The sequence below is a fragment of the Equus asinus genome, chromosome 24, assembly GCF_041296235.1.
Source record: "Equus asinus isolate D_3611 breed Donkey chromosome 24, EquAss-T2T_v2, whole genome shotgun sequence".
NCBI lineage: Eukaryota > Metazoa > Chordata > Mammalia > Perissodactyla > Equidae > Equus > Equus asinus.
In genome coordinates, this window is record NC_091813.1 from 66,657,682 (window position 1) to 66,801,860 (window position 144,179).

General features: G+C 38.4%; 1 protein-coding gene and 1 long non-coding RNA gene across 6 annotated transcripts; one reads left to right on the plus strand and one right to left on the minus strand.

Annotated features, from left to right (window-relative positions):
• Window positions 1-453: 453 nt before the first annotated feature.
• On the minus strand, window positions 454-78,560 carry HBS1L (HBS1 like translational GTPase). 5 transcript variants are annotated; one of them, XM_070496401.1, is made up of 19 exons: window positions 78,337-78,500; window positions 74,936-75,001; window positions 67,238-67,366; window positions 64,270-64,464; window positions 59,220-59,274; window positions 33,122-33,230; window positions 28,647-28,912; window positions 28,015-28,180; window positions 25,233-25,350; window positions 20,964-21,110; window positions 19,137-19,211; window positions 18,472-18,589; window positions 17,989-18,057; window positions 15,343-15,447; window positions 12,022-12,112; window positions 11,517-11,625; window positions 5,568-5,668; window positions 2,710-2,854; window positions 454-1,078 (listed from the first exon to the last, which is right to left on the minus strand). In XM_070496401.1, exons 6-19 carry the CDS (start codon window positions 33,166-33,168, stop codon window positions 1,067-1,069), a joined length of 1,569 nt encoding a protein of 522 aa, XP_070352502.1. In that variant the 5' UTR covers window positions 33,169-33,230; window positions 59,220-59,274; window positions 64,270-64,464; window positions 67,238-67,366; window positions 74,936-75,001; window positions 78,337-78,500; the 3' UTR covers window positions 454-1,066. The 5 variants fall into 5 exon arrangements, with proteins under 5 accessions (XP_070352502.1, XP_014706062.2, XP_044611390.2 ...); XM_014850576.3 differs by lacking the exon at window positions 59,220-59,274 and having other exon boundaries at window positions 78,337-78,560; XM_044755455.2 differs by lacking the exon at window positions 59,220-59,274 and having other exon boundaries at window positions 33,122-33,218; window positions 78,337-78,530.
• A 46-nt stretch (window positions 78,561-78,606) lies between these two features.
• On the plus strand, window positions 78,607-90,590 carry LOC123279722 (uncharacterized). The gene is made up of 3 exons (XR_006517984.2): window positions 78,607-78,859; window positions 80,792-81,095; window positions 86,079-90,590. It is a non-coding gene; the product is annotated as an uncharacterized lncRNA (long non-coding RNA).
• The last annotated feature ends 53,589 nt before the right edge of the window (window positions 90,591-144,179 follow it).

A 144,179-nucleotide genomic window follows, 5' to 3' on the forward strand; every position in this document is an offset into this window, starting at 1 on the left:
CGGCCCTGTGGCCCAGTGGTTAAGTTCGCACGCTCCGCTGCGGCAGCCCAGGGTTTTGCCGGTTCAGTTTGAATCCTGGGCGCGGACATGGCACTGCTCGTTGGGCCAGGCTAAGGCAGCATCCCACATGCCACTACTAGAAGGATCCACAATAAAATATGCAACTATGTACCGGGGGGCTATGGGGATAAAAAGGAAAAATAAAATCTTTAAAAAGAAAGATAAAGTCATCACATATGTAATTCTACAAGTGAAAAGGAGAACAACAAAGTGAAGTTATGGTTAGAAATGGATGAGACTAAATTTGATCTGCTATTAGGATAAAAAGCAAGAATTCACGTGAAAGAGTTGGGAAACTCTTACGTGAAAAAGATGCACCAAATCCCTCAGCCATATTCAGTGACAGTGGTGGAGAATCGCATAAACATCGAAGAAATAAAACACATTTTGCTGTTATGCTCAAACTAAGGCATTTTATTAGCTGGCTTTATGCCTTAAATAATATCCTGGTTACCAAACAAACAGTTTCCACTAATTCTAGACTAAGCTTTCAAAGGTTTACTTGCTGAAGAAAGAACATTCTTATGCTTAACACATAATATCTTTATTATAACCTTCAGCAAACCTTAGCGTTAACTAAAAAAACTGCTCAGGTCAAACATCAACTATGGCAGCAACCTAATGTAGTTATTTTTCCTTAAAATTGTGCAGTATAGTTGAAAATCAAGGAGAAAACTGTAAACATTTTGTGGTTTGGCTGGAAGTAGAGTTCATTTCATGATGATTTAATGTCTTCCAATACATATTTTTGACAGTTTCCATAAATCTCAGCAAAGTAAATCCATTTATTAACATTTTTTAAAATGAAAGTGCAATATTAGCCTTTCTTTGCCAGTTGGCAACTTGAAATTGTTGCAGGAGTGGTTACTAATACTTCTTTGCAGCTGATTGTAGCTTCAATTTTCTCTCTCACTTAAAAAAATATCAATTGCACATTGTTCCTTTTACTGAATATCTGGATTCTTCAAAAAGAGAAGTTGGCTACTTCATTGCATTTGGAAACCCATCATTCTTTTATCTGTAAAGGAAAAAAGAGATATTTGCTATAATTTAATAAATCACATTATGAGAACAACAAGAGGAAAATGACAGTGAAATGATTATTGCATCACAATCAAATTTTCTCCCTTTTTCTGCATCTTTGCCCCTTCTCTAGTCATGCTATTTCTGATATTACTACCATCTCCCCGTTATTTCCCACAGGAAACTGTATCTCATTTTCAGAATACTCTTCCATAAAAAATGCTCAGACAGATCAGACATGATGCTGCCGACAGCAATGATGTTGGATGACGTTTACTGCATGCTCTGCGTGTGCCAAGGACCAGGCCAAGGGCTCTGCACAGATGGTCTCACTTCACAACCACTCCAGGAGACACAGTCCACTAGCCCATCTTTACAGGGAATGACGCAGGGGAGAAACGCTGAGCTGGTGCAGCTGGAGTCCGTGGGGCGGCAGCACCAGCCTGGGCAGTTTAGCTTCAGAACTAACAGGGAACACACGAGACTGAATTTCAGCGCAGCCTACAGCCCTATGTTCAAAGCATACACCCAATTAAACAAAGTGAGTAAGCTGTATGCAGAAAACAATCAAATGAAGTAATGAAGCCCCTTTAAGAATATAATTTAGGGGCCAGCCCCGGGGCCCGAGTGGTTAAGTTCACGTGGTCCGCTTCGGCGGCCCAGGGTTTCGCTGGTTCAGATCCTGGGTGCGGACACGGCACCATTCATCAAGCCATGCTGAGGTGGCCTCCCACATGCCACAACCAGAGGCACTCACAACTAGAATATACAATCATGTACTGGGGGCTTTGGGGAGAAGAAGAGAAAAAAAAAAATGAGATGGGCAACAGCTGTTAGCTCAGGTGCCAATCTTTAAAAATAAATAAATAAAAATATAATTTATATTAATCTTGACAATGTGGAAGAAAATTTAAATTAGTGAAATTTTCTGGTTCATTTCTGGCTATTTTCTCAAAATTCAACTACACCTTCCATTATATATTAGGTATGTTTCAGAAACATTACCAATGTTACTGAACTTTTTAAAGAAATCATTTCAAATGCACCTAAGAGCCAGCTATTTAAAGAGATAAATTTAATGAGAGTTCTTTTATTAAACAAATCACTACAAAAACTCATCTCACTCTTTAATGTCTGCATTCCCATAATTCAGACTGCGTACTTACAGACCTGTCCCTCAACGCATCTCCTTTCATTTTGAGCAATGTTACTGGTGGAGAAGACAGTCTGGAGGTCTCTTGATGAGAAGTTCTAAGACCACATATTTTCTTGCCATCATTCTTTTAATTTTTTAATATAAATTTTAAAATCTTGTTCTAAAACCGTAACTGGGTTCCCCTTAAGCCATCAAATCCCAGTGACCCTTCTTAGAAAGACAGAGAAGACCTCATGAGCATGGACACACGCTCAGCCCTCTAAGCACCTCGGGCACCCTTCTCAGAGAGAGAGGACCTCATGAGCACGAACACATGCTCAGCCCCTCTAAAGCACCTCGGGGCCCCTTCTCAGAGAGAGGACCTCATGAGCACGGACACACGCTCAGCCCCTCTAAAGCACCTCGGGGCCCCTTCTCAGAGAGAGAGAGGACCTCATGAGCACGGACACACGCTCAGCCCTCTAAAGCACCTCGGTGACCACGCCGGCAGCGATGGTGGCGCCGCCGTAGCGCAGCATGAACCTCCCCAGCTCCTTGAAGTCTTTGTAGAGCTCAAGAGCCACGGGCCTTTGTGTCTGCAGCTCCACCAGCGCGTTCTGGCCTTTAGTCAACAATCTATCAAGAAAAAGAAAAAGAACAGAGGGATATCCAATAGTGGTGAATAAATGTAATAACAACTGACAACTGAAAAACAACTATTTCACACTCAATCAATAAATCAACTTAGTCTTTCAAAAACTTAAAAAGAAAAAAAGGTATTTCTTAAAACGAAAATACGTGCCTTTGAATATTTTCTGGATTAGCCAAAAGAAATGAGAGGAGTAATTCTAGGTATAAGAAGCATTAGCTAGCTCATATATATTTTTTCACCAATTTTCCACATACAATGCTATCCCTTGAAGGATCCTATAACCTAAAATGCTCAAAGCCCTTCCACCAGAGCCCTCCCTTTCACTCCTCATAAAATTGAGAGGTTCAATGATGGAATGAAGAAAGCAAGGCATGTGCATTTTAAAAGAGGAAGATAGGGGCCAGCCCAGTGGCGCAGCGGTTAAGTGCGCATGTTCTGCTTCAGCGGCCCGGGGTTTGCCGGTTCGGATCCAGGGTGCGGACGGACATGGCGCCGCTTGGCCAGCCATGCTGTGGTAGGCATCCCACATATAAAGTAGAGGAAGATGGGCAGGGATGTTCGCTCAGGGCCAGTCTTCCTCAGCAAAAAAGAGGAGGACTGGCAGTAATTAGCTCAGGGCTAATCTTCCTAAAAAAATAAATAAGATTTTTTTAAAAATTAAAAAAAAGGAAGACAGTGTCTCCCAGGTAAAACTCCAATTGGTGAGCCACATGCTAGGAAATTATCTTTACAGAGGATAATCCCCTGAGTGCCAACAGACTACTCTAAACCTCTCCCTCCCTCCTCTCTTTTCTCACCTAGGAAGAGTGCTTCTTTAACAGAGATTCAGGACAAAATCATACAAGGATTTTTCCACAACATATTGTTTGTATGAAATGAAGGGAGATAGGGCATGGGCCTAATCGCAAACAGTTTCATACAAATAAACAAACAAACAAAAATCTTTGTGCATGGGCCCCACCCACACATAGAGAAAGAAGCAGAACCCAAAAGGGGCTATTTTGGAAATGTTCTCCAATTTAATTTTCATGTGCTCCAGAAGGCAAGAGGACAGCAATCATAAACTCCCCTTCTGAAAGGTTCTTTAAGGGACAGACCTTCAGAACAAGCCACTCAAGTTTCTAAAGAAGGATTTCAAAATTTCCAAATAGTGGTTTTGGACAATTTCAGCCCAAAGTCCCACTCCTTAGGAAAGACAGCATCTAATATAGTCTGCACTTAATTTAGTTTCTAGAAAGTTCGATTCCATTCCATATAAAGCAATCAAGTGTACGATGTGCCTGAAGTGGAAACGAAGGGAAAGGCAAATGGCGCTGGCACAGAATAAGAGAAAGGACTACGCTACAAACAAGGCGACGGGGCAAATGAACATGAGGAAGACTGGAGCAGGAGCAGGGGAGGAACTCAGGATCGAATGTGACGGGCCCATTTCAGACTGAGAGCTCTCCAAGTCAACCTGGCTCTTGCCAAAAAGCATATAGTTTCTGTGGACCAACTACCTGGGTTGGAATCCTGGCTCTGCCACTTGCTGGCTCTGTGACTTTGAACATGTTATACAATCTCTCTAAGCCTCAGTTTCCTTATCTGAAAAATGGGAAACAGAATAGTACCTGCTTCATACAGCTGCTGAGACTATAAACCACGCAAAAGCATTCACGACACAGCAGAGAAAATCGTGGTCTTCCAGAAATGTTAGCCATTAGTTACTATCACATTTCTCAGAATATTATAGCAGACACTCATGCTAGAAGCCAAAGGCTCAGGTTAAAAATAAAGAACCATGCTATGAAAGAAGTAACTCTTCCCTCCTAACAGGGAAACAGGCATGAGTTTAGAGCAGTGTGAAGATTCTCTCTTCTACTTGCAGCCAACTCATTAACCCACTAACCACCTTTGGCCTCTTACACAGGTGCAAAAGAGGAGGAAGACCCAAGGACCAAAAAAAGGGGATTTTGGGTGGGATTCCCCATAGGGTGGAAGTGAGGAAAACCCCAAACCTGAAGCAGCCAAGCCAAACTGTGGTTAGCCTTTAGTTGAAATGAGGTAAGAAACAAGATTCTCAGGAAGCACTTACTTTGAAGAATCCCAACCTTGTCCCAGCCAAAAGGAACTGTCCACACCTAGGCTGGACACTAATGGTCATCAGAGGGGACCAATGTGGTGGCAATCACCTTCGCTTAAAGCTCTAGGTGGACCTCAAGCAGAAAGGAAAATAATTCCAGGGTGGGAAAAATCTGGCAGCTACAGAGCATACAGATCACCTTCTTCCTGGGTGCTCTTAGTGCAAGGACTGATTCTCATTAAGGAAGTGACAAGAAAGTGAAGAAGGACACAGCCAGAATTTGGAACCAGAGGCTTGGCAGAATTCAAATTTATCTTTAAAAATGTAGGACTAATTATTTAAATATCTTTATTTTTACATGATCAGTATCTAGGGCTTGAGGGATCCATATAAATTTATATTCACATTTTTATTAACAATCATACCCCCTCACCACACATGACAGAAATTATATCTAGCATTCACACCTAAGCGGGAGCTTAAACATTTGTTTCTGTATTTTCTTAATCTAGTCCTTGAAACAATGATTTCTGAAACAAGGAAGAATAGATTTCACTTAGTACAAAGAGAAATACAATAGAAATGAATTAATCTGTAAGGAATTTGCTTAAATGGCTTGCGTGTGTTACACTCACTTAGGCTTCTTCTTTGTGACTTCGCCCGTGCTTTTGTTTAAGATGCTAATCAGTCGCTTAATAACGGCAGGCTCGCTGACGGTCTGGTAGTGGAGCAGCACCTAGAACAGAAAGGGGAACACTGAGACGCTGCTTCCGACGGCACCTCTGCCTTTTCTCTTGGCACCCACGTCTCACACAGTCAACTCAGCACGACCGCTCAGAGCCCTCCAGGACCTCTGCTCACTCCCTCCCAGCCCCACCACTGTAATCAGGTTGTTCCCAACTTACCAGGGAGCCAAGGTCATGGGAGGGAGTGTGAATTTCTACTCCATCACCTACTGTGCAAACTTTAATACATTATGTAACCTTATTACAGGGTTGTGATGAGAATTAAACAGGATCAGACACAGTGCCTGGTATACAGATGTTCAACAAATGTGAACTGTTTCATCATGAAAACGAGGGAAGGGGAATCGTCATACCAGCAGTAATTACTGTATGCACTGTTGGATAACGAGAATAAAACATTATATGGGAGTTGAGACAAGCTCTGACTCAGACAGACCTCAGTTCGAATCCTGACTGTACACTTTCCAGCTGTATGATCTGGGTCAGGTTCCTTATCACTAAAATGAGGAAATTCACATAAGCTTACTTTAAAGTGGTGCCTAGCAGGTGGTAAACATTCAGTTAATTTATGACCTTAAATATGAGATATTACTATTTATGTTTTAAATTAAAGAAATTTAATATCAAAAAAGTTAAGTAACTTAATGTGGCCATGGTGCTAAGTGTCAGCGGTAAATTTTATGCTTCGGTCGGCTGCACTCAGAGTGAGACTGACAATCCTCATTAAAATAAAAAGCAATGAGTGTGCAACACGTCTCCAGTTTGGGTATAGTGGAAAGAGCAAATACCCAGGAAGTGGCAAAGCTATAGAAGTTTGATTTGTAAATACCACTTTAGGCTGTTTTCTTGAAGAAATACTAATTCTCTACTCTGGAATTTCCTGGCTAGAACAGTTTACACATTCAGAAAACAGAAATGCAAGGGGAACTGTGGACGCACAACCCTGGACTTTGGGAAAAAACTGAGTCGTTCAATCAGCACCTTATTAATTCTATTTCTGTCCATTTTTTTCTCTCCTTCCTCACTGTTACAAAAGCTGTCCAGGACAGTCATCTCTCCTCTGAATTAAAATACAGGATGCAGGTTCCTACCTGCTCTCTGCCATCACTCTCGTCCCTCCATAACCCATTCTTCATATGCCTACCAGACTGATTTTCTAAAACACAAACTTAATGATACGTCTTTGCTTTTTAAAACCGTGGGAACTTTAATTCCACTACAAGGCACCAGGCCCTTCTCAGTCTAACTCCCGCTTACCTCTCTAGCCTCACCTTTCTCCATCCTCTCTTGCATCCTACACCCCAGACACACTGAGCGTTGGTTCCCTATACACAGGAAGCCCTTTCTCCCCTTCAGGCTTTCACGTGCACCATGCGCTCTGGCTAGAACACACCCTCTCAAGGGGGCTGCTTCCCTGGGCAACGCCTGCTCACCCCATGCTACTGGGGGCCCAAACAGCATCACTTCAAGAAGCCTGAACCCCCAGTCTGAGCTGACATCCTTCCTCCATGTCCCAGAATCCCGCCACATCACATCTCACTTTTCCTGTAACTGCTGGTTTAAATGTCTGTCATTCCTGCAAACACGAACTCTGTGAGAAAAAGAACTCTGTAGACCAGGGCCAGACATTTCACTGGCACTGAGCAAATATCTCTGAAATGAGTGTAAGAATGAAGGAACAGAGAACATCTAAAACACATGGAGAACGTCAGTCACAAGAGTTTGGTTTTTTTTAAAGGCACAAGTGAACCTCCATTACTGTACAAAGGCAAACCAGCTTTCTTTTTCAATGGCATTTGACCACTGAGAACTGGAAAGATCCTCCCAAAATTAACAAACAACTCAGGGAAAAAAACCTTCCGGGTGAAAGGGAATGGGGTGAGAGCCACACGTGTGCATTCCGTGGGCCCAGGCCTCCAGCAGCACCAGTGTACACACAGGCAGGGCTACAGACCTAAGAAATACCCCTTTTGCAAAAAGCAGCTGAGGTTAACAAGCGGGATTCCCCTCACTGGGCTTGGGTGTGGCTAAGAAACTGTATTTGTCACCACCTCTTGCCAATTCGAAAGAACAGTCGCATGAACCTCATTAGGCTCCTCCTAAGCTTCGAGTCCCACGTGTGGGCCCCGGGGAAAATCAGAGTGAATGAAGAATGGGCTGTGGCAGTACAGGCTCAGGTTTTAGGTTTACTTGTCTTTCTATCTCCGCAGCGTCTTACAGACAGTAGCTCAAAAAAATATTTAATGAATACGTGTGAAAAAATCTACACGCATGTAAGTGTCAAGTAACTGTCTACTGCTTTAGCATTTTAATTTATATTATATATAACCAAAGGCATCTGTAATTCAAAGCCATCTGTAGCATAATGCAATAGGGAAAAAAAGCACTGGGTTTCAGGGTGAAAAGTTCTGCGCATGAGTCCTGGAGTACCCACTTATTACTCAGGCGTCACAGCCTCTCAAGTCTCCAAGTCCTCATCCGTAAATGGGGACAAGCTAAGACAGGTCCACAATCTCCTACTGCAACTCCTAAATCCCAAAAGACTGAAAACCTAAGTTTTTTCCTAATTCTGTTATAAATCCACTTGAGTAGTCAAACAAGACTTGAAGTGAGGCAATTTAGAGTCCTTATGGCTTTCACTGAGCATTAATGTTAATAAGCTGTGGAGAGGAATCTTCAGGATGTTCAATTGCAGGGTGTCGCACATTCTCTGTGAGGGGTCTTACATAACATGCACACACCATATCATCTCTCTAAAATTGGAACACTTCTCACTCTGGAACACACGAGCCTGAAGAGTTCCAGATAAGGGCTAGGATGCCGTACCTCACACAGGGTTGCGAGAATCAAATTATCTAGTGTTTTATAAACTATAACAGGCTACATAATCTGTTAGGCGGCAAAATAAGTCAAATTAGTATTTTGCTTACACCTCCAGGTGATTTATATTTAAAAATTTTCAATGCATAGATGGTCAATTTGCAACAAGGGAGCCAAGACCCTTCAATATGGAAAAAGCAGTTTTTTTCAACAAATGGTGCTGGGAAAACACGGAAAAGAATGAAGATGAAGCCTTACTTTACACTGTACATAAAAATTAACTCAAAAAAAGACCTAAACAAAAGAACTAACACTACGAAACTCCAGAAGAAAATAGAGGAAAATCTTTTTGACGCTGAATCTGGCAATGAATCTTTGGATATGACAGCAAAAGTATAGGCAACCAAAAAAACAGTAGATCAACTGGACTTCATGAAAATTTAAAACTTTTATGAATCAAAGGATACTACCAAGACAGTGAAAAGACAACCCACAGAATGGAATATGTGCAAATCATGTATCTGATAAGGGGTTAATACTTAAAATCTATAAAGAAATAAAAAGATGCTCAACTTCACCAGCCATTAGAGAAATGCAAATCAAAACCACAATGACATCCACCTCACGGCCATCAGTTTGGCTATTATAAACAAACAAAAAAATCACCCACCCACTCAACACAAGAAAGGAAAATAACAAGTGTTGATGAGGAAGTGGAGAAATCAGAATCCTTGTTGTACTGCTGGTGGAAATGTAAAATGGGGCAGCTGCTATGGAAAACAGTTTAGCAGCTACTCAAAAAGTTAAACATACAATTACCATATGATCCAGCAATTCCACTCCTGGGTATATACCCAAAAGAACTGAAAGTGGGGGCTCAAAAAGATCTTTGTGTGCCAGTGTTCACAGAACTATCATTTACAGTAGCCGAAAGACAGAAGCAACCCAAATGTCCATCAACAGATGAATGGATAAAAAAATGTGTTCTATATATACAATGGAATACTACTCAGCCTTCAAAAGAAATGAAATTTTGACACATGCTACAGCATGGATGAACCCTGAAAACACTATGCTAAATGAAATCAGTCAGACACAAAAGGACAAATATCGTATGACTCCACTTATGTGAAGGACCTAGAGTAGGCAGATTCATAGAAAAAGAAAGAATAGTGGTCACGGTGGTGGGGGAGGAGAAACGGGAGGTACTGTTGAAGGCGCGCAGAGCGTTAGTCTGGGATGAATAAATCGCTCTGGGGATGGATGGTGTTGATGGTTGCACAGCAGTGAGAATGTACTTAGTACCACTGAACTGTACACTTAAAGATGGTTAAAACAGTAAATTTTATGTTATGTATACTTTATCACAATAAAAAAATCAAACATGAATTTAAAGGCTAATTCTTCTGTTTTTTCTTCTTAAAAATATCGTGAGTTTACCAGATAAACCAAGGGAAACTTAAATCTATTTATGTAGCATTAAGGAATTAGTCCCTAAATAGTCAAATCTTAACTGCTTAGAAAGCCTTTCCTTGGTATGTACTGTACGTATGTATGAATACAGGTTTGTTCCCACAGGAAGTGGACTGAACAACAAAACATGACCATTTTTTCCTGAAACAATTTCATCCTGGTATTCGTGAATCAATATACGCAGGTGGAATCTCAGAAAGCAGCACTAAAAACTTTCAATTCATACTTATTTTTAAGAAACGACAGTAGACAGGAAGACGATATTACTATTCAAAGTAACCGTTAACCTCTTGACCTCTCTATCTCTCCAATGGCAAAAATTATTGCTGCATGAGTAAAAACACAGTCCCAACCTCTCCAGCTTCTCCCTGTAGGACACGCTGCTTTCTAAGAATGAGTGCCGTTTGTTCACAGCAATTAGGTCGTAGTTTCCTGCCTATCAATACATGAATTTTTAATATTTAAAAATTAAATATTTTCAACTATAACAATTTTTTTGGAGAGAAGTCTTTACTCCTTTTTTTATCATATGGGAGAAATGGAATATAATTATAAAACTAAAGCACTTAAGCAAAGCACATGGTTATCTCAAATAAAGGCGTATGAGCATAAAACGAATTTAAATGAGTTAAATAAATTTATTTCCAACTTCTAATATACTATCACTAACTAAAAGTTTAAAGGCCAATTACTATTACTGTCTTACTTTTATTTCAAAGATGCATCAAATGGTAAAAATGATCTGCTTATATTTTCAAAGACAAGCAATTAATTAAACTCTAAAATTAGAGTTATGTCCCTAAATATCTGAAAAAACTTACACAGAAAACAAGGAATTCACCCCATTCACAAGTAGTGTCCTTTGTGGATAAAGTAACATTACAGTATGAAATCCTCCTCTTCCCATAAATATGCATGTTCAAATGATGCTGCTCAATGAGAACCTGCATGCCAACCTCACAGCATACAGGGTCTGAGCGTGTGCTTCAGCACAAAGTTTACCCCATGCCAAGGATCCCAGAACAGACCCGTAAATGCCAATGGGGGGACAACATGTACACACAAAAATACACTGGAATGAACGAGTAGATATGTATGGATTATGCAATTACAGAACATTCTTTGTATTTTTTTGTGTTTTCCAAAATTTTCTATAACAATGTATTACTTTGTGATCAGAAAAACTACAAATAAGCATATTAAAACAAAAGAAAACCAGAAAGACCCAATCTGAGAAGATTGTCAGGTAACCTTTAGAACACAGCAAAAAAGTAGCTACCATTTTCCCTGTATAAATTTTATTATTATTAGTTTGTATCCGATTGATTATAAAAGTTTTCCTCAATGCCTTTTTGAAAAAGTCCCCAGGCTCAAGGATCAAAACAAAAAGGATTTCAAATTCTAATTTCATGTTTTTCTGGACTAGAGTAATAAGATGTGAGTTGAAAATAACGACAGCATCATCACTTATAAAGAAAGCTATTACTCTTTAGGATAAAGTTACTCTGAATTTATAAAAACAATAACAAACATTTTGAAACTTACAGGAAATCCTTTTGTGACAGGAATTTCAATATTAAAGATGAGGATTCGGGCCCTGAAACGAGTGCAGGCTTTAATGGGCTCCCTGGGGCCACAGAAGATGCAGCCGACACTGGAACAAAAACAGAGAGAAGGCAGCTGGGGGACAGTAAACATACATGCAGCAGGACACCTCTGAGACCATTTACAAGTGGAGCAATCAAGGACACGAGGGGCCTGCTCTCCACACTCCCCAGGTCCACGCATGGCTTTATGTCATTAATACCCTGGCATCATTTCATACCTACAGTTTTTGCTCAGAGAAGAAGTACATGTGTTGATATTATTAACTGCAATGTGAAGGAGGTTTTACTTATCATTCTTACACTTCTGCAAGTGCCTGTTTTTGGCCAAATGAAATTCAGAATTAATACTCATTCTTTCATTTGAGCTGGTGAATGGCAAAATTTACGTGTTTCGAGGTCCTATATCCAAAACACTGGCTGCGTAAACTCATTTTCTCACTCACTTGATTTTGATGATATCCATCCCAACCAACGTAAGACTGACATGATCGCCCGCGGCCGCCCAGTCGACAGGTTCATCGTGCAGAGTGATTCCTGGAAACGAGTAAGAACCAAAGCGCACAGTGAAACGCCTCAATATCAAACCATAACAACCAGGAGAGCTTGCTGCTGTGCCTCAGCAGTCACTACTCATCATTTTCAGTATGAATGGATTGAGAGTGAGAAGCGTAACTGTGAGCGTTGAGGAAAACACACTTCCTCCAGACTTGACTCTTCTGGAACACCGCCCTAAACATAAGGTGTCCATAAAAAGCTGACTTCTGCTTATTTAATCAAGATTGTTAAACTCATTTACTCAGCTGGTATATTCATTCAACAGGCCCCATACAAATATTTCTCTTATATCAATGAATGCAGGCATAGTAATACAGTTCAAATTACTTTTAATAACATAAAAGCTGGGACAGGGGAAGGTGCCTAGTAGTATTCTGTTCTCTCGAGCTTTGCTTTTAGATAACCATCTATACAGCCGCCTGTGTTCCCCGAGGAACCCACAAGGCGTCGTGTTTAGTCACATGGTGCTCATGCAGGCCCCTCCACTATTTCTGGCCCAAGAGAACTGGCCTCCCAGAGAGAGACATGCACGGTGATAACTGGTTAGATGAAAAGAAAGAGATGAATGATGTAAGAAAATTTAACTTGAAAATGAACCCAGGCGCTGCTATCTGGAATAATCCGGGAGGGCGACTCAGGGCAATACTCGGTGTCCTTCGTCAGAGGCTTTCAAAGCAGTCTCATGTGTGCTGTCTCCATGGCATAAATTTACGGGAGAGTTCCCTTCCACTGGAACTTGAGCCTTTTGAGGAAGACAGCCTGTGGGCCAACCATCGTGGAATAGTTCTTAATTGACATGTTTTCAGTAAATCATAATTCACCCGTATCTTTCTGAAAATCCTCATTTTTCCCATGGAGCACACTGTTAAGTGCGTTCCTTTCAGACTTCTGGGGAGTTCCAGGAGAAACTTAAGAGCTCTGAGACAACCTACGGTTTCATTCACAATTTCATGTCTGTCCACATCTGCATTAATCTGAGAGGAAGGGCCATACCTTTCATCAAGGTGTCAAAGAGATTCCTGACTCTGAAAATGTTACCAAGTATGATATTAAGGAATGTTTGTTAAATATTCAACTAAATAAATTTAGTTTTTAAATGTAAAATTAAAATGACCATATCTGATTTTTGCTATGAAACGTGGGACTAAAGACAGGAGCTAGCTACTTATGTACAACAGAGACTGCCTTTGGCTTAAGATTTGAAGAGCTTTCCTACTAGAAGATCAATTAACCATACAGAACTTTATAAAGGTAATATATAATCTGTTTTCCCCCCCCCCAGGCATGTTACACTGTCCAAGCTACGCTATTTCTCTTCTGAAGGACCCTCTTCACTGGGTCTGTGCGTCAGCCACGGCAGCACCTCGGGCGCTCTAACAGAAAGGGGCATTAAACAACCAAGTCAATGAGGAGGAAGCAGAAGGGTCAGACCCTGAGGCCTGAGAACGCATGTGGGCTAGGAGGGCAGCTCTCAGGAGTGGGTGGGTCCCGGGGGCTTCTGATATGGCTCTACCTTTAAGAAACATGGGATTAAAGATAAACGTTGGAGTTTCTCTGGTGGGGAAGGGACTGAAAGAGAGAGGAAAAGAAGGTGGGTGACCTTCAGAGGTGACCAAATTATGACTTTGGAGGTCACAAGGCAGCCAATCTGTAAAGTTCACGATAATTTTAGGACCATGGCTTTAACTCATGCCTACTGACTGTAAAAAAACATTTCTATTCTCAAAAAAGCTCATCAACATACAAAGAAATTTCAAAAATATTGTAACTCGATCACTTTAAAAAAACAAAAGTAGAGGGGCCAGCCTGGTGGCATAGTGGTTAAGTTCACATGCTCTGCTTTGGCAGGCCAGGGGGTTCAGGTTGGGATTCTGGGCACAGACCTAGCACTGCTCATCAAGCCACACTGTGGTGGCATCCCCACATAAAACAGAGGAAGATTGGCACAGATGTTGGCTCAGCGACAATCTTCCTCAAGCAAAAAAGACTGGCAACAGATGTTTGCTCAGGGCCAATCTTCTCCACCAAAAGAAAAAAAGAACAAAAAAGGAGAGAGCTGAACTTGAAAACAATAGATCTATGGAAAATAAAACTTTTTTTTTAAAAGTGCATATTACTTTTTTCTAAACAGAATATTCATGATCCCTAAGCAAGCAGAAAGAAAAAGGTAAAATGGAAATAACTGCAGCTTTCATTCCCTTATTCATTTTTAAATTTAAAACATGTTACCTCTTAATAGATATTCATTAATCTCTTACAATCTCTAAGAAATCAGCTTTTAAAGTAGGCAAATTAATTCAAACAAAATGTACATTTAAATTTATAAACTGGTTAGGTACAACTCTGGATATAAACTCTAAATAAGAGTAACAGAAAGAAACGTATGGAAATCAAAACAAATTTTAACATTCCCAGTAGGTTATATTTAGCTTAAAATTGTTACAAATCATATTACTTTACAGTATAACAGGTCTTCAGTTTTATGTTGAAGTCAGAAGCTTAGTTGGAAGCTAGACTAAGGCTAATAAAGAATTATAAACTCAATCAGAATTCAGAAAAGAATAACACATATATATGTATGGTCAAATCATCAGAAGACACAGATAGTTATCAGCTATGATGAAAGAAAGGTCATATATTAGATCTACGTGCAAAAGCAGTAACTGTGGCACTTCAGCTCAATTTCTCTATTCAACACTAAGATTTTCTGCATTTGCATCTTATTTTCTTACTTACGCGTTCCTATATATAAAAATTTTTTTGGTATAAATACAGTCAAGGCTGTTAACATATAGTAATTCTGAAATGCACATTTCAGCACAACAGACCATAGTAGTTTGTGCTGCTACTGGCTACTTAGTGCCAGGTTGAGGTGAGATTGAAGTTCTGCTACTGAATACTATTTTAAATGTATCTGTCAGGTGTCTCTACATCTGGTTAAATCCTAACCAGTCTTCTTGAATCAGCGTCAAAAAAAATATGCTACCACATTTAGATTGTAATATGTACATATATACACACATAGCCACAACAGAAAAAAATCGTTTAATGTTTTCACATTTTTATCTTTAACAGTCAGTATCATTTTGACAGTCAGTTACAATTTCAGTAAGAGGTTATTTACTCTAGAGTTAATAACTAAACTACTTTTAAAAATCTGCTGTCTCAACTTAAGGGTTGTTCAGCAAGAGACCCTTGCAGAGGAATACCTTTTGCAGTACAAGTTTCATTAGGAGGCATTGCTAGCAGTCGGTCCCCAGTCTGGATGTAACCAGCTTCAATTTTACCAGTTACACAAAATCCAGATCCTTGATCTGCAAAACGAGGCAACATTCTGTAATGTTTCATAGAGTAATGTCATCCAATAATACTGTTAGCGATATTTAGTTCCCCAAAACTAAGAGTTCAAAAAACATTAGCAATTACCATTTCAGAATGTTTAGCATATCTACTAAATATTCTACTCTTGAGTTTCTTACAAATAAAAATATCCATGCTACCAAAAGTCAGAGTTCATTGCTTTTTCAAATATTTACTGAACTACTTAGGTGCCAGGCACTGTGATAAAGCCTGGAGATAAAGAGATGAAAATATAAGCCCCTACCTATACAGAGTTACACTAATGGAGAGAAAGACAAAAACAATGACACTGTCCTGAGACAAATGCTATTTACAATGTACAATGGAAACAGAAAAATGTGCACAGAAGAACCCATGATGGGGGAACCATTACACTTTGGCTGAGCACTCTGAAGAAGAAAGAACGGCCACCAGGAGCTTGTGTGCACAGGTAGAGAGAAGGAGGAAGACACTGCTGATCCAGGAAACTGCATGTGCACAGGCACAGAGTCCTAACCGGATGTGGGATGTGCTAAGACCCTTGTGACATTTACATGGGGGATCACACGGCATAATGAGGGAAAGGCAAGACATGAGGCAACAGAGACAGGAAAGGGACAAGTAACAAAGGGGCCTCTTAAGTCACACTCAAGGCTTGAATTTCATGCTTGGTTAAGTTAATGGGAAGTCAGTAAAGAACGGTGGACAGAGAAGGTACATGATGGTATTTCAGTGTCAGAGAGGAGAGGAAATGCATACATTGACTGTAGAAAAGGAATAAACTCAAGGATTTCAGAATAAGGGATGACAGATTTTGGGTGATAAGGTAAGTGAGGGATAATGACAAAGGGGAGAAAGCTGAAAGGATGATGCATTAACTGTGATCCAGGAAATCAAGGAACAAGACCCATTTTAGCCTCAGTGGATCCGAAGTGTCTACAAGACATACAGGTGGAGAAGATGCATTCCAGGGGACACCAATCCCACCACATTCCAAGAGAAGGGCACCCCAAGAGCACACTCCCTGTGGAGATGTCCGGAGCAATTAGCATCTGTATCAGGAGAGTGAGAACAGGTTTGGGTTGGAGATACAGATTTGGGAAGCATCAAGATGCCCGAGGTAGATGAACTCATTGATACCCACCCAAAAGGAGCATGTAGACGAAGAAGAGAACTGAAGCAAGAGAACACCAGTTAAGAGACAGCAAGAAGAGCCCCCCAAGAAGATAGGAGAGGTCAGAGAAATAGACCACCAGAGAGAAGTTTCAAGGTGGATGTGGCTACCAGCCTCAAAAGTAATGCCAAATTCGAGTAAGATGGAACTAAGACAGAATTGAAAACTGTTCGCTGACTTTGGCAACCAAGAGGTCAATTCATAACCTCAGCGGGAACATAATGAGGACAGCAGCGTAGGCAGAGGCAGGAAGCTGCCTGAAGAGAGAAGGGGAGGTGAGAACGTGGAGTAAGCAAACATGGCTAATCAAGAGAAAATCCAGCACCTCTGTATTTTAAGCAGATAAGCGGCATTCTGGAAACCATTACCATATTTCCTCTACTACTAGAACCTCAAAGCTAATGATGATAATGATGCATTTCAATTGTATTGAAGGATTCTTTCAAAGCACCTTCACTCGCTCATTATCTATTTATTGTGTGTATTATGTGCCAGGCACGAGGGAGGTCCCGCAGATGTAGACAGAGAAGAGACAGTCCTTGCCCCAAGGAGTTCACAAGCTAAGTGAAATACATGGGCAGCACAGAAGCAACTAGAAAAGTGCAGGAAAAATGTAATGATAGAGGGTACAGAGAACACAGAGGACCTTGGGGTATGTGTGTGGGTGAGCTCACCAATTGTGAACTTACTGCTGCTCGGTTCCAAATCCACTCTTCACCCCTGCTCCATGACAATGGAGATTTGGGGGACAACTGACATCTTCATCATACTGATGATGCCAATGAATAAATACATCGTATCGTATTTTTATTGAGATGTTTTATTCCATTTCCATTTCATAGTTTTCTATACAGGATCTTTTATCTAGTTAATAAGCTCTGCTATTAACCCTCCAGTTTTACCCGTGTGTGGTATCTGTCTCCTGACTGGACCTAGACTGCTACAGACGGGGTGGAAACGGGCAAGCAAAGAGAGAGGAGTGATGCATGGTAGACATGGGCAATGAGGCCTCCAGGAGGTTAAGAAATAGCGAACGATCTCGTCTGGTTGAAGGATACGGAAAGTAAAGGGAGAAAAATACCACGAGGCTAGAAAGAGCGCAAGGTTTTTACGCTTGGAAGACGAGTATGAGACAGGGAAACGGGGAGTAAACGGAAGATTCTGGGCAGGGGAGTTAACTGACTAGAACTGTGCACTCTAAAATTAATCTGGCAATGAGCCTTACATCGACATGAAGAAGGGAGAATCTGCAGACAAGAGAACAGTTCCGTGCAAGGAAGGAGGGCAGGAGAGAGGGAGAGGTGGGGCCGTGCTGAAGCAGCATGGCAGTGGCAGCACTCACCTTTGAAAACGTCAGACACACATAACCTAAAAGGCTTGTCAACAGACCTCTGAGGAGGCTTGAAGGAATCTGGGAAAACGGCAAAAAGCAAGGTTTAATTTCAACTGTCACTTTGGAATCATCTCCAAAGAGCCCATTATAGTCTCATGTCTCTTAGAAAATAATCTTTTTTATAAATTATAGCAAGTGCACTGTCATTCATCTAATACTTTGTTGCCTATGAAGTGTTTTCACATATGCTACCTCATTTAGTGTCAAGGAGTCTATGAGGCAGGGGGCGTGGGCATGAGCCTCATTAATTAAATCAGGAGAACTGAGCAGCAGACAGTCTAAATATTGCACATGGTTTCAAAACTGGGAACTGACCTCCTCTGACTACAAATCCCAGACTTCTTCATACATATTCGTCTCCCATAAAGAACTCTAAATACCAGTTAACATCAAGCTCATAATGCCTTAAAATTAACATGGAAATATACTTACCAATTTGTTCTAATAAACAGAGCCCTTTATACCATTTTGTGAGTTCGCTTGATTGAGATCTTGTGGTGAGATTCTCACCACTGAGACCACTCGTAGGAATAAAAGCTACATCACTTTCCTATTAAAAAAGATTGAATATATGAAACTTAATACAACACTGTTTAAAAGTAGTTAAAAGGTTCCCCATAGCTATAACTGCACCAATTTTGCAAAAGCAACACAATGTACTTTTTAAAAAGTAATAGAAATCAGAGACCCTGAAGTTATCCCATCTAATAGTTTTTAACTTTTTCAATTTTGTGGGAAACTTGCAAATTTACTCCAACACACTCAAGCATTTTTACCTGGTAACACAGGCACGTTTCACATTTTTGCTGGAGAAATTCCTCTCTACTAGTTTCCACAGTCCTACTCTAATAGGTGGGGGGAAAGCCTTTTACTTATACTAAAACCAAGCTTTCTAAAATATACGCTATCTTCCAAGGAGAAGTAATCCAAAGAACATGAGATAAGATATACATGACACCAGGGGGAGAGGGGGAAGTAAAAGCAAAAAGAATTAAACACACTTAACGAGCCAAGAGTATCAAAGTTTTAGTTTTTGTCGCTCACATCAGTAAGATGAGATTAATGAAAGTAACTAAATAAATTTAAAATTACCTTACCTTAAAACCTGCTTGCTTAAGAAAGTGCCCAAGTTTTCCAGTAATCTCTTGAAATCTTTCTTGTTGCCAATTAACCTGATAAAGATCCAATTTATCTTTAAAACTATGCTTCAGACCATGCTATATAAAAAAGTTAAATTTCTGCAATAAAATGTAAATAATCAAGACTATAAAATATAAAATCTATTAAATATAAAATCTGTTAAAATTAAAACTCAGAACATCAGATCTTACTAAATATGATCTAAAAGTATCTTTTCCTACAACAGAAAATCTGGAAACAAACTCCAATACATACAGAATTTTTTGCATAAGCTAAAAGTGACTTCAAACTTGGATAGTAAAAGTGAATAATCTATTAAACTGTGCTTGGACCAACTGCTGAAATACAATAAGATTACTGACACACTCCCGCAAGCTAAATAATGTAAAAATGTACATGTAATATGAACTCGAGATAACGATATGCAGGTTAGAGTATTTACGAGTAAGTGTAACTTGGAAATTCATGTCAAAATAAGATGGATTAATGGATGGATACAGGGGTAGATTCACAAAAATGTTATCAAGCAAGTAGCATAACGTTAAATAGTGGGTATAATATGAGTGTTTACTATAAAATTCTTTCAACTTTTCTTTATATTTGAAAACTTTCATACTAAAATACTAGGAGGAAAAAAGGTATATGTAATAATGATACTATAAAAGAACTAACTGTGTAGAAAAATGAAGGTGACTCTGTATCTGATCCCAAGGTAAGAAAATATCTACGCATAAAGAAGTCAAAAGAAAATATTTATAAATTTAAATGTTACTGAAAAACATACCATAAACAAAATGAAAAGTAAAATAACAAGTTGAGAAAAATATCTAAAAGATAAGATAAAGGGTTGACATCATTAATAAATAAATTATGCTTACAAATGGTTATGCAAAAAAGCTTCAAAAATGAGCAAATTATTTAATTCCAAAAGAAAAAGTACAAATGGTTAATAAATATACAAAGTATATTTAAGTATTATTAATATTCACAGAAGAATAAGTTAAAAAAAAGAAATATCTTGTTTCATACATCAAATTGGAAAACAATTTTTTAATAGCAGCAATGTTGATAAGAGTCTGGGAAAGTGAAGCCACCCATACGTGCCAAGAGTGAATAACTACAACTTTTCTCAAAGGCATGTTGGTCAGGTACAGCTAGTCTTAAAAAGGAAAATGCCCTTAGGCCCAGAAATTTCCATAGAATAAACCATTTCTGAATACATACATACACACATGTGAAACAACCGGAAATATTCAAAAGTAGGGGATTGAATCAATTACAGTATATGTTTAAAAAAGACTACAATAAATCCATAAAAACAACCTCTTTATACAAAAATTATTAATTACTTGGAAACACGCACAAGAGTATAGTCAACTTTTTGAAAAAGCAGATAATAAAAAGATTATAATCCAATGTTGTAAAGAAAAAGATTTTTATGTATAAAAATAAATTGGATGGATGTACAAAATGAAATGTTAAAGGTTTTTTGGAGGAAAGCAGAGTTGAAAATATAGGCTGTTTCACATTTTCTTTATACTAAATGTATATTATTTTATAACTAAAAACAATTTTAAGATTTTTAAATTAATTTTGAAAATGACAAGACAATTTCTAGCTTAAAAATTACTATCTCACTTATTTAAATATCAGGATCATGAATTTATTTTTTAAAATAAGGCAAATGGACTAATCAAATGTACACCAGTCACATGAGATCATCACTGAGGCGGAACAGCACCTTAATCGGCATCTAAAATGAACGCTCATAGGCCTTTAAATACCTGATCCATTTTGTTGACGGCCACTGCAAGCTGTGTGACCCCGAGAGACCGAACCAAGAGGCCGTGTTCTCGTGTTTGTCCTCCTGTCTCAAATCCAGCTTCAAACCCTCCCCTGCTGGCATCTACAACAAGAACGGCTACGTCTGCCTACGGAAGAAAAAACAATCTAAACAAAACATAATGCCACGGCATTTTAACTCAAAAGACACGTCATACAGTTAATTGTGTTGGTCAGATTTTAAAGGCAGACGCCAAACACCAAAGCAAATCAAACAAAAGAATTACATGATAGATTAAAATTTTAAAATAAGAAAAAGTACTAACATATGGCCAAAAATAATGACATAAAGAAGAATGAAAAATGTCCATATTTGACTACCATAACAATTAAAATATCTAGGCAAAGGAGGAAAATCATAGAAAAATTAAAATCCAAGTAAACAGGACAAATATTTATAACATATAAGGTTTAAAAGTTATCATCTTACTAGAAAGTCTTTACCAAAAAAGGAAAAAAAGATATAGCTCCATAAAAAATGAGTTAAAGGATATAGCAAACAATTTGCTAAAGAAGAAACATGGCCAACAAACATGAAAAAACTCAAATTCATTAGAAACCAAAAAAAGGACAATAAAGACACATCAACAAAGTCCTCCCCTCTGCCATTTTTACCAACCACACCGGGAAAGAGTAAGACATCATCGACTGTGAGTGGGTAGCGAGGCGGCGCCCTCACATGCCTTCACACTAAGCACCAGGGCCTTAAAATTAGGTACACTTGGCTTCTCATCAACTTCACCTCTAGGAGTTTATCCCAGAGAAACAGTAAGGGGTCTACAAAAACATTTGTCAGAGTACTGTTTATAAAGATGAAAAACTGAATAAACGAATGATGAAAAACAGCATATTCACCCTCTACAGCCACTGCAAAAGAAACTTGAACAGTTTCCTAACCCTTGTGGACTGTTTGGAGAATCAGACGAAAGACACTTCTCCTCTCAACCTCAAGTTACACACGAAAAGGAGGAAGCCCGCAAAGCTGAGCTGGAGCTCCCCGTCCTCACAGGCCCTCCTGACACTAGTTTCACAGGTGCCCTTGACAATGCTTTTGTGCTGGTGCTTTTTTATGTGACTCCACTTGCATCATGGAGATGCAACCTTTGAAAATTTGCAATGAACAGTTTGTGAAACCAAAAGATGTTCCTCTGTTTTCATTCTCATCAATTATTTCTGTCAATGCCTTGTCAGGATATTTTTTAAAGGAACACTCATTTTTCCCTTTTCAGCTTTTGCCTTGTATGCATACCTGTTTTCACAGAAATGTGCTTTTCTGTAATCCAGGAGACAATGACTGAGTTCAGCTTTCCCCTCTTCAGCTATCCTCGGACTGTTACAGATAGTCACTTCCTCTCAAGGGTCCTCATCCACACCAAGTGCTCTGGCCTTTGGTCAGAATGAAGGCCACAACAGCTTTTCTCGTCACTGTATGTTTATGCTATCTAGTCTGTAAAGAATCTCACACACATTACCATATAATCCTCACGGTAATGGGAAAGGAAACGGTCACAAAGTAAGCAAAGAATTTATCAGTTACTTTGCTCTGGACGTCAGAATTTAAAGTGGAAGTATAATCCACGTACTTTGGTGGGGCAATTTACAGGATTATTTCTATTTCTTTTTCCTTTCATTCCTACCCAAATACTCCTGCTTTACTTCTACTCTCGAGTGCAGCATTCACTTCCAATCCTTCATGACGTACAATGCCAGACTCTAATTTCTCAATGAGATACAGTTCTCTTGGTCAAAGATTCTTAGTTAAGAGCATAAACTGGAGAATCGTGGAAACATGGCTTTCATTCGTGTGTAGTCACTAACAGGTCTCACACCTCAAGCAAAGGGTCCAATCTTCCTGGGTATTAATTTACTTGCTGCACGAAACACTGGGGGATAAACGTAGTTTATATAAAGCACCGAGCCCTGACCTTCCAACTCCCTAGGACCAATAATGATAAATCTCTTTCTTTATCAGGCTTTGCTAATAACTGTCAAATTGTATTTACTTTCTTAGGCTAAAATTCAAAATTCGCTGAATTGGTATGAAGATATCTAAGGCCAGGGGCTGGCCCAGTGGCATAGTGGTTAGGTTCATGGGTTCAGATCCTGGGGGAAGACTAGCACACCGCTCATCAAGCCATGCTGTGGTGGCACCCTACATACAAACTAGAGGAAGACGGGCACAGATGTTAGCTTAGTGACAATCTTTCTCAAAGCAAAAAGAGGAAGACTGGCAACAGATGTTAACTCAGGGCCAATCTCCCTCAGCAAAAAAAAAGATACATAAGGCCAAAAGTATTCGTCCTAATCCTCTTTCGTATTACCACCTCCAAAAAACTACCTGGCAGTTTCTCTGTTCTTTATATGAACAGTTTGTCTTTGGGAGCTCCAATGCCTACACATGATCAAGGAAGCCCTTTCAGCAGTTGAAGGCGCTCTCTCCTCATCACGTGTCCTGTGAGCATTCTCTCGTAGCACATTTGTGTTGGCCTTCTCTTACCTTCCTGACTGAGGAGAGGCTGCACGTCCTCTGTGCTTCTGTGTATCCCCAACAGCCTACACAGCACTCTGCACACTGGGTAAGTGACTCTGATTCTATTTCTTCACTTGTCATATAATGGAATTCAATTAGATAAACTCTAAAACCCCTTCCTACCCTAACTGCTTGAGGAGTTTGGAATAAATGATCTTTATGACTACTAGACTCTAAGGATCCAAGATTCAGAAACATTTTACTGTCTAACTGCTTGTTCTGGTGTTTGCCTCTCCAGGGAAACCACCAAGTCCATCGCATACCCTCACTGCCTACCACAGTGCCTGGCACACAGCTGGCATTCAGTAAGGATTCACTGAATGAGAAAGAACAAACATATATGCATACACATACACAGATACATACACACACAGACACACACGAGACTCATACATATAAGGAAAGAAAGAAAAGTATAGCCTTCGGCAAATGCAATTAGAATATACTAATTTAAAAGGGGATAATTTGTACTTCACGGAGTTGTTATACAGATTAAAATAAATGCCCACAAAATACCTCATACAGTGTCTGGCCCATAATAGGTACTCAATCAACAATGATAATTATTATTTTTCACTCTTCATTACCACATTCAGTCCATGAACCTTAAATTAATATTCTGAAATTATGTATCAACTTTCTAAAATAGAATCAAACACTTTCTCACTAATCTTCAAATATATTCTAATTTATTCATATAACATCCTTCTGAGATTGACAAATGGTCATATTAACATTCCCTTTTAATGAGTGGAAGAACTCAGAGATGGTGAATTGTTGAAGCCACTCTTGCCAAGTGACAGGCATATTTCTGAACTCTCCATGCTATCCAATAATCACTTATTATAAAAGAAATGAATGTCCTATATGTACACTGCTATTTTTACTATTTTAATTATTTAAAGTTACAATCTTTTATTTTTTTTCAGTATCCTTATTAAGAATCATGTAAGTTTACAAATTGCAATTGTTTTTTAATCCTATAAAAAAAGTAAATAAGCCACAGGGGGAAAACTCCCAAGCTTCATTATTTCTGCATAAATTAGCTCTTAAAAAGGGTACAGGACTCAAATAAAAATATAATAAAAATGCAGATGTTGAAATATTCATTCCAACCTATTAATAAATGAAATATAAGGCTATACCTCATCAAGCACTTTACCATTATTTTTACGATAAAGAAACTCATAGCTTTTATTCATTTGCTTCATTGTAACAAATTAGAAAAGGTTTTATAAAGTACTGATAAAGATATCAGGAAAAAATAATATTTCTCTATTTTTTGAAATTTTTTAAACAGTTAAAATTTTAAATTTTAAAATATTTTAAGAGTTGGCCCAGTGGTGTAGTGGTTAAGTTCATGCGCTCCACTTCAGCAACCTGGGGTTCATGGGTTCAGATCCTGGGCATACACCTGCACATCCCTCATCAAGCCATGCTGTGGCGGCGTCCCACATATAAAAAAGAGAGGAAGATGGGCACAGATGTTATTAGCTCACCAACAATCTTACTCAAGCAAAAAGAGGAAGATTGGCAACAGATGTGAGCTCAGGACAAACCTTCCTCACCAAAAAAAATTAATAAAAAAAATATTTTAAAAGTTATAATCCTAGAACAATAATCTCAGCATCAGAAAATTTTATCTACTATCAGTGCACTATAGGTAAGGAAATATCTGTACCTGGGCTGCTCCTGTAATCATATTTGGAATGAAATCCTTATGGCCTGGAGCATCCATTAATGTAATAACTTTGGTTGTAGTCTCAAACTTTGTCATACCAACATCCATTGTCACTCCCCTTAAAGAAAACACAGAATGGTTAGAACACACTATCTAAATAATCAGTGTTACGGATTCAATTATTTCATACTACAGGATAAATGACAGTCTAAATTCTTAAGTAACAATGGAAATTTTATTATATAGTCTATTATTTTGAATAATTAGGCTATCAGTTGGGGCTGGAATTTCTGCTGTCATAGAATCACAGCTGGATGGTTTTAAAATAAGGTTGTGGATGCAACAAAAGTTTAATCAAAATGATAGATATTTCCCATTTCCTTCTTTCTTTTTTTGTAAGAAGCAATGTAGATTGTGAATAAAGACAGACATATGGGGACACCTCCAGAGGGGGAACAATAAACACTGCACACGAGAAAATGAAGAAGGACCACTACCAGGAGGTAGTTTTCTCACCTTATGTTTATGCTTTACTAACTACAGAAATAAACTTATCAAACTTCCATTAGCAAGGTTGGTCCAGTATCTTGTTACACATTTAGAAAACAAGCAATGCCAAAGGAGATGCCCAATTTTTAAAATGGAGAAAGATGAACAGGAGTTTGTTTTGCATCCCATTTCATCCTACTTGGAGACCAAGGTAGTACCTCTCCCTAGCCACAAAAACGTCGATTCAGATTCTAAGGAAGCCCCGGAGGCTCCACAGAGGCACCGAGTCATTCTAGACCCCAGCAACTTTGAAGGGGAGATCAGGTGGGTGACACACTAGTAACTGTTCACCCTGGTTTGCCCAGGAGAGCCCGGAGTAATGAATGAGCACTCCCTTTTACTACCAAGCGTCTCGAGAACTACAACGATGAATCATGTGGTCACCCCAGCAGTGAGGCAGCTGTGGGCCACCGTAGTCAGTCCTTCTAGTTTACCCTGAAACCATGAGCCACTGAGTTTGCAAAACTGATGCTTAATTCTCTTCAATAATACCCAAACGATTGTCTTTAGAAGAGTAACAAAACGAGACTTATCCTGAGCTCCTCCCTCAACTGCTCTGACCAGAATATGCTCCTTTGGCTCAGCTCTGGTCTGGATTTGTAACCCAAAGGATACGAAAACATCACTTATTTTACTAATTTCTGTTCAACAAACAAGCAGAACAGAGGATTTACAAATATTTAACGCTGTGGGATGAGCAACAGGGTATATTTTTAAAACGTTATTAAGAAACACAAAGTGTGGTGAGTTAAAACTCCCATTATGTATCTGGAAGTTTCTGCTATCTACAGAATGAAGGAATATTCTAAAAATTGCATCACGCTAAGCAATAGGGAACTAGCAGCAGCAAAAATATGACCAGTAACCAGCAGATGTAGTATTTAAAAAAAGACAAATTATTGATCACTCTAGAAATAAGACAGATTATTAGCTCACTTGCCAGCTCAACTCACATATTAAGTAAATTCAAACAAGTCATTTGAATTTAAATTATACTGTTCTCAAGCTCTCTACCTACTTAACAGATGACAAAGAAAACTAAAAAAGCCATATCTTTAATAATCTGCTTGGTAAGTTGACAGATGGAAATTATTTAGTTTTTTAATATTGGTATCATACCAAATTCCACTGTTTTCCAATATTAATTTTCCAAAAATCTGCAACTATCCAACTAATTTTTCTTACTAGGTTGGAAAACAAGCTTGTTTTACCACATAGAATAAAAATGACACCTACAAGGAAAAAAAACCCACTATGATATAAATTCCTATTTATCAAAAGAGCTAAAGAACACTGTGACCCCCTTTATTGAGATCACCTTATATATTATAACGTAGCATATCCAAGACTCCAAGAAAATAAACATATGCATTAAACGAAAGTATGAAAATCCGAAGAGATTCTCTAATCGTCTTCAGAATGAAGACATCGGGACACAGACTCATCTCTTTGTCGACTTGGGGCTTTTGGAGGACTTCAGTCTTTAGAGTCATTACTGTGACACCGTTGATTTATCTGCCGCTTCACTGAATTATTAACGTGTGCTCTTTCCTTCCTGACAAAGGCACCACTGGCTCCCCATCCCTAACAGTTCTAACGCGACATGCAACCCCACTCCAAAAAGACTTGCAGAGACACACTCTTCTCAGCCAGAGGTACAGGGGTAGCTGTACTCTCCTGCTAGAATCTTCCTAGGTTAGCACTGAACACTGACAGACGCAGAGGGACTAAGTGCCTGGACTAGATCTCTACGGCAGGAAACGGCTTTAATTACTTGCTTGTTGACTCTGTCTCATAAAAGCACAGCACAGACAGCATAAAAGCGGTAATTTGGATTTACTGGTCATTTTGATTGCAGACAGAAGATGGCCTACTGCAAACGTTACCTTCCCTTTATAATCCGAAACGAAATTAAGAGTCTTAATCAAGTCAATCCGACACAGGAAGCAAACAGCTAAAACTTCTCCCATACAACAATCAGCTGAAGGTTTTTACTGCTTTTTTGTGTATGTTTTTCCATTTTTTTGATAAACATTCTTTTAAAACTATTCTTACAGAATTTGGAAGAGTAAAACACGCATGTAGATTACAATGAAAAATACGATAAAAATGTTTCCCTAATAATTGAAAGCTTTTTCTAAAAATAGTCTCTACAGTATTGCATGGTACATCTCACACATATTCAACACATATATATCATTTCAAACCAAAAACTGTGAAATAGAGTGACTACCTTTCCCTCTCTTCGCCAGTCTCATCCAAGACCCATGCGTACGCAAACGAAGCTTTGCCAGCCTTTTTAGACTCCTGTTCATACTTATGCATAATTCTTTTGTTTACATTACCCAGAAGATAAAGCATATGGCCCATCAGAGTACTTTTCCCAGCATCAACATGACCTAAGGAAAATTGATTCAGGATTAATACTAGGCACAATTTCCAGCTGTTGTTCACATTGAGGCATTGCCTGAACATGTAATGCAACAGTTCATGTGAGCATTTAGAGTAATAAACACCAATTTTTATCAAATGAGAGGTAAAACATCTAAATGGAGAAAAAAACAGCACGTCTCTTTAGAGATGGGGGGGATTTCCCTGGTTTTTGGAAATTAAAATTGTCAACAAGACATGCCATTTTCAAAACATTCACAAAGTGAAAGTGCCACAGCCACGTCTGACGACCTCCTTGGTCACCGGCATCACGGCACCCAGGGTGACAGGGAAGCATTACGGTGCAGTCTCCTGGTTCACGTGCACGAGGCCCACACAGAGACTCAGAGTGGGACTCGAGCTCCCATGCCACCGCCAGAACGCTGTCAGGCTAACGCGGAGCTGACGGACAACCAGAGCAACAAAGGGCGTTACCAATGACCACCAGGTTGAGGAGCTGCTTCCCTCCTTGCCGCTTCTCCAGTTCAGCCTTGACATCGATTTGCTGCCTCAGCCTGCTGGACTTTTTCATTGGTGCTGGTGCTGAACTCTGCTCTTCTGCTGCTTGAATGGCGTGGGATGGAAGAGCTGATCTAGAAACGGTCTCAGGAACATCAGAAGAAGCAGCACTGCTGGCATCTTCACTAAGAAGCCCTTTCTGAGGTGTGTGGAAACTATGACCATTTTCTTCAGCAGTTACTCTATGAAAAGCAGAGACAGGAAAGAGTGTTTAACCAACTTGACTCAAGTCCTACAACGCCAGAGGCCAGAAGCCATCTCTTTATATTTCTCACACTTGCAAGCCAAAAAGGATCCCCGTGGTGTGAGGAGACATTTTTGTAAAAACTGGCACCAAATGTATTCCTGGAGATAAATTAGTATTAAAAAAGAAAACAGTTTTATCCCTAACTCATTCTTCCAACAGGACAGAGACTTACGATCTTTTTTGCTCAAACACTGTCTTTAAGGGAGCTAACTCTAAATGTCTACATGTTCTTAATACTTTGGGCAAAGGAACTTCAATTCATTAATTCAACAAATACTTGATTTACTAAAAACCACAACATATACCAGGCACTTATGCCGAAAAGAAAAGAAGATACAGAAATGAGAAAGTCACCTACTACTCCCAAAAGCTTACCATCTGCTGAGCGACTCAGACACGTAAAGCGGAAACAAGGCCACCTAGCCTAACTTATTCTCTCTTTGACAATGAAGACGCCTCCAAAAGCAAACACTGATCCTAGTTCTTCACTAGCTCTTTGACTCTTTTCCATGGAAACTACAGCAGCGCTGGCCCATGGACAGCAATAAACAATGCGATCTCATCAACCAGATTACGATAGGCCTTACGTTTCCTTCCATGACTTTAGATAAAGAGAACTACGACAAAGAACCAGTGACACTGCAAGTTATTAAGAATGGAGCTCCAACGCAATGTGGAGCTGGCAGAGAACTACATACGTAAAGCAGTTTATAAAAGTCACTTAAGATCGCAGCATAACGGAAATGTTTAAGAATAGTAAATCTACTTTCTTCTTGCCACTTTAACAGGTTCATTGTTCCTTCTCAGGGCATTTTTATATGCTTGACACTGACCCTTCAACCTATACCTCAGGAAAAAGTCACATTGGTTATATTTGAAACTTCATGAAAAACTTCAAATCCATTGCCATCTTATTTTGCTTTTGCAAATCTCCACTAACCAATTTTGGTGTTCATTTTTTAACACTGCTTAGACAGATTAGCTTCATCTCAAATTACAGGGAAAACATTTTAATAAGTGTAAAATGTTCTCGTTCTTTAAAAAAAAATCCCAATAGGCTAAATTAAGTGAAATCAAACTTAGACTATAATTTGTAAACATTTATTGGAATGACCACAGCTTGTTCTAAATCCAAAACATGACAAATTCACATTTAGAGGAGTTAAAAAACAGTACAAATTACAATAAAAGTATTCAACCAGAATGACTAGATGTAGGTTTGGTTCTGATCAGACCTGGGAGAAGTCACAGTCTCTGGCTTCAGATCTTTCTGTTTTCTGTTACAGAAGCTCTCAGAAAGCTGGCACTAATTCCAACACAGAAAACAGGTAAAAGCAAAGCCCGGAGAGGGGATGCTCAGGATGGGAAGGGATTCACAAGACGTGCATCTTCCTGGATCACTGCATTCACAATTCAGCAACAGGAAAAGTCTGCTGTTTTCTCTTTCATGCTAACATTCCCCGCCAAGTAAATCTTGCGCAAAGTGCAAATTAGGTCACTAAATTCTACAGTGTTAGAGGGAAGTGACTAAAGTAATCGGAAAAGTATCCCAGATAAGTCTGTACTTAATAAAAACTTCTACATATTATGAAATAAAAGTCAACATTGAGATTTTGAAAATCTCTAAGATGAGGTCTAAAAATGACCATTCCAGGTCCAGGGCTATAATTACTGACTGGTATCAGGTGCTTTCTGATATAATTTTGTAAACTTATCTATTATTATAAAATGACTAGTCTGGTTTTTTTCTAAACCATCTTTCCAAAAGTTGGAATATTTCTACATGAATCTCAAGGCTTAATCTTTCTGTTTGAGTTATTTAAATGGTACTGGAAAGCTAATAATTAGATTTAAGAGGTCAATCACACTACTTCTTCTCTGTGCAGGGTTCTAACCATTTTTATTTATGTGCATTTTCTAGAGAGGTATCTACTATCTCTTATATTCATGAAGAAAGAGATTGCTGTCTCAGTTTCTTCCAAGCAATGCACTCTATTCTTTTTTTACAAGCTGCCATTGGGAATCACACTATGTAGAAATCTATGCTACTGAAATCTTGACTCAAAAGTATTTCATCATATTTCTCTGTGCTTTCTTGAGACAAAATCAGAATGACAGCCTAAGTATTATCCCTACTATAAATTTCCTATAAAGATATTTAATGCAAATACAGCACGGTCCTCGAGCAATACTGTGCATTTCCGAGTATCCTGATCTGCACCTACAGACCTTTCACATTCTGATGACTTCTCTCATAGGTCCACAGGAAAATATTAATTCATAGGCTGTTATTTAATCTTTATACTATTTCCAAGTTTATTTTTAAAATAAAATGTATTTCCCCAAGGACTCTACTCCATAAATATTAAACAACTATTCTATGAAAGGAATACAATGATGAACATTAATGGTCTCTGTCCTCAGGAAGCATACAGTCTTATTAAGATTCTAAAAGCCAGGGCTGGCCCCGCAGTCGAGTGGTTAAGTTCGCACACTCCGCTGCAGGCGGCCCAGTGTGTCGTTGGTTCGAATCCTGGGCATGGACATGGCACTGCTCATCAAACCATGCTGAGGCAGTGTCCCACATGCCACAACTAGAAGGACCCACAACAAAAAATATACAACTATGTACTGGGGGGCTTTGGGGAGAAAAAGGAAAAAAATAATAAAATCTTTTAAAAAAAAAAAAGGTTCTAAAAGCCTTGCATTACATCTGTAAAGTATAGAGATAGGTTTTCACGAATTATTTACTTGTATTTACTATTTATTTTTATTTCTTGATCATTTATTATTAATCATTTTTATAACTATTCACATAGATAACTATGCATTTAGTTCTAATAGGATACATTAATTTGGGATCATTTGTATGTTGCTTTCTAAGACTTCTGAAACCTTTGGCATTGAGACTATAAAATCCTTAAAACAAGGAATTGTGCATTCTATTTTTTTTCCTCACAATGGAAATGATCCCATAACAGGATTAAGTGGCACTAAAGACGTGAGGATAAAAAAGGCATTTATGATTCTGACAACCCAATCCCAATTCAAAGAGAAAAGACATACATTCAGCTTTTTGCAACTGAATCAAGACTCAAAATTATTTTAATGGGCTAAAGTTACCCAATTTAAAAGTTAGCTTTTTCATTCATCCAATCATTTGAATGGTGTGTCCTGAACACCTACTAGGCCCTAGACACGGAGTTCTTTCCTCACTGAGCTGGAAACCTAATGAGTGAAGTCTTGCTTTTATAAATAAAAAAACAGAAGTAGGTGATCATTAAGACTCTTCCCAACTAAGACTCACTCTATTTCCATTACTTTAGATAGAAAAATGTTGTAAAGGAGAAAAAAAAAGCTGCTGAATTTATATTCTTTGAAGTTTTAAAAAAAAACCTCTCTATTGTTTACATTGGATAATAGTGTTTCTTATCTATCTAAATGGCAGACAAAACATATATAATTTATAAGTAATAGATTTAGGGAATGACTGAAAAATCTGAAAATTTTGAAGAGGTTAAAAATTAATGTTTTCAAACTGTGCTGTTAAACCTCGAGCAATCCACCTCCCTTATCTATAAAAACTCTCGGGAGAATTCTTGAGACTGTGACAAGAAAGAACAAATGTATGACTTATTATCATTTTTCACTAGGTACTTAAAATTAGAGATGTGTTTCATTTTATATTTTATGTTTTTGTTACACTGATATGTTTTATTCAATATGAAAATCTGAGAGTTTAGAGACAATAATTAGTAAAAAAACAATTTAATTAATGATTCCATAATTCACCAACTACATGTAATTCTCAAAAGCTGCTTACCTACGCCATCTAGCGACATAAAGAGTCATCTCACAGGGCTAGATTTCACAAAATCATAGGTTTTTTATGTTAAAGTAGCTGTAAGTAATTAATTTACAAGAGGAAATTAATAGTGAGATGGATTAACATACACAGATAAGTCTAGAATCAAGACTGATTTTTCATCCCCTTCTCTTTGCACCATGCCACACTGAGCACTGTTGATACTTCAGTGCTAACAATACAGGATGCAAAACTGAAATAGTCTCTTTCTTACAGTCTAATAGGAGACAATACTAACTTTTTTTTTAAAAAGCGGGGGGAGAGGGGTTAAAACCTTACCCAGGCACTTCAAATCCCATAGTCTGCTTCTTTCCAGACACAGTCATTTTAGCAACTTTTGGCACAATTTCAGATTCACTTCGAGATGACTGGGAATCTATTGATTTTCCTAATTAAAGAGTAAGATATAAAAGGCTAATTAATTAAAGCTGATTTCTAGAAACATATATTACATATTACAAATTACATAAACATATACTATGATAATAACCTTTCCCAGAATTCACGTCTTAATAAACACATTCTTTTCTCTAAAAAAATACAGTAAAACATTAAAATGCTGAAAGAAACTTCTGCCACCCTATTCTGGGAAGTCCCCTATTGTCAGGACTTTGCTATGCTTAACCTTCAACAAATCTCTTCCTAATTTTGAACTGACTCTTAAGTTTCAGTATTAAGAGGTTGCAAGGTGGTTTCTGCACGGAGCCTTGTTCTGACAACACACTCAGGCCTCTGTATTTCCCTCTCCTACCACGCCCTTTCACAACACTAAAATTGTTTGGTCAGTTAGCAGATGGCTAAACTATTTTTAATCCTGTGACACCTATAAACTGATGAGCAAGTTGAGAGTCTGCTGAATTGTGCTGGACACTGCATATATTCTACTTGCACACAATACTAGACTTAGGGAGGCATCTGATAACCATAAACACAAAGAACATTGGAAAAGAGGCCAATGGAGAAAAAGTAAATGAAGAACATGGAGGAGGATAAATTATGAGCTAGATCAAAGTAAGGCTTTTATGCATTTGATCCTTTAAAATTATATATGTCATTCATGGAATTCTTTAGAATGCATCTTTATAATTTTCAGGAAGAGTACCATCAGGATTGTGTCCACATAAAACTACAGAAACTGCACGTGCTACAGTGGTAAAGATATATACAGAAATTACTTTCAAAAATTAGAAGAGACAAATTAATGTACAGAATTCATTCAAAATGTTTGCTATTTGCCTACTCTATACCAGACAGTATAGTGGAAATGCAATGAACAAAAGCAAACAAAATCCTTGTGCTGAGAGAGCTTACAGTCTGGTGGAGAAAACGTATGAAGTGATCACACAAAAAAAGGAAAATTAAAACTGTTATTAGTGTTATAATTTGTATTTGGTGCCATCAGATTGGTAATAGGGCATATGGATTAGGGCATTTGCATAGGAAAGTGAGAGCTGAGCAACGATGCAACAAAGGAGTAGGAATCACCTAAACAGAAAGAGAACAGCACTGGGAGCAAAGTGGCTTGTGCAAGGGCCCTGTTGCAGGAGGCAGTACGGCACTGCAAAGGGGGGAAAAGCAGAGGGGAGAGGGCACAGCAGTGAAGCTGAAGAGGGGGTGGTGGCCAGGTAAGATTTGAGCCGAAAGCCACCAATGTGACGTAAGCAAGCGGGGGAGGGAGGACAGAGTCAAGCTCAGGGAGAGGTCTAGGCTGGAGGGCACATTTATGAGCCATCAGCACACAGTTAGTAGTTGAAGGCACAGACATAAATGGGATCACCAAGGGAGAGGAGACAGAGTGAGAAGAGAAATGGTCCTAGAACAAAACCTTGGGATAATCCTACATTTAATTCCAAGGTAGAGGACAAGGAGGAGAGCAGGGAGGGTACTGACAAGGAAGCCAAGGGAAGAGAGCGCTTGATGAAGCTAGCATCACCAGGGTCTGAGGCCACTGATTGGTCAGGTGAGAGGAGGACTGAAAATGCCCACCCAGTGACATGATCCCTTTAGACAAAGCTCACTGGTAGAGTTAGCAAGAGCTGTTTGAGACCAGCAAGGGAGGCAGAAGTCAGAATGGGTTAAAAAATAGAAGGTGAGAAAACAGAGCAGCAAGTCCATGTCCATGATCTTCTATCCATTATTTCAAAAGCTAAAAGCTCTGAAAAATTAAGGATGTTTTGTCTTGTTTTGTTTAATAACTCATTTGGAAGCAAAGGCTGACCTGGACTGACACAAGGCTATTTGCAGTCCTTATTTGTTCCATTCGACGTGAAAAGCTATACATTTCAGCACAGAAGGAACAGCATGAAGATTACAGGGTGCTGCCCCATACCCCACTGGGGTCATCACACCACAGATGGCATGTACATGTATCACTTTTCCAAATCCAAAAAATTCTGAATTCTGAATCAAATCTTGTCCCAAGGGTTTTAGATAGGAGATTGTAGATGTGTACAATTGACTTTAAAAAGTCTGGCTGGAAAGGGAGGAAGGTAGTAGAATGGTAATAAAGGAGTGTGGGATCCACTGATGGAAAAGATAAAATTCAGAGGGGCTGTTTGAAAATACTACGGAAAGATCATTTTAGAATTTCTGAGAAGGCAGAATGGGATGAGACAAAAAGCACAAGTAGAAACTGAACCAAGACAGGAGAAAGGCTCTTTGATGGTAACAGAAAGCAGATTTGTATGTTGAGGAGCTAGAAGATGAAAACTCCTAATGGTGAGCTTCTATTTTCTCTGTGACATAGCAGCTGGTTACCTGCTGAGCTGAGGGTGAACAACAAAAGTAAACAGACTAGTGAAGCAAATAAAATTTTCAGTAAATGTTGCACAAAGGAGAAGGAGGTGAACGTAAAACAATTAGGAGGATTTTCAATGATACTGAGGGCCCACTTAGGATGTGTGATAATGAATTCATCGTGGACCCCATCGACCTTCCTATGGGACTTTCCCCAGCAATGTGCAGCTCTTCAGAAGCATGTAGAGAAGACGGACTGCTCCATTCAGGGGTAAGAGACGCAAGGAAAAAGTAGAGAAATGAGGTAGTGAAGGTAGTGGCAAAAAGGTGTGGGGGGGAGCTACTGAAATCATAAATCCGGACATGAAACTGGGTTAAAACAATGACAAAAGAAGAGTACTACTGCACTGGGAGAAGTAGGGGTCTGCAGGTCATGGAAAGGCCACGACCCGAGAAGCCCAAGTTGGCGGCTGTGCTCAGAATGGGATGTGTGAGCTTGTGATTCTGAAGGAGGGGAACTGGACGGAACTGCTGATGAGAGGTGAAGGTCACTGGAAACTGATGGTCAAGGAACTGAAAGTCCAGGAGCTGGACTTGTTAGTGTTTTTCCACATCAATGCACAAGTTATGGTCATCAAGAGCTTAGGGTGCAGAAGAAAACTGTAAGCCAGCGCCCAAGTCTTTAATGCATGAGGACAAGTGGCCATGAGGTTGTTCAGAAGACAACAGCAGTGAGGACTAACAAAAGGTTGGTTCAGGCAAAAGACAGGAACATCAAAGGAACAGAGATTCAAGGGAAAAAGAAATGGAGGAATAATAGTTTTAGAATAGGCAGCAAAGAGAACAAAGCCAAACTTCCAGACGCTGAGGTCTGAGAGGAGATAAATGAAGCAAGGCAAGAAGTGGAAGACACCAGGACGACAGATTGAAGAAGATACAGGGATTTGCTTTTCATGAAAAAGCTGTTCCTAAAGTTACAGGAAATGCAGAGAGGAGTGAGTGAGGGGCAGGAAGGAGGAAACTGAGAGCATGATGATGACGGGGGTGTGTGTGTTTGTGTGTGGGGGGGGGGGTGTGTGTGGGAGGGTGGGGAGGACATTCTGACCGATGACAACAAGGAAGAGAGGTATGGTAGATTTGGGCCTGTCAGAAGAATAGGGAGAGAGAACCATCAAGCATAAATAATATGTCTCAATCCAGACCACACAGGACTAATTCCTACTTCCCATTAAGATTCATTTTAATGCCTTCCAACCATTTTGCATGTAAAAAATTTCTTGACCCATTTATACATTTACTACGTTGAAATACTATAATTTTGACTTTTAAAAAAAAGTAGGTGGGTCACAAAATAACATAAAAGGACACTAAGCATAGAGAAAAACCACAACATGACCCTGTAATATTTTTGAGGATGCAGCAAATATATTACTTTTCATTTCTGGTGATTCTTGTCTGTAGGATATCAAACCTAAGATGCAATATTTCAAAAATTTGGTTAAGTGAAAGGTTTTTTTTTGAGGGAAAAACTCTAGTATTATGGTTCTTAAATCTTTTTATTTTGGTCAGATACTCTTTGAAAAAGGTAACAAAAACCATGGGAAACTCTTGACAGGCAAACGCACCATACACACAAAATTCTGCATGCCATTTCAAGGAGTTCAATAATTCCAACTCGAGAACCCTTCCCTTGAGAAATAACCTTAACTAAGGCTATTTTGGAAATATGTTAATTCAATTTGATGTTGTCCAGCCAAACAAAAAGAGATACATTCAGTAAACTTTCCACTGAGCTGTTGTTAACAGCAATGTGATGGATACTTCCGCTTATCCAACCACATTACAAACTCCCGCTCGTAACTAGCATCATGCCGATGGCAAGCAAAATACACTGACACAGGTCAGAAATGAACTAATAGCTAAAACAACAGTCATGGATCAATAAGAGATACATATGTCAGTATTCAAATCCATCGCATAAAAGTATAAAATCTTTACAGAATTCCCCCATCTTCCCCAACCAACTAGAAATTTATTCACTGTATAACAACTGCAAGAAATTGAGCATTAAATTTTCAGAAAGTCCCCCAAAAATAGTGGCATGGAATAAGTACTGAACAGAAAAAAGGGAGCTGGATTCTGGTTCCTGCTCTGGCACTAATTAGCTATTACTCACTTTACAGCTTAAGTAGTTCATTTAATTTCACCAGCTGTAGTTTTCTCATCTATATAATGAAATAAATCAAATGATTTTAGTTCTGTGAACATGTGTGTCTATGACTCTAACACTAAGACATCCTTTAAACCCAACAGCCTACTAAGAGGTGAAAGTAAAACGTACCATTCAAAGGAAAACTATCAACGTCCTCCCCTAAGTGATGTAAACCCACCCACCAAATCATGGTCACCCAAAGACATGCACTTAGGAGATTCACTTTACAGATTACAGCTCAGTCTCCAGGAGAATGGAGAAGAACTGATCACCATTTAGATTTTTCAATTGATGGAAATAACCGCAAGTGGCAAGGTCTGCACTTAATCACCTCACCTACCTGTCCAGTTCACCTTTCTCCTCCTCCAGCCTCTCTAAAGCAAAGCCTTCTTTCGTCCCAGGGCTACCCCTTGATGGGCTACTTCTCCAGGGCTCCACTGTTGCCATTCTGAGGCTAAAATCTAAAGCAGAGACTAGGTTTTCTCTTGAACATGAAATTATCCAGGTCTCTTGTCCTGAAGACGTTTTCCAATGTATATTCCTTCGTAAAGATTAAAGGTTAATCTCCCCAGCCACGCAATTGTCACAGACTCTTGCTGATTTTAAATGAAACCCTCGGCTTCCACATCCACATGATTCACCCTCTTCTGACTCAATCCTTCAGTCTGTAAGCACACTCCATATTAGACCACTAGCTCTTTGAGGGTAGAAACTGACCCTGGTATGTTATGTATGCAAGTTCACCTAGTCCATAGCACATGGCACAGTCCTCTGCCCATAAGCAATCAATAAAGTGTTTAACAATTAACTCCTAAGGGTTTAAACTTGGAAACCATGAGTTGCTCTCTATTGTTTTTCCAAGTTACTTTAGACCTCCTCTTCAGACAACAGCCTCCTCAGTCTACTTTCCCTACCTACTTCTTGCACTTAATACCAGCCCAGCGACCTCCTAAAGTTCAGAGGTCTGTGTTCTGGAAAGCCAACCAGGCACATGCCCTGGGCACTCTGGTATGCTCTCCTGCCAGGCACTTTACATGCTCTTTTACCTTCATAACCACCATGCGGAGTGGATATAATTAATCCTACTTTTCTTTAGACACTGAGGTTCAAAGAGATTGACTTGCCAAAAGCTACACAACCTTGACCTGTGACACAGTTAGATTAAAGAAAAAAGATATGAATCATATGGTGGCTACTGTCAAAGAGCTTATACACTATTCTGAGACAGTTATAGGAGTTGTGGAGATGAGCTATAGAGACAGTGAGTGGGAGAAGGCAAAGTGTGTACCTCAGTAATTATGGAGACTTACGTGAAATGAGATTTGACCTGACCCCGAAACATAAACAAAGAGGAGGCAAAAACAACAGGAGAAAAGGCATATTTAACGGTCAATGAGGCAAAAATTCTGAAGACTGGGCAGTGATCAATAGACTTTTATAGTAAGACTATATAATTGAGGCTTTGAACAAAAAGTCTTTTCAAAACAAAAATCTTTTACAGACTTATTTTCAAGAACTCTATTTTCTTCACTTAATAAGTAGAAAGTGTAAAAGTAGTACTGAATATTCTAAATTAGGAAGGATAATTACTGACACTGCTCAGAAACGTGGAAGGCCAAATTAAGATTAGGTAAGAGAAAAATCACAGAAACTTCTATGTGATAATGATTTCTCCATAAAATATGCCACCATGTCTCATCATTCCATAATTCCTTTACTTTTCCCAAGCCAGTAATGAGGCATCGCCCAAGCTTCAGTAGTAGGATGCTATCGAAACTCTGCAGATATCTTCCACTCCGGAGAAATTAATTCTGATTAGTCTAGTATGGCTAGAAATATAAGACTTTGCCACCAGAAAATTCACAGGACTTGAGTCTTGACCTAGTCATTAAATCTTCCAAAGACTGAGTTTATCCCATCTGCAAAATAAGGACAGCACCTAGCTATACCGTCTACCTCACAAAGATGTTGGAATAAATATTATTCATGTGAAAGCATTCAACTATAAAGTTAAAAAATATTCTGAAACAAAACTCATCAGACCTTTATTGTATGGAATTATCTCATCATTGTTCATATAATAATATCCTTGCCGGAAAACTCTTAAATCAAAAACAACTGCTGAAGTTTGTGGTCAGTATATGTTTACTGTAATTATATTTAGTTTGACTGAACATTGCTGCGCTCATTAACCTCTCTTTTAAAAGGTGATTTCAGGTGACCATAGGATCAAGAAGTGCTAGAATAAACATGCACCTAGTCATAGATAGACTGCAACATAAAAAGTGTACCTTACCCTGGCTTGAACCACTTTTTTTAAATTTGCTTAAGTGTCATGCAAGTAAATTTTAAGAGTACATAATAAAACAAAACGAATAACCTGGTAGTGCAAAATCCAATGAGGCTATTTTAGGGGGGAATGTGACTAGTCGATGTTGAAGTAAATCCGGAAGAGAAAATGTGACAGAATGACCAATAAAATTTTTAACTAAGAATAATGATGGGGACCTGAACTACCAGATATCAAGACCTCCTATAAAGCTGGAGTTTATAATGTGGTAAGAAGAATATAATGTGGTAAGAACAGCTTGATGAATTTGAAGAGAGGATCTGCAAATGGTCCAATTAATAGGAATATATTTGTATTTGTTATACATAGGATAAGAAATGAGAATACAGAAAAACATATAGGAATATGTGCTATGAAGTTATAAATAGAAATTCAGTACATGCAAAGAGGTGTCTCAAATCAGTAGCAAAAAGATAAGTTATTCAATATTGTATTGGGAATACCGGTTCTCCATTTGAGGAAAATGCTCTACCACATGTCTATGGTGTATCATGTATAAATTCTTTGTTGATTAAAGATACGAACATAAAGTAAGACGAAAAATATAGAAATATATGCCCAATCTTCAGGTAATGAAGACTGACAAATTTTATATAAAAATTTTAAAACTTCTCCTTGATTAAGGAGGATACCACATGTGAACATGAAGTATGTGGGGAAATACATACAAACGGTCTCTATGCAATAAAAGAGCTCCTACAAACCAATACACTGTGGGCAAGAACACAGGCTGGCACAACCTTGGCAGGGAGAAATTTGATAAAATCAAAAATTTCACTATATACAATATATTTCTGGGAACATGTTCTACAGAAATAACACTACTGTGCAACAATATATGAACAAGATTGTATACTGTGGTGCTGCTTGCAATGGCAAAAAATTGTAGCTGTACATCAATAATGGAATGGTTATAAACAAACTGATGCTTCAGATATAAAAGTAGTCAACGTACATGCATGAAAATCATGACGTTATGGAAAAAGCAATTGCAATATTATATAGCACAGATGCTACATCACTGTTATTGGCATTAAAGAGTCCACACGAAAGTAAGGAAAGTTTTAAAAGTGGATACTCGGGGCCAGCCCGGTGGGTGGCGCAGCGGTTAAGTTTGCACATTCCGCTTCAGTCGCCTGGGGTTTGCCAGTTCGGATCCTGGGTGCAGACCTATGCACCGCTTGTCAAGCCATGCTGTGGCAGGCGTCCCACATATAAAGTGGAGGAAGATGGGCACGGATGTTAGCTCAGGGCCAATCCTCCTCGGCAAAAAGAGAAGGATCGGGAGCAGATGTTAACTCAGGGCTAATCTTGCTCAAAAAAAGTGAATTAATTAAAAAAATAAAAGTGGTTACTTTTAGAGTGATATCAGGAAAGACAACAAGTGATTTTCATTTCAAAATTTATATATTTCTATGCTACAATGATTACATAGTACTTTTATAATTAAAAATGTTTAAGTGAAAAGCATACATGTTAAAACAAGCATTTCAAAACACTAAAAACTTCTTTCTATAATATTCCTCAGAGACTCTCTTGATTTTTCTTAGAATTTAGTAAAGTAAAAACCTACTCGGCAATAACACTTAGAACTAGCATGCCACAACCCAACTCTCTCCAACAATGATCCAGAATACAACATACTACTGAAAATATTTACCGAAAAGTTCACGCTTTGAAACAAAGGTACAAAGGTCATCCACTCAATCATTCAATGGCAATCTTATACTCAGGATGCTCTAGTAAGGTACAAAGGTCATCCACTCAATCATTCAACGGCAATCCTATACTCAGGATGCTCTAGTAAGGTACAAAGGTCATCCACTCAATCATTCAATGGCAATCCTATACTCAGGATGCTCTAGTAAGGTACAAAGGTCATCCACTCAATCATTCAATGACAATCTTATACTCAGGATGCTCTAGTAAGGTACAAAGGTCATCCACTCAATCATTCAATGGCAATCCTATACTCAGGATGCTCTAGTAAGGTACAAAGGTCATCCACTCAATCATTCAATGGCAATCCTATACTCAGGATGCTCTATTAAGGTACAAAGGTCATCCACTCAATCATTCAATGACAATCCTATACTCAGGATGCTCTAGTAAGGTACAAAGGTCATCCACTCAATCATTCAACGGCAATCCTATACTCAGGATGCTCTAGTAAGGTACAAAGGTCATCCACTCAATCATTCAACGGCAATCCTATACTCAGGATGCTCTAGTAAGGTACAAAGGTCATCCACTCAATCATTCAATGGCAATCCTATACTCAGGATGCTCTAGTAAGGTACAAAGGTCATCCACTCAATCATTCAATGGCAATCCTATACTCAGGATGCTCTAGTAAGGCTGTAAGTAACGCTCTAAACAGTTTGCCTTTTCGTGTTAAGTTAACGTTAAAATCAGTAATTCTGACTTGGTTTAATATTTGCATTTCAAAATCTCATAAGAATACATATAGTTAGAGGGTAGCAGTTAAATTATTCTCTGCTTAATAAAAGAAGCTTCTAACACAATTTTAATTTCCAGTGGAAAACTAGAAGACGAGGCTAGTCTCCTCTAATAACAAACACCTTAATACTATCTTCTTCACCTTTTGCTTACGCTGATTTCAGGTGGGAAAAGGGTTATTTAGGTTCTAAAGCACACATCATAGTACAACACTATCAATTTTAGGTCACACATGACAGTCCCAAATTCTTGAAAATGATATCTCCAGACCAAAATGATATGTCTTGAAATGATATGCTGTCCTAAGATAGCCTATATTGTTTTCTGTCTGTATTATAAACATCAATAGGAAAAATGTGCCTTACCTCTCCATCTAACCTATGAGCACCAGAAGGGTACTTCTTGATATTTTCCACAACATCCAGTCCAGTGCCTGGTACATCCTAGGCACTCAAATATTTAGTAAGATTATGTAATTTTATATATGGAAAGAAGTAATATATTCTCTAAGTCAGTGATTCTCAGCTTGGGAGGAGAAACCGGATCAAAAAACACAAGGACATTCTTGCCCCTCTCCCTTTGAAAATCACTGTCACTGGCAGATACTGAGGCTAAGAAGAAAGTGTCATATCTCTTGGGTGGCCTGGGACAGAAGAATAAGAATGACTTATCTAGCATAACGCTAATTTTATAGATGAAGAAGTGAAGTTCATGTAAGTTAAACAATTTGTCCAATCCAGTTTAACATTCTTTGCAAATTATACCTTCCTACCTCTCATTGACTCGTTTCAGGTTCATAACATCTTTTTAGATGTTTGAAGATCTGCCTCAAATCAGGAAACTAGTTCAGATGACCTTTTAAGGTTCCTGCCCTCATAATCCTATTTTTAAAAATAACTACTTAGCCTATTCAGTGAGATTCTCTCCCCCACACATATACATCATAAATCTCTAAATGATATCAACTGTAAAATTTCTGAACATTTCAATACTATCATCCACACCAAAGAGGGTACTAGTTAATGAAAACCATCATCTAGGAAAATAATATTCTTAAATCCAACCACAATCAACCAAGGTTTTCATATGAAATCCATAACTAAACATGAGAAATATTACATGGAACGTTTTTTAAAAGTAAGCTTGTTTACCTGATGGCATTAAGTAATTTCAAATTTGAATAGTACCTATAAAGCTGTGAGAACACCAATACAGCACACTAGTTTTTGTTTTAAATTAAAAATGCATTCTATAATTTTTTAACCAAAGTTTTAGAAGTATTCTCTGAATCAAACTGGGATCCAAAAATTGATTCCATATTTTAAAATGTGTGTAGAGACAGATAGATAAATATAGATATAAAATGAAAAGAGGAAAAAAAATAGGATACCAAATTGTATGTACAAACCTCAATGACATAAAGAATAAAAAGGAATAGGAAAAAAACAAAGTGAAGTAGGGCAACACACATGACTGCTGCCTCTGGCTAAGAAAATCATGAGTGACTTTTCCCCTTTTTCTACATTAAGAATATATGACTTTGACATTGAGGAAAACAGCAAGCTAACCCTGATTTGAAAGCTTTCAAAAGCAACAAATAATTTTTTATTTATATGGTTAAGAAAGAAACATTCAAAATAAATTCACAGCAGATTCAATGTAAGACAAATACACAATTTAAAGTCATTCAGATCAAAACACCTTGAGTTTAAAAAACAATTAAGGTTACTTAGAAAAAAAAAGTTTTCCAGGTAACTACACTTTTTGCCATCAATCATACTTTTCCTATGAATGTTTCAATATGCTAGTACTTACAGGCACATGCACAGAAAAATAAGATTTTCAAAATTTCAAAGAAAACACTATTAAATTTTCAATGAAAAACAACTACTTCAAATTTGAAATCACTTCACTGAATCTGACTACACATTTAAGTTCTAGTTACCAGATGTGCATTCAGACACTACACCAGCGAGGCTACAGAGAATAAATAAACCACTTCCTCCAATGTTACAGCTGCACTGACTGCGATTTATTCAGCAGGAATTCTTTTTCACTTTAAAACGTCCTTTGTAGCTTAACTAGCCTCATTAGATCCACCATGCAGGATACAGAACCATCTCCTAGGATACAGAAGAAAAAAACTTTTTACCCCAAAAGATTTCTTGGGACCAGATTTCAATTTCCTATTAATATCATTCAGCCAGCAATTTTTTAAAAATTAAATGACTTTAGATGCACCGATTTCAACCTGTATATTAGACTGGATTATATATCTTGAGGTAGTAGCCACAAAATTTACAATCTTAAGACAATGAGTTTAAACTATGATGATACGACCATTCCAAAGTGAAAAAGAATTCTTCCTACTTCAAGAGTTAAAACATAAAGGCAGTACTATTAGTAATAATTTTCCTTACAAAAAAAAAGAGAGAAGCCATTTACATTTTATTTGCAAATATTTATTGCTGTGAAAAAAATTTTGTTTGTCCTGTCCTTAGGCATGAGGTTATCATGGGCAAAGCTAAGAATGTCTATCTGAGAACCACTTCAACAATACAGAAGAATCTAAATTTAATGAGCTCCTACTATATGCTAAAAAATGCTATAATGGCTTAATATTTAATGACTTTAACATTTAACATCACAACTACCCCAAATAAGGACTATTCTTATCCTAATTTGGCAAATGAGGAAACTGTGACACAGGATGTTAATTTGCTAAAGGCACACAGCTAATAAGTGGGGTTCAGCTGGACTATAAATCCAAGCATTTAAAAGGCATTAGATATCATTAATATTCTCATTATTTAGGTGTCATTTACAGTTAGTTCAGTGACTGTAAAATGCGCACACATGCACACATACATAGGCCTACACAGATTCAACCTAATCCTTCTTTCAACCTAGTCTTCAATTTCTTTCCTCAATTCTACCTTTGGGATTTTCAAGAATATGATCTTAAAGGCCAGAAAAGTCTACTATACCTGAAGGACCCTACACAAATTTAAGTTTTAGAAGGATAGACAATAGGCCATATACTATCTCCAGACATGATCTTGAATTCATATGTGGGACCAAAAATCATTCCTAAATGGTTTAAGACGACTTGGTCGTATCCAGTATTATCCAATGTTCATAAATAAATCCATAACAATGAATGGAATGAATTTTGAGCAATTAGTAAAGGGAAGGAAAAGGACCCTAACACTGTTTTATAGGACATGGTAGGTGCTGGGTTAAGGGATAAACCACCCTAATACTTTGTGGTTCATAATATAACTGTCATTTTAAAGAAAAAAACAAATCTCCAAGGAATCCAGTAACTGTACCAAGGTCATGCACACAGCAGATGACAGAGCTAGGGTACAAAACAATACTGACCTAACTTGGGAGCTACCATCCCCTTCTACTGTACCACACACTGCCAGTCCCAGCACACGAGCTGAGGCATTTTTAAAACTCTACTCAAAAGCTGCGAGAAAATCAAGTTCAGCCTTTCTTTATATACTATACAAAAATAAATTTTAGAGGAAGTAAAAGTCTTAAACGTGAAAAATTTATATAATAATTATCTTAAAAGAAAATTTAGAATATGTATAAACCCCAGAGGTTGGGGTTTGTTGTTTTTTTTTTAATCCAAGACTGGAAACTGATAACTTATAAAAGACAGAAATAGCAACATAAGGCTTTTGAATTTGTCTACAGAAAAAAAGATCACAAATAAAGAGAATAAAAAGACTGGAGAAATTATTTATAATGCATATGACTAATAAAAGGTTAACATCTGTAATATACACAGACTTCAAATTAACAAGGAAAAGACAACTCAATTAAAAAATAGGCAAGGACATAATTAGCAATTCACAGAACAAGTTCAAATTGCAAAAGAATACATGAAAACATACTCAACTTCATGAACAGTCACAGAAATGCAATTAAAGCAGTAGCAGTGAGACATTAACTTCTTGTCGTCAGATTGTCCAAAACCAAGAAAAGTAATGACAGCTACTGCTGGAGGAAGGATGAACCATAATACTTTTCAGAAAGCAATGGTCTTTATGTTGAGAGCAAACAAAACGCCTTTCAACCCAGCAATCCCACCGCAGAGATCTATCTCACAGAATCAAAAGCACTAGTTTGTATGGATATGTACAAAGATGTTCTATAGAGAGCACTGCTCATAGAAGCAAAAACTGGAAATAAATGTCCTTCAACACGGGAAATCCTGAATAAATTGTAGCACAGCCCTTCATGCAATTTTATACAATCACCAAAAAGAGTAAGGTGGAACTACTCTAGTTGACAGTGTATTATGAAATAAGGAAAACAAAAATTATACTACCTCTTCTTTTTACAAGAGTAACAAAAAAATGCCTACATGCATGTTTATTTTTATATACGATTATGTGAAAATAAAGAAATATACTGAAGAATTAGGGGCTGGCCCCGTGGCCGAGTGGTTAAGTTCACGCACTCCGCTGCTGGCGGCCCAGTGTTTTGTTGGTTCGAATCCTGGGCGCAGACATGGCACTGCTCATCAAACCACGCTGAGGCAGCGTCCCACATACCACAACTAGAAGGACCCACAACGAAGAATATACAACTATGTACCGGGGGGCTTTGGGAGAAAAAGGAAAAAAAAAAAAGAAATATACTGAAGAATCTATATCAGGCTGTTAAAAATGGGTAAGTGGAGAGAAAGAGAGGTAATCTCCCAAAAGGGCTTACAGAAAAACATCATGAATGATTTAAAAAAAAAACCCCGAAAGTTAGTGGAAGTCATTTAAGCTCCTCAATTCATTAGATTTTAATACAATCACTTTTTAACAGCACTTGTTCCTTGGGTGGTAATGAAAGAACACTGCATTCCTTTAAATTAAGTGCAGTTATCACCTGTCCAGCATCTTCTATGAGCCAGACACTGTGCTAACTGCATCACATGGGTGATTTTACTTCTCACACAAACTGCCGAGTTAGGTACTATTTGCTCATGAATAACTGCTATTTTAGACGTTGCCGACCTGTAACAGTGTGCACAATGCACCATGGATACAATTTTCAGGCACACACAGGTGACTGCCATCATAAGTCCCAAAAAACTGCATAATCCACCTTTGCCTTTTATCCACTCCGTTAATGAATGAAAACTTCACTATGAGTATAAAATCCTCCAGCAGAATATAATTATTCTTTATAAAATAAGGCTATCAATGTCATTACAACTAACAATTAAATCTAAGAATTAGTATCATCTTTCCAAATCTTTCTATAATCTTTCCCAAATCTTTCACAATATGTACTTAAAAGCCTTAAAAACACCCATACCTTTTTACCCAGCAATCCTACTCTAGAAATGTTTTATAAAATAATCGGAAAAAAATGAACAAATGTACAAAAATATTTACTGAAGCATTTTTTTGTAATACAGTGAAGAACTTAAGTTCCTATATCAGGTCTTTGGTTAATAAAATAACAGAGCACCATAAAACCAAAATTTATTGGCATACAAAAGAAGGCCTATGGGTGGTTGCTGGGCTGGGGGAGGGAAAGATGGAGAGTTGTTGAATGAGTATAGAGTTTCAGTTTTGCAAGATGAAAAAGTTCTGGAAATTGGTTGCACAACAATGCGAATACACTTAACACTACTGAACTGCATGGCTTCAATATGGTTACAAGGTAAATTTTCTGTTATGTGCATATTACCATAATTAAAAAGAAAACAACGAAGTAAAAAGAAAATTTTAGGTTGGTCTGTAGCACATGATAAAGTTAAAATGTTTTAAAAAATGAAGTGTGGCCCTATTTTTTTAAAAAGGACTAATATCCCCTATATGTAGAAACACACACACAAAGTATAAGGAGGAGGACTTTGGCATGAGAAGCACCCTGCGCTGACTGTTGGTTCTACCCTTGACTAGCTGTGTGGCCTTGGGCAAGATGTTCAGCCACTTTTGAGCTTCAGAGCCTCCAGCTATAAAACTAAGATAAAAACAGTCCCTACTCTATCTGTGATTGCTGTGGCTATCACATGAGAGAACACATACAAAGAGGTTAGCACAATATTTGGTGTGCAGTAAAAGTTCAGTAATACTGCCTACTATGTTGCTTAAGTGGATCAAAATGCTAATGGTTCTAAATTCTGAATAATGGCATGAGGTACGTGTTTTTTCGTTTCATGGCTCATTTGACTTTTCTAGTTTTACTGAACAAACACACTCATTTATTTAAGCTTGTGCTTAAAAATGGCACCAAGCCAGAAACTACAAAAAAATTAAATTCTTCAGAATTTTAAATCAAACAGAACTGCTGCTTAAGTAAGGAATCGAAGACCATAAAGTGACTTAAAATTGAATACACTAGAAAACGACTTCATTTCTTAGGATTGCTAATTTGCAAGGATTTAGAAATTGATACCAATTCTCTATGTATGAATGCGAAAGTCTCTTAGTTAGGTAATACTAGCAGAAAAAATACTTAAAAGTAATTTTTAAATACCTCCATAACGATAAAACTCGTTTCTCTAAAGAGGAATTTAATTTTATCCTTAAGACACTTATCAACCAAACAAGGTTAAATTATAACGTAAAATTTGTTGCAAGTAATATATACAAATAAAAAGGGCGCTGGAGCTCAAAAGAACTCAGTTTGAGTTACAATTTGCCTCTTGACACCCATGCAAAATAAGGCAAATTTTCTATTTTATATAAGCCTCAGTTTCTTCTACGTACCTCATAGATTCTTGTAATAATCAAATAAAATATATGAAAGCCTGACACATAATTTACCTTCATTTATTAATTCGCTTCCCTATCTTCCCTGGGAGGTTGCAGCTCCCAGGAAAGAATACACAGATCCAAACCCACAAAAAAAAACAGGTAACCTGTCCAGAGGGAAAACATCTGGCCATATTCGTGCTTCTACTAAATCAGACTTGGTCCCCGAGGGGCTACTATCCAGTTCTGGGGAAAAGTCTGTGATTTAATCTATGTCCCCAACGGCTACCGCAATTTTCTGATAAAAAGTGAATATGCAATAAAATGCTGGCAAAACTGAATTTTATTTGTAGTTTCCCTCCATTCTATCTCTTGCTAAAATACTTAGCAATGTTTAGCACATATCAAGCACTCAAAAAATATTAGAAGGATTTATAATTGCCTTAGATTGAAAAAGAAAGTATAAACAAACATATGTAACCCGATTATAATTTCTATGGTTAACAAAAAGCAAGGTAATTAGGATTAAAAGAAACTCTGCATTTAACATTCATGCAATTCTTATATGGAACTCACTATTCATGAAGAGGATAAGCTGTTTTGAGAGTCTAAAGCAAATTATTTTTAAATTAAGCAATTAGTGTTTCAATTTTTCCAGTGTAGGTGTATATACAAAGAGAATCGTAAGACATATCTGAGAACATTCTGAACTACTTAAGTTTTTTTCACTGAAATAAACCACTTCCTTTCAAAAGCCCACATAATTTTAAAGCAGAAAGCCAATTATTTCTGAAGTTTTCTGTACAAGTATAAAATTCTTCTAATTGCTTGAATAAAATTACTCAGTGGTGGATAATTAGTAACAAAAAATTTTCGAAGAAATATATACTTAAAAGGGACATCAAAAAAACTGTAAACATGCATATTTTAAACTCCCTACAATAAAGAATTAAAGTAAAGTGTAATATACATTTTAAATTACTGAAAAGTTCATATAGGTTTAGAAGTGTTCATACCATCTCATATTAATTTTTCTTTGCAATGCAGACTTTTCAAATTAATCACTGGATTTACTTCCAGGATAAGGATAAAATCTCCTAATACGTTTGACTTGAGAAAGGAGAAAGAAAATGTTATATCTCCTCCTAAAAAATCTACCGTCACTCTCTCTCCCATTTGGTCACTCAGGTAATGTCGAAGAAAGACACAAATACAGCACAATAACAAGTAGCAAGTGTTTCCAGCTCTGCTTTACCTTTTTTTAATTTCTTGCACCTTCTCTATGGAACAATTTGCCATTAAGACTCAAGAATATGATCATCATCTGAGTATAGTTATAAATAATATTTTATAGATATTCAAACAGTAGTATACAGATATACTATATGAAGTTTGTTTAATAGACTATTAACACTACAAAACTAGCAAAACAATGCTGGGGGTAAATAGGCTTTCTTTTCTAAATGAAAACTTCACCTGAAAGGAAAACCAGGTGAAATTCAAAGGGGAAAAAAAAAGTGATGCACAATATGTTTCTAAACAGCATGGGCAAACCAATATTACTTAAGGCAAATCTTATCAAAAATAGTAGCTCAACTAAGTACAGGTTCAAAGTATATTTCTCCAAAGCCTTCAAAACTTTTAAACAACCAACACTCTTCATCTGATTAATACAAACAATTATGGGCTAATTTATTTGTGAGGCAATGGAAATATCAATTTTAAGAACTGTATAAGATGTTAAATTTAAATTACACATCATTCTTTTTCCAGATTTTTAGATCAACTATTTTTTTCTTAATGCTTACTGTTTTTTTAGATCAACTATTTTTCTAAAAGAATCAAAATAAACCCAATGTTAGAAAAAGCCTCAATAAGAGTTAAACTTCACTCACACAATAATATTGTCAAAAACTATTTCTCTTCCAAGTTAGGTTGACTAATTATAAAATTTTAAACCATAAATACTAAGATTTTTCTGCCAAGAATTTTCCTTTCAAATACTACTACTATATATATTTCAATTTCTGGATTTTTTTAATGGAAAAACAATAAGAGTCTGTGTTACTCAGTTTTATAATTTTGGGAGTTTTTCCCCCTTGGTAGGTTTGAGGTGGCACAGAAAATACCGTTAGAAAACTAAAAGATTATCCCAAGATTTCACTCCCCAAACATATACTCTTTTAGCAGTCCATTCATAGGAATATACAATAAAATAAAACAACCACCTATTCTAAGGTTATTTGTGTTTGTTACTGATGACTTTCAATATTATGTGTATTAACAAAATGAACTAAAATGTTATCTAAATTAAGGAGACATCAACATTTAATACATTATTTTAGAAATTAGAGCTCCAACTTATTACCATGATAAAAGGCTAATTTTCATATAGGTATTAAGTTCTCATTCCAAAATTCAAAAAATACAGAAATACTAAAAAATTCTCTAAATCAGTAATAAAAGCCATTTCCTTTTAGACTGTTCAGTGGTCTGTCATGATCAAGTCCACTTGACATGGACAGTGGAATCACACCCAAGTGTCCAAACCTTTGGAATAAAGCCTGCCATGGCACATAGCCAGAAAAATTATTCACAAGCCTCTCAAATCAATCCAGTTTCACAACTGAAAAAACGGGGGGAGCATTTAATCTAATCATGTGCCTTAGAGAAAAAATTTCCAGCTAAAGAGACAAAGTAAAGATGTTTCTATCTAATCTTTCTCCACAAACACACACACAAACTCACAGAGAGAGAGAGACAAAGAGAGGAAAAGAAAGGATGATAAAAACAACAGGAGAAAAAGTTGAAAAGTAAGCCAGCAGAGCTCATGAGAAATACGAAGAGGAAAAAACTACCACAGAAATAAAAGCCACACTAGAAGCAGCAACAGACAGGGCTAGACAGAAACACACACTAACAGAAAGCAGGACAGCAAGGCCTGCACAGCCCTCCAGGAAAGAAAGACAGCCAAAGACTGCTACTCGTCAATCTGTCATGCAAACACAGGTCACGGAGTCATGGCCACATACTCAACAACTCGGGAAATACTTCACACATGTGTATTTTGGGTGGAGGGGAAGGTGTGAGGTTGAACCAGATGTCAAACAAGAGACAAATACAGGCCTAATCATGAGAAATCAACCAACTTAAAAATAACTATGGTTGGTTTAAAACTAAGGAAATTCTGAGTACAGAATAAAATGAAAATGCTACAAATCTTGGCAATAAATAAATAATATACTAAAAATATCAGGAGAGAAAGGGAGTGGTCAAGTATGAGAAAGAATAACTCTGAAAGCCAGGACTCATTAAAGAACTGTTTAAAGCTAGAATTCAGTCAACAGTTTAAATATAAAAGGTGTAATGCTACATGCTTTACCTAAGAACTTACAATATTAACAAGAATTGTTGAGAAACAAAGAGGAAGTGAAGTATGTGTAATTTTTTCATCTTTCATAATGAGAGATCAACACATACTGTTTAAATTGGCAAATTTTAAAAGAAGTTAAAGTATGTTATTACATTATAAACTACAAAATTTCCAAATTACCAACTATACCCAAAGTCAAAACAAACACAGACCATATATAAAAATATAAAATATGAAAGACCATAATATATTTTCTAAGTGACAGCAAGTATTATATCTATCCTAGCGATCCCATAAATGGGAAAAAACCATCTATTAAAACAGAGTCTCTGACAAACTCAATTACACCCAAATACAGGAAACACAACTAAAGCAAAGTGACTCAAGACACTGAAAGCAAAAGGATGGGCAAATAAAACTTAGAGAAAGCAGCAATCCTGATATTAATGTGAAACTGAATTTAAGGCAAAATGCATAAGACAAGCCCAAAAGGAACCCTGCATTAATGTGAAATTCAAACCCACAGCAAGATCAGGTAGCTTTACATATCAAAATGTCCAGGGCAAAATCTGTAAGTAATAACATGACACAAAAAAGCAAAGATATCTTCTATTTTAACTTACTTCTCTGTCTCTAACCAATCAAGAAAACAGAATTTAAGTAAGAATACTGAACTCTACAACAATTTAAAAAATAACAAATATATCATATTTTGCATTTTTCAGGCCAGCATATACTTATGCTATTTAATTGTGAAACTTAACAAAAGTACAATAAAATGAAAAAACTGAAAAAAAAACCAAAAACCTACATTGGACCACAAAGAAAATCTCAGTGAACTTCAAAAAGTAAAGGGGACAGACCACATTCTCTGATAACAGTACAATGAAATCAGTAATCATAACAAAATAAAAAAGCCAACAATCCCACAACAACCTGGAAATTTTAAAAACTCTTTTGAGATTTTTGGCATTCAAAGGAAATCAAAATTAAATTGCAGATTATCCAGAAAATAACACTAACTCTAATAGAAGCCAGAAAACAACATAACTCTAAAAGAACCCATATGCCCAAGCAAATACAGCATTCATAGTAAAAATAATAACTACAGAGACTTAAGTAAGTAAGAGAGAATGGCAATAATGCCGATTGACTATGAGGTAGTGGGAGAAACGAGGACAGGGTGAAGCTAGGATTCCAATGGATCAATTTACTTCTTAAAAGCGAGAGAGAGAGATCTGCAGTGTTTGTGGCAAAATGTTACCTTCTGTTAAAACTAAATGGTGAATCCATGAGTGTTTGTTATATTATTTTCTGTCTGAAATTTCATAAATTAAAATTAACGTTTAAGATAAAGAACCAAAAATGCATTTAAGTTAAAAGTTCCACTCAGAAAAGTAGAAAATAAAAAATGGAAAACAGATTAGGTCATAAAGAGATAAATGCACAAACTAATGAATTAAAACCAGTACAACTAATTATTAATCTAGGAGCCAATCTTTGGGGGAAAAATAAATTTCAACATAATGAATCAAGAGGAAAAAGAAGCAGGCAGAGGGAGAAAGTAGAGGAAAGGAAACAATATTTAAAATCAGAATGGAGATTTAACCATGGTATGGAGGAATCTAAAAGAACAATATGACAATGTTTGCTACAATGCTAAACAAATACATTCTGTTAACCTGGATGAAATGGATAGTCTTCTAAGAAAAAAAAACTTTCAAAACTGACCCTAGAATATTAAGATAAATCCTATCATGAAACAAATAACTTCAATGCTCTTTAAATTACTTAAGGATAAAGAAAAACTTCCTAAATTCTCTATAAAACCATCACAAGAGAACCCAGAACCTGACAAGGAACACACATAACTATAAATTAATTTTATAAATAGATGGAATAATGTTAAATAAAATATTAGCAAACAAAAGCCATCATATTAAAAGAATAACCCACCATGACCAGCTAGGATTGTTCCAATATTTCAAGATTACAACACTATCAGAAAATCTATTAAAATAGTAACGTAACGTTTAATGGTGTAATGGCTAAAGCCTTTTGCATCTATGAAAACAGTGTACTTTTTCTCCAAAAATCTTTTGATAACTTTAAACATCCCAATAAAAATTACAACAGGATTTTTTTCAGTAACTTGACATGCTGTTTCTAAAGCTCAGGTGGGAAAAAGAGCCACATGAGATAACGCAGGAAAACTATGAAAATGGAGAGAAAAACAAGATCACCTACAAAATATTAAAAACCTAACAGTAATAAAAAGCCGTAGTACTTAAAAATTTGACACTGGCGTAAAACAAGACAAAGAAATGGAATACTACAGAGTCCCAAAATAGACAGACAGATGGACAGAGAGAAATTTAGTATATGTCAAAGACGGCATTTCAAATTAGGTTAAAAAAGAGAAAGGCTGTGTAATTCAACAAAAGGTATTGGGACAAATCCAGCTACTAGAAAGAGGAGAGATGTTGGTAGTCAATCTGGATTCCTACCTTACCCCGTAATAGGAGCTAGATCAAAGACTCAGATGTGAAAAAAAAGATAAAAGAACCTGTCAAACATATTAGAGGAATAACTTATTAAAAATTATCTTGTAGTGGAGCAGAACTTTCAAACAAAAGCTCACAAAAGACTGACAAATTTGAATATATTAACATTAACAATTTGTCTTCTAAAAATGACCAGAAAAAGGATAAACTGAGAATCAGAAAAAGTATTTTTCATGCATATAACAAAGGACTAATTTCCTTAGCGTTTAAATATATAAGTATAAATTAACTATACTAAATATACACACATATATACCTACACACAGATATATTCCTAAAAGTCACTATGAAAGATAACCAGCAGAAAAGCGGGCAAAGATTAGGGATAGTTCAAAGAAAACAAACTGCAAAATAGATTTAAATGTATAATAACAAAGCAGTCAGCCTCTCTCATTAAAGACATATAAATAAATGAAAACAAAATTCCAGTTATAAGGTTTGCTTACTACCAAAAAGAGTAATAATCATAGCTGTGAGAATGCAAACAGAAACACTCATAAACTTGTGGTATGGAAATTAGTAACCTTTATTAAGGAGAATTAGGTAGTATCTACAAAAACTTTAAAGTATATACTTCTTGGCCTAGAAATTCAATTCCTAGAAATGTAAGAAGTTTATTTTGGGGTCATTATTGATAGTAACTGAAAACACTGAAAACATTTATCAACAGGGACAAACATACTATGGAATTCCACAGAGCTTTTAAAAAGAACGAGATGATCTCCGGGTGCTGGGAAGGAAAGATGGGCAACACGCTTAGGTAAGTGATGTGCATATAGAAGCGTTATGGTATCCTCCGACTTGTGTAGGGATAGAAAAGTAAGTTCACATTATGTGTAATATGCAAGATTCTAGGAGAATAATACAAAAGAAATGATTTGCTTACAGCTTCCTCTAGGGAACAAGACTGTGAGACTGTAGTAGGACAGAGACGCACTTTTTACCTTAAATCTTTTCCTACATTTACGTGCCAGACATATTCTAAGCTGGGGATACAGCAGTAAATACATAACATCCCTGCATTCGTCGAAATTACATGGAGGGGGGATGCACAGTGGGGAGACACAATAAAGAAAATCAACTGTGTACACACACACAATGTCAGATGATCTAAGCACTGTGAGGCACAGTAAAGAGGGCTACAAGGGAAAGGGACCGTATGGGGTGGTGTTAATAAAAGGAATACAGTGAGCATGGGAGCATACGAAGGTTCCCCTACCCCAGGATCAGGAGTAAAGTGCTGTATGAACTACTACACCCTGAAGAGCAATCAGCCAGGGGGAGAAAGGGCAGGTAGGGGCACTCAGAAGCAAAGGAAACTCGGGTAGGTGTTCCTCAGTGGCTCTGGGTAGGGGGGGAACGAAACCAGAAACCAGTTCACAAAAGGTCTTATAAAATAATCTGAAGGGTTTAGACATGGGAACAGAAAATTAAGAGCTAGATTTTAGAAAAAGTTACTCTGGCTGCAGTGTAGAAAGTGTTTGGGGGGAAACAAACTGAAAAGTAAAGAAACCAGTTAAATGTTTCAGTAATTCTGTCCAAAGCTAACGGCATTTAAGAGAAAAAGTAGCAACAGGGACGGAGAGTAGTAAGTCAGTCGAAAACGTACAGCCGATCCCCACTATTTGCAAATTCCATATCTGCAAATTCAGTTACTCACTAAAATTTATTCGTAACCCCTTGCGGCACTTTCGCAGTCACTTTCGGAGCACATGCAGAGCAGCAAAAAGTCTGAGTTGCCCAACACGCGCATTCCCAGCCGAGGTCAAACAAGCTGACACTCCGCCTCCTCGTTTCAGCTCTCATGCTGTAAACAAGTGTCCTTTTCACGATCTATTCAGTGCCATGTTCTTCACATTGTGATTTTAGTTGGTAATTTTGCTGTTTTTAATGGTCCCCAAGAGTAGTGGAGAAGCACTGCCTAATGTTCCTAAGCACAAGGTAGCTGTGATGCACCTTACAAATAAAACACATCCCTCAGACAAGCTTCATTCAGGCATGAGCTATAGTGCTGCTGGTGAACATGAATGAATCAATAATGCATAAATAATATATATTAAACAGAGAGTCTTTAACAGATACACAAAATAAGGTCTTGTATTGACTGGTTGACAAATATGCTGTGCCCAGAGGCGCAGAGGAACCTAACCCTGTATTTCCTGTAGGAGCGACTGTTCAGTATTTGTTAAGTCGATGTTCACATATTTCATTGTGCTAATTTATGACTTTATGAAACATAACTACCATAATAAAGGACAATCGACTATATATGTACACACATATATTTACTCATTTGTAAAGCAGAAATACTAGGACTGGTCGTCAATTGTAATAAGTAAATGAGGGAGAGAAATCAAGGATGCTGCTAGCAACGTTTCTGGCTTAAGCAACTGGAACATGGTGATACTATTAACACACACAGGAAATAGGAAGTGGCGGCAGCTTGGATCAGGAAGGCAAAGATGCCAGCTTTGGAGAGTGTAATGTTATGTATTTCAATTGTAATAAACGTGACTATGTGTCTAAGTACCCACACACCCTCCCCTCTGAGGCTAAGAACCACACCTTTGTTCATCTTGGTGTATCTCTTGCAACTAAAATGATGCTTTCCTTTAAGTCAAATAATATAATCAGGCACGTCAACATTAGAAACAAGCACTTTATTAATTTTTTTACCTCCCACTGCCACCTTTGCAATTACGTTACCAATATTCACCATAACCTATACTTCAATAGTATTTCTATTTGCATCCCCAAAAGTAAAAATATATAAAATTTTACCTCGTGGAAAGCAAGAATTCTAAATGACAAACATCTTAGAAGTTCTTCACAATCAGGTAGTTTTTTAAATTTGTTTAGAGAAACATAAAGCAGTACTTTTAGCATAAATTATTAAAATACTATTCTGAAATATCAAGCTTATATCAAAAAATCCTAATGGATAAATCGTGACATGTTTTCACATTTGATTTAAGAAAACCTCAGAATACAATTTGTTTCAATGTAGCTTGTACAAAAATGTATAAATACACTCAAAATGTGACTTTTTTACAGCCTAAAAATTAAAATTACAAAATACAACTGCATACACCGAGCTTTATACAGTTATAAAAAAACTCGTAAAGAAATTCATCCTAATCCCTCCCTGTCTAGTCAACATTATCTTTGTTGATATGAGATAGAAAACTTCTCAGCTACTACAAAACTGATTTCATAACCAAATATACACCTGAGCAAACATAAAATAGAAAACTCATTGATACAAAGTTCTTCCTCAATATACAACTACGTATATGTTTATTTGCAATGGTCCACATAAAGATTCAGGGGCAATTTAAAAGGCAACCAATCATCTACGAACCCATTATTTTTCTCTTAACCGTGTTTATCTGACAGCACTTCCTTTTACATACAAAGAAAAGCAGTGGACTAGGTTTTATCCTTAGTGTGAAAATTAGGTGCATGACCTCCCACTGAATATTAAAAATTAAATATAATACACTGGGAATAGTTATTACTACCTATGAGAAGAAAAAGGCTACAAGAAAAGTTCAAGAAAGGATTCACAGCTAAGGGAGGACAAGTGGTTAGAATGCCAGTTTAGTAACTAGGACACAGGAAAAAGGTAAAACAAAAAAAAGTTAAAGTGCTCTGTACAGGAGGGAAACCCTGGTTCTTGGCAATTAATGGTAAGAAGAACCGTAACGTAAACAGCCAACCAAAGACTTCAGAATGCAAAAGGACAAAACATCCACGAACATCAGATCTCTTCAAAAACCAAGAGTGAAGAATAAAAATGGTTACTTCAAATGTCCTTTGTTATTTTACATCATTTAGAATGTAATTATATTATTTGTATTTCTTAAGTAAAATATTAACGCACTTAATCATAATAGTCATAAAAATGGCTTTGTACTTCAAAATTGATATTTGAAGTGGAAAATAAGCCAAAAACACTTAGCATACCTGAGCTATCCAGACAGCAGTCAGTCAACAAACAGCAGCTGTGCAGAAGAAGCACCTAGGGCAAGCAACCGTCATCACTAGGAGCGTATCCATGAACATGCAGGCACTGGGCTCTTTACCAAGGGCCAATGGCCAAGGGCGGAAGGGGCAGGGTTTTCTTGGTTCCACCCTCAGAATCTCAGACACTGTGACACCCCCTTGTTCAACAGGGCAAGTGCATGTCAAATACATGCCTGAGAGACCAGTCATCATGACAAGGGAAATAGGGAGACTTATTTTAGAATTGTTACTTTCCCTATCACCCTGTAATACAGAAATTTTCCCCCCTAAACAAATATGCTCATAAGTGGTAGTTACAATCCTAATCGGCCAACAAAGGGAGATCCAGTTCACTCTACAAGATATACTATACAGGGCTTAAAGAGTATTCTATTTCCACTTGAAAATTAGTTTGTTAGAGAAGAAGGTAAAATAACAGTAGCACTGTTCTACTTCAATATGGGTTAAATAAGTATTTGGAATTCATGTTGTTGGCGTAGCACTTAATCTATCAGGAATTACCGTCATGTCCAAGCAAACTCTTAGAATACAATTCATTTCTAGGTTAGAGACTGCCTACTTATAAATCTAGTTGATGATATACTACTAGTTCAAAATTACTAAAATGTATGACTAAAATTCAAGACTAGAAAAATAAAATCAGCAGTTGGGATAATTCAAACTTTAAAAGTGATCATAAAATAAAACTTATGACTTAAATGTCTCCTAGGCATCAATATGATGTGTGCTGAAATATACAATTAAAAACAAGACCAGAAGACACCACAAGAAAGTGGTCAAGAAAAATGACAACAGAATGCTGGCTTAAGTTTTCCCACCAAAACACTGGATTAAAAACATGGCACACAGCTAAAAATTCTGGACTGTCATTCTGAAAATAAAGAGAAACAAGAAATACAAAAAAAAAAATATGAATTGCATAGTGAAGCAGCTGCCACAGAAAAACATCTTTACTGAGAAAAGGCTAGATATTTTATTTTCATTAAGAAGTAACATTTTAGATACTATTTTTTCCCACAAGAAATACTAATAATGTCAGCATCTCCTATGCAAGAGACCATAATTCCTTATTAGTAATTTTCCCTGGTAACTCCTGATTACTAAAAAATATGAAATATAAATTCTAGTTGGTCAGATGTCATTCTTAGCAGTAGCAATTCGTTTCATTCTACTGATTTCTTTCTCTAAGGCAGTGGTTCTCAAGGAGAAGTAACACATTAGAACCACCAGGGGACCATTCTGAAAACACATTCCTAAGCGTCATCCCTCAGAGACTGGGTCACCATGTCTGGAGTGAAGCCACAGCATCTGTGTTTTGAAAACTCCCCCAGTGATTCTGACGGCTAGTTGAGAACCACTGCTCTAGAGGATGAATTCATACTTGTTCTACTGACTAGAAGAGCTCTTATTTGGTCTGCCATTGCTAAAACTTTGTCATTCTATGCACACAGGTGGCAGTAGCAAAGAGAAAAACTCCACATTTCATTGCTTATAGTAAAAAAAGTTACAAAGATCTGATAAAATTATCTATTCAAAGAACTTACAACCATACTTGAAAACACTTTGCATAGATTTATTTTAAAGTGTGCATTTAGGACAAATGGTTTTGAAAATGTATAAAAATAATTTATGTATTAATGCAACTTCAATATTTACATGGTCCCTTAAAGGATTTTCCTTTTATTATCACCAAAAATGTATTTCAACAACCTCCACAGTATTCTTAAAACTCAGGAGTTTTAAGACTTTCTAATAGAAATATTTTAGTATTCACCTACAGAAAAATAATGAAACTGGGAATGATATCACTAATATTTTAAAATATAATATTGTCTCAGCTATGCTATGCTACATGAGAGAAAGCTTTATCACTAAATTATAATCCCAAGTGGTGGCATTTTTAAGAACAAAACACAAAAATATTTTATAAAAGAAAATGTCTCATTGTAAAAACTTATAAATTTGAATGCTTCAAACAAAAATATCTGAGATTTGATTTCATAATATCAAGTTTCCATATGCACTTTGTAAAGATACACCCATTCCAGGCTATCAACTTAAATAAAGCCAGTTATCACTAAAAGAAGATACAGTAAAAAAAGATTTCAGTGCAAAAACACATATCAACTAAAGTTATCAACTAACTTAAGACAACTTTAACGTAAAAATCACGACTTAAATCTCATAAAGTAACACTATAAAGACTTAAAATTAATTTAAAATAAAAAGCTCTACAGCAGTTATCAAGTTTTCCTTTTGTTACTATTCTCTAGTAAAAGCTTTCTTTTGATTAGATTTTACAATGTCATCAGGAGATGCTGATTTGAAGTCAAATGGAGTTATTGCTATAAGAGGACTTATTTCTTTGTCCTTTATGTCTTGAACTTGTCTACTATAGAGAAAAGTCTTATAGAGGTCTAGGGTGCGTCGCTTGCAGCTTTTCAATGGGTAACGAAGACAGAGTGTTGAAGCAAAAGCTGAAGGTCTAGCAGCAAGGGCCTTGGTCCAAGAGGCAGAAATAGCTGGTTTCCTAGTCAGGAAACCTTTATTGTTTTTCTTATTATCCTTAGCAGAACTGGAGTTTTTCCCTAACTTTGAACTTGGAACTTTAGTTCCTGGTGTTGGAGCAACTGACTGGGCTGCTACAGGTTTTGGAACAAAATCTGGGGTTTTTATAAGGACACTAAGATCAATGTTTGAATCTAATCCAGGTGACCTCATTTCAGATAAACTGAGCGTAAAGGAATCTTTCTTAATCTGAGAGTTGTCTATATCAATCGTTTCTGCAATCAAATCAGAAAGTGACAAATCCTCAAGGTCTCTCGTAGGAGAAGCTTTATGAAATGCCAAAGACGACAGAGATCCTGTTAATTCTGATATCCCAGTCGAAGACTGATAATGATTTGCTGGTTGTGACAGGGGAAAACATCCCAACCTTAGATCTGTGAAATTGGCAGAGGCTTGGCTGCAAAGATCTGGTAAAGGAAAGTACTGGCTTGGATTGTCTTCTTTGTGTTCCTGAAACAGTTCAGCTAGGGATGGAAGTTCACATTGGGAAAACTGCAAATCGTCATTTTTTAAAATGTAATTCTTGGCACTTTGTTCAACTAAAGAAACACTTCCAACTTCAGTCATTTTACTAGCATTTAAATTATCAAGAGCCATATTCTCCAGTGAGCTAGTTAAGAGCAAAGGATCATGTAAACTTCCTAAGCTGTTTTGTACCGGAATGTTTTGCAAATCAGATAATGAATCATTTTGAATAAAAAGAGAGTTATGGGGTGCAATGTTCTTTATCATTAAGGATTTTAAATCTTGTATTCCTTTGAATGCAGAATCATCTCTGGAAACACATTCTGATGTATGAGGTCTCAACAAATCAGCATCTAGACTCTGTGAAAGCAGACTTTGCAGACTATCTGTGGATGTTAATCTGACTGACGGCTGACTTTCACAAGAATCTCTTGGCATATCATCAATTAGATCAGCTACTGACAGCTCTTTTGTTAACTTACATGATTCTAGTTTCTTTTCACTTCTAGGTCTGTCAAGTTTCTTTTTTTTATGGAGTAAACAGTGACTTGGTACAACTGAGGAATTATGATATAATCCATATTTTACTACTGGGCCAGAAAAATCAAAGGGTTTACTACTACAATCCAAATGGTTTGCGGATTGAGGACAAGAGAGTTGAACATCATCAGATGACACTTTAGAGGAAGATAATAAGACTCCTTACCTTCCAAGAGCCATTAATTTTCAGATGAATGGTTGACATATGCAGAAGACAGTCACAGCAACCAAAAAGAAACATGAAATGAGGCATTTAATTACTAAATGATTCTTTTGATTATGACATGAATAAAGTGATACATGATCATTATTTAATAAAAAATGAACACTCTACGGAACAACAATAAAGGAATTTTACCCTCCTTTAACCATCTAAAGTGACCTTCATACTTTGTTCACTGATACATACAAATGTAATACCAAGTTAGTCAATGTTCTAATTTTCACAAATTTTATAATGTTTTTTTAACATACTTCAACGAGGTTTTAACATACTTAAATTATAGTCAGGATTGTCTCAAATTCAAATCATCCAAAAACACCAACGGAAAGAACTAGGTTCATCATCTTCTTTATTTTTACTGTATTAAATACAAGCAAACAACTAACAGCCTATATTTCTACCATGACCTGGGATAAACTATTAACAGAGATGATATATTACAGCCTCATTCTCATATTGGTCAGTTAAAAGCACATACCCCCCAAAATAAAAATTTTTTAAATAGAAAATTAAAACCATCTTTATTTCACAGTAACAGACTGCAGGCCTCTTTGTTATAGGAAAAATCTAGCCCTCAGGTTACAAGAAATATCAACCCAGTTAACAAAGCACCATGCTCCCACCGCCAGATATCATACCAATTAACACAAAGGTACCTGAGTTCCCTTCTTGTGTCAACTAACTCCAAATTTAACCCCAAATTCTATAAATTTAAAATTAAAGGTCTATGAAACGCCAGAAACTATAATTATGATAGTCACGATACTTAAATAAAACCAAATTATATTTATACCTGCTTTAAGCATAAAGGAATTTTTTGACATTAATCTGGCTATTAATTTCCAACTCCTCAACTATTAGAGTTAAAAAACAACAATAATTAAAAAGCTCCCTAAGCTATTCACAAGAAGCAAAAAGTGTCTTGTCTTGTTTTTATCTGATTTTATTTCCCCTATATTCTGTTAGTTACACAAACAAGCAGGGGAAAAAAAATTTAAAAACAGGCTTTATCAGAGACAAGGGAACAAAGCCCTCAGTTTAAAAATTCACAAACTAGAAAATCAACTGATAGGAATCAAGAGTTACTGTTACATGCAAAATTTTCTGCCCATTTTTCAGAACAGCTCAAGCAAATCAAAGCCTCTTTAAAAGCATTAACTTAAAACAACTAAAAGAGAACAAGTAAAAGCATACCTTTAGCTATCTTTCCTGCAGATACTGCTCCCTGACTCTTCACCTTCAAATTCTGCAGGCTGTCTTGCTCCAGAACCATTGACAAAGCCTTCTGCACGTCAAACTTGCTCTTCAGAACTGCTTCAATCAATACGTCGTCTGGCACATCATCTCCAAATACCTCTCTCATGTGATCAAGGCATGAATAAAGATGAGCTAGAACAGACAGCAATAATTAAAGGCTACACTAAATGGTCTCAAGACAGAACACTCGATCTTCAAAACTGAAAAAAGGATTTGAAACTATAGGATGTTCAACTCTCCTTTCGCTTTGGCAAAAATTATTTGTAACGATTATATTTTTATCCACAATATACCTATCATCCCTTATCGGGAGAATAATTTTATTAAGAAGTCACTATAATAAATGTCTCCTAAATAATACTAATGCTTGAAAAAAGTGTAAACCGTATACACTAATATCTATTTTCAGTCAATGATGAGGACTGATGTCTGCACTGATGATTTTTTCCATGTATAGAAACAGAGGGTAGGTATGGGAATATTTCTAACTTGTAAGTAAACCTAGTTAATTACTAAGTATATTTTTTTAATTTCTTAAATTAATACCTTAAGTTTCCTTTTAGGCTAACTTCAGTTTTCCCCAGCCAACTAAAATCATCCTTACTAACTCCTCAAAAATGGGCAAGATAAACTTAATATAAAAATGACATAAAAATAAGGAACTCCAGTAGATTGAGAATGGACATTCATTTTAAAAATAAAAAATTTAAATCTGAAAGTATAAAATCTTTAAGGATTTTTATTTTCTGATGACATTACTCTAAAAAGTAATTACTAATATTCATAATGATGTAAATTCCACAAAAACAGAGGTTTTATATCCCTAGATCCTAAAATAGTACCTGGTACCCAGAGGCCACTGAATAAAAATGGATGAACATATTCATTTATATTTGTATAGCACTGGGCAATTTTCGAAATACTTAGAGATATATACATATCTTTTGTAATCCTCACAATACTTCTATGACCCAGGGCTATCAAGCAAACTCTAATTCATAAAGCTAAGATGACAGAAAATCCTGGCACCTTTAAGTGAACGGTAATCAAAACAGAACGCAGGTCTTCCGTGCTCCATGAAACCATTTCACAGAATGCAATTATATTACATTTTACATGTTTACATGTTGAATAAGGAATCTACTAGCAATCCCTTCCTTTAAAAAAAAAGTATTTGATACTTTTCTCTTTGCTTTTTTAATTATTAAAAATAAATTCCTCAAATATATGGGTAATTCTGCTTTGCTTGAGTACAAGATTAACTTTAGGCTAGTAAGTTACACTTGGAAAAGTATACCTATTTCATAAAAACATGAATTCCTGAAACTGGAGAACAGTTAGTATAGCTAGCCTCAGGGCCCTCCTTATTAATTACAGCAACTATTTTCTACACATACACAATGAGTAGAGATATGGAGTCAGGCTGTCTTGGTTCATATCCTAATGTCACTTACTACCGGGTGCAACCTCGGCCAAGTTACTTCTCTGTATCTCATTTTCCTACCCTGTAAGATGAGGACAGTAACTGGTTTACCTTCTAAGGTTCTTATGAAGATTAAGTATGTTAATACCTGAACAGCACTGAGAACAGTCCCTGGAAAGCATTTAGTAAAGGTTAGCCACAATCATCATTGTTGTTATCACGCAATTACCTACACATCAGGTAGAAATGATCAACTTTCATTCTCAAACTTACCTCTGAATTTCAAACCTCCATAATCATTCTGAGAAAGAGCAGAAAGAGTAGAAGACCTCTACTCTATTCCTATCCTCTCACCCCACAATGACAACTGTGACACTTTCTTTAAAACTACAATCAAATGCTATCGAGTTTACACAGCACCTCCTTTACAAACTTTACCCAGACTGTCAAATGTATTTTGAGAGTTGATAAAGAAATTTTTTAAATCTTTATCTGTTTTTTCCCTTTCTACTTTCTAATTTTGTATATTTGTGCTTTCTCTCCATTGTTCTTGATTTGGTTAGTAGCTGATATATATCTTACTAATTTATTCAAAGATCAGCTCTCATATTTATACATTTCCTCTTTCTGTTTTCAAATTAACTGTTACAAATTTTCAATTTAAAAATGTTTATAGAACAAAGCCACACTCCAAAGAAAGAGCAAATCGGCTCAGCCCTGCTCACTACCAACAGGTGGCATTACTGTTACACGGGCCATTTTAGTTCTGCCACATTGTTCACCAATCTATGGCTTGAGTGACAGATCCACACTACTGCCATACTGTGCTGGCAACCCACATGCAAAATGGAGGAAGACTGGCACAGATATTAGCTCAGGGCCAACCTCCCTCAGCAAATTAAAAAAAAAAAAAAAAAAAAGGCCAAAGCCAAAATATAAATATCTTTGTTAAAATTTTTAACCAAAGTGAAAAGAAGCAAACTCAGAATGAACGTCATTACCATTTACAAGTTTTATCCTGAAATTTAATTTCCACAGATAAGACCAATCAGGACTTGTATAGTGTTACTTTGGATTGAAAAGAAACTTTTTTTAAACCCAGCCTTTTGGAACCTAACATTTTGCAAGGAAATGAGCTTCTGTAATCTAATCATAAGCTCCACATAGAGCTTATGAAAAAATAAATATTGCTAAAAGAACAAAAACACTCAAGCTTCTCTCCTAAGGAGATGAATAATGGGAGAGTTCAATCAAAAACTCCAGCTACTAAATAACAGCCAATCAACTTTTCAACTGTACAGTTAACCATGCACTCCTCACAAAACACACTTAATAAATGTAAATTTTCCTTGAAGAAATGATTCGTTTGTACCAGTACTACCCAGAATCACTATTATGAACAATCATCATAAAACCAACACCTTCAAATATATTAATTACTAATCATTCTCAGGAAACACAGATACAGTATGTTTTCTATACCTTGATCAACTCCACTTAGCTGACGGTTCAACAGTGCACTGGAGGGCTCTTTCAGGTCTTCATAATCATATTCTTCCACCGGCTCACCAACTGAAGGGCTGTCACGTCGTGAGTATATAAACTGAGCAGCTAGAATATAAAATGATTCAAAAACGCTAGAGTACAGCCATGTCCCATTAACTACTTTTTTCACAAAAATTACAGTAAAAATTAAAGATTCTGACGTACCACATACAGTCATTTACCCACATTCTATAATAATGGATGAAAACAAAAACAAAGACAAAATATATCATACCCCAAATTCTGCTCAAACTCCCTAACTATTCATCAGCCTCGTATAATCGTCTTCCTTACTTTCCTCCTTTTCCAAATCCATTCCACCGAGCTTACTTTCTCCGAAGTTTTCAAAGACTACCTTTCCTAATATCTCATCCTTGCCTACTACTCGGTCTTTCCTGAAATTTTCTCTTCTTTCATACACGTATTTCAAACTTATCAAACTTGCTTATTTTCATAATTAAATAGACTAGGTTAATTTTCACTTTCCAAGAATTGCTAATTTTGCCTGAATCCAGGAGTCAACCAAAATCATAGGCTTTTTTTTTTTTTTAAGGAATAGCCCTGAGATAACATCTGTTGCCAATCCTCCTCTTTTTTGCTGAGGAAGACTGGCCCTGAGCTAACATCTGTGCCCATCTTCCTCTACTTTTTCATGTGTGGGACGCCTATCACAGCATGGCTTGCCAAGCTGTGCCATGTCTACAACCAGGATCCGAAGCAGCAAACCCCAGGCCACCAGAGCAGAACGTGTGAACTTAAACCACTGCGCCACCGGGCCGGCCCAGGCTTTAACTTTTGAACCACTCGTACTTTGAATCATACACTGACACTGTGTACTAGTGCCATCATATACCTAACTTTGACTTTCAGACATCAGCCCGTGTTACTCTGCAGCACTGGCACTGTCACCACTCAATACATAACTGAGTACTGTATATTTCACTAAAAGGAGGAAAGACAAAACACCAAACTGCCAATATATGCCTCAGTCTCATCTACAAAATACAAGTGGCAAAAAAAATAAGCACGCATGCCCAAAGTGTTGACTCTTTTCCCTCAAGTGGATGCCCACTGAAGTCAATTTCTGAAGACTGTGTTCAATTGTGAAGGAATAAAATTAAAGAATAAATTAAGAAGGATAGAACTATCAATACAGTATTTTAAAAGCAAGGTGTTATTAGGGATTAAATGCTATTTAGCTTTGTGGAAGAGCACGTAACATGTTAAGTCTATCACTTAGCGTTCCCACATTTGACTTTTGTACATGTTTTCAGGAAGGCACTACCTATGAAAGTAAGGGGAACTAACTACACTCAAAGTTTATAGATAATGCATATACAGACAATAGATAATACCACGGCTTATGTGTAACACCTGTACTCAGAAGGCCAGGCATAAGTGCTATGCATTCACAGTATAAATCAGTGAGGGCCTTACAGATTAGCAGGGAAGGCAAAGAAGAAAAACCTACTGATGTATTTTAAAAGCCAAATGAGTATTACAGACTATAAGCACTGCAGAAACGTAGAAGATCTAGTAATCACTGATGACAGGAGCAGCTATAATAAAGGAGGTAAGACGTCACAAAAACTGACAAGTGGAGGACACCTTGGACAAGAAGAGAATGAGAGAAATACACAGCAGCTGAGAGAACTCAATGTATTCTGCTATGATGCATGTGTCCTTAACACAAACTAGCTCATACCACACAGTAAATAGGGAATGATCAGGGTGTAACATTCAAGTTGCTTTTGCTTTATGAGATTTTCCCCCAACACTTCAATGATTTGCATAATAGCAGCAGGTACAAAGTCCAATAACACCAACCACAGACTATTATACTGTAATTACAGTGTAATGCCAGATAGCCTCACATTCTTCCTCTTGGCTCAGTCTGGCCACATGTCCTGTTTTGTGTCTGCTTACTGCTTGGCTCTGCACAATCTATGAGTATTTTGCCTTTGCAACATTACTCATTAGTTTCAACTCTTTCTTACACCTCTATCAAGCTTTTACCGTTTTTTATTGTAAAGTCGTATATTTACTGGAATATTTCTTAATCAGAAAGTTAATGTATCTTTCCAAATGTGCGAGCATTTTTTTTTTTTTGAGGAAGATTAGCCCTGAGCTAACATCTGCTGCCAATGCTCCTCTTTTTGCTGAGGAAGACTGGCCCTGAGCTAACATCCATGCCCATCTTCCTCTACTTTATATGTGGGATGTCTGCCGAATCAGCCGTTATCCGAACTGGCGAACCCCGGGCCGCCGAATCGGAACGTGCGCACTTAACCGCTGCACCACCGGGCCAGCCCCTGTGCAAGCATTTTCATTAAGATGATTACTGCTTTTTTTTTAGTACTTTTACAGGCTGAGCTGCAAAGATTATGTTTTGTATATATTCTTATTTCCCCCCCTCTGGTGCAAGAATTATATACATTATTATAAAGTGAGCATGGCTAAAGAGCAGAAGAGACATCCTATTTCACAGATTCTCTAAGATGACCACTTTTATCACATTAAAATTCCAGAATGAGGGATGTGCCTTACAACCAATGGCATCTTAGCATTACGTAAAACTTTGACAGCCAATTTTTTTTAAGTGGTACATGAAATAATGATATGTCTTACAATCCGTGGCATCTTAGATTTAATGAAATGTGTTAGTACTACAAACTATTACCTGGGCCATTTTGTGCCTGGTGATTACTGGTTATTACAAATTACTCTCCTGGCTGTAAAACCCTACTGAGTTTAGGCTAAAAGCAACAAATAAACTTTCCCCAACTTCCCCTCATAGCTCTCAACTGTGAGGAAAAAATCTAAGACAAATCAAAAATCAAGTGAGATGAGAAATGAGACATTTTCCTCAATAATTTTGACTTAGGAAACATGGACAGAGAAGAGGAAGTTGTCAATGTCCAGACTTCTACTCTGCCTCCTAGGAGCTATTTTTCTGGGGGGGGTTGCCTACCCCCTTACACACACAAATCCAACCGAGAAACCCATACTGTGGCTATTGTTTCGGAAATAGTGATGGCTGGATCTGCCAGGAGTTGGGAGGGAAATTCCCCAGGGAAAATAGCTACTGGGGGGAACAACGGTCCAAATCTTTGAAGCTGAAATGAAAGCCCAAAAGGCAACAAATATAATAAAAGGACTGAGAGAAAAGCAATGGAGAGAAAGTGCTATTCTCTTCTAAAAACTTAAATTACAAACTTTGATGGAAATGCTTTTTGAAAAATTGGACACTCATAGTGACTTTTAAAATTTAAGGCATTTTGACAAACATAAGAGTTCACAGAATTCAAAACCTGACTCCCAAAACTGCCTAAAACTGTTTCCTGAACACCTTAAAATAAAAATCATGGGGGCACTCATTAAAAATGCAGCTTTCTAGACTTCTTCCCCTGGAGATTCTGACTCTGGTGCTGGGACGGGGCAGGCAAGGTGTACTTTTAAAATTACTCCCAGCTGACTGGCATCATCAGCGAAGGTCAGGAAACACCAGTAGGCCAGTCTCTACTCCATCTGCCCCACCTGTGGTCCACTTCGCGTATCTGCATCAGTTACTTCCTAAAATACTACCCCCTTACTCAAAAACCTTCAGTAAGCTGACACTATACACCTAAAGCTAACAACTGCCTTCCACTATTTGACTCCTATTTCCCTTCCTGGCCCTCTTTCCTGCTGCTACTGCATTAACCGTGTGGGTCTTCCCAAACACACGTCGCTAACAGGCCACTGGTCAAGCACTGCTGCTTCCTCTCTCTAGGATGGCATTACTACTCCCCAATTCACCCGCCCCATCCCATCTCCTTCCAGAAGCCTTCCCAAACTCCTTTAGGCAGGACTATTTCTTTACCCACCATACTGTTGTGGCATGTGGCTTGAGGAGGACTTCTAACAAGCTGCCATACACCACACTAACTTACAAACTTATTAGAATAGTGTTTTTCTTACATGTTAATTGACGCTCAATAAAGATTTTGAGTTGAAGGATTACTACTGTTCAAGTGATCACACACAGAGGTCAGCAGACTGAGGTGGTTCTAATGCCTCGGTAGTAACTGGAAAACTAAGCCAGTCAATTCCTGTAAATGCCTCAGGATTAAGAACAAAGCTAATCACAAAAAGCCAACTAAGCTTTCCCAAATAATGCAACCGCTTAAGCTACAGCCAATCAAATAATTTCCTTGCTTTGCTTCCGTGTATTCTCTATAAAAACCTTATCCCCAGCTCCTGACAATGGAGCACTCCTAACCACTTCCAGTTTGTACCTGCCTGATTCAAAATGTTTGCTCAAATAAACACTTAAAAATTTTAATATGACTCAGTTTATCTTTTAATACTTCTAACTGAATTAGCGGAAACAAAATTTGTAACTGTTGAAATAAAGTTTTATATATAGGCTCTTTTTGCTATCCCCAGCTCCTTGATGTATGCTCAACATTCGATATCAAAGTCAACCTTTCTAAAGGGAAAAAAAAAAAAGCTGTAACATTTAGAAATCACCTTTCCATCACAAAAATTGTGCTTAATACAGTTTGGGGAAAAAAAATACTCGTGATCAATTTTAGAGAGAAATTCCCATTAATTGATAAAGTCACTCAATTATCAAAATCCATTAGACCATGAATATGACCATCTCTTCAATGACATTAGCTGCTTCTTTAAGAACAGAAAGTATCCTTCCAAAACTATTCAATTCTTACTAAAAATCCCTTGGAAAATATACCACTAAAGAGGAAAAATAAGTTTCTGATCTGATATTACTGTTACTTTATGCACGTTCTGAAAATTAAAAAAACCCAAAACCATATGCTTTTGTTAAAAATACCAATTTGTCACAGAAGAAATTCAAAACCATTTAACTATCTCCTGCTTCGATAAAGTCAGTAGACTTCCTGGTGTGTACAAAAGTGACTCTCAGTCAGGTTTGCCATGGATGTGAGCCACACACAGGACACACTCCAGAGCTGTGAGAGACAGGCGGACACTTTGACCTCAAGAAAGCGAGGCAATAAAGGCAAATCTCAGAAAAACACTCTCAGAATGCCATACCTTGCGTACTGTTAGCTCATTACTCAAGATTAAGCACGATTCATCCAGATAAGCCTCCATAAGTGAATGTGTTCACCTGCAATATTCAGATGTCTTTCAGTAGTCCCTCTCTCTATGAAGGTTTCCACTCTCGTGCAAGTAACATTCAACCAACTTCCAAGTCCTATAGACCTCAACTCCTATGATTATTTCTTGAATCTATTTCCAAACCCATGCCCCAGTGTCATAAACAAAGCAGGCATCAGCATACCCTGGAGGGCTTGTTAAAACAGGGTGGGGCCAAGAATTACTTTTCTAACAAATGCTCGAGTGATGCTAATGATACATGGACCACATTTTGAGAACACTGTCCTAAAATATCCTCATCTGCTCTAGATTAGTATAACAATCTCTAACTAATCTACCTGCATCCACCCAGGTGCCGCCTTCAATCCAGTCTCTACTATGCAGAAGAGATTTTTCAAAAACTCCAATCTAATTATCACACCTACATCATCTCAGTTTCATGGACAGGCTCTCTACTGCGCTGACAATGTGAGTGATGAGGTTAGTGCTACCAGACCTCACTTTGTCACCTAGTCCTCTGCGACAGTGAACTATAGGAACCCAAGAGGGTCAACCCATAAGGCATTTTTTAACACACTGCAAAATGGCAAGTGCCTGGGAGGTTCCCTGGAAAAAGTGAAATTTCCTTTATTCCTAATCCCTACAAAATGTGAGCTTTTGAATCCCTGAAAATAAGGAGCTTTGAAGGAATGCTGATTAAGCCAGCTCTCAGCTTCTGATCCAGCCTTCTTTATTCTGCTTTGTGATGAGGGGGTTGCAGTCTCTGCAAAGCACATATCTTCTTCGACAGCTACCTCCCTTTTAGGATCAGCCAACAGGGAGATACTAAAGGGAGAATGGAAGGCCAGAGGAAGACAGATGCTCCTTTGCTTTTGGCTTCTCGTCTAGTCACAATCATCCCAGCAACACTTCACCTTGCAGAAGTAGCTTGTTCCAGCAACAGCAATTAATCAGCTTACAATTTTTCCAAAACTCCTAGAACCAGCTTCACCGTGCCCTGACCCACATCCCCTGGACATCATGACCAGCCAGCCAGCTAGAATTCCCTCTTCAAAAGGGTGAAGCCCAGCTTCAGAGGGTCCCTTCAGGGACATCAGTACCAGCCACATAGTGTCCCCCTCCTCAGAGGTCTGAGTCCCACGTCTGAACTTGAGAGGCAAAGCAACAGAGCAAAACCCTCTCATCACAGGTCTAAGTTCACGTCCAAGCAGCCCCAACAAGCTTCTAAAAGGTTGGTTTCAGCCTTGTCCCTCTGTTTTCTTAGGTGCTAAGGGTGCAGATCCTGCCTGAAGTTAATTCTTCCTTGATACTTGGGTTCAACCTTTTGCAGTTTTTGTTTTCTAATACTTGGTTAACAACTTTTTACGTTAAATTCTCCCTGGCAATATAACTGGTGTGACTTCTATCTCCTAACAGGATCCTGACTGGTAACAGTGTAACATTAAAGAGAGGAAAGGTCCTGATTGGTTATGGCCAAACATGGAAAATATAAATAAAGAGCTAGATACATTTCAGAGCAACAAATAACAAGAACAAAGGTGACAGGAAGAGAAGAAGTGCTAAGACAACTTTTAGAGCACCTATGCCTTTATAAAGAAAAAGGAATTCTACAAAGTCAGAAAGGACATATTTGGTCTCCAGAGACTAAAAGTGGGATTAAAGCATTAAAGACAGGGTGGACTCGGATGGAAAGGTTAATTATACTAAACCTTTAAACTTGTGAAAAATGAGTTGTATGAATAACATTTATGCTATATCTAACTATATTTAATTGTACCCCATTTTATGGCACAATAAAATTTGGCAGGGCATCTTCACCAATTGTTTGCAGAGCAGGCTGAAATTTGAAGACAGATGTACTGTTAGAGAAATTAGTGAGAGAAAGTTTAGACCAAAGACTCAGTCTTGCTGGAATAACATATGAATGTTTTCTTAATATGGTGGCAAAGAAGAAATTTTTTGGCAGATGAGACAGAAGATGAGGCTCTGATGTGGAATCCTACAGGAACTTGAACTCTAAATCACTCTGTGGCTCCATCAGAAGTCTAAACTACATGTATTTGGTTTATTTACCAAATTGTTTAACAGCAGATAAAGTACTGTATGAAGAGAAGTCTATAACACTTCAATGTTTCCAGTATCCAAAAGATTCCTGGGAAAATTAACTGATGTATGGCTTTAGAAGTTTTAGATTTTCATTATTGACTAAATTACAATTTCATTACAATTTAGATTAATTGCATGCTACAAAGAATATTGGAAAAGCCACAGTTTTCAGAATTTTCCTCAAACTGTTTAAAGCTAAATGATGGAATCAAAACTTTAAATTCTATTCATGGGTAAAGAAATTATTTCATACACCTTTAAAAGTTAACATATAATTATCTTTTTAAATGTTACATAGTATTATAGTCTTACAGAACACTCTAGTCCTAGGAGAGCCGTAACACTTACTTAACATTTTTAAACATCCATATAATGGAAATTAAATTATTTTTTAAAATTCACCTGTTGATGGTGAAATACAATAATCATCCTCTACAGACTGGCCATAGAGATCATCATCTTCAAAATCTAAAATAAAAACACAAGAGATAAATTCATTTACAAGTTCTTTTTATATTCTTAGTTGTTAATGAGAAAGCATCTGAATTCTCTCCAAAAGAAATTAAATTGTTCATCAAAATTAAAGGAACCTGGAATGCTACTTTTCAAAAAAATTCTAAACATTTTAGCCACAAAGTAGGTATTTACTGACTTTATACATATAAAAGACATACACAGTTCTTCTGGTTTTTAAGCTGTGTTTTACTAAGTTTTCCAAGTTTTTACCTCATGTGATCAAAAAATAATAATCCCACAGACCCTATATTTGAATTGTCTTTCCAGGGTAGGCAAAAATCTGAAATGAAATCCATTTTTTTTCATCGAATGTCCTCTACAACCCAAGAATTTATTTTTCATACAACTGACTAACACAAGGTATACAATCAGACATGAAAGCAGTTTTTCTTCATGTAGAGCTAGGTCACCTCTATAAAACCATCTTCTAACTCCTTGTGTGCACTCTGCTCAGGCTAAATGCCCTTTTTTCCCACTGACTAGAATGTGCTCTTTAACCAGATATTCCTAAGGCTGTTTCCTTCTCCTAGTTAAGATTCTAGCTCAAACGACACCTATACGGAGATGCCTTCCCTGGCCCCTCTGGTTTGTAGAGCAGCAGGCCCCTGCCACTCAGTCTCCAGCACACTCCACTTGACTGGCTTCAAAGCCCTATACTTGTTTCACTCCTTGAGACTCTAAGCTCCTTCAGGGTAAGACTCTGTGTAGCCAACTACCTGGCACAAGGCTGGCACAAACTAACACGTTTTATTATAAATTAATGAATCAAACAATTTAAAACTAAAAACCCACAAAGAACATAAATATATTTACATAAACTTATTTATTCATTCAACACAACTAATACTATGCCAGGGACAATCACAGACATTTGGGGTACAATAGTGAGTGACAGGTACATTCCCACATCCCTACAAACCTCAAATGTAACCAGAACACAGATGAGAAAATGGGCAATTACAAAACCACATGACAAGTGTCCGACACGAGAAATAGAGAGCTATTGGAAACACACATATGAACAACAAAAACAGATAAGGGAGTGAGGTGAATAGGGAAAGATCCCCAGGAATATAATATTTTAAACAATCCCAAAAGATAGTTAGCTAGGTTTCTGAGGGTATTCAGGCTGCAGGAACAGCACATTCAAAGGCAGAGACCAAATGTTCAGGGCAAAGAAAAATTAGATAAATATTACTATTGGATAAAAATGTGCAACATTCAGTAAGTCATTAGATCACAATCCCGATTTAATAACAACTTAATAGCAAATAAATAAGCCTTTCACAAAAAAGCATTTTTAGATATTAAAGACAGCAAACTCTTTTTCACTAGGTCAGGTTTTCAATACTGAAACTGACCCTAAAGTACCACTATATAAAAGGATGAATTCTTTCCTGGGATTTTTGTAAAGTGGTTCTTTTCCTCAACAAAATCTTAGAGTATTTACTGCATGAAAAGCATTGTGCCAGCTACTGGGGTAAACATAAACACAAAGCGCGGACTTGGCCTTCCCGGCACTTTCGCACTAGCCCCTGAGGTGGTCGTGCGGAGTTACCGCCAAACTACAGAGGACAGCGCCACAGCTACACAGAAGAACCAACCCGTTTTGGAGCACAAACTCTAATGACGTTACATTACTTGTGAAAATTTTTAAATTATTGTTTTCAGAGTACAAGGGAAAGCCTAACTGGGAAGAAGAGAAATAAACCGGCCCCTTAAAATAAGTCTAACTTTCACAAGCAAGAAGAGGGGACGGACCTCCGATGCTATAGGAACACCTTGGTTGTGATGTCATCAATTGTCCCACCTGCCCCAGGGTTGCCAGGTTCCCGCAGACCAAGCACCTCCAGGAAGCCTTCCTCCACGTAGAATCCTGCTCAAACTCCTCCAGCCCGTTCTGAGTAAGGTGTTCTCCCTATGTGGTTCCCACCGCCCTGTGTGAGCACTTTCCGTAGCATCTTATACTCTCGTCACCTGATACTCGTGTACCGCCCCCCTTAGGCTCCCTCAAACATCTTACTGTCGGTCCCCAAAGCGCAGAACAGTACTCCAAGCACTCGGTTAATGAAGAATAAGCACTCAACTAACATTGGTTGAGAAAATGATAAATATTTATTCAAAAAATGAACAAGTAGTAATCAGGCCTCATCATGCTTTCTGTATCATACCTGCAAAAACACCTGCGGGCCTAAAGTCCTTTCTCAGGTAGCGGTAGTCCACGTGCAATACTCACATCCACCGCAATCCTTGGCGCAGCCTCCACGCTGAAGAGACACCGGGAACCTACCGTGTGCTGGGCTGACTGGATCCCAGTCTCGAAACGTAGCACAGGGTGCTGGCTACCCTCCAGTAGGGTTAGAGCGCACTTATGTTCTAGAATAATCTGCCGGGAGTGTCGATAATGACCGACAACACATTAAGCACACTACATGCTCTGCACTCCTCTGCAGCACTCGTTCCCATCTGTCTACGACTTCAGTCTGTATGATGCTTGGCGATGCCTAGAATCATCCACTGCACAGAGACGTTGTGCTGGTCCTGAACATCCTGGCAAACTCCTAGAGAACATTCGTATACACATTTTTTCCTTTTATTTCATTTTTATAAACCACTTAAGTCCTTTTCGAACCCCGCTTCCTTCGAGTACCGTTTTGTTTCCATTTCAAAAGACACTGACGTCGAGAATGACCAACCCAGAACGGAGTATACCCCTCAGGATCATCTGATCGACTCACCTCTTGGGCCTTTTTAATATGTATCTTCTCTACCGTCTCCTAAGCTTCCAGCTTAGCTTGAAACTCAGAGAGAATAAGCTAAGCAGGTAGATCGAGCCAGGGCCTGCACCGAATACGTGTAAGCAAGCACACGAGACTTACACGTAGATCCAACACAGTGACAGCAGCACAGAGGCCCGCAACCCTTAAGTCAACCCGGGTCGCGCACACAGATAACATATGGCGCTCTGGAGGGGGTCGGGAGCCGCGCAGGAGGCGGGCCGGCGAGCCCCGGCCGGAGGGGCGGGAGGGAGGAGGGACAAGGCCGCCGCGCAGGGGCCCCGGCCCCGCCGCCCAACGTGCCCGCACGACGCCGGCGGCACGACCCCCGCCCCAAAGGGCACTGGCCCCCGCGGGCGGCGGCCCCGCGCCCCAACACGCAGGGGTCCCCAGCGCCCTCCAGCCTGGCCTCCCCTGCGCAGCCGCTTCCAGGGCCGAGGGGATGCCAACGCGCTGGGAGCCCGGCCGGGACAGCGACAGGGACGCCCCTCGCAGGACCCTGCCCCCTACCTTCGTCGTAGTTATAGCCTCGGACATTCCGATGCCGGGCCATGGCGGCGCAGAAGGTGTTCGCCGCAGCCCCTGACGAAACACCCGCTCAGACACGGAGAACGCGCCAACTGCGGCCCGGGGGACACCTATCCGCCATCTTGGCTTCCGGCAGACTTCTGCGCCGAGCGCCTGCGCACGCGCGACGTCCGGTCTGCGCACGCGCGACGGCCACTTCTCCGCGTCATCCACCGTCCGGGGGACGCACGCGCCCTCATGACGCGCGAGGAGTTTGCGTTTCGGCGTGGCCCCGCCCACAGTCTGGTTGACTGACGGGAGTTTCAAAGGGGCGGGATTGCACCGCCCACAATTTGTGGGTTTGGAGTAAATTTAGGAGCGAGGATGGTTGACGGACGCCCGTGTTCTGGATTATTTTGCAAATTTGGTTTGTGATCATCTAGTGAAAAAGCTGACTGTGTGCTGAATAAGAGCAGGCACCTTGTCTTAGCCAACATTCTTTCATCCTTGAGGTCTGCTTAGGCACGTAAGCATTGACAAACCTGTGTACGTTTGTTTTAAGAATTAGTTCGAGCTTTAGAGGGGGAAAAAGGACTCTTTTTAAGTGGGTATAGATGGCTAAGTTGAGCATCTGGCTACAGTAGGTGCCCGTGCTTTCGTGATGCACCGTTTCGCGGATGCCCTCCAGTAAACGACCTCTGCCCTTGGCCCTGGAGACGACTATGGCAGCATCACAGAGAAGGATTCGTTGAGCATTCTGAACACGTGATCGTGTGTAACATCATAAGAGCATCATAGCTTTTTAGACGTAGCGCCAGCCTTGGACTGTAATGCTAAACGTTGATGATGCATGAATCTATGACCGACTGTTAAGTCCTCATTTCTTAGAACACAAAGTGAATGATGCTATGTGTAAAACCAACCTCATTATCGTTCTAAACAAAGTACACAAGTTTTAGCTTGGGTTTTTGAAAGGGTGATGCTTCACACCAAAGGCAAATGTTAAATTCTAGAAATGAATTAGAAGCTTAATCGTCTTTTTTATTATCCATCGTAGAAATGATAATACAAATTCAATTCGTATTTTTAAATGTTTTGAAATGTAATTTATACATGTATTTGAATATGTCTGACTACCGACCGAATGTTTGCTCTTATCATTGCTGTTTAATGTAGCTCCAAGACAAAATTTTACACAAAAATAGTTGCTAATTTTACATAGCTTAAATGTTTTCTTTATACAAGTTTACATAAGTTTTAGGTTGCAGCCCATTTCTTTCTCTGTAGAATGGAGATAGTAATAGTATCTAACTCATAAAGTTGTGAATAATAGATTAATTTATCCATGTAAGAGGATTTCACACAGATCTTAGTAGGTGATTTAAAATATTAGTTATAAAAATTCAAATGGCAGCTTCGAGCCTAACGTGATTGCCAATTACGAGTTTCAGTATAACTCACTGAGCTATAAAGTGGATGAGTTATAAGTGACCACGTAAACAAAATACCACAAGAACAATGAGGAAGAAAACATTACTTCTGCCTGAGGGATAGGATATGGCTTGCCTCTGGGTCATCAGTAATGCATTCCCTTAAAATTCTAAATATTTGAGAGCCCTAACTGCATCTCAAGCCATACAGCCTCAACAGCAAAGCCTTCACTAACTTCCTCAGAAAGTGTTAGGGATCTTATCCTCTGCCTCGGAGCTCTCTAGAAGGGATTGTAGGTTTTGTAAAATGGTTTGATGGAAAGTACCATGACTTTGAAGTCACACAAACCTGGGTTTCAGAACCAATTCTGCCACCTTCTGTTTGTTAATGTCTTTGGGCTCAATTTCTTCACCTGTAAAATGGATGTAAAAAGATATGTCTTCTGTTGTGTGAAAAGTAAATGAAGTGATGGATGTAAAAACAGTAGCTGTTACATAATAGCTACCATAAGGGAGGAAAAATTCTCTACCCCTCTTTAAGTTTCTGACTGGCTTGAAGAATTAAACCGACATAAGATGGATTAACAGGAGAAAAGCACATAACTTTAAATTTTTCTTCATATATGGGAGCCTTCACAAGAGAATGAAGACCCGAAGAAGTGACCAGAGTTGAAAGCTCTTATACCTTTTAGACAAAGAAACAATTTGTGAAGAATTCACAAGACACTGGGGTTTGGCCTATGGGTAGTAAATTGTGGGGAAGTGATTAGGAGGCATATGGGGTAGGGGACAAAACAAGTGGAATATAAGGGTTATTTCAGTAAGTGTGTACAGATCCATTTCAGCATCAGTTCCCAGTCTCTGATGATAAGGTCGCTCTCTCCTGGTACACGTATGGCACCTTTCTCATGGGAAATCTTTTTTTCTTTTTTTTAAAGAATTTTAAAAGATTCTTTTTCTTAAAGATTGAGCTAACATCTGTTGCCAATCTTCTCTTTTTTCTTCCTCTTTTCCCCAAAACCCCCCAGTACATAGTTGTATATTCTAGTTGTGAGTGCCTCTGGTTGTGCTATGTGGGAGCTGCCTCAGCATGGCCTGACAGCGGTGCCATGTCCGCGCCCAGGATCCGAACTGGTGAAACCCTGGGCCGCCGAAGTGGAGCACGAAGTTAACCACTCGGCCACGGGGCCAGCCCCCGTCACGGGAAATCTTATGGCCTGTTGTAGGTAGAAAAAGGGAAGATCAAAGAGCCTTTCCTGAATCTGCTGTTTCTCAACTTCCTTCAGCTCACAGTAATCCATCTGATATTTGAGGGGACATGCTCTGAACTCCGTGAGTACTCCATAGATGTTAGTTGTCTACGCCACTAAACGGAAAGCTTTACCTTTGTTTCTCCAGCACTCTAATGTCTGGCACTTTGAATGTTTGCTGAATGAATTGACAAATTAAAAAAGATAAATGTAGTTTCTTGCTATGAGATATTTAACAAATGCCATAAACAATTATACCAGTAATTAATTTTTATATCAATTTGTAACAATTATAAATGAAAGTAGCATAAGTACATTACTGAAAAGTTTTAACACCTTTATTGAGGAATCATTGAAACAGTAAACTACATGTATTTAAAGTATACAATTTGACACATTTTGCCAGTGAAACTATCAGCCCAATCAAGACAATGAACATAGCTACATTCCCAAAAGTTTCCTTAGGTATCTTTATAATCTCTTCCTCCTGCCCCTCACTGTCTCCTCATCCTGGCCCCAGGCAACAACAGATCACCTTTCTGCCACTGTAGATTAGTTTGTATTTTCTAAACTTTTATAGACAGGAAATTGTATAATATGTCTTCTTTTTTATCTGGCTTCATTCACTCAGGATAATAATTTTGGTATTCATACTTATAGGTGCTTGAATCAATAGTTGATTCCTTTTTACTGCAGAGAAGAATTCCTTTATGTAGATATAATCACAATTTGTTTTTCCATTCAGCTATTGATAGATATTTGAGATGTTTTCAATTTTAGCTACTACAAATAAAGTTGCTATGATTATTCACATACAACTCTTTGTATGGACATAAACTTTGATTTCTTCTGGGTAAGTACCTAGGATTGGAATGGCCAGAAGATATGATAGCTTATCTTTAGCTTTTTAAAAAGCTGTGAAACTGTTTCCCAAGGTGGTTGTAAATTTTATGTTCCCACTGTCAGTGTAGTTCCATCTTCACATCCTCACCATCTCTTGCTGTGGTCTAAGGATATTGTGCTTATTTGACATTTCTATATCCTTTTTGGTGAAGTGTCTGAATCTTTCTGTCACTTTTTAACGGGGTATTTATTTTCTTGTTTTTTACTTTGGAGAGTTCTTTTAAATTCTGAGTACAATTTCTTTATCTGACATATTTTGGAAATATTTCTCCCAGTGTGTAACTGGTTTTTTCATTTTCTTAATAGTGTCTTTCAAATAGCAGAAGTTTTTAGTTTTCATGAAGTCCAATTTATCAATTTTTTTTAAATAATGGATTCTGCTATTGATTTTGCAGCTAAGAAATCTTTGCCTAATCCAATGTCACAAAAATTTTCTACTATTTTTTAAGTAAATTTTACAGTGTTGGGTTTTACATTTAGATTTATGATCCATTTTCATTTGATTTTTGTATGTAGTGTAACGTTTGGATCAAAGTTCATTTTTTACATATGTATATTCAATTGTTCTAGCACCATTGTTGAGAAGAATGTCCTTTCTCTACTAATTGCATCTGTATCTTTATAAAATATCAGCTATCCATATGTGTGTGGTCTGTTTCTGGACTCTCCATTCTGTTTCATTGATCTTTTGCTCTATTGATCTAACCTGACACCAATACCATGCTGTCATGATTGTTGTATCTTCATAAATCTTAAAATCAGGTAATGTTAATCCTCCAACTTTGTTCTTCTTTTGCAAAGTTATCGTAGCTATTTTAGGTCCCTGGCATTTCCATTTGAATTTTAAAATGAGATTATCAATTACTTCAAATAGTCCTACTGGGAGTTTGACAGGTATTGTGTTGACTCTATAAATAATTTTTGGGAAAATTGATGTTTTAACATTCTACAAACATGCAATCTTTCAACAAATGCACATCATATGTCTCTCCATTTATTCAGGACTTCTTTAATTTCTCTCAGTAATGCTTTCTAGTTTTCAGTGATGGTCTTGCACAACTTCTGAAGTTTTAATTCTAATTATTCCATATATTTTTTATTCCACTGTAAATATTTTTAAAATTTCAAAGTAGCATTTATAAACTATTAAAAGTAATAAGTTAGGGGCCGGCCCCGTGGCTGAGTGGTTAAGTTCGCGCGCTCCGCTTCGGCAGCCCAGGGTTTCGCCAGTTCAAATCCTGGGCGCGGACTTGGCACCATTCATCAGGTCACGCTGAGGCGGTGTCCCACATGCCACGACTAGATGGACCCACAACTAAAAATACACAACTATGAACCAGGGGGCTTTGGGAGTAAAAGGGAAAATAAAATCTTTAAAAAAAAAGTCATAAGTTAATTAACGCCATCAACACAAAATATTGTACTTGTATATAATAGGAACAAACAGTAGGAAAATAAAAACTCAAAATTAATTAGCTATGTTAGTGTAAAAAATATCATCAAATATCTCAGATAACTATAAGGAAAGACGTATATGCCCTAAACTGAAATTAGAAAACATTGCTGAGAAAAATAAAGAAAATCACATTAAATGAAAAGATATACCATGTTCATGGATTAAAGAGTCACTATTATTAAGTTAAATTAAAGAGATGTCAATTCTTCCCAAATTAATCTGTATTCAGTGTTGTCCTTCTCAAACCCTAGCAGTTTTTTGTTGGAAATTGACAGTCAGATTCTGTAATTTAAATGGAGATGCAAAGATTCTACAATAGCCAAGGCCATATCAAAGAAGAATCAAGTTGGAAGATTTGCACTATCGCTACGACGTGCTTTAATGCCATAGTAAGACAGTGTGATGTGGATGCAAGGGTGACAAATAGACTATTGAAATACTATGGAGAGTTCAGAAGCAGATCCACCCATATGTGATCATCTAGTTTGCAACTCGGGCACCACTGCAGTTCAGGAGGAGAGAGGATGGGCTTGTCACAAAATTGTTTGGGGGCTGGCCCTGCAGCCAAGTGGTTAAAGTTCTGTGTGCTCTGCATTGGCAGCCCAGGTTCACGCGTTTCAGAGCCTGAGCATGGACCTACTCCACTCATCAGCCATGCTGTGGAGGCATCCTACAGACAAAATAGAGGAAGATTGGCACAGATGTTAGCTCAGGCCTAGTCTTCCTCAAGCAAAAAAAGAAGAATATTGGCAACAGATGTTAGCTAAGGGGGAATCTTCCTCACTGAAAAACAAATGAATAAATAAATTGTTCAATCACAAATCTAGAAAAAAAAATAAGAAAATATCTGTGTGAGTGTGAGGTGGGCAAAGATTTTTAATCAGGGCACAGAAAGCACTAACCATCAAAAAAAGATTCATAAACTGAACCGTATTAAAATTAAGAACCTCTGTAATAAGGCTGTATTGTGTATTTGAAAGTTAGATCTTAGAAAAATCTAAGAGTAGATGTTAAAACTTCTCAACAAGAAAACAAAGTTGTAACTATGTGCAGTGATGGATGTTAAGTAGACTTATTTTGGTGATCTTTTTGCAATATACACAAATATCAAGTCATTATGTTGTACACCTGAAACTAATATAGTATTATATGTCAATTATATCTCAATAAAAAAGTAAGAACTTCTGTTCATCAAAAGACAGCATTAAGAAAGTAAGAGGCAAAGTACAGCCCGGGAAAGGATATTTTCAGCACACGTCTCACAAAGAACTCATATCTAGAACATGAAAAGAAACCTACTCACCTCCCCCAAATATTTACCCTGAAAAACCCCAGTTTAAAAATGAGTAAAATCCCAAACAGGCACTTCACAAAAAAGAATATCCATCTGGGCATTAAGCATTTGAAAAGGGCCCCGACATCATTAATCATCAAAAAAAAAATGCAAATAAAATAATTAAGGGTATACCCTCACCAGAATGATTGAAATTAAAAGGACTAACAATAGTGAAGAGTTGGCAAGGATATGGCGCAACTGGAAGTTTCATACAGATCTGGTGCAAATTGGTACGACCATTTTGAGAAACTTTTGTCAGGACCTCCAAATACTGAACGTGTCTGCCCTGTGACCCAGGAACGCCGCTCCTAAATGCATCCCCAACCAAAGCTAGTTCTTGTGCACACGAATGTTTATAGCAACACTATTCATAATAGGCCCCAAATGCAAGCAAACCAAGTGTTTATCAACAGCCAAAGAGATGATACGTTGCAACACATCCTTTAGTAGGAAAGTACATAGCACTGAAAAACGGCAAGGGAGGTTTTATACACATGTAAAAATTTTATTTTGCTGTGTATTTAAGATTTTTGCACCTTGCAGTATATAAGTTATACCTCAATAAAAAACAAAGTAAAAAGAAAAATGGGGAAAAAATCCATCCATGAAGTTTTCAAACTATCTTTGGATATGGAAGAAAAAATATATATATGTAGTTTTCAAATGTTTTCTTTATGCCCTCGTAGTGTCCTGTTGCAAAGACATAAATAAAAACTAAGGACTTTGATATATCTAGGTTAGAATGCATTCAGCAATATGTCAATATTTCCCGGAGTACAATCTGTTTTCTGTTTTCTAGTCTAAACTAAACAGTTACTGATCCATTTGGACTTAAATTAAAATTTTTCTGTCCTTGCTCAAACAGTACTACTCTTAGCAGCTACTTAAATACTCATAGGAGTTTTGGTGAATAAATTATGGTGACTTCTGTACTCCATAATTCTTAAAAAGACATAAAGTAATTAATCTTAATCATTAAGAAAGGAGGAGTGGGAGGGAGGAGGATAGTTGTAATTGTGACATTAGACACACCTTATAAGAAAAGTTCTAGAGTTTTCTAATTAAATGCCTAGGAAAGTATGGCCTATACTACAAATTATAAAATGACATAGGTGTCTAGAAGGATCCTTTTGGGGTCTTTTGCAGTTCGGTGATTGTGATTATGTGTTAATAACTTTAATCTATTCATCCTGATTATTGTTACCAAATATCTGTAAAATCTACAAACAGATGACAATTTTCTTGCTGAAAATTAGATCTGTAACCCTCTGTCTGACCTAATGATATTCTTACCCTCCTCTATGGAATTTCCCCTGACTTTCCTCACATATTATTCATTTTTTTTCTTCTTCTTTCTTTCTTTTTTTAAGGCAGAAATTTAGCTGAAAATTGGCAAGATCCAGTGAACAGGTCCTTCATCAAGACAAAGCTTTGCCCCCAAAGGGCTTGAGGCCGCCTGGGGATTCCATGTTTGACAGAAGCTTTGACAGCAGAACTAAACAAACAAGAAGGTATTCAGGGACGCTGAAACCGGTCTTCAAAGAAGATTCAGCCGGTGATTTTTAGTTTCTGTTTGGTATTAGAGAGCTTAATGCAGCACATATCAAAACCTTGGAAGGGCGATGGTAGGTCATGAACTTCACGGGGCAGAATGATCCCCTAGAAGAAGAAAATAGAAGTCAAAGAGTTCTGTCTTTAGATATGAACTACTAAGTGGGGAATGCCAGCAAAGCAGTGATACCAGGGCCAAAGCTTCTTCCTCCGCAGGTGGTTTTTTCCTACCACCAACCCTGGGCTATCTGGCTGTCAAGCACTTTATGATGAAACATGATAATAAACATGGTTCAGGGGTTCTTTATAAGACTTGCTTTTCAAAGGTTCATGTTGTTCTAAATGTTCTAGTCAAAATTAATCCTCCAGTTCAAAATGCTTCAGTGGGGCCACATTACTTAGGAAATAAGTCCAAATCCTTAGAAAGACACAGGAGTCGGTTGTGATATCACTGCTGCCTGCTTTCCCACCTCACCTGCCACCACTCCACCACGCTACCTGAGGCACTCTATGCCACAGCCCCTACTCTTAGGGTTTCAACTTCACCCATGCTCTTCCTGCCCCAGGACATTTGCACATACTATTCCTTCTGCCTAGAATGTCCTTTTATCTTCACGCCCTCCTATATTACTCAGAAGAGCCCCAACAGCATTACGCGTTCTGTGACACCTTCCTTGACTCTAACAGAATAAGCCCCTACTCTGTGTCCTCAGGGTACCCTGTTTGTCTCTGCTATAACACATATTAATAATATTCCAATTGTCTGTATCTGCTTCTCTCCACCTCCACCTCCCCAACTAGACATAAATTCCATAAAAGCAGGACACTCTTTAGTTTATCTTGTATCTCCACCATCCATGGTGTGGCTAGTACACTACCGAAATAAATAATATGCGTTTTGTTGAATAATTGTTGAATAAATTCATAACATGGAAAATAAGTATATTTGTGAGGTAGAAGAACTTCATGGCTTTCAAGACATCAGTATTAATAGGATTCTGGAGAAAGAAACTCAGGGGATGAGAGAGTAGGTAGTGTGGAAATAAAGGCTGTGCATAGAATTTCTAGATTACAATCTCTTTTATATGCACTCGAAAGAAATGAAACACACTTTTACACAGAAACTTGTACACAAACGTTCATGGCAGCGTTATAATAGTCAAAAGGTAGGAACAGCTGAAATGTCCATTAACTGATGAATGGACAAATAGAATGTGGTATATTCATAAAGTAGAATATCATTCAATGACAAAAATGAATGAAGTACTGATAATATGCTACGACATGGATGAACCCTGGTAACGTGATGCTAAGTGAAAGAAACTAATCACAAAAAAAACACATATTGCACAATTTCATTATACAAAATGTCCAGCACAGGCGGATCTATAGAGACGGAGAGTAGACTAGCGGTTGCCTAGGGAAGTTGGGGGCAAATGGGAAAGGACTGCTAATGGGCAGGGGGGTTTAAGGGGTGATGGAAATGTTCTAAAAATCCTGTATGTACTCCTGTACATATACCAAACTTTGTAAATATACCAAAAACCACTTTAAAAATTGTACACTTTAAGTGGCGAATTGTGTAGTATGTTAATCATATATGAATACAGCTGTTGTTTTTAAAGTCTCTTTCTGTGAAATCTGACCATCTCTCAGATAAATATGCAGTCAATTTAAAGGTCAGAGGATTTGAATGTCTGAATTCACGAAAGCGCCTAGAACAGCTGCTCACCCAGAGGAAGCAGTCCGATGGCATTCTCACTCCCCCCGGGCCAAGCTGACTTCTGCTGCAGCAGGACCAAGCCCGACTGGCCCTTGAATGTTGTGTTGGGCCCTGCTGAGATGTGGTTGGTCTGGCTGGTGCCTTGGTGCTGACAGCCACCACGGATGCCCTTAAACTTGACCACCGCCCCCATGAGGCCTTCGCATCTCAAGAAATCAGAGCACAGCCCCCGGTCTTCCTGAGTTTACCCAACATATCTACAAATCTTTAACACAACAGCTCCCACCAGGTTGAAGAGAACCATCCTTTTTGAACATAGATTTCTGATTTTAAACTCTGGAGTGTTAAGTGTTCTCCCAAACTTGTTGCCATATGAACATTTTAGTGAAGATTATTATCATAATATATAGATTCTTTGTGTGTACGGGCTGAGTTTGAAAGGACACATGAAATCATAAAGTTCGCAGGAGAGATGGAGGAAGTCTAGAGGATATTCCCATTTTAATGTGTTTTTATTATGTGATGGAATTATTGTTTTAATTACTAGTAAAATAGACATAGCTAACATTATTAAGCACCTGCCATATTTTAGGTATTGCAACACGTGCTTTAAAAGCATTTGTTTCATTTTTTTTCTTTGCAACCCCCTTGTTAAGTAGTTTGGCACCTACTTATTACATCAAATAGTTTATTTCAAAGTGACTGATAAATGTGTAGTTGAGACTTAATTGAAATCATTCATCTCTAACTGCCGTTTATTGGGCTTTTCTTTTACTTTGTTTTCTTTGTATTGTTTATATATTTAGGATTCTAGTACAGAAATTTTAGTGCTAAGGAAATAGCTCAAACTTAATTACATTATAAGCATTTCTGTATCCCAAACAAGGAGGAGTCCCTCAAAAAATGAAAGATATGGCAAAACCCATATACTAATCTTGAGTATTTTTGTGAAAAGTATTGTTTTGCTCATAATGACTATCACCGAATTCTTCACAGTAGGATAAGTGCAGCAGTGTCAGCTGCCATGATTGAGGCCTATCGGCTGCTGGAGCTGCCTTCCAGCCCTTGCGAGTCTGTCCAGTCAAGTCACTGGCTTAGCTGTGATGAGTTTTAACAAACCACATTGTAGGTGCTTACTAAAGCATGGTAAATGAATGATTTCCCTTTACTGCAGTTGGAAGTTGTTCATTCTCTAGTAGTTATGGACTCTTGAGCAAGTAATTGATTTCTGAGGACCTCACTTTCCTCAGAAGTATAGAAAGGGGCCTGGAAAAGATTAGCTCTGTAGTGCTGTCTTTATTTGTTTGTTTATTTGCTCATCAGTCTCAATCCTTTCCTTCAGTCCATGCCTACCACTTCCTTTAAGACAACTCCAAGACTTTTTTCCTATATAAATTCATTCCACAATGATCATTCCCTTAGTATTGAAATATATATTTTATGCAAAATTATTTTGTACTTATATTCTATAGTTAATACGTGTATTTCATTGCCTTGAGATGGGGTGATGCTTTTAATTAGACTTGTAGAATTCCACCATGAAGCATAAATGCATTTGAAAGATATTTGTTGAAAGTGTTGCAAATGCCAACAAATAAAAATTTAAAGTAGGTTCTCAAGAAATATGAACTCGCCCAAACTATAAACTCATATTTGTTTTCTGTGATGCCAGGCATATAATAGACTTTAAAAAATATTTCTTGAGGGGCCGGCCCAGTGGTGCAGTGGTTAAGTTCACATGTTCCACTTCAGCGGCCCAGGATTCTCTGGTTTGGATCCTGGGTGCAGACCTACACACCGCTTGTCAAGCCATGCTGTGTCAGGAGTCCCATATATAAAGGAGAGGAATATGGGCATTGATGTTAGCTCAGGGCCAGTCTTCCTCAGCAAAAAGAGGAGGATTGGCAGCAGATGTTAGCTCAGGGCTAATCTTCCTCAAAAAAAATTCTTTTCTTGAAAAAGTTATACAAATACTAGGAAGAGAAACAGGTGAATTTATCACAAAACTAATAATATTAAGCTTCAGGGCCCCCAGCTTCCATGGGCTTCTTTCCAGGCCTTGGGAAAGGTCTCTTAGTTTGTTCACACAGTCATAGGTTTTTGTAAAATTTAAAAACTAAAATGTTTTACCCACCATTGGTTAAGACTTCTGTCTCTCTCCACTTTGACTTTCCTCCAACACAGTTCCTATCATATGAGGTGTTAATGTGTGGTCACGGGCATTTTCAGCCTCCGGCTAAGGGAAAGTTGAGATGGGAATAGCTTTTTTGAGTTTAGTAGGTTGTATTTATGTTATTCACACTCATTTCTACTCTACAACAAAGACATCAACAACAAACCCGTTAATTGTACCATCAGTTTAAAGGGTATTTAAGATTAGCCACTAAACAAGAATCACAAAATGCAATGAAATCTTTCAGCTTAACCATGAAAGAAGCTTGAGTTAGATTTTCCCAAATTTTACTCAATCCTAAACTTTACGTGACATTACCAATATCATGTAACATTATGTGACATTACCAGTATGAGTTGTGGAGCTAAAAGAAACTTTTCTAAACCTTCACTGATGAAAAAACTGAAAAAGAAATTTCAATCAACTTATGCTGAAAGAAAGATTGAATTATCTTTCTGTTCTCTCTACAGAAAGTATTACAAAATCATTGTCATGGGACGAGGCAATCAAATTATATGCAGGTAAAAATGTAGGAAAATATTATAGAAGTATGATAAACAGTTAATTCATAGCTACATTATTTTTATGGCTTTTATGATGTTTGTGATATTTGTGTTTATGGTATTTGTCAGCTTTTTAAATAAGTTTGTAATTTTTTTAGATTCCTTTTTTCAACCTAAATACATACCTACTGTTCAAAATAATTTTACAATCATTTCATATTTCTCTTCTTAAAGACAGACCCCAAAATTGAATAAGCTACAGACCCCACCAAATGGGAAGCTATGTTGGTAAGAAAAGTCATGGACAGATAAGCTGAAATGACATGCCAGCTTCCTCCATTTTATTCTTCTCCTTCGAGCATCAATCAACATTTTCAGTCTAAAAGTCTACAGTTTCTGGGGCTGGGCCATGGCCTAGTGGTTAAGTTTGGCGTGCTCTGCCTCGGTGGCCCGGGTTTGGTTCCTGGGTGCCGACCTCCACCACTCATCAGCAACCATGCTGTGGGGAAGACCCACATACGAAATAGAGGAGGATTGGCACAGGTGCTAGCTCAGAGCGAATCTTCCCCAGAAAAGAAAAGTCTACAGTTTCTTAGACAAGGAGTAATAACAGAGGCAGTTGGGAAGCTACCAAATAAAAAAGGGAGGCAGTGTGGCTTGGTTGCTGTGTTGTTGGAAAAACTATGACCAAGGGAAATGTCGTAGTTTGGATTGGAGAGTCAAGGAAAGTTGGGTAAGAAAGAAAGTTGGATGGGAATGCTTCAAGGAAAAGATGAAATATTTGTCCATCCTGGTCTAAATCCAATACATTGTTAGTGTCCACACAGCTTCTTCTAGGACCCATAGACTGTCTACTTCTGTGTATTGTCTTGAATGCTGCCTGTGTATGTTTAACTTAAGGACCCATATGGCTCCTCAGCCACAAGAAGGAAGTGTATCCACAGTGCAAAATGCTCCTAGGCACCAACGGAATATTAATAACAAATCAAAGGGCAAAGCATTTTTAAATCCCAAAGGAAAATTCAAAGCAAAGAAAATTTGCTAATCAATTTAAAGGAGAAAAAAGCACAAACATAAAAGATAAGGTTTTCAAAGGTAAAACAGGGTCTCATTAGAAGTCGTGAGCTGTTGGAGGAATTTCCCTTCATTGCCCTGTCGTGCTCTGTTTTCTTTGAAAAGGCAGAAAATTGGATATGGTGTCAATGTGTTGTTTAGGAACCTAAATCTGGAAAAACTCTGACAAGAGTAAAATAAGTTAAATCAAAACCGTTTAAGCCGCTTGCAACAGTTCTTATTAGATTTTCTTAAGAGGGAAAAGTGGAAAAAGGGGAAAAGCAGAAGGGAAACATTCTTTTCTCGCCTCATCTCAATATGTGCGTCAAGCTGGAGGTGTTGCTTATCTTGGAACATTGGTTATAGGACGGTCACAGAGCAGTGTGACCTGTATATTGGCCCACAGATGTTGCCGACTGTCCCGTACCATCCACTAGCAGTTCTGAAATAATGACACTAAGAGGCCACTTGATGCTGATTACTTTTCATGTAATTTGAACAAAGGTCACTTAGACTTTTGGCTCCTAATTTTTACTTCTCCCAGGAACATAATTATTCATTTTTTTCTTATTTTCTGACTTGTGATTCTGGAGTGTGATTTAACTAAGCAAGAGCTACTTCTGACTTCTGGTTGAGATCTACATAATCACGCTGATATCACCAGAAGGTTTATAGCCATGTTTGCATTTAGAAAAAGGGAAGAGGCATTAGTCTTTTTCAAGTAGAACATTGAGCAAGGATTAGTCCTAATGACTTTCCATCACCATTGAGGTAGATTATATTTTCCTTAGATGTCCACACCAGTATACCCCATCCGACATGCTCTTCTTACCATGTGATGCTGACACTTCTCCACTGAGAGATGGGGTCTATATTTCCCTCCTTAAATAAATGCACCTGTGACTGCTGTGGAAGCAACATTATGGGTCTTCTAAGGCTAAGCCAGAAAAGGTAATGCAGCTTCCACCTGGCCTCTTGGCATGCTCACCCTTGGAACCCAGCCACCATATTGTAAAGAAACCAAACAGCCACAGGGAAAGACTACTTGTAGGTGTTCCAGCATCAACCTTAGCTGAGGTCTCAGATGACGGCCAGCCTCCACAACTATGAGGCTTCAGATGACCTCAGCCCCCGGCCTTCCAGATGCCCCAGCTGATGCTGAGTGGAATAGACAAAATCTGTCCTCACCAACCTTACTCCCAGTGCAGACTTATGAACAAAAATAAGTGTTTTTATTTCAAGCCAATAAGTTATAGGGTGATTTGTTATGTCACAATAAATAATCAGATAATTATCAACCCAAAAAATACTTGAGAGGGAGAGAGCAATAAATATTTTCATGTTTTATTAAAGAGCTCCATGCCTGTAGACTCTTATAATTCATTAAAATGTTAATAATAGTTAAATAAAGTTAATGATAAATACGATTGAATACAATCATTTATATGACAATAAAAGTTTAGCAAGTCTGTTTTAAGTGAGTTTTTTTTTGGTCTCTAGCCACAATTCTTCAAACAGCCCCGTAGGTATACCATGAATAATCACAAAAGATCTTTTTATTCCATTCCCTTGATATTCTATACTAAAATGACTCAGGAAGGCTAGTGTAACAAGGACTTGCTTTTCTGACTGGAAAATTTATGTTATGAAATTCTGTAGTCTCCACTCTTTAATGTATTACCCAACACATTAATTGCCTGAAAAGTTTTGAGGAACAAATATTTTATTCAAAGTTGTGTGCTTTTTTTAAAAAAAACACAGCTCAACAAAGAAACTTTTGATAAAATGTCCTCTTTCCAAGTAATATTAATATGGGTCATTTATGATTTTTAAAAATATTACTACAGTATTATTACATTTTAATTGTGCTGATAATTGATTCAGACTTATCCCAAGCAGTGTTTGTTCCTTAAATCATTTTTCGATTAGTGAATGAGAAAGAGGGCAGGAAATTAAGGAGCACACAGCTGCCATGGCACTAAGAGGGTCTGAATAAAATTTGATGAATGCACAACGTGCTCTATAGGAAAGTTTTTAAACCTTCGATAAAATGCTTAATAATCAATTGTCCCCTTTAGGTATTTTAGAGCGGGCAAAATGTGAGACAATGTTGCTCCCACACTCAGAGCATATTCATGTACATATGTCTGTTTTAAAGTGTAGGTAACTATAGATAAATCATAGCCTATTGACAGCCAGTGAAAAAGAAGGGAAAACGATAGGTTCACGAGGAAAATGATGTTGGAAATTATGACTTTTTTCAAATCACAGTTTGGCCACCAAGGCCAACAGGAAGAGCCAAACCTAGACTGGCCTTTATGTTGGCCCCTCTTTGCTCTTCTCAGCCTTTGACCCACGATATTGGCTTGAGGCAGTCTGAACTCTCTGTGCAGAGGTTTTGCCTTCTGGCTGGTGCTCTCTACTTCAGGAAAAGAACCCTTTGTGGGTGTACTGATGCTTAGGGAGGGAGTAACTCAGTAGGAGAGAGATTTAAAAATAGTTTATGTGCCTTAGGATAGGCCCCCCAGAGTAGGTGGTAAGTGGGGAATTCAGAAAGCATCTAGAGCATTCTGCGCTGTGGCAGGACTGAATCCTGGAGTGCTTCACATCATAGCAGATTTCCGGTGTCAGCGTGCGTCTCAGAAAAGCTAAGTGCAGTACTTCATTTATTGACAGATGCAGTGACTTTGTCAAGAAGAAATGCAGGAGAACTCTCCTTTGTTTTGTATCCTTTTAAGGAGCAACTTGGTGCAAGCAAGGAATGACTGACTGTCATGGAGGAACTCTGGTTCTCGTGCAGCCTACTCTCAGGAGTAACTGTGTGTCTTAGGGTAACCCCCTTTATGTTTGTGGTTTGTTTCTTTCTTTGTTTATTCGTTCTCCTTCTCCCCCCCAGAGCCCCCCAGTACACAGTTGTATATTCTAGTGTAGGTCCTTCTAGTTCTTCTATGTGGGACACCACCTCAGCATGGCTTGATGAGCAGTGCTAGGTCTGTGGCCAGGATCCAAACTGGCAAAACCCTGGGCCAGAAGTGGAGTGTGAGAACTTAACTACCTGGCCATGGGGAGGCCCCTGTATATTTGTTTTTTTAAAAGGTTTTACTACATGACCTCTAAGTTTATTTCCAGTTTGACATTTCCGTGATTCTTGAATCACATAAATACCAACATGTGTTATCTTTGAATGTAAAAGAAGAAAGTACATATATAGTGTTCTTCACTAGATCTGAAAATAAGAGCAAGTTTCTAGGTTTAACACTTAAAAGAATATAGTTCTTCCAAAACCAACAAAATGCTGGTGTGACCAGATCACTCTATAAGGAAATCCTTATAGATCACAGCAAATAATAAGCCATATTATAGATGCTGATTTCCACGTATAGAAAGCTGTTTGAAATATCTCATCTTGATATCCATCTTGATAACGATGTTAAAATTGAAAACGTTTGCTCTTTTCTGTCTTTTAATATATGCTATACAAATGCAATGTAAGGACAACATCGTCCCTGTTCTAAAAGTGTTTATAAGCGATATGTACAAATTTGAACATTAGACAAAATGCAAAACTTATGTTAAATAACCAAATAAATGTTAATATTGAAATAAATGCTTTCTGGGAAGTCTATGAAAGGGAACCGTGGGAATGATGATTATACATAGAGGGCATGGAGACCAGGAGAGAGTTAGGGACCAAGGTAAGGTAAGAGGATGAATAACGTGCTTTAGGAAAAATGATTGAATGCCTTGGAGCTAATTAGCCCAGAGAAGAGGAGAACAGAGACAGACAGGACAGCTGTTATCAATTATATTAACAACTGCCTTGTACGTTATGGAATCAATTTCGTGTTGCCATAGAAGGGTGGGCTTTACAAAGAGGAAAGTTTCAGTTGAATATCAGGACAGTCTAAACAAAGTTTTCCAGTAATGAAATGGTGTGTCTTAAGAGAGAGTGAATTTCCCGTTATGGAAAGCATCCTGCTGAGAAAATTTTAAGAACATTTCTTCACTTGGGGAGAGATTGGATTAGACGTCTTTTTAAGAGTTCATGCAACTCTAGGCTGTGATTCTACTTTTAATTAAATAGTAAGCTAAGGCAAGAAGACATTTGAAGCAAAAAATGGAGACTGAAAGAAAGCTCATTACTGGAAAAGTAATAGGGATATAAATAGGGATTTGAACAGGAAAGAGAGTATGGAATAGGAAGAGACAAGATCGGTAAAGAGATTTAGCCAGGAATGATGAAGCATCTTGACCTTCAGGACGAGGGTTGGGCCTTGATCCAAAATGCAGCCAGAAGGTGAGAGATCAACCAGATGAGAAAAGGGACAAATCAGAAAGTCCGTATGCTTCACGACTGTGAAGGCACGCCCAGTGCTAAAGGTGGCTCAGGCACCCAAGGGCTTGGGGACGACAGGAATTTAGGTGGGAAAAGACCCGGATGTGGGCTAAATCTTCAACCACATATCTTTGCTTTGTTTACGCCAATGAGATATGTGGTGGCGGAGGAGGAGGAGGTGGGAAGTCGGAAGAAACTGATGGAAAGGCAGATGTGAGGATTTGCGTGAAGGTAAGGGAGAGAACTTTCCAAAGGGCCCGCAGAATTTTACACATAATATTGTTTACAAAGGTTACTTTCCCATCAAGCAGAAGGGAATTCTTTTCTGGAAAATAAGTACGATCTGAGCCCTTTACACACTTGTATTTATTAAAGATTACACGCTACTTCAAGGGGAAGGTGTGCTAATATCCCCACATCCTGGTCAAATTCCAAGCCAGCTCATTTCATTCTCCCTGCTTAAATCCTCTGCTGTTTAATCGAGGGAAGTCAGACCTCACTCCACTTCCTGAAACGCTCATAAAACATGTCTGGAGTTGTTCACACTATTGTACAATGTGGTATAATGTGATTCTTAGATTTTTAAAGGTCCCCGAACTCTTCATTTCCCTCAAAGCAGACTCTTCAAATTTAGGATGTTAACATTTTTCCCAGCAACAACATTTTGGATCTTTATTACATTAGTAATATGTGTATATGGAGCATCATGATTGGGGAATATAATTTCATATGATTATATAGCAATGTGGCATCTTCGCTAAAATTACATGACAGAAAGCAACCTCCAACTTTTCTTGTATTTTACTTGGTTCTCTTTGGAATGCTTTTTAGCCTCACCATAAAAATCCAAGAAAACATCAACTTCTGCTTCCTTCTGTACTTCACCTGTCAGTTGTCAGGTTTTCTGAATTCTCTTCTATATTAAGGCAAGACCTAACTTGGCCTGGTTGTTGGAAAATCCTAGCATTGTAGGAGGGTGGAAACTTGGCCCTAATCCAATAAACTTTCACGATAACACTCTTTCAGCCTTATTTTGGTGGTTTAATCTGATAATCAGAAAGAAAGGAACTACTTAACAATGTGTCAGCTTACAATCTAGTTTGGTCCACATGTCTAAAGTATAAAATTCTATCACCCCTTGCTAGGATAAATGTCATATCTTGCAAAGACTAATCTTGTTCAACGGATGCACTTTTAAAATGTGTAAATGTACTTGAAAACCAATCTGATAACAAAGACACGCCTGCAGAAGGATGATTCAGTGGTATCAATGTACTTGTCACTCAGACCTCAACCAAAAAAAAATAACATGATGGGGCTGGGTAGGTGTTAAAAGCATGCACAGGCTTGATAATAGGAAAACCTTAGCCACAAGATGAAAAGAAGAAACATTTAAAAAAAAGTTCCAGGCCAAAATTATCTAATAAGTTTTTATTACATGAGTACAAAGAGACAAACTGTCAATTTGCTGAAAAATTAATAAATCTTAAGAAAGGTTTTATTTACTTTGGCCATTATCATTGTTTAAAAATTGAAATTATACATGCTGTCCTGACTCATTCTCAAATGGTATGTTTGAAATTGGGAACATAGCTCTTCTTTGCTTCCAACATTGCAGTCAATTTGTATAGTAGTGAGGTGGAAGGGCTCTTAACTTAGAAAATGTGTTCTGTGTCTCCACCATTTCTCAGCTTCCCCAATTTTCTTGCCCAGAGTCTTTATCTAGTTATTTGTGAATATATTGTAACATGATTTTACTTGTAGAATCCATTGGCCAAGTCCAATAGCCTATAACTGAAAATGAAGGTCATTTTCTATACTCACTTTAATTCTTTAATAGGGCACTGTAACCCTGTCCAATTTCACATGAGAAACTGCTCCTCTGAAAATTAACTAAACAATTCTAAGGTAGAAACATTCTTAAAGTTTGCAAAGTCCAGCCCTAAAAAGCCACATGTTGCTAATTATTTCAACCAGCCCCTCCCTACCTCAGAAACCAGATCCACACATGCAGAGTCAAACAAGAGTATTACTGCTTGATATGTTGGTCAGGGTACCCTGCTATTGCCAGGGACTTACAATTTTTTTTTTGAGGAAGATTAGCCCTGAGCTAACATCTGCTGCCATTCCTCCTCTTTTTGCTGAGGAAAACTGGCCCTGAGCTAATATCCGTGCGCATCTTCCTCTACTTTATACGTGGGACACCTGCCACAGCATGGCTTGATAAGTGGTGCGTATGTCCACACCTGGGATCTGAACCGGAGAACCCTGGGCCGCTGAAGCGGAATGTGCGCACTTAACCACTGCGCCACCAGGCAGGCCCCTTAAGTTTTTTTTTTAATTATAGCAAATTAGGATCTCTATACTCTCTTTGTAAATGGATAATTAATTGCTCTTCCCTTGACTTTTTTCCCGTCTGCTTGCCCTCGACTTGGTTTTATTGTTTGACTGTGATACCAGGTGGCAGGAAGAGAAGCTATTCCCCCTGCCTCCCCACCTCCCTCCCTCCCTCCCTTTCTTTTTCTTTTCTTCTTGTTACTTACTCTGGTTGAGAAGTTAGAAATTTAACAAGACCACTTGTTTTGTTTGGCTTTTTAATATTTTTTGTTTGGTTGGTTATTGTGTTTGTGCTTATTTGTCCAGGCTAGTTAGAAACTTGATTATAAGACCTGTGAAAGAACTCATGCATTATTTTTATTATTATATTCATAGAATAATGTTTCAGCTTTCATATCTTTAAGAATTTCATTAGAAAAAATCACTTGCAGGCTAATGAATAGCTCTCCGTTCCTATGCTCATTTAAAATGCAAACATAAAAAATAATAAATGAATTAGATGCGAGGTTTTCTAATTCCCTTTTAGAGAACTGAGCACATAATGTTGATGTTTTATATGTGAGTGTTTGAGGGAAAGTAAAACATAACAGCATCTGATTTCCTCTCTGAGCTCCTGACCTCTGGAGACTCCGTGAATGCACAAAGTCCTGTTACTGACTGAGTATGACTCAGTGTATTATTTCGTTTTAGGGGCTAGAATCTTTGGATTTAAAACTCGGCTTCATAAAACCAAACTGCCTAGACCTAAAGGTATGAGCACCCCGTGGTTGGAATCCTGGTCACCAGCGTCATCAGTGAAGTTCAGTATTTTGGGAAAAGGGAGAACACGTTCACTTGTACATTTTTCATTCATTTAGTGAACAGTTACTATATGACAAGCCTTTAGTTAGAAACTGCAGATACAAACCAAAAAAGGAAAAAGAATATAAAACTGTAAGGAGATTACAGTCGAGAGAAAACGATGTTGTCACTGAACACGGAGGTTCTCTGCCTGGAATGCCCTTCTGGCCTCCTGTCTCTGGACTCCTCACCCCTTCACTCTCTCTGCCCGACTTCCTCCTCCACTCGCTCTCCCGCCTCCCATCACTGTCCACTCCTGGTCCTCCCTCAGGCTTCCACCCAAACCTCATTCCTGCAGGAGGATTTTCTCCAACTCCACAGACCTGGTTAGGACACTGGCTATAAACTTGCAAGTTTTCCTTATAATAAAACCCAACAATTTTGTTATATTACTTGCTTAATGACTATCTTTGGAAATTTAAGGCAGGAACTATCTTGATATTTTGTTGTTGTTGTTGCTATATCTCTAATACCCTGCACATTTCCAGGCTCATAGTAAGTGCTCAATAAATATTTTTTGAAGAAGAAGAAGGTTAGCCCTGAGCTAGCATCTGCCACTAATCCTCCTCTTTTTGCTGAGGAAGACTGGCCCAGAGCTAACGTCCGTGCCCATCTTCCTCTACTTTATATGTGGGATGCCTACCACAGCATGGCGTGCCAAGCAGTGCCATGTCCGCACCCGGGATCCGAACTGGTGAACCCTGGACCGCCAAAGCAGAATGTGCACATTTAACCACTGTGCTACTGGGCCGGCATCTCAATAAATATTTTTTGAATTAAGAAATAAATGGATAGATGCAGTTCAACATTTATAAAGAAAAAAGTATATTTATTCAATAAATAGCTTAAGTAAAATAGAAAATCTTTTTTAAAGCAAAGATAAAAACACGATCGTGTCGTGACTCCAGTGCTATAACTTGCTCATTGCTGTTTAGAGTCCACACTTAGTTTCTTCTTTCCACAGTATGTTACAACTAAGTTCTTCAACTCCTCCTTTATTACTTTCTGATTCCTGGCTTTCAATTATAGACCCATTAAATTATCTTGGAAAGTATGAGCACATATTCACAGCTTTACTAAATGAAAGTTATTAGTAATGAAACAATAATGTACATCTCTGTGTACTAATTCAAGACAGAAAAACATTAGTGCTTTATTCACCGTGGAATGCCTCTCTTCCTAGTGCTAACACAGGACATTGACTCCTCAACACTTGTCATAAGTCCAGTTGAGATCACGAAATTTCTTTTTTTTGAGGAAGATTGGCCCTTAGCTAACATCTGTGCCCATCCTTCTCTATTTTATCTGTGGTACGCCAGCCACAGCGTGGCTTGACAAGAGGATGGTGCTAGGTCCACTCCTGGGATCCAAACCGGTGAACCCCAGGCTGCCAAAGTGGAGTGCGTGAACTTAACCTCTACGCCACCAGGACAGACTGAGGAGATGAATATTTAAAAGCAGTGGTCAAAACCACGTCTACCAATTAGCAAGCGATTATCTCTCAGCTCCAAACTCATCCTTTATGCTCTGTTGCGTGATGCGGAGGCTGACCTGCTGGAAAGCACATTTCTTCTTTGCCGTCTGGCTCCCCGCCAGAGGATGTCAGAGGGAGGCAGGAAGCCTGGAGCTGAAGAATGGACATGTCCTTCCCGTTGGCTCCTGTTTCACTGGGGTTGTCTCAGCAAGGGTCTCTCATCCCGGCAGAGGCAATGGCCCTCCTCTCCTGTCAGCCTTGTGGTGCTCCCGCACTGGTACCACCAGGGTCCAGTCAGGAAACAGACACTACACCAGGTGAACATAAGGAAAGATTGAACAGGTGTTGGAGAACTGAAATAGCAGAAAGGGGACACTGAGGTAAACAGAGGTGAGCAACCCCAGGAAGCAGCTAGCACCTAAGGGTGGAAAGGAAGAAGTGGGAGTTATCAAAACCAAGAAGCCTAGAGGAAGGGCCCAGCAGAGCCTCTGAGGTGGGACCTGCCTGGCTGGGCTGATGCCCCAGGAGCTCAGAGGAAGAGGTTCACAGAGCTGGCACTCGACTGTAAGGTGAGGATGTGCCTGGCTGGTACCGTATGTAGAGAAGAAATCTCAGTTTGAGCCTAGACATGTCCACTACGGAAGTTCAGGAATATCTAAGCATTCTGACTAAGCCTGTGAGATTGGCCTAAGAGAAGTCAATTTTTATCAGTGGATATATTTATTTCTGAGTTTGGGTGTTTGCTTCTTTGTCTATTTGCTTTGGTTCAAGGAGGAGGGAGGAGGTTTTAGTAACCAAGTGCCTAGGGAGAAAGACTGGAGAATAAAGAGCACAGTATGGCGTTTAATTCCCAGCTTGGTCTCTTTGACACAGTCTGCCACTGCCACGCTGAAAAGCGGAAACGCACGTGGCAACAGGGCATGGAGTTGAAGGTGTAACTCAGGAGATAAGTTCTGCAAATGCTAGGTCCTTCCCTCATTATTCTTGACTGTACAAATGAATTTTGAAATAACATTTTGATTTCTCAGTGAGGAGTTCGTTGAATAGCTCTTGGTGTGTTCAGCTTAAAGTAGCAACTCTCAGATGAGATTCAGAAACTTTCATAGATTCTCATTCATAATACATAACCCTGGTAAGAAATTTTGATTCAGTTAAAATAAGTGCTACTAATTATGTGAAATATGGGAAACACAAGTCACAAATATTGAGGCTCGTTAGTATCATGCTTGTGTTTACGATACACCTCATTTTTCAGAAGGCCATTCTGCACTTCGTCTCTCACATAAGGAATTGCAGAAGGCAGCCACTTCCAAGCATTAAGTATGTTTTTGCTATAAAAAGTGGAGTGCTAAAATGTCCAAAAAGAAGCACGAAAGCTGTGCCACCAAATTCTAACCATGAATTTCTCTTAAAACCATTTAATCTTAAATTAGATGGATAAGCTTTTATAAACGCTTTTCATAGTTACAGTCTTCAGAATTTTTATTAATCTAAAGAACATTAAATGTCTCATCATGCTTTGGGGTATATGCAAAAAGACGTTGACTACAACAGAACGTTTAAAAACCTTCTGAAACTTCCACCCCGTATGTATGCCGGAGGGGACGGGGCAGTGTTACAGTGAACTGTTGGAAGCCTGGTTTCGCTGCGACACCCTTTATACTAACAATGATATTTAAGCAGACAACCCATTCAACACTTCTGCCTGCTCAATTATTTACACTCCAAGTCTACTGCAAGCCTGACACATTTATTTCTGTGAACAGCAAGTATTTTGCTCTAGAAAGAAGGTGTTTGTAAGCATTGCCACATGGGCCCTGGGATGTCTGAACACAGTGAGACAGTCTTCTTTTTTTTTTAATTAAAAAACAAAAGCAATGCATAGACTAGAGAGAAACAGTGTTGAATTTTGTTATTTAAAAATATTTTAGGGGCTGGCCCCGTGGCTGAGTGGTTAAGTTTGCGCGCTCCGCTGCAGGCGGCGCGGTCTTTCCTTGGTTCGAATCCTGGGCACGGACATGGCACTGCTCATCAGGCCACACTGAGGCAGCATCCCACATGCCACAACTAGAAGGACCCACAACGAAGAATGCACAACTATGTACCGGGGGGCTTTGGGGAGAAAAAGGAAAAAAAAATTATTTTAGGGGGGCTGGCCCCATGGCCAAGTGGTTAAGTTCATACACTCCATTATGGTGGCCTGGTGTTTCGCCGGTTCAGATCCTGGGCACGGACACAGCACTGCTAACCAGGCCATGCTGAGGCAGTGTCCCACATAGCACAGCCAGAAGAAGCCACAACTGAAATATATAACTATGTGCTGGGGGGCTTTGGAGAGGAGAAAAAAAAAGATTGGCGACAGTTGTTAGCTCGGGTGCCAATCTTTTAAAAAAAAATTTTAGGGATTTTTACATTGCTTTTAACTTAAGATACAGAAGGTGTATGGTATAAAAAGTAATTCCTTTTTTACGTAATGAAAACTCTCTGCCTGAGAGTTGAAAGTATGCCTCAACACACATACATACAGATGTACACAGGCACACACACACACACACACAGAGTCCCTCAGCAAAGGTTAGAAGATTTACCAGTTGGAGGCAATTAAGAAATCTCTGACCAATCACTAGCTGACCACTAAGCTAACTGAGTAGAGACTTTCGTGGCTGCACACAACAAAATATACGGATTTTACAGAATACACTAAATTAACAAACAGTAGCAGCAACAACAACAAACCCTTAGGTTTCCAGATTTCCACACTTGCTACATTATGTTATTTTATTTATTTTTTTTGCTGGGAAAGATTCACCTGGAGCTAACATCTGTTGCCAATCTTCCTCTCTATTTTTTTTTCCTCCCCAAAGCCCCAGTACGTAGTTGTATACCCAAGTTGTAAGTCCTACTAGTTCTCCCCATGTGAGCCGCTGCCACAGCATGGCTACTGGCAGATGAGTGGCGTGGTTCTGCATGTGGGAACCGAACTCAGGCCACTGAAGCAGAGCACACAGAACTTTAACCACTAGGCGATCAGGGCTGGTGCCACATTATATTGTTTTAAATGTCCAATTTTCAAGATAAAAAAATTACAAGACACACAAAGAAACAGGAAAGTATGGCTCATATGCAGAAAAAAAAGGACTTAATGAAAACTGTCACTGAGGACACACAGACATTGGATTGCTTAGACAAAGACTTTAAATCGGCTATTATGAATTACGTTTAAAGAACTAAAGAAAATCATGCTAAAGAATTAAGGTAAAGTATGAGAAGGATGTTTGGTCAAATAAAGAATATCAATAAAGAAGCAGAAATTATAAAAAGTAAACCAAATAGAAATTCTGGAGTTGCAAATCACAATAACTGAAATGAAAATTTCACTAGAAGGGCTCAATAACCATTTTGAACTGAGAGAAGAAAGAGTCAATGGACTTCAAGATATATTAATTGAAATTATCCAGGCTAAAGAATAAAGAAAAAGAAACAGAGCCTTAAAGACCTGTGGGACAACATCAGTTGTACCATGATGAATATAATGGAAATCCCAGAAGGAAAGGAGACAGAGAAAGGAGCAGAAGGAATATTAAGAAATAATTGTTAATACATTTCCAAATTTGCTGAAAACCATTAATCTGCACATTCAAGAAGCTCAATAAATCCGAAGTAGGATAAACTCAAGGAGATCAAGACCTAGATAAATCATTGTCAAACTGTTGAAAGACAAAGAGAATCTTGACATCACAAGAGAAAAGTGACTCAACGTGCACAAGGGATCGTTAGTAACAACAACATTCTGACTTCTAATCAGAATCCATGAAACCAGAAGGCAGTGGGATAACATACTCAAAGTGTGGAAAGGAAAAGATTGTCAACCAGGAGTTCCGTATCCAGCAAAACTATCCTTCAAAAATGAACAAGAAATTTAGACATTGCAAAATAAATAAAATACAAAAAACACTGAAGGTAGGCCTTCAAGCTCAAATGAAAGAGGCTAGACGGTAATTCAAATCCACATGAAGCAATAAAAACACCAGTGAAGGAAAACATATAGACGAATATAAAAGACAACATGTACACATTTTTTTGGTAACTCGTTTCTTCTATTTCATGTAAAAGACAATTGTATAAACAACAATCATATAACTGTGTTGATGGACTTATAATCTGTAAAGATGTAATTTGTATGACAATAATAGCACAATAGAGGGGGAGGCAACAGAGCTATATCGGAGCAAAATTTTTGTATACTATTAAAATCAAATCACTCAATCCAAATAGATGGTTTTAAATTTACATGCTACAGTCATGTGTCACTTAACAATGGGGATATGTTCTGAGAAAGGTGTTGTTAGGTGATTTTGTCGTTGTGTGGACATCATAGTGTGTACTTACACAAACCTTTATGGTGTAGCCTATTAGACACCTAGGCTATACAGTACTAATCTTACAAGACCACCATTGTATATGTGGTCTGTCACTGAAATGTCACTATGCAGCACAAGACTGTAGTAATAATCCCCAAGGAAACCCCTAAGAAAATATCATAAATATATATAATAGAAGAAGCAACAAGGGAATTAAAATTTTCCACAAGAATGCAGGCATACCTCATTTCATTGTGCTTTTTTATATTGTTTTTTATAAGACAGTCCTTCAGCAAAAAGACTGTGATTCACGAAGGCTCACACGATGGTTATTTTTTAATTAAGGTATGTACATTGTTTTTTAGACGTACTGCTATTGCACACTTAACAGACTACAGTATACTGTAAACATAACTTACGTATGCAATGAAAAACCAAAACATCCCTGGGACCTGCTTTATTGAGGCATTCGTTGTATTGCAGTCGTCTGGAACCAAACCTGCAATATCTCCAAGGTATGCCTGTATACCAATTTAACATAAATGCGGGTAATTATTATTAAATTTTATTCAACTTTTTGGCTTAATGTGGTGAAATTAAACCATTGAGTTCCTATTAGTTAAGATGGTCATATAATTTATCAATAAAATCAAAGTAGTTTTGAGAGTGACAGAAGATACTATTAATAATTACATCAGAACAAAAGGCATAAACTGGAGCTGTCTCTGGCTAATCAGGATATAAAGTCACCCTACGTTTAAGAGAAATGTTTAGGTATTTTGAACAATCAATTTAGTTTGTATTGTATCAAACATCATTTGGTATTCAGATTTGGCTGTTAACTCCTAGGACAAAATAGGCACCATGTTTTAACATTCTGATACAATCTGATGACAAGAAATTACTTTTGATGGTTTAAATATGGCCACTAGCACCAAGTAAATATTTTCTTTGGGACTGCATTGGCTCTGTAGATCAATCTGGGAACTGTTTTGCAGTTTTCGTTATATTGGTCTGCATGTATATTGTTAAACTTCTCCCTCAGCATTTCATGCTTTTTATGCTATTGCAATTTGCATGTTTTCAACTTGTTTATTGCCAATGTAGAGACACAGAATTAATTTTTGTATATTGACCTTGTATTCTGCAGCCTTGGTAAATTCACCTAACAGTTCTAGTAGCTTTTCTATAGATTTCATTTTACCCTGTCATACAAGGCTAAAATTTAAAAATATTAATGCTTACTACTGGTGAGGATGTAAGGAAATTGTATTTGGAAATATAAATTATTGACATCTTTTTGGAAAGCATTTGGACAACATCTATTAAAGTTTAAATTAAAATACATATATTTTTAGCTCAGCAATCTCCCTGCTGGGAATCTACTTCATAGCCAGTGTAAGAACACATGTACGAAGATGTTGATTGCAGCTCTCATTTGTAATGGCAGGAAATGAGGTGGCTGTAACCAACAGGTTAGTGGTTAAAAGGTAGTACACCCACCCTTTGTATAAGCCAGCTTGAATGGGTTTCTCAGACTAATAGGAAAAACTTATTTCAGCAAAGGACTATATAGTATATCAATAATATTTCATTTCCGCAACCACAAAACAAGCGTTTGTTCCTTTTGAACTGCCATCTTGGACAAGCAGCCATGGCTACTCAAGTTTATTCCTCAACTGCCAGTGAATTTACATAAATTATGTAACAGAACTTACCGAAATACAGCAATATATTTATTTAACCTACGACTCATTTTTTTTAAAATTCTGGTGTCTCTCTCTCCTCCATTATCACTTCCTTAAACAAATAAGCAAACAAAAACAAAGAAAACATTATTGTGACAGGTGATAAAATTACCACAATTTCCAAATAGCTCCTGGCACCACATTCTTTCTCTACTTTTCGTATTGTATACACTCTGAAATTATTCATTAGACCACTGTGTATCACATTAAATGCCTATTTTTATCGCTGAGTAGACTTTCTTGCCCTTGGAAGAAATACACAAATGGTTTTTTAACAGAAGTAAAAGTAAAGACGTAAAGTAAAGAGGTGTTATGATCCGATCTTCTGCAAAGCCATCGGCAGCACACCATGGTTATCTTCCTAAGGCTTGACATATGAGAGGACTGATTTATAGTTGATTCTTGGAACAAATACTATCTGGAGGACCTAGCAGAGAGAAAAAAATTAAGAAACTGAAAAAATAAGCCACTTTTGCATAATCGTTAACTGCAGAGAATACAGGTTATGCTCTTTGGAGAAATCATTTGAAACATGAGATGAATAGGGGAAACCAGAAGCAGACAAATGCTTCAGAGGGGGCTGCGAGCTGGTCTGGTCAGGTTTAGAGAGGGACACAGCAGGCACTGGGCAAAATAGGCTGATTATTTCTTTTTCTATGTTTTAAAAATCTATACTTATGAAGAAACCTCTTTTCATTTTATTCTCTATCTATTACCCCTTTGCCTAAAATGTCCTATTCTGCTACAGAGTCTTGAATTACGACAGCTAAACTCGGTTCTCAGAAATGTGTCCTCACCTTTTGCCACAAACCAAAGAGTTCATATAAGAATAAATTGAAAATTAGTGCTAAACACATTCTTCAGAGGCCCCTAACTTCTCCTTCAGCAATCCCAGATGACAAATGTTCTTATAAGAGCTCAAAATTCTCAGAACTATCTACTGGGGGTCCAGCCCAGTGGCATAGTGGTTAAGTTTGCGTGCTCCACTTCGGTGGCCCAGCGTTTGTAGGTTCAGATCTCGGGTGTGGACCTAGCACAGCTTGTCAAGCCACACTGTGGCAGCATCCCACGTGAAATAGAGGAAGATTGGCATAGATGTTAGCTCAGGGCTGAAGTGTATTCAGAAATTGATAAACAATAGTGTACACCTGAAATTACACTATGTTATAAACCATTATAATCCCAATAAAATTACTTGAAAAAAACCCCAAAAAACAAAGACAAAAAAAACACCCCTATCTATTGGGCTAATACTCAAGGTGACCCTTCAGTCTAATCACCAAAGATACTAACTTGGCTCCTGCTGTGAAGGAAATATACAGCCATAATTTTATTGAGTGTTTTCATACATCTGGTTAGTATAGCCAGCTAATATCAATAAGTTTGGTGGCTTGAAATGAGTGTTTCCTTAAATATATTGTAGGTTTTGTGTTCAGCTACTCAACTCTTCATCTATTCAGAAGAAAAGTCCCAAATAAATACTTACTGAAGTTCAATGCATTCTATCTATGATGTAATAGCCATGAAAACAACCTAATTAGAAGTAGTATTTACAGTATCAGTCAAATATGGAAAACCATAATTTGGTGAAGAATGGTGAAAATAAATGAATGAATGAATAAATAAATAAACAGCAGTTTCTGAAATTTTTCCTTGACTCTCACCAACCTGTTGAGAATGGAATGTACACTGCGAATTTAAGGCATGTTCTCCAAGAAAGATGAAAATCAAGGAAAAATCTTGTAAACTTGGTGGGGATGCTGAAATCATCAAAATAAATAGAAGTAAAATCACTGTAACCTTAGAGATGCCTTTTGCTGAAAATTATATATAGGAGATACTTCCCCAAGAAAACCCTAAGAAAGAACAAGAATCTACGTGATAAACTTTGGGTTGTCAAAGCAAAGATTATTTAGGATCAATAAGAAGTGGCAGAGAGGGGCTGGCTCCATGGCCGAGTGGTTAAGTTCGCGTGCTCCGCTGCAGGTGGCCCAGTGTTTTGCCAGTTCGAATCCTGGGCACAGACATGGCACTGCTCATCAAACCACGCTGGGGCAGCGTACCACATGCCACAACTAGAAGGACCCACAACGGAGAATATACAACTATGTACCGGGGGGCTTTGGGGAGAAAAAGGAAAAAATAAAATCTTTAAAAGAAAAGAAAAAGTGGAGGAGGAGGATTGCAGGCCATTTTTTTAAAACAGCAATGTTGCCATACGTCTCTGAGTCAAATTTGAAACTCCCACTGCCCCCCAACAGAAAAACCAGATTTACAATTACTTCCATTTAACGTGAGAATTGAATCGAGCTGCCTTTGAATGTAAACTCCTAGACGGATTTTTTTGGTATTTGATCTATATAAAAAGAAACGCATGTTTCTACAGTCAAATATTGAAAAAAAAATCAGCAATGACAGGTTTGTATTTGTTTAAATGTCTTGAATACTTTAAAAACTAAGCTCTTGGGGCCGGCCTAATGGCGCAGTGGTTGAGTGTGCACGGTCCGCCTCGGTGGCCCAGGGTTCGCCAGTTCCGATCCCAGGTGCGGACATGGCACCGCTTGGCAAAAGCCATGCAGTGGTAGGCATCCCATGTATAAAGTAGAGGAAGATGGGCGCAGATGTCAGGTCAGGGCCAGTCTTCCTCAGCAAAAAGAAGATTGGCAGCAGATGTTAGCTCAGGGCTAATCTTCTTCCAAAAAAAACCCAAAAAACCTAAACTCTTGGCTTAAGCCTAAGTGTCCCTAGCCAATTTGAGAAGATCTACTTCCCCCTTCCTTGGGGCCACTGGGGAGCCCCTCAGAGCGGGGGTCTTGGACAGAGTGCACTGATTTGACGTCACCTGTGGCCTCTGGCTGGCATTACCCATGGCTGCAGACAGACAGATGCACGTACTACACAGATCGATTATAGGGATGACCTGATCGAGACCACCGAAGTCGGAGTGATGCTTCGCTGTGTTTCTGCATAGGCAATCATACCATAGAAAGACAAATCCAACTGCTTTCACTTTGCTTTCATGCAAGGTAGTTCTCTTAATGCGTTTTCCCTTTTTATTCACGTAACAGTTTCCTCCAGGTTGACTGGGTTCTAAGCTTATTATCACTTTGGTAATGTCTCTGAACTTTGTGTTTCTATATTACACACCTTGTGTCTGTTACTACTGTTGCGGTTCTACACTCTGGATTTTAGTCTCAAAGATAATCACCGTCAATCACTATCAGTGGCTCTGTTTTAAATATTCTGCCAGCAGGAACTCAGCACAGACGACTTTCACTCGAACATCCCAGGCTCTCAGAAACACTTAAAGATCTTTATATTTAAATGGCATGTTAAAAAAAAAACACAAAACAATGGCACCTATTTTCACTTGACTTCAGCCACATTTGGAAGAAGATGAGGGAACTTATTCTGAACTCATCCTTGAAGGTGAATGTTATGGTGGTCACTTTATTGTTGAAAGTAGGGAAAATTAGTCTGAGATTTGGAAAGAGCAACTGAATAATTTATTCCAAATTCTTATCCATATTGACTGGACTATGGCGAAAAAAAAAAAAAAAAAGACAAACAAGGAAACCAGAGAGACAGAATATTGTTTTAGCACTTGGAAAGAGTGCGGGCTCTGCAGCCCCCGCAGACACAAGTCCCTGGGTGAGTGTATGTTGTTGAGCCATTTAATATCGTGACACTTCAGTTTCTTTGTAAAATGGAGATGATGCCTCCTTCACAGCATTGCTGTGAAGATTACAGCATGATGGGAGAGCACACAGTGTACACTCAGTATATGGATGCTGTTAGTGTTAGGAGGACCTCTTTCTGCTCATGATGCAGACGGTGGTCAAGAACCGGACCAGAGTATTTGTGATGACCATGTAGAAAGACTCCGGGTTCTATGGAGAGGTCATGATCATAGAAATTCAGACATAGAACTTTCTTATCCTTTCGTGAGATTCAGTGAAAAAGACACAGCGGGGAGTGCTGACAGCTAAGCATCAGGACTGTGATGGCTGAATTAACACAGCTGGACCAGACAGAGCCTGATGGTTGAGGACAACCATCTCCTTTCTCTCCCAACCCGTAAATCCTAGAGCCTGTGCCTCTGGGTGAGCTTTGTCTATGCATGAGGCAGCCAGGATCTCCCACAATGGGTCCCGGTTGGCAGATCTACCCATGCCCTTCATGAAATAACACTGTGCCGTGCCTCCTTTCCACACCTTCCTAAAGGAATGCCTTTACTATGTATTATGTACACCACCAACGAAGAAACACCTTTGCTGTATATTATAATGATATTTTAGTTCCTTAAGCAAAGTGTTCTAACATTCCACATACAATTGCACTCAAAACCTAAGTTCCGCTACTTTAATGATGATTGTGTGGTTATGTTTTTTTTTTTTCCTTGAGGGACTCCTCTGTAAACCATATGGCAAAGGGACAAGACAGAGCAGGAGTCAGAGTACTCATGGGAACAAACAGCCAGACATGAAGACAGACAGCGTCACAACAACTCCAGAGGTTGGCCGTTTCTGGGCCTCTAAAGTAGAAGAATTTTTTTTAACTAGGCAAACCACAGCTACTTGTGTGGTTGGTGTGTAGCTAAAGGCCCTGGCTCTCCTATCGCGTGATCTCACGCAGAGCTGGAGCTCTTCCAATGAGCAGGTGCCAACGGTCCCTGAAAACCAGTTCTTAAAAGAGACCAGAGAGGGGTCAAAAAGACATCTCCAGCTGTCATCCCAGAGTGACATGCTTGTCAAATCAAAAGAAACCAAGGTTTTCCAGGAAATTGCTATCAAGCTTGCACTGAGATTCCAGTACATGAGCAGAACACAATTTACCCACCATTTATCCTCACTGAGCTCCTACTGGGTGCCAGGTCCTGGGCACCCCCCAGCTTTGTCTGTTTAAACCCTGCTGCTTCTTTAAATCTCAGGGAATCTTCACTTAGGAAGGCCTTTCCTTCCTTCCCCAAAGGGGTCAAATGTGCCTTTTATGCACGCTGGTAACACTAGGTATCTCTCCTTCACAGCTCTCACCACGGCTGAATTTGACATTTATTTATGTTCTTCTTTGATTAACATCAATCTCCTCCACTGAGCTGTAAGCACCACGAGAGCAAGGAACCGTGCCTGACTTTGGTCAACACTGTATCAACAGTGTGGAGCAGGCGCTCAGTTATTTGTTAACAATTGCAAGTCTTTATGTTGCCTGCCAGCTGATATGCTCTCAAGGTAATAGCTCAGCTGACCTACCTTGGGGTCAGCTGGGATAAAGTGAGTAAATGTTAGTTGAGGAATAGTGCATCTTTCTTCCTTTGGAAGACAGAAATTACCCATGCTAGAGGTGAGCTGGTGAGCCAGCTTCCCAAACGTAGACAAACAAACAAACAAACCAGATCTGTGTTGTGTGCTAATTTCCATGGTGTAAATACTCTCACCGTGTCTGATTTGAAGCTATGAACGTGGAGTCACTGATGCTGAGTTGGGAAGAAATGTACACAGTCAGTTCTCAGGAGCCAGAGGGACGCTCTGCTTCACACCCATGGATATTCTTAAACACCGCGTTGTTGCTATGGTTTATCATGTCTATAGACACAAGAGCAGCCCACAACACCTTTTGTCCTCTGGGAGGTAGCATGTAATTAGAGACCGCGTGAAACAGTCACATACAATGATTCACCAGGAAAAGCCAAGGTCATTGGCAATGGAATGTTAACTTTTAAATCTGCATAGGATTGAAATTATAGTTAGGATCCTGTTTGATGGAACATGGATTCACATTTGGACTCTGGGGAAAAATGACCTGGGAACATGCATTCTCCTTCCACAATGTAATTGATCTAGTGTGAGGAAAATAATGTTTACTCTATAAATTATAGTCTGGGCCTCAATTGGTAGCTAAAAAATCAGCTTAATAAGTAGCTACAAAATGAAGACTTGGACTTCAAACAGGATTTTTTCCCTAGTGTCTATTCCTAAAATTCTACCATTAGAGGTGCTGTATTTTGGAGGCTTTTTTTTTTAAGATTATTAGGCCTTGACAGTCACCGTAAAAGTGAGTATTCTCCGAAGAGAGCTGGTAGTTTAATCCTTTATCAGCCAACATCATCACTATAAGTGAGATCAGAACCAAGAGAAATAGGCTTGGTGGCCCCAAGAGATGGGAGCAGAAGTACTGGACAGATATTTGCATGAAGAGATTATCTGTTTCACATTTGTTATTTATTTATTTATGCACAATGTAACCAGCTACTCTTCCTTAGGTCTTTGCAATGCCTAATATTTTCCTTTTCAGTCATGTATTCATGCTAACATTTAGTGAGCAATCACATTTGTTGAGAAAACCTTTCAGGAGCCTGGGATATACATTTAAAAGATGGCTAGTTTAATCACTTCCAACTCTCACAGAAATATGGCTAAAAATGAACGTTAATATTCGCTAAATAAAAGTACCAGAAGCCGATTATCTACACAATGGCTGTTTTCCTAAAAGCAGTTGCCCTGGGAGGTTCTGTAGGTATTGTAGTATTTCTAACATCCCCCACAGCCTCTGGAGCTTTCGGTAGCATCCAGGTTAGCCGGGCTTTGACAGTGGAGCAGGATTGATTATTGGGCGTAGTCAATATCACCTGGAACCACATCTGGATGATAGCTTGGGTGAGTGTTAACCTGGGGACACTGTCGGGAACAAATGAGGTCCAGCTCCCAGGAACAGGATAAATGCCTCCCGGACACACTCTGAGGATTAAATGTGATATGCTGACACACGTTGAAGCCTCTAGCACAGTTTTGGCATAGGTAGCAACTCAAAAAGCCTTCATTTAATTAACTATAAACTTAATTTATATGAAACAAGACCTCTGTAAAAGATCTTAAGGTTGAGAACATTTTATAATAGGCACGAGACTGAGGCAGTAAATGGGGGCAGATATGACAAGAGAGTCTTTGATGTCGATAGAAAGTCAAACTGGAAAATATTCATCCTTCAGAAGCTCAAATCCACCCACACTGGAAATTGTCACTAACGTTCTTGCCCAGGAATAACACACACTCTGACTTGCAAAGCTTGTCGTGTTCTTTTATTCTCATCGTAAAAAGAAGTCAAGGGGCAAAGAGAGGACAAGTTATGCTTCCAGCAAAGCAGGCTGACATACTTTAGAACCGAATTGGGCAAAAAGTGCTGACCTGCTTCAGTGCTCAAACAGAAGTCTTGTGGCTGCGATTTTAAACCGTCTAGAAAATCATTATCCTTCTGATATTCTAAATCTCTATCAGGAAACCTCTTGGCTTTGAAATATTCTAGATCCATCCTGAGGCACCGGGCAATTTTCCCTTCACTTAGTCGCACTGCTTGGCTTGTGATTAAAATCTCCACATATCTCAGTAAAAAAATATGACATTGTTGCATCCGCTTTGTGATAACTGCCTTTGTTGGGTCCCATAAAGTACCGGTGGTTGCTCTGCAGGAAAATGTGGAGCTGTGGTCATTTCTCAGAAGATGAATTTTTGCTTCACCTAATGTGGTAAGCAGAATAATGGCCTGCATAGACATCTAAGTCATAACCCCTGGAACCCGTGAATGTCTTAATTTACAGGGAAAAAAGGGACTTTAGAGATGTAAAGATTAAGGTTAAGGCCCTTGAGCTGGGGGGTTATCCCGGATTACCTAGGTAGACCCAACCCGATCACATGAGTCCTTAACAGCAGAGAACACTCCCAGCTGAGGGCGGACTCAGAGGGAGCTGTGAACACGGAAGGAGGCTTAGAGAGACGTGACTCGAGGAGCCGAGCCGCTGCTGCTGGCCCTGACCATGGAGGAAGAGGTCCGTGAGCAAAGGAGGGGAACAGCCTTGCAAGCAGATTCTCTCCAGAGTGTCCAGAAAGGAACGCAGCCCTGCCGACACCTTAATCTGAGCCTGGGGAAACCTGTGTCAGACTTCGGATCTATAGAGCTACAGGATAATAAATCCGTGTTGTTGGAAGCCACTGAATTTGTGTAAATTTGTTACAGAAGCAATAGAAAACTCACAGAGCTGATATCAAACGGACGCCCCACCGCTCCATGTACTTGTCTTTTTTTGTACACGCCTACCTTTACTTTCAATGCCAAAGAAGAGCGAACTCTTTTCAAAGACATCTTATATGACAGTTGAGTTCATCAACAATGAGAGTAATTCAATTGCACTGACTCTAAGGTGAACAGCTCTGACCAGTTCACGCATGCTCAGGCAGTGACAACTACATTACAGTTGCCACCTCACTGACGGTGACTACAGGATTGTAAGACGCACCTCAATTTCAGAAATGTTAAAATGTGAACAAATAGGGGCCGACCCAGTGTCATAGTGGTTGGGTTCAAGTGCTCCACTTCGGCAGCCCAGAGTTTGCAGGTTCGGATCCTGGGTGCAGACCTACACACCACTCATCAAGCCATGCTGTGATGGTCCTATGTACAAAATGGAGGAAGAGTGGCATGGATGTTAGCTCCCCCGAGCTTCCTCAAGCAAAAAGAGTAAGATTGGCAATAGATATTAGCTCAGGGCCAATCTTCCTCACACACACAAAAAAATTAGTTTGCAGCTTCTGTCCCATTCTATTCCCCACCACTCTGTCCACACATACATAAAGGCTACTTGCTAGACTAATTGTTTCATCCCTAAACAGGTGTCATTAAAATCTTTGGAATGGTTTGGTGCTCGCCACAATGACCACAACTAATGGCATGCTGTCCACAGGACGGACACTCCCAGAGCTCGGTGCTTTGTTAGTGAGATAGTGAAGGAAAACACTGTGATCTTTTGATCCTGAACCTTATATTTTCCACCTATGACAACTTGGCTCCTCAACAAGAGCTCTGTGAGGTTCAAATGAGACAAATTACATGAAAGTGTTTTATAACATACTATTAACATATGTTATTATTCCAACTTATTTACAATTTTGTTTTACTTAAATTGCTTTTCCAAATACAATAAGAGAGGCTACAAACCATTCTCAAATATCACTAATTGATCCTTTCATTCTCTTTGTCGACAAATATTTACTGACGTCCTCTTAGAGGCAGAGTAACTGTACTCGTCACAAGGGGGAGATACGAAGATATAAGACATCGACTCTCAGAAAACGTCATATGATCCTCTTTTCCTTCTCACCTTTCACCTTAAGCCATCCTGTTTATCAAATGAACATTTTACGAGTCTGCACATGAGACAGGATGGGGTGGAGAAAGAGGCTGAGTAGGTGACACTGAAGGGAACTCACGGGTATGATCAACTCTGTTGCACCATGTGAACCACAAGAACTGTGTATATAGCACAGTGAATCTTCTAGAGACGAAAAGTCTCAGCCCCAGAAAGCAATGCCAAATTATGAAAAGATCCGGAGGCAGAAGAAAACCACCAAAGGGTATTCTTTAAGAAAAAAATGTACCCACTAAAGACTCTGACCACATATCATTATGACTCATAGTAAAATGGTCCTTGGTGATTCACTGCTACTTACTTTTTTTAAGTGTGATAATTATCTTTACTGCTTAAATTAAGCTCTTCTTATTTCCAAAAACAATTTTTTAAAACCCTCGAGGCTTTGTTGGATTTTTATTCCATTGTTTAATGTAAATAAGATTAGATACTCAGAGCCTTTCAAGTCTAAGAGGAGAGTTGGTTACACTTTTGTAATACAGGATGTATTCTGAGTTTCCATTCTAGATCACTTTGTGAAAGAATGAAAAGATTTTTTTAAATGGCAAGTTAGTTATAGAGTCTTTGAAGCTAAATTATAAAAATGCTATTTCAATGTATTTCAAACATTGAGCACTTAAACGGTGAGCAAAGGAAGAGAGAGAGGGGGAGAAGGGAAAGTCTACGAGACATTTTCACTGCTTCTGCTTAAACAAGCGTTAACCTATTTCAAAACCAATATCAATTTCATAGTAAATGAGTTTTGACTTGTGCATGATTATGGTTACATTTCAAGTGAAAATAGCCTCACCTGAGGCCGAGAATCTTCTGAGATACTAACCACTTCAAATATTCCCACTATTGCATTTGCCCATTAATGAACGAATCCATCTGATAGGCAGATTGGATGCGACTGAACTCTCCATCAAGTAATTGGGTTCATACTTTTATGCCTGAGAATTCATGAATAAGGAAATAATCTGAAGTGCTCTAAAGAATAGTGGGGGCATATCCTCATTGATGCCCAGGTTAGCTCCTGAGGCGGCCCTTCTCCTGTCCTCCTGTCCTCCACACCTACCGTGGGACTTGGCAAACATGGTTTGTTGTTCAATATGTTCTTTCTGAATTGCAATGAAGTCATAGAAGAAGAAACCAAATTGAGAGGAGAATGTGTGTCTCTATACATGTATTTTAACAATCTCATCTTAGTGGGCAGTAAACTGTACTTTGCCAACAATTTCATTATTTAATTAATTAGCACTGCTACTAATTTACACCTTGTGCTCAACCAAGTCACTTGGTCCTCTGTTTCTTCATGTTTGTTTGTTTAATAACTCTTTTATCATTTGTGAAACAGGACTGGCTTTTCTGACTCTTTTAAATATATGAATATTTTCTTTGTACCTGCACACCTAAGCAGAAATACATAGTCAGACCTTTGTCTGATGTAACAAACTCATTAAAAGACCAGTGTCCAAGCACGTGACAGTACTGAAGCAAGACCTACGCTGACACCTGCTCACACAACGCTGTAAAATTCTAGAAGAACATCTGTTCACGTTGCCTTGTGTGTCTGGAACATATTTAAAAGGAACAGTATCTCAGACACTTAGGAACTATCGTGTTGTGAGAGTTAATTCTAGATTAACCCTAACTATGATTTTCAGTTTTTTTTATTTTCTCTTAAGCCTCTGTATTTAAAGAATGCTACTGAGAAGACAACTGACTGATCCATACAAATAATAAATATGCATTTTTAATACAAATTGTTTTCAAATACCTTGTACCATTTAACCTAGCCCATGACCTGGTGAGTTTGGTAATATTACTGACTCTGCTTTTCAGATATCATAACCAAGCTAAGGACCAGGTAGTGAACAGATGTAGGTTAGCTGAATGTATACACAGGGCCATTGCCCAAGAGCAGTGTGGACATGGCCAGAAGGCATTACACGTGTACAAAATTTGAAGAAGCATACAGGTAGTTCCATCAGTGAACACTATCGACACTGCACAATTAGCCACTAGATTTACATGTTGTTCAAAAATACAGATTAACACTTTAATAAGTGCCAAACACTATGCTATGCACGTTACTTATAACTCTTTTAATCCTCCTAACAAGTTTTGAGGCAGGTAGTATTATAGTCCTCATTTTACAGATAAAGGAGCTGGGACGCAGAGAGCTAAAGCCCAGGGTCCACACAGCTGGTAAGTGAGGCGCTGGGATCCCAACCCATCTCTCTGGCGTTTAAGCTTCTGCAGAGCAAGGCTTGTTTTCACCAATCATGCGCTCCTGCCATAATTATTGTAGGAAGTTGTATTTGGAGGCATTTATTAAGTATTTGCTGAAAAGGATTATGACAGTGTAATTTAGGGAGCCTTTCTTTGTAAGCCCCTGCACCAAAGTAAACAAAGCTGCTGCCTTTAGTTGATGTTTATTGTGGCAACCAGGCCTTTAGGGAATGACACAAACTGGAAACATCGTCACACTTTGCTTTGCAACTTAGAAGCTGGGAAACAGTCTGAAAGCTCTCTTCACTTCAGTTTGTTAATGCGTAAAGTACGGAATATTTAATACCCTGAGAAAGGATTGTGAGTATTAGAGATAATATAGTAAGTACTCCAGAAAGTAATATATAGCCATCAAGTAGTTAATAATAATAACAATGGCTGTAATTGTTATTATTATTCTCATTCGCTCCAAAACACAACTCTAGCTGATGGAACAAATGAAACTAGAACCAAGATCTCCAGCTTTCTCGTCCAGCCTGTCCAGGCACTCATTGTTAGTCTTCTCTGTATGGTTCTTAGGGGTAAACTGAACAACTTTCACATTCATCTAATACCATCATCACACTTTGAACACACACCATTTTTAAGTTCCGTTTTTAAGGCTGATTGCAAAAAGTAATTTTGCGATGTTGCAGGAGAACAAAGCAATTTGGTCTTTCTGATTAAGGAACCCTACTGACACTACATCAGGATTAAATTCATGCTGGAAAGCAGATGTTACTATATCAAAACCACAAAATGTTATCAGGGCGGTGCCCTCAGAAGACACTTACTGGCAAAAACTTCTGACACTATCAAAAAATTGAACATTTTCCTCTTTATAAGAGCTTATGGCAGAAATTTTAGAAAGCACAAAATAAAAAAAGGAAAATAAAAATCTTCGAAAGGCCATCACTGAGAAAAGCACAGACTTGTGAGAAAAAGTGGACCTGTTCTGAAGTATATGCAATATTTGTAATTTGCATTTTATTCTGCAATAAACATTTTTTCATGTCGTTAAATATTTTTATACAATATCAGTATAAGAGGCTATGTGGAATTTCACTGTACGGATACACAATAATTTAACTAACTAAACATAGGGTTGTTTACAATTTTTTCACTATTCTAAGCAATATTACTATGAAGATTCCTATACACAGACGTAGTTAAATTGTTAGGATAAAATTCTGGAGGCAGAATCACTTAGTCAAAGGTTTTAGATATTATTAATGCTCACCAGAGTGCTTCCAGCAGTGAATGAACCTTGCCAACAATAAATATTATCACCAAAAATAATCTTTATCCATTTGTTGTTGTCTTTCTTTAAAAGATATCATGCTAGGTATTTAAAACCCTGTAATTTTTTGGTTACTAATGATACCCAAATTTTAAAACATATTTATCTCTCATTTTATATTTTTCCTTTGTGAAATACCTAGTCACATACTTTATCACTTTTTTTTTTGAGGAAGATTAGCCCTGGAGCCAGCATCTGCTGCCAATCCTCCTCTTTTTGCTGAGGAAGACTGGCCCTGAGCTAACATCTGTGCCCATCTTCCTGTACTTTATATGTGGGACGCCTGTCACAGCGTGGTGTGCCAAGCGGTGCCATGTCCACACCCGTGATCTGAACCTGTGAACTCCGGGCTGCTGAAGCAGAACGTGTGAACTTAACCACTGTGCCACCAGGCCAGCCCCACTTTTATATTGGACATTCTTTATTATTTATTTCTGTGAACTCTTTATGTAGGACTCCTTTGTTATATTTGCAGCAATATTTTCACATCTCTTGTCTTTTGATTTCTAACTTTTGATATTTTTACCAAAGAAACCTCAAGGTTTTCATTTTTATGTAATTTAATCTGCTACCTTTGGCACCAAACTTAGAAATTCTCACTCTACACAGAAATTGTAAAAATATTAGCAGTTATTCTCTGGCACTTAAAGGTTTTAGCTTTAACGTTTAAGAACATAATATCTCTGGGATCTGTTTTCGGACACTACTTGAGGTTGGAATATACACATACATAGAGACTCCTGTATAAAAGAATGTATACAATACGTATTTTATATTTTCTCCCTCCAGTGATAGCCGCTTTTGTTAAGACACCATTTATTGAATGACTGTCCTTTCCCCCATTGATTTGAAATGCCACCGTGTGCATGTACTGCATCTTTGTTTCCAGTTGTGTGTTTGGACTCTTTGTGTTATTGCTCTGTCTGCTCCTTCGTGGGCCAATTCCACACCATTGCATTTGGGTGGCTTTATATACTTTTTCAAAACTCCTAGGACAGATCTGTTCCAATGCTTTTCATTTTCTAAAATTTCTTAGCAAGTCTCACTCAGATTTTCTTCCAGATAAATTTAAAAGTTATTTTGACATACTTTTATAGCTAAGGATTCACAATTTGTCCACTAGTGATCGACTAAGACATTGTCCTTCTGCAAGATGCTTAAAATTGCAGTACTTTTGATCGGTAGAAGAAAACAAGGCTGTAGATTATGGAACATGGTACTAGAGAAAGCTGCGAACCTTCTACATGTCTTTAATTCTAGGGTAGTCACTCGGACGAAGACACACATGAAAACAAGATGTTGAACTCATTTCTACTTGGTCATAAGATTTTGTTGATTTTCCCACAATATTTCTGAAAGTGTGACCCATGTGATTCAGGCCCAGAACCACAGTATGTTTAAAATACTACAATTTGTGAGCCAGGAATTTTTTTTTAACTTAAAAACCATGAAAGGGACTTATAAGTTCTATGCTTCTTTCAAGACCCAGATCATCCCATTCCTTCTTACCGGAGGCTTAGCTATTCTCTCCAGACCTTGGCGTCTTCTCTTTCACTGAGAACTGAGATCAGACCATCTCTTGATATATATCGCCTTTTATTGTTGGGTGTGTGTGTGTGTGTGTGTGTGTGGTATGCATCCAGTCTCTCCACAGTAGATTGAAACACTCCACCCGCCCAGTACCCAGAGACAGTACACAGCCAAAATGTGTCCTTCCAGGGTCATTTCCAATCCTATGATTCCATGTTTTTGTTTCGATTTCCCCCAGATTATGCTACCTGTTTAATTGTAGTCATAATTTCATTATAGTCTGGCACTCGTACTGAAGTATTACAACACTTATTTGATTTAAAATATCATAGCTTTTATAATTAAACAACACTGATTGGCCTTGCATAGATCATATAGGAATCTTTACTGTGGAGATTTTTTTTCAAAGATTTCTGGGGAAAAATTGCAGAATAAAACAGGATCACAGAATCTCCCTTCCAACCATACTAGGAAAAGAGAAGGAACTTGGACTATAAAATGAGTAAAGAGGTGAGTAGGAGGGGAAAATTTTGATGGGCACAGCATGACATTGTATAGCTTCTAATTCTTCCCCAAGCATAACCCCTCAGGATTAAAAAAAAAATGAGCTAAAAATTCGGTAGCGTTGGCTTAGCGTGCCCATAGGTAGCTGTGGGAAAAGTCAAGAGAAATTCCTCAAGAGTAGGAGCACCTCAAATTAACTTAGAAGCTTAGCTGAGGCAGAGGCCATTAGTCCTTACCATCTTCTGGGCGCTGTGTTGTCTTGGGGTGGTGTGCCAAAGCCCATGGAGGGAGTGTGCCTCTGGCTAACTGGAGTGGGCCATAGGACAGGACACTTGACACCCTGAGAAGACTCTACAGAACAGGGTTTCCCAGCAAGCACTGCACCAGCCCAGATTAAGCTTGCTCTCCTTCTCTTCCCTCCTCTCTTTGTGGTTATGCTACAGAAAAAGTGGATTGAAAGAATAAAATTACCCTCACACATTAGCCCAGAGAGGAAGGAACAGATCGATCCCAAAGACAAGAGAGAAGAGAATTAGGGAGCACACCCCACACTGTTACGGAGGCAGATGGTCTAAGTTAAGCCGTCTAAGTAAGGTATGAACAAGAGGGAAAGAAATGGTGACTAGACAAAGGGCCTAGAGAAGGAAAGAAAGCAAGAAAGACAGGAAGGAAGGAGGGAGGGAGGGAAAGTGGGACGGAGAATGGGAGAGGGGGAGGGAGGGAAAGAGAGAAAGAAAGAAGGAAAGAAAGTGCGAAAGAGGGAGAGAGGAAAATACTTCAGCAGTAAAATTAGGTGAAGAACCTTGTTTGAAAGAAAAAATAATGGGCGGCAGATTTCTCAAGGGTACTTTATTATATAAAATAATGTAATAAGTGTATGCATTTAATAAAAAGTACAGAAAGTCAAGCTGATAGAATGAGACGCCAATGGGATTCTAGAAAAGGAGTCCAGGAACGACAGGTATTTTTGTATGGCCCATGACTGCAAATTAAGATTAGTTTTTACATTTTTAAAGGGTTACAAAAACAAAAAGCAAATAAGAACATGTGACAGAGCCCACATGTAGCTAGCAAAGCCTGAAATATTTACTCTCCGACCCTTTACTGAAAAAGCATGCTGACCTCTGCTCTCGAGCAAGGAAATAAATTGTGAACCAAAGTTACATTACTACAGATTTTTATGTACGTATGCAAGGATGTGTGTACATATGAACATTGAATTATCTGATATTTAAAGAAAAAACTCTCCAAATATCCGCTGTGAATCCAAAAGATAAAGAAAAAAAATTAAAATAACTAGGGAAATAGAGGACAAAGATAATTAGGTAATTAGAAAACAGAGGTAATTTATCCAACAGAGAGAGAATTTGTTCCTTGAAATAGCATCTCAACAAACTTAATGAGAAAGTTATTTAAAGATGTAGTTCAGCAATATTTTTCTGAAATGAAGGAATAACTGATTCAGTTGGTTGTTACTGAGCTTCAGAGCCAAAGAAAAAATTTTCCTGGAATCCAGGCAGAACAGGGAAGTTATCTACAGGATGGGGGGGTATCAGTCAGGCCTCGGGTCTCTGCATAGCTATGTCCATACCGTAAGACAGCAGAGCAATTACCATGCTCTAAAGGAAAGAAAATATGACTCAAGAACCTCGTACCCTATCACTTGACATTCAAATATACGGACAAGTACAGGCATTCTTTAGTGCGAAAACCTTCAGGAAACAGAGCCCTTCTTGAAAAATTTACTTAACAGTGAAAGCTAACCAATTTAGAGGTGAATCCAAACTAACATCTTAACAACAGAGATTGTGAGGAAAAGACTGATGATGATCACTAAAACTATTTAAGTGTAAAATTAAGACTAAACAATTTGGGAGACTGTATTTTCAGAATAGGGTGTCAATGTTATAAGCTCCAATAAAGCAAAGATAACATAAGCAACAGAAACTGGGAGACTGGAGCAGCAGAGAGGGAAGAGTGAGTGCTGATCACCTTTCTTTCATTGCATGGAGTCGGTTCTTCCACCGTCCAAAACTGAAGCATGCAGCTTAAACAAATATCTGATCCCAATCTCTTTTCTTAACCAGAGTCTTCTTCTGGTAAGAAGAAACATTCCTCTGAATTCCAGCAATTCCTTCAGTTTCGTTATTTCTTTTCTTGTGTTGTATTTAGGTCAAATTAAATACAACATTTCTATTTTAGAGGTAGTATGCATAGTGTGTCCTCATTCTTATTAAATTGTTTATGTTCTCTCTCTCAGTCCGTACAACCACCAACCCGTTTTTCCGTTCATTCAACCATCTTAAAGAAGTGCAGAGAGAGATGCTTGAAAGAATGCTCACCACGATGGGAGGCAACTGGGAGACTTGGTTGGTGCTTTCTACTTTTCTCTATTGCCTGAAGTTCATACGCATATGTCAGCATTTTAAAAAAAACCTAATAAAGTAAGTATCTTTTTCTGATTAAAGGGTTCCTTTTCGTTTTCTTAATTGGAGTAAAATATACATAGCCAGCCCTGGTGGTCTAACGGTTAAGATCTGGTACTCACCCCGCCATGGCCTGGGTTCATGTCCCAGTCAGGGAACCACACCACCCATCTGTCGCTTGTCATCCTGTGGTGGCTGGATGTTGCTGTGATGCTGAAAGCTAGGCCTCTGGTATTTCAAATACCAGCAGGGTCACCCATGATGGACAGATTTAAGTGGAACTTCCAAACTAACATAGACTAGGAAGAAGGATCTGGCCTCCCACTTCTGAAAATACTGGCCACGAAAATCCTATGAATAGCAGACAGAGCATTGTCTGATTCTGCGCCAGAAGGTGAGAGGATGGCTCAGAAGATCAGGCCCGGTTCCCTCTGCGTGCACAGGGTCACTAGGACGTGGAGTCCGTTCCCCAGCACTAACAACAGCAAAACATACATAAAGTTCCCCGTTTTAACCATGCTTAAGTGTACAGCTCTGTGGCGTTAAGTACATTCACATTGTTGTGCAACCATCATTATTATCCATCTCCAGAATTTTTTCATCATCCCAAATGGAAACTCTGCACCCATTAAACAATGACTCCCCACTCCTCAACCTGTAGGAACCACTATTCTACTTCCTGTCTCCAGGAATTTCCCTATTCTAGGTCCTTCATGTAAGTGGAATCATACAGTACTTGTCCTTTTGTGTCTGGCATGTTTCACTTAGCATACTGTTCTCAAGTTTCACCTGTATCGTAGTATATGTCAAGTTCATTCCTTTTTAAGGCCGAATAAATGTCCATGGACATATGCGTTGTTTCCACCTTTTGGCAGTTGTGAATAATGCAACTGTGAGCATTGTGTACAAATATATGTTAGAGTCCCTGCTTTTAATTCTTTTGAGCATACACCTTGCCACACCATTTTACAGTCCCACAAGCAGTGCACAATGGTCCAATTTCTCCACTTTCTGAGCTACACTTGTTATTTTTTGGTTTTTTAATAATAGTCACCCTAACGGGTATGAGGTGATACCTCATTGTGGTTTTGATTTGCCTTTTTCCTAATGGTTAGGGATGTTGAGTTTCTTTTTATGTGTTTATTGGCCATTTGCATATCTTCTTTGGAGAAATGTCTATTCAAGTCCTTTGCCTATGTTTGAATTGAGTCGTTTAGTTTTCTCTTGTTGTTAAGTTGGAAGAATTTTTAATATATTCTGAATAGTAATCCCTTACCAGGTTTATGTTTTGCAAAAGTTTACTCAGTGGGCTGTCTTTTCATTCTGTTGATTGTGTCCTTTGGTGCATAAAATTTTTAATTTTGATAAAGTCCAATTTGCCTATTTTATCTTTTGCAGCCTGTTTTTGCTGTTTTATCTCAGAAATCATTTCCAAGTCCAATGTCATGAAGCTTCCCCCGATGGCCCCCCCTTTTATTTTTTTTCCTGAGGAAGATTAGCCCTGAGCTAACATCCATTGCTAATATTTGTCTTTTTTTTCTTTTTTTACGTGAGTCACCACCACTATCTGAATCCAGGCTGCTGAAGCTGAGTGGGTGAACTTAACCACTAGGCCACCAGGGCTGGCCCTCCCCCTCTTTTCTTCTAAGAGTTTTATAGTTTTAGCTAAACATAAGTTTAGGTCTTTCATTCATTTTGAGTTAATTTTTGTACATGATGAAAGGCAAGAGTTCGACTTCATTCTTTGGCATGTAAAATCACTACTTTGTAATAAATGTTATCGTCTAGCAATTTAGGTTCTGACAGGAAGCCTCACCCGGGAGAAAGTGCAATGAGAACTTAAAGGCCCTGATGTGCCTGCGTGACCCAGGGACCCAGGGCTGCCGCTGAGCCACTCTTCCCATCGCTCCCACCCGTCACTTCCTGCAGGCTGCTGTGGACTAGCACAAGAGCTGCTTTTTTCTTTTTTAAACATCTAGAGGCACCTGTTCTTTGAAGTGGCTGTCAGCTGCAGCTGTAGCACCCATCGTCACATGACGTCTGTTTTTAGTTAGTGGAAAACGCTTCGCTACTTTATTTACTTGCCATCCTGCTTGAAAATCCACAAACCAAAATTTCCAACAAGGGATAATTGTTTTTTTCTCAAATAATTCTTCGTTTTTATAGCAAAAGACATGTTCTTAGTATTTAAAAGTACTATTTTAAATCTCCATTATTTTAAATAGAAATAAACAAGATGGTATATTTTAAAAATAGCATCTTACATGCCAGCTGTCAGACTGCAAATATCAAAAGTTCTTGGCAGCCTTCCAGCTGGAAAGCCAGATGAACGATCAATTCAAAAGCCAATAGGGCACATAACCCCAAAATAGAATGCTACAGGTCAATGAAGATGACAAATATGACTTTTTTGGTAAGTATTCCATCATGGTTTTTCTAGTTAGTATCAATTGTAATTTTTCTCTGAACAAATCAAACTACAAACTAAAAATATATATCACATCCATCTAAAAATGTTTTCATGACTTATAACAAGTAATTAGTATCATGAAATATTGCTAGATCACTTATATCTGCTTCCAAGACTGCTACAATTACCTGAAGCAAGAAACGAGCACTCTAAACTAAGGTAGACTATGGGAAGACCTTTAGAAGTTCTCAGTGACCTCCCACCTAGCTCTCTAAACCTATTTCTCTCATTCCAAACCCTCGCTATTCTATTCCTCTTCCTCAACTGTACTGAGAAACTGCAGTCAGCACCTCAGGGTGGCTACATAATTTGTGGGGCCCAGGGTAAACGAAAATGCAAGGCTCCTTGTTCAAAAATTACCAAGAATTCCAAGACGGCAACAGCAGAGCGTTAAACCAAGTCCAGGGTGGTTCTGAGCACAGGGCCGTGGGCGGCTGCACAGCTTCACACCCACGACGTCAGCGTTCTGTGTCCGCGTTTCCGCATTCGGCCTTGCAGACTTCTGAGGATGCCATCGCGGATACTGATTCCCAGACACTGCCAAGAGCTCATTTTCGTTTCTCCCATGGTGACATCATCTTGTGTCCTGCCTGTTGGTGGTAGCCGGTTCTCCTCGTTGTTTAGCTAACTTTCCACCTTCTCTGAAACTCTGCAGCAACCGTCCCTCCCCAGCCTTTTTCCTAAACGTGTATCTGGAATCCACTGTGAGTAATTCATTCAACAATGACAACTGCTTATTGTCTTGGTTTGGGTTGCCCCAAACGGACCCTGAGGTAAGAATTTGAGGGTAAACAGTTTACTGAGCAGTCCAAGTTGGTAGGGGACTGAGGAAACAATCAGAGAAGAGAAGGTAGCCAGTAAATGGTATTATTGAGACAGTCTCAGAAGTACTCCCCCTGTCTCCTTACTCCCACCCCCTCCACTGGAGGCAATGGAGCCGAGCCATAGTATTTACACAGGCCATGCTGAGGATCACCAATTGAGGGTTGCTCTTTGGGGGCTGGGGGTGTTGTAAATCCTCAAGCCTGATGCATAGGTGGGCGAAATGGCCTCCTACAGTTTCTGGAAAGATCCTCAAGCTTGGAGATGCAGATATTGGCAGTTGGAATTTGGTCCCAGCACACATAAATGGCACCAGCCAAGGCAGGGCTGTTTTGAGTGGCTCCTTTGTCCCAGGTGCTACTATAAGTGCTGGGAACATGGGACATAGACAAAGTCCCCTCGAGCCCACGAAGTTTATATTCTGGTTGGGGAGACAGACAATAAGCAAGTATAACAAAAGGGCTGTAAAAAATAAAACTGGTTATGGGAATAGAGTTATGGGCATAAGAAAGGGAACTAGTTTAGAAAGGGAGGTGGGGAAAGTCTGTCTGTAAGGTGATGTTTGAGGGGCAATCTGAGTCAGTGAGGGAGAAAGCCTAGAGGATCCTGGAGGCAGGGAGACCCCAGCAGAGGGACAAGGAAGTGCAAAGGCCCTAAGATAAGAGGACACCAGCATGTTCAGGAAAGAGCAAGGAAGCCAGTGCTGCTGGCCAGACTGTAGAGAGAACAGAAAAGAACAGCAGGTGGTGGGGTCGGAAGAACGAGTAGGAGTGAAATCATGTTGGGCTTTGCAGACCACAAAAAGAACTTGTTATTTCATTTTGTTTTGTTGTGTGGTGTTGTGAGATGGAAAGAAAGTGGAGGCTTTTGAGCAGAGAAGTGATTTGATCTGTGGCGTCACCGATCAAAATTGATGGTTGCCATATTGTCTGGTTTTGACCCTATAATAATGGTGAGTAACAGACGTCTGTAGGCCAAAGGCCGCCTAGCTTTTTTCTGCTGCCTTTACCCCAACTTCAGAAACGACACTCTAAAAATAGGAAAGTAAGCACATGGTCACCCATCCATTCATCCATACATTGAGAAAGCCCTTCAGAGTTGAGTAATTCCTGCTCCCCAGCCCCCACTGCCATCTGGGACAAACTGCTGTGGAGCTGAGGCACCTGGGAGATAGCACACACGAAGGAGGGTAAGGCAGAATGAGAAAGAAAGACGAAGATGTTGGCCCACCTAATCATGGCTGTTTTTCATTTTTTCTTTCCTTTTCTTCCTTTTCTTTTCTTGGAATATCTGCCATAAACAGCACCAGTATACCACACACCATAGTTCTTGACACACAGAAAGTATTCAGTAAATGTTGATGGATTATCAAAATCCGTCTTAACAAAAAAAAAACACAGTAATTACATAAAATGCAGATTAGCATAAGCAGCAGAATATGCATAGGTTGGCCAAAAAAATCACACAAAGGATTTGCTTGTGCCCTGGGAGGCTAAGACCATAGCCCAGGGGTCATCATGGTGAGTAAGTTGATTTCCATTTTGCCAGAAGGTTAGATTGTTGTGACTGTTACAAATGGAGGTGAGAACCAGGAGAGAGAGCTGGGGCTGCTCCTGTTGGACTGAAAGGTGCCTGTAGAACGTTGCTCCCTGCCACGGAGCCCGCAGTGCATCAGGAAGGAGAAGCACTTCAGCCAGAAGACCCACATCCTGACAACCTCAGATTTCCATGGGGCAGGACGGGAGAGATGCAAAAATTGACTGCGGCCTTCTCTCCTATCTGCAGGAAGACAGTAGGTAAGTTCAGAGTGTATGCCCTCGAGACAGGGTTTTTCCCTGTTCTTTATCGTTCTACTAAAAGCAGAAGAGTCATCTCTACGTCACTGAAAGAGAGCATCCGTGGTGGCCGTGACAAAGAGAGTTTCATCCGTAGCCAAGAGGGGCATTGGGGACTGCAGTTTCGGCAAAGGAGAAAGGAGAAACCCCAGGGAGCATCATGGTAACGCCATGTCTGTGAGGCTGGGCTGATGCCATGGCTGTGGTCTGGAAACAGGACTGGAGGACCTCAAGTGGCCCTTCTGGGACTTAGGTTGAAGGGAGAACTGCGGACAGTTGAGCACCGGGACGCGGCAGTGAGAGAGAGGGAGGCCTTGTCTGTGGACCATTTAGGGTTTCTGGGGGGAGCTATTTGGGGCCAGCACTTTCCTAGGTAGTTTGCAAAATGTGGGCTTAAGAGAACATTACCCTCTGCCCAGAACAACAAAGGAGTCACATTTGGATGGAATACCAACCTGTGAGAGCCCGGAAGGAAGAGAGACCTTCAGAGTGTGGGACCCAGCTGGTCACCAAGTGAACAGAAGGAGCAGCGAAGCGTCCTTTGAACCTCCTCAGAGTCATCTTTTACCACAAAAAGGTGTACAAACTCGTCATGAAAAAATACTTAATCAATAGACTCTTCTCTGTCTTTTAAGTCTGTTTTTCTGAATCTCATTCAGAAACTGCAAAGTTGGTGTATTTTTCCTGGGTCATAATCGATCTGGTTTTGCTAACTTTAGCAAACTTTGTTTTGTACAGAAATCAGTCCGGCATGTCTAGTCCTCAAATTGAGATCCTAACTGAAGATCATTCTTTGAGTGAGACTGAAAGCATAATTTCTTATTTAGACGTTGCAGTAATAACACAGACTGATTATGAATATTCTTCACCAGCACAACCATCTGCTTCTGTTCTCACAGACATGAAAATGGAGGGAGAAGTGGAGAGAGAAATTATTATGGTAGATAAAGTAAATGTGACTGAACAGCTTTTGTAGAGAGTAGAATGTCTATGAGTAACAATAAAATCCTGGCCAATAATACGTTTTAAAAGGCACTGATAGACATTTAATGAAGGAGATCATTTCTGAAACTGCCCTGGCTAAGCGGTGTGTGTAACAACGATCTATGTCATAGATTTTCAGAATTTTTCCTTTTATCTTCATTCTTGCAGATAAAAAGCTAATTTATTTTAATGCTATAACAAAGGCTTCTGCTTCTTTCCCCCAACAAGTTCTAGAAGAAAAAAGGAACTCAACAGAGAAAGATAGAGGGGAAAATCTTCAAATGCTCTCTTCATATTCAAACATCTTAATAAAACTTCCTCAGAAAAGCCAGCTTCTCACAAAGTTTGTATCATTAATTGTAAAGGATCTCAGCAATAAAATATTTTCCTTCCACAAAATAGCAGGAACAATAAACAAGAATCTTTATATAAAGCAAACAAGAAAACACACGCAGCATTTGTTTAATAAAGTGCTGAAAATTCCACCTCAAATTCATTAAGCTCATTGTCTCCACAGTCCTAGAAGTACTAGTTTTGTTGGAAATTAGGAAAAGGGATAAGGAAAAAAATCCTCGATTTCCCCCTCACAATAGTGTGCATGTCATGAGAGAGATAAGAAGACTAGGAAATGTGATAAATATTGACTAAACTGTATGCTTCTTTAGCATAGTGACCACGTCTCATTCTCCACACCGTCCTCCACAATGTAGGGCTAATGGCTTACAGAACAGCAAGTCCTCATTATCAGAGGACAATTTGTCCTAGAAAAAGCTTATGTAAAGGGAATCTACTTAAAAGGGGGAACAAAATGTAATTTTGCACAGAGTAGACAAAAGCTTTGATTATCTTATTTCGAAAAATGTAATCAAAACTCATAAAACTATTTCATCTTGTATTTTACAGAATATAAGGTAAAATTGTAACTATGCGGTAATTATTAGAACAAAGAACACATCAAATGCTGATTCTTTCTAAGGTAATTTTTCTGACAAAGCTGCAGACCAGCAGGATATCCCGTTCACTACCTGTTTGATATTTGCGAAATGATCGCAGTAAGAGTCATTAAAAATTATTCAAGAGCTTTAATTTCCCAAGGTGCTCTCTTAGTACACTGACATGCAAATAAGTCTTGAAATGCCTGTTAACATCATCATTCTTGTCAGTTATTGTAAGATTTCCAATTTCACTTCATAATCAATATGCGTTGTATTTTATTCATATTATTAGGTGTTTACAACATCCAGATAGTGATTAAGAAACTTACTACCAAAAATGTTGATATGGTGGAGCTCTATGCTGATGTAAGGGGAGCGGTGTCCATAGAGAATATATTGGGTTCTGATGACATCAGCATCCCTATGCAACACTTTGCTTTGGAGCGTCAGACACCAAAAACAAGAAAATAAAACTCCTTTTATGTCCTCAATAAATGCCTGTTAACAAACGACAAGCAGATATGGAACAAATACTCAAGCACACACTGATACAGAACATGTGCTAGTTCAGGGAAGTTGGTATATTTGCACTGAGTTGTGAAAAATTTCAAAACTTGGATGCTGAAAGCTCTTTTTTACATTGAAGCTTCATCATCAACAAATGCCGTGAAATACCACACAAAACTGCTAAAATTACATGGGCCTATGGAGAAAGCGCTGCTTTCTCGTTCTTCCATAGACCGTATCTCTCATTCTTAGGACCAGGGGCACTTACTCAAATGAACGCTTTACTTGGGTTATTTCTGTTTTCTCTTCACTCTGAAGAAGATAGACTCTAGACTCTTTAGGATCATTCTGAATATTTCAATGTCTCAGTAGGCGAGCAGTCTGGGACTGCTTATGGGTTTAACTACAACAAACATTTGCTCATTGCTGTTTTTCAGAAAGCACCCAGGCTGTACAGAAATGGGCCAACACATTTGTGCTAGCCATGGGCACTCTAGCTATATGAGGCATGCACAAAAAATCTAATTAAATCCTAGAAATCCAACTCAAAAGGAGCATTCTGGATTCATGATGTATTGTGTCTGTAAGCGATTGCTAGTCTTTGCAAGACAAAGGATATGTGAGCGAACCTACCATAAGGAGATGCTCTTAATTGGACCCAAGACAAGAGCACAGCAAAACAGGGCTTAAATGATGAGCAAGGATATCACCTCTTCTGAACGTATTTCTACGGACAATATGACCCCGTGCATTACAAGAAGGAGAAGGTAAAGAGTCCCTATTTTGAGGGCTTATTATATGCCAGGTTCTTTTTTTTTTTTCTGCTTTATCTCCCCAAATCCCCCTGGTGCATAGTTGTATATCTTAGTTGCACGTCCTTCTAGTTGTGTATATGCCAGGTTCTTAACAGATCCCATTTAAATTAATTCACTAGGCAAGTTGGAAATCATCTGACTTCTGTTTTCTAGGTTTTTTTGTTTATGTATAGCCCTGTTCCATCTGAAATTTGGGTATTTCTGTGTGTGTGTGTGGATTGAGGTAGGGTGTCTAGCCTTTTTCCAAATCATTTACTAAAGTTTCCAATAACGTTTATTAACCTTACCCCTTAGATTTAAATTACTATATTCATCATATCCATATACAAATAGGCTTAACTTCTGGGCTCTCTAGTCTGTTCTATTGATCTTTATGTCCACTTTAACACCTTTATCATACTATTTTCATTAGGAAAGCTTTATGCTTTCATATATAGTAATGCAAGTTCCAGCAATTGCAGTTTTCCCTAAATCTTTTATTAAATATTGCTGCATATTTTCCTCTTTGAATTTGAGGATTATTTTCCAGAGAAAGTTTAGAATTAAACTTAATTAAAAATTCTAGTAGTATTTGGGGGCCGGCCCCATGGCCAAGTGGTTAGGGTTCTGCGGGCTTCGTTTTGGCAGTGGGGTTCGTGGGTTTGAATCTCAGGCACGGACATACCCGCCTCATCTGCCATGCTGTGGAGGCATCCCACACACAAGATTGAGGAAGATTGGCACAGGTGTTAACTCAGGGCTAATCTCACTCAAGCAAAAAAAAAGAGGAAGATTGGTAGTGGATGTTAGCTCAGGGTGAATCTTCCTTACAAAAAAAAAATTTTAATTCTGGTAATATTGTAGCTGGGATTGCATTAAACTTATACATTAATTTGGGTAGAATTAATTTTTTTTACAATATTAAGTTTTCCCATCTAGAAACATGACTTATCTCTTCATTTTTTCACGTCTTCTTTGACAACCTTAATAAAGGTTTGATTGTATTCTTCATGTGGGTCTCACACATTTATTATTATAATTATTGTTAAGTATCTCATAATTTTTTTATTGTTGCTACTGTGAATAAGGCCTTTTTTCCTTTTACATTTTCTTATCAAATACTGCTGGTATACAGAACACTATTCTTGTGTCTTAATCTTGCCTCTGGCCACCTCGGTGGACTTTTATATTAGACACTATAGTTCACCCATGGATTCTTTTTAATTTCCTGTATAGGTGTCATATTTCATATAAGTGGCAATTTTACCACTTCCCTTTTAATATTTATATTTTTAATTTCTTTTTCTCAGTATATTTTTCAGGGCCTTCAATATATTTTAATGGCAGTAGTTTAGCAGAAATTCTTGTCTTTGTAGGAATTATTCTAATATTTCACCATAAGAATGTTGGCTATAGGTTCCTGGTAAAGTCCTAGTTTATTAAGATTTCTATTTCTAGGAGCTTTTCTTTACTAGTAAATTTTTCTTACATCCATTGAGATAATTATATGTGTTTTCTCTTTATAGGCTGGATCTTACAGCTAAGAGATTGTTAACGTTACTCCTGAAGAAGTTTATAACTGATGGTTTTCCTTTTTTCACAGCTCTAAGTTCAGGACAATAACCGGAACAGGATGTGTGTCTTGAAGAGGTTGAGGCGGATAAATATACTGAATACACCACACTGTCCTGACCAGGCCAGGAAGCCTAATGTGTACTGGGTTCCCAGAACTGATGATACACCTGCCTCTAATGACGTGGTCCCTCCAAAATATCCACTCTAGCCTGCAGGAGAATTGCCACAGCCTCAGGAATATGGGGCTGGGCTGGAGGGTGTCAGTTGAACTTCTCGGCATTCTCACGTGGCTCTCACTCTTTTGGACTTACTATCTGCGATTGCACATCTGCCAGTGTCCTTTGTCTGTTATTGGAGAACGCTGCTGGCCTCTTTGCTGTGTATCCTGATTGCAGTGACTTCCTTCTGTAGCTTCTAGATAAGCAAATTTTCTTGATTTATCAGGAGGTGTCTTTGGTCTCTCAGTCAATTCGATCTTATTATTGACATTTATCAACATGGTGGGTGTAAGATCTTTTAATCTAACAAGTTACATAAATACATTTTCAAATACTAAGTGATTCTTGCGTTGCTGGAATGCATGCTACTAGTTTGTAAGCCTTTAAAATTTTTTTCATATATTACTGGAACAAAATATATTCAAGAATTTATTATATGATAACATAAGTTACTTCTCAATTCAGTGTGGAAAAGATGGACTTTCAATATAAGGTGTTGTGAAAAGTGGGTAAGATATAGAAAAATGTTAAATTAGATTCATCTTTTACACTGTACACCAGTGTACTCTACAAATATGCCCATGATTAAATGTAAACTATGATGCAAAAAGGTAAAGGTACAAGAAGAAAATATCTGTGCATTCCCCTATAAGTCTGGAGTAGAAAAAGTCTTTCTAAACCAAGTCTCAAAATGCAGAAACCAAGGATAAGAAAAAGGTTGATAAAGTAGATACATAAAAATAGAAAAGTTCTACATGGCAAAAGACACCACGAACAAATCTAAAACGATTACGAATTGAGACGAAGCATTTGAAATTTAGAGCAGGAGCAATACTTTAAATGCCCCTAGATGCTTTCTCTAATCCTTTAAAAGCTCCTGGAAATTGAGAAGAAAAAGATCAACTTGAAACAAAACCTACAGTTCACAGAAAAAGAAACACAAAGGATCCCACCATATGAAGAGATGTTCAACCTTACTCATAATAAGAAAAAAGCACATAAAAACTACTCTAAGATAATCCTGTTCAGCACCAGATTACCAAAGCTCCCAACAGCAAGCGGGGGAAGAAAGCGTGTACACATCGCTTGAATAGGCATCCAAAATGGAGCCAACGACAGGAGGGCAATTTGGCCAGACCGGCAAAAGGGCAATTTGCAGTCCACTTCTGCAATTTTTTCCCACAAATAGACCTGTTTGTATATAAAATGCTGTATTTACAAGGTTATTCATTCTTATTGCTCATTGTGGAAAAAATTTTTAATGGGGCAAAGGGAACTCAAGTGTCTATGAAAAGAAAACTGCTAAAATAAATTAGGTAAAGCCAGACAACGGAATCCTAGACTACTATAAAAGCAAGTGAAGCTTTTCTTGTATTGATGGGGAAAGATCCACAGGCTGCAGTGAAGACAAGCAGGTGAAGATGAAGTGTGCCGTGTGCTGTCTGTAACGCTCTCCGTCACCTCTGGAGATATCCTGCCACACCAATGGTTCTCAAAGTGTGCTCTGGGGACCCCGAGATCCTTTCAGGGGTCCACAAGGTCAAACTATTTTCATGATGATACTAAACATTTATTTACTCAATTTTGGCCACTTCTGAAAATTTAGAAAAACACTTTAGAGTAAACTCCAGGAGTAAAGGCCGCCTTACACCTACTGATTCAAGCTAATCTGGTTGGCATTCTCTTGCTGTCACTTACGCCCGGGCCATTATCAAGGGCATTTAGGTCAGGCTGTGAAGAAATGAACAGACGCTGCCTGGCAAGTCAAAGGAAACAGACCACAAAGAAATTTACAAAAAGAAAACGAGGATCGCCGAATACGTATTTCCAGAAGTCAAGCTCAAAAATGTCTCTCAAAATTAACCTCTTCTTTCCCCTTCTGACCTGTAATGGTAAAAGTTGGACAGACAATCAAGGTAAGTTCTAGGTCATGATAAACAAAAATTTAAAAGGGCCATTTATTTCTGTTTAACACGTGGGAATAGACCTACTAAATACAGGGTTTGCGGTCATTGCCCTACGTAACTGGGGACCAGATGCTTGGTCACAGGGGAAATCAAAGGAGGGTGGAAAGCCACCTCCACTATGAAAACAATTCAAAAGCATATGGCATTCACTGTTTATAGTCTTTCTCCCTTGTGTAAAATGTTTCTGAACCATGGTCTCCAGGGCACACACTTTGAGCTGTTTTTTCCTGGCGTAGTGTTTCATTTGTACGAACTAACCCACATTTTCTTCTGTGATTCTCCATATGACTAATGAAACGTAGCTCTGAGGTTATGATTTAGGGGAATATCTGTGGCCATGGAGTGTTTATTGCTGACTGGACTCATAGCCTGATTATAAACATGCTGCCACACAACTGGCTGACCAGCCCCCCACTCTCCCCTTTTCTTTTTCATTTTGACTTTTAAAAATGATATGTAACTGTAATGGTGTGGTTAAGAAAAACTGGCTCTTTTCTACACTGGCTCTTGGACTTACACTTCCAATAAAAATGTCTAGGCCATTGGTTTCTCACTTTCTGCACAGACTTTTCCCTGAGAGAGAGCTCCAGGCTTCATCGCTTCTTGCTAGGCCAGTCTGCCACCTTCTCACGTGTCTCGGAGGTCCAAGCTACAAAACTGAAGAGATACTGCAGTACATGCTCTGAGAATGTTCTTCTTTCCTGCTCACATTCACCTAACTTATCCATCCTTATATAGTAGCTCGTTGAGTAGATACATCTATATATCTATTTACTCGCATACACCAGTAAAATGAGTGCAGGTGTATGTAAGTAATTTAGTGTGTTTATTTGCAAAATAATAAAACAACTTGAAGAGTAAAAGTATTTCAAACTCAGAAATTAATATATAACACTCTTTTAAGGGTATATTAAAATCTTATTTGCATTTCTCCACCTAAAAAATAAATAACTACAATAAACACAAAAGCTAATGGCTTCCTCAAATTGGAGCCTTGATTAGTTCCTTAAAGAAGTAGGATGATGATGGCATTGCGAGGACCCCAGAGCTTGATTTCGCTGAAGCCCACATATCAGATTTAAATGTTTCGATTTCAGTACCACTCCATTTTTAGCTCCTTTGTGGAATCTAGGATTTAGTATTCTTTGTAGAATTTCTTTTTAGACATAGTTCTAGAAAAGGTATTTGAACTGCCAACAGTCTGAATGTTCGTTTAAATGGCTTAGTCAAGATTACGTTTATAATCTGTGACCTAAAGGTGGAAGTTTCTGAATGACGCTGACGTTTGCTGGAGGCGATCTAATTCTCATGATGAATATGAACACTTCATTTCGGGATGTGTCAATTGATCACAAGGAATTCAAAAGATGCAAGAACAAGAAAAAATAAGCCAAAAACAAAATCATCAATTGTGCGAAAGCTTATTTAATCTCATATGATAATCCTGCCTCTTTACCAGAATGATATTATCCTGAAATTCCCATGTCTATAGTTTACTCCTATACTGTCTTTGGACGTCACCTTCTCCAGGAAGCCTTCTGTAAAGCGTCTATGTTCAGGGAAAGATGAGGTCACCCCATAGTTCCTATTCCTTCCAGCCCTTCCTTACTCATCAGTAAGCTGAAGGTGGAGAGTGTTGGTAGATTGTGTACACATCAAGAAGTGAAATAAAGAGTTGAGTTAATTCTGTGAAACATTTCTACTGTTCTGGTAAGAATGAAAAGCATGTGTATGAACTACACAATGCGAATTGTGCAATTTCAGTAATTCCGCCTACGAGGCAGGGCTCACATATTTGCATTTAAGACTGTGCACAAAATACAGAGGAGAGGTAAGATTCATGCTAAGAATTTTGAATTTTAATTTTTCTTTACCTAAAATGGCATTCAGTGGGAAATAAATAACACCACGATAAGTGGGAAGAGAGAGACCCCAGAAGAAAGGAAGAAGCTTTATACATAGGACCCTTACCAGCCCTTTTTCCTGCTTTTGAACAAGGTTCTCTGCATTTTCATTTTGTACTGGCCCCACAGATTATGTGGCATTAGTTATAACGATGCATCATACAGGATCCTTTGAAGTCTGAAGAAGTTCACTGTCTTCCAGAACGCCTACTCCATAGAAAGATGATGGATGACAGATAGATAGATGATACATAAATGATAGATAGATAGATAGATAGATGGATGGATGATAGATAGATGACAGATGGATAGAGAGATGAACATTGTCTCTTCATTTTGTTAAAGCAGCCACTGTAAGCATTTCTGAAGTATGAATTCTTGGGACATCCCTTCCTTGGAATCTGCTTACTGGCGTTCATTGCTTTCTTGTCCTTTACAGTCTTAGACCAGGACATGTGAACCTCTTTCCCCTACCCCACGTGTGGGCTGTCTCAGGGCTCCGAGCGTCCCCTCACCAGCGTGACCACAAGCGCCCCCAGCAGCGAGCCCGATGACCTTTAGGGGAAGATTGGGTGGTTCCTCTGGTCTTCAGAGTGGAGGGAAAGACCTACTTGTAAAATGCAACAAATGTTTCCTGGGTCGAAGCCAATTTATTTTTGATCTTCATTTGATCTTTATTTTGACTAATCCTTTTCTTTGTGTAATTTCCTTTTGTTGAGATGCCAAAATTCTGCCAGCTTATTTCCTTTCTCAAAAAACCCCTCATTTCTGTTAAGTTTAATTTAGTATTCAGACTTCTTTGCCAAAAGTAAATGAAATTCCCTCTGCCACAGCACCTACCCCCTAATCAGCTCAGAAGCATATCTTGTGAGATGTCTTGGCAATTGGCTCATCTGTGTGCTCCCTGGGCCTTTAACTTTTAAGGAGTGTCATACACTGGTCTTTATGGATATAAAGTTTAATGGGGAGAAAAACTCAGGATTCTCTTTCCGGTTCTTCATTCTCACAAGTAAGGGAATATTTTCATGTCACTGTGGTCAAATATGTGGAGTACGAACTATCCAGGTAACGCCAGCAACACATTCAGCTTTAATTTTAATTGCCTGGATAAACTGGATTGCCCAAGATGCCTGTAATCCCAACTCAGGAATGTGATATAGGACTTGATTGATCCATTCCACAGCCCACTTCCGGACCTGTCCTTGGCCCTCTGGCATTATGGCAATCGTGCATTCTCCTTGTTGCAGATAATCTGTCAGCAAGACCAAAGTCCTCTTGCAAAGCTCTACTAAAATCTAGACATGCTAAGAGAAACCTTCTTTTTCCAGAGGAAACTCTATTCAGAGGTTTGGGCAAAGCAAACTGAAGCACCAATTAGCACTGTTAGCTCAGCATTTTCAACATGCAAGTTTGCTTCCAAAAACCTCCCTTGAGCCTGAGTTTGCAAGAGGTTCAGATCTCCTGAGTTTCGCTTTGAGTGTCAAGTTCAAGCAGAACCCAAAAGAAACTCAAAGCAAAACCCATTTTGGCCCTTTGAGTTTCACCTGGTTTCTACCTGAAAGAACTACTCAGGGTTCCCTTGAAATTTGGCCCACGTTTGCATGCAATTCAACTGAAATCCAGTTCGGCTTGGGTGGAAGGTTTGCAAACCTCCATAAAATGAGCTGTGAACCTAGTATGACCTTTGGCTATCTAAGGAAGTTCACCAAAATTTCTAACTTAAACAGGACTGTTAAGACCTGATGAAGAACCTGCATGCTACATTTTAAACTATCACTTACCTCCAGGAAATCTATCAATCACATATAATTGGCCCCAAGAGATGAGTTATTTCTGCTTTGTAAAATTATTATTTTTCACTCTGTATACTCTTACGTAGGAAAGATCCTGGCGAGTTGATGAGAGAGTAGGTAGCTATCCTTACACACGGTTCCCCTCTGGGAACCTAGGCTCCACGGGCTGGGGCACCTCATGAAGCATTGGCTATGAAGCGGCCCTGGGAATCTACACATTTCTAATGGCAAACAGTTGAGATAATCCAGTATCTCAGCACTGCACAATGGGTTGGAGCAACCTGTCACAGAAGACAAACTTCCACTTTTTCTAATGAAGATAAAACTGCACTTATTGTTTTCTTTGTTCTCCAGGCAAAGTTTCTTCCCATCTCATCTCTAACTCGCCCTCCACCCTCCCCTCTCACCACAAAGCCCGACTTGTGTCTTCCTGATAATCTGCCTTCACTCTCCCTTCCCTGCCCGTTTACCACTGCCTGCTTCTTCATTCTACGCGACCTGTCCCTGGCCTTTCTTCATCCTTTCTTCATGCACCTCTTTTCTTAAGCTCCCCGATGGCACTTTTCAGCCAGGTTTCAAGGGCACCTACTTTACGGTCGTGTTGTAAATGGTCTTCGATGTCGCCTTGCACCATTCCTGTACCCACAAGCCTTCATACTTCCAATCCTGCTCCTACTTCTCAGAACTAGCATTTGGGGAACTCTTCAAGAGGAGAAATCGTAAGGATGTCCCAAGCCCTGCCCGTGAGCGACACTTTGCAGGACCTGTGGATGACAGAGTGACTTTATTCCATAAACCTAAAACACAAACAGGAGAAAAAAATAATGAGTAGTGGAAAAAAGCACAGATCTGGGAGTCAAACAGGCCCAGGTTTGAACAGCTTCTCTGCCAGAGTGGCCTGGACAACCGACCCAGCCTCTTGGAGCTCTGCTTCCCTCACCAGTGAATGGGGCTACCAATATTGACCTCAAATGTTAAAGGAATAAATGAAATGATGCACCTCATGGAGCAAGTTCACGTTAATTCTTTACCCTTAGTTGTTCCCTAAGAGAAGATGCTGCATCTTATGTCTTAGGCTTAAACCGGGACAGTTTAGTGGGAAATTCGCAAACTGCTTATTTTCAGCGTTCTTGTGTAGTGTAACTTCTCTGTTCAATGCCCTGAGCAAGGTGGTGTTTTCGCATTGAGGCACGAACGACACCAGACTCGGAGAAGTCTCCTATTTTCTTGTTTGGAACATCTCCCAAAATGTTCATTTTACTAGAGCCAAGGTGATTTCATGCTGTCTGCTTGGTTTAGAGCCCTTGTCCAGCTAAGGAGAATCTTACCAAAAATAATACATTCACAATTCACATCTATACATTACTTTGCAAATAAAAACATTCATTGTTAAATATTATCCAAAAAGGAAACCAAATTACAACTTAACAATGCTTATAATTGCAAACATACTTAATTTAATGACATTATTATTATTACTAATGTACAAATCATAAAATTAAAAGAATTTGGCTCAGTTCTTTAGGGCTGAAGTAATAAAGGCACACAGGGAAGGAATGGTGGGCATTATTTTTGACAGTGAATCAAATGAAAAGCTATTCTTTCTGATGAAACAAGGATCCATTCACTTCAACACACATAGCTTTTGAAACTTCAATTTTCTGCAAATGTGTGCACATTGAGATAAGGCAGATTCCTCATAGACTTTTCAATATCTTTCATGTAGTTTTTTCCCAGTTTGGTAAACACATACAACCACCAAATAATAATTGGGGGAAATGCACTTATTAATACATTCTTACTGCATCTATCTGAGACTCAGGCTCTAAGCAAGACCAAAACATCTTAATCAAAATGAAGAACTCTGTCATCAACTAGTTTCTTTTGTTTCATTTTATAAAGAACCATATTTAGAGCCAATGAAACAAGATGAGTGTTTGGTGCCACTTGGATTATATTTTAATTTAAAATGTCTGTTAGGTGTCATTTTGTGTAAAAATTAATTATCTGAAGGGGGTTAGATGAGATGTGTAATATTTGCTCTTAGATTCAGTAGAATTTACAGTAGGAAACTCTCAAGAAAAAAAAATGCAATATGTGAAAAGAGAAACAGTCTGTTGCTTTTAACTTTATTTTCATGTGTAGAGTTCAATAAATGTTTGTTGAATGAATGAATATCATAATAAATTGGTAGCTGAACCATTTAGCCTAGAAAATGAGGCTGACCTAGAAAATATCAGGGAAGGAGCGAGCTGGAGAGATGGCTGCATCCACCTTGAAGCGGCTTGGGCAGGCCCAGTATGGGAGTCGCCAGAGGACAGTTAGATAGAAGCGTGACACAGAAGGGGCTACAGAGCAGAACCCAGCAGCCTAAAAGTAAGGAAGAGAGATCTGAAAGTAAGAAGGAGAGAGGTCACAAACAGATGCAAAATATAAATGGGTGGGGACGGGAGCAGGACGGTAGGAGAGTAAATCAAGGACTAAAAGCCACCCTGGAACTGAATCCTTATGGATACAGGGCAAGCAAGGACAAACAGATGACCTGCCTACATGCTTTAGCCTTAGTGCCTTAGTCTTAAAAGTAGAGGTCTGCACTTTGGATTTATAAGCTGCCACAGAATTGCCAAGATAGAAATAAATAATGGAGGGAAGTCAGAGTGGAAGGCGAAGGGAAGGGAGGAATGGAGACATATGGTAGGAGAGAAAAAGAGAAAGTAAAGGAAATGACAAACAGAAGGAAAAGGAAATAGTCAAGGGAAGGTAAAAGTGGGAGGAAGGAGTCAAGAGCAGGAGGATGGGAAGGAAAGAGATCCTCAAGGGCTGGGAGGGATCTTGACCATTTCCCCTCTGGTCTTACAGAACACAACAGTCTGTGGCTCCTTTATTCACACCAGTTTCCCAGGGTATGCAGCCAGGCATCTCTGAGGTTTGTAGCTTTGCCACACGCATGGCTCCAGCCTCAGAAAATAGCTCTGAAATAAACAGGAGGGACGTTTCATTATAACCACAAATCCGTAAGAGTGAAATTCAAAGAAAAGGGAAAATGAAAATATTATATTATGTTTGAAAAAGTGTGTCCTGAGGTCATTACCAAGTAATGATTCATTTTACCCAGCAAGGAAAGTTAGGGGTACCCCTTTCATGAGTCAAAATCTTTTACTTGTGGATTTCTTTGTTTCGAATATTTTATTTCTTGACTCATTAAACAATATTAATGTCAAGTGACATAACAAATGGAAAAGTAGTTGAAGCCATCATCACAAAATAAGGTTGAACACAGGGGCATAAATCCTGTAGAGTACACTTGATAAAGATGACTAAAATTTTCATCTTCTCTCATGAATAAATTGTTACTCAGGAGCAATAAAAATGCTCTTTATACTACAACTAGATCTTTATTTCCTCTAGATTTAAATTTAAAGAACTGGGTTTCCAGATGTCACCCAGAATATACACTTATATTTAACAGAGAGTGAGATCCGGGACATTAACAGCCCTGATAGTGACCTGGGATAATATAAATGGGCTCAGCAAGGATATAAGAGAAAATAATGGATGACAGATCTCAAATGAGCTCCCAGAGATGGTTGGCTACATAGACAACCTTCTTCCATTAACCAGGTGTTGGTGCCACTCTCTAAAATGCAATACTGTTCTGAGCAGACCATTCCTGCAGGCCGTCAGTGCTTATGTTAATAACAATAGTAACAGTGACAGTTTACATTTACTGACTATTGCTATGGACTAACAGCTATTTCAAGCATTCTACAAATTAATACAGTCAATCCTGAGAACAGCTGTAAGTGACAGGTACTTCTTATTTTCCCTCATTTTGGTGAATTGATGAGCCTAGACTGATTGCTAGTGAATTAATTCTTCAAATTCACGTCACCAAGTAGCAACAATTGACATCAATCATAATTATTGGTAATTCAGCACAGTGGTAAAAAGGTATAGTTATTAAGTTACAAAACTTACCTCCAATTGTTAAATAAAGAAAGATAGCTCCTGAGGATCAGGCCATAAACAGCTAATTGCTTCAGGAATTCAAAACACAATATAGGATTAATCTGAATAAGACATTTTAGCCAGTATTCTTATAGAATTTCAGTGGTTTATATGGTTCTTCTGACCGAGGAAATCTCACCTGAAATTCAGTATTTCCTACTTGCGTGGTATCACTGGATTCTACACCTTGTCCCTTAAGATGTGTGCTCTTGTTGAGAGAGTTTGGGTCAGATCCCCAACCACCAGTGCTATGGAAACACTGGACTCAAATCAGGAGCCCTGATCCCCATCTCTACTCTGCCAGCATTGGCTCTGTCACCTTCCTCTAAAAAATGTTTACCCACCCACCAC

Excerpts from the sequence above, each read along its gene's own strand:
- HBS1L (XM_014850576.3), bottom strand. The coding sequence starts at position 78,379 with ATGGCCCGGCATCGGAATGTCCGAGGCTATAACTACGACGAAG. Across the intron at positions 67,367-74,935 it reads TTGTATTTCACCATCAACAG|CTGCTCAGTTTATATACTCA; the intron begins GTGAATTTTAAA and ends TTTATATTCTAG. Across the intron at positions 28,913-33,121 it reads ATGGGATTTGAAGTGCCTGG|AGTAACTGCTGAAGAAAATG; the intron begins GTAAGGTTTTAA and ends TGCTTTTCATAG.